The 139,577-nt window shown below is 54.8% G+C and overlaps 2 protein-coding genes across 2 annotated transcripts; one reads left to right on the forward strand and one right to left on the reverse strand.

Moving 5' to 3' along the window:
* Nucleotides 1–890: 890 nt before the first annotated feature.
* KCTD10 (potassium channel tetramerization domain containing 10) lies at nucleotides 891–21,711 on the reverse strand (the record flags this gene model as incomplete). Its single annotated transcript, XM_080717811.1, has 8 exons — nucleotides 891–1,115; nucleotides 4,967–5,162; nucleotides 6,216–6,268; nucleotides 6,551–6,640; nucleotides 7,608–7,777; nucleotides 15,412–15,625; nucleotides 16,526–16,715; nucleotides 21,572–21,711. 8 exons carry the CDS (start codon nucleotides 21,709–21,711, stop codon nucleotides 891–893), a joined length of 1,278 nt encoding a protein of 425 aa, XP_080573937.1.
* Nucleotides 21,712–25,293: 3,582 nt separating this feature from the next.
* Nucleotides 25,294–103,419, forward strand: UBE3B (ubiquitin protein ligase E3B; the record flags this gene model as incomplete). Its single annotated transcript, XM_080717531.1, has 26 exons — nucleotides 25,294–25,454; nucleotides 25,588–25,708; nucleotides 27,153–27,212; nucleotides 27,569–27,673; nucleotides 29,086–29,182; nucleotides 31,039–31,124; nucleotides 32,901–32,983; nucleotides 38,639–38,744; nucleotides 39,000–39,120; nucleotides 40,206–40,383; nucleotides 42,084–42,247; nucleotides 43,474–43,641; nucleotides 47,690–47,861; nucleotides 49,448–49,566; nucleotides 50,145–50,259; nucleotides 51,064–51,163; nucleotides 52,706–52,825; nucleotides 58,604–58,780; nucleotides 58,879–58,989; nucleotides 94,948–95,085; nucleotides 95,364–95,429; nucleotides 96,984–97,042; nucleotides 98,821–99,003; nucleotides 99,366–99,477; nucleotides 102,061–102,153; nucleotides 103,228–103,419. The coding sequence occupies 26 exons, from the start codon at nucleotides 25,294–25,296 to the stop codon at nucleotides 103,417–103,419; spliced, it is 3,207 nt and encodes a 1,068-aa protein (XP_080573657.1).
* Nucleotides 103,420–139,577: the final 36,158 nt, after the last annotated feature.

A 139,577-nucleotide genomic window follows, 5' to 3' on the forward strand; every position in this document is an offset into this window, starting at 1 on the left:
TGGTAATAGACGAAGACACAAGGGCTCTCGGGCGTCGCTGTGTTCACAGCAGTGAAGCTGCCCTGAGGCAGCAGGCTCCCGGCGCTGTGGTGTCCCTGCCCGGATGCCAGGCTGGGAGGACAGGCTGGGGCCACACCTAGCTTCTAATGGAAGGGAAGGCATGCACTTGAAGCCCAGCTTAAAGGGGAAGGCGGCTGGAAGAAAAAGACGCACCTGCGGCAAGGTTGTGACGTCCTGGAATGAGGGGTAGAGCTAGGAGGCGAGCCAGGCCCCGCTGCCGGGCAGAGCTCTGCTCCCTACCAGACACAGCGGGCCTGGCCGGCATCAGGCCAAAGATTAGCCAAGCCTGCCAAAGGCTTGCCCCTTAAAAATTCTGCAGCCAGAGCTATGCTAAGGAACAATTTAGAGGCACGAAATTCATTAGGGCCCATTTTCACTGCCACAAGCTCTTAAGATCTGAGCACAAGACCACAGCACAGAGTGGACGTCCAGCAAAGCAGTGGAGCTGTGCCGGGTCAGAAGACACGGGAATCAAAGCTAGCCGGCAGAGGCAGAGGGGTGAGGTCGGTGGTTTTTGGTGCCGGTGGCCGCCAGGCAGAGCCCTCGGGAATGGCAAAGGGAGTGCTGCCAAGAAGCCTGCACGTGGCCGACACCCACGACAGTAAACACTGCACACACAGCTCTCACTCAGACTTCCTGCAGGAACCAAGGAGGCCTGGCTCTGGGATCCTCAGACACAGCTGTTCAACGTGAGGGGTGTGTACACCTGGGTTAAGACAATCAGTTCACCTTGTGGAGAAACATCAAAACAACCATCTGGCTTGTTACAGAAGCCTCCGCAGACGTCAGGGCCAGCGGGAGGCGCCGAGGGCGGCTGGGCTGCTGGCCGTTCACTGATGCAGGTGCGCCCGGTCGTCCGGGCGCTTGATGTGGATCCGCCGCACGCGCTCGATCCGCTCCCGCTCCCGCTCCTCGTCCTCGTCCAGGTGGTGAGAGCGGCCGGCCGCCCCACCGGTGGCCTCCAGGAGCGCGTTGTCAGGTCCCCGGCCATCCTGGGCCTCGTACAGCAAGATATTAAGGGTCTCCTCATATATCCGGGCTTCAGGGAACTCCACCTGTGTCCCCACAAAACACAGGGCAGGTAAGTTTGCATGGCGCGCACGCAGCCGGCCGCTGCCACCTGGCCAAAGAGACCGAGTGCCCAGGAAGACTGCCATGGTTCCAAGGCCCTTGTCACGCTCAACAGACTTACGCCTAGTGTTACCTGTGCCAGAGAGCACAGCGACACAGGGAATCGGGTCTCCCCACTGAGAACCCCCGTGAGCCCCTGCACGTAAACATGTACATTCACATACTGGGAAAACCACAAAAGGTGGCCGCCGTGCCAAGTCTCAGGCGCCTCCTCCTCGTCCCATGCTAACCCTGGAGATCCTTCCACACCAAGGAACTGCCCACCCAGCTGCTCCCTTTGCTGGACACTGGGCTCATCTCCCAGGGCGCAGCTAGCAGGCTGCAGGCACCCACGGGGAACCCTTGGAAAGGGCCGCCGTCCCCCCGCAGGGCATGGTGCTGGGCTGAAGAGCCCGAAAGCAAGGATGGCTGCTGAGCGGGTCTGACACCTGCGGACGATGCCTGGCTAGCGGGTCTGACACCTATGGATGATGCCTGGCTTTACGGGGCCGGATTCCGAGGTTCCGGGAGGGTCAGAGGTAGCACAGCCCACCCCGTTTTCCTGACGAGAGCTACGGAGCCGGGGGCGGGGGGGGGGGCGCAGCAGCGAGTGAGGACGTGGATGTGAGCTGGCTGAGGCACTGGGGAGCGCAGAAGTGCGGTGGAGACCAAGCCAGCAGCGCACACGCACTGCAGTGTGCGCCAGGATGCAGACCAGGTCTTCAGCTCCCAGGCAAGGCACGCGGTCTCACACAGACTGCAGGGTTGGGGTTGTTTCCTGTTCCCTCTTCTTGGACCCTGTCCCCAAGCAACCTCAGAGCTTCGACCACAGACTGCGGGAATCAAAGCTCCGAGGGAATGGCCTTCCTTCTTATTTCCTTTGCTTTCTCTGTGGTCCTAGGGCTGGAGCCCTGGGTCTCGGGCATGCAAGGCAAGTGCTCTGCTGCTGAGCTAAGCCCTAGCCCGGGCCCCCACCGAAGCCCTGGGCTCCTCTCCACCTCCAGGGCCTCGGGTGCAGGCTCAGTCACAGCGCTGGGCAGCAGAGCACGGTTACCAGAGCCCAGCTTCGTGCCCAGGTGAGAAAGGGGAAACTGGGAGCGGCCTCTAAAGTTGTGCACTGACACTGGACCCCTGGCTACAGGACCTGCCTCTAGAGGAGACGTGAACACGGGCCAGCCATGGGCCAGAGTGCACACGGTGGGACAACCGCGGGGGTGCAGGCTGAGCTGCCCAGAGCCATGGGCCACGGAGGCCACGCTCGACCTCATGGGCCGACTGCAAAACAAATACATCCACGACGTTCCGGACAAGACTCAAAATGACTGAACAGACGAAGAACCAGGAGAAGGTAACTGACAGGTAAATGCCAGTGCCAGGAGGACACGGTGTCGGGGTTACCCCACTGAGACCCGAAAGCAGCTGTTTCAAAAAAAGTTCCAGCCGGGCGTGGTGGTGCACACCTGTAATTCCAGTACTTGGGAGGCTGAGACAAGAGGATCGCAGGTTCAAGGACAGCCTCAGCAAGCAGCGAGACTCAACCTAGCAAGACCCTGTTTAAAAATAAAAATAAAGTAGGGCTGGGGGTGTTGCTCAGAGGTAGAAGGCCCCTGGGCTCAATCCTCAGCACAACACACACACAGAAAGTTCCTGTAAGTACAAACAAATGCAAGCACAGGAAGTCGTGGTCAAGAGACAAAAGATGGAAAAAAATACAATAACCCCCCCCCCAAAAAAAAACCCACTGAACGCTCAACTCCCTGGAAGGGCTGAATGACAGCAGAGATGACAGAGAAGAGTCAATAAAGTGACACAGTCTGAACAACAGAAAAAGACCAATAAAGGGAGAATTCTCTGCTTAGTTATTATCCAGTTACCAGTGAATCAGAATTAAGAACCAAGTGGACAAAATGTGCATTAAACACCTGCCTGAACTTAATTTCAGCAAGCACTTTCTAAATTAACCATCAGAAATTCAGCGATGATTAAAAGAACAAGTAACACACTTGGAATGCTGTAATGAGACGCCAATTACGAAAAAAAAAAAAACCATCTGCAGTTACTTGAGAAGCCAATGCTGGGTGTCAGCCCCAAGGCGAGGCTTCTGCAGGCCTGGGGCTGGGAGGAGGGGCCTGTTCCTACAGAGGTAGCATCTGAACACCAGCTCTCTGCAAAGCCCAATCAGAGGCTTCTGCTGCAGAAAGACAGACACCCGGGCAAGAGGAGGCTGGAGGCCCGCCCCGCTCCGCTCTGCACACAGCTTCCCCAGCAAGTGCAGGCTCACTCCAGAAGTGGCCGGCCTCTAAAGCCCTTTGCTCCTAGTGAGCTCTAAAAACCAGAAGACTTAATGGACCTTTTAATACCCAACGACAGAGATAATCCAGCTACCAGTTTGGTTTAAAAAAAAAAAAACATGAAAAAATGAGGGTCTGGTTATAAGAGGATCTCCCACCCTAAAAAAACATTCACAAGAGAAAAGCAGCAAAGCTCGCTGGTGCGGCAAGGAAGGCAGGTGATTCCGGTCCCCTGCTGTCTTTAAAAGGGAAAAGAACCTAAAAGGGAAGAGAACCTCGATGTTTTTGGCTACCCTTCAAAAAAATTTAGCTGGGCGTGGTGGCACATGTTTGGAATCCCAGTATTTGAGAGGCTGAGACAAGAGGATTCCAAGTTTGAGACCAGCCTCAGCAACCTAGCAAGACCATGTTTCAACTTAAAAATAGGGGGGCCGGGCGTGGTGACGCACACTTGTAATCCCTGCGCTTGGAGGCGGAGACAGGAGGATCGCGCAGGCTCGAAGCCAGCCGCGCTGCCTTATGAAGCGGGCAGCAGAACCCACTTCAAATCAACCCTGTGTTGGAGACAGGAATGGGCTTGAGGAAGCAAGAGCTGCCGTGAGCGGGCGCTCATGGAGAGCAGGAGGAGGACAGGTGCGTGGGCAATCACTGAACTGTCTAATTCTAGAGGTGAAACTTTTGACAATTTTTAGTAATAAAAAAAGGCTCTGTTTTTTACTGTGGTGTGATTTTCTTTCACTTGTATTTTGCGTGAGACCAGTTCCAAGACCCCAGAGAGCCACGTGCTTCTACAGCTGTGGGGAAAGAAAGCTGATAGGTGACCGGCACGCAGCACCTGGTGACTAGAGGCGACTGCCCAGGCTGCACCTGCAGTTACAGGTAATCAATTTTCCCTGAGATTGGTTGAGAAGGGAATGACAGCGTACACGGTGGTGTGATTACAGAAAAAAGGGAAAAGCAAGCCCACCCTCGTAGCCCAAGGAGCTTCGCAGGCAGAGGCCAGAGAGCAGGCAGCCGTGTGCCGCGCCACCCAGCTGGGCAGAATGGCATGCTGCAAGTCCAGTCTACCGATGTGGACAGGACGACATAGGACCCAGCGTCCAGGCCAGGGAGTCGAGCGCACTCCGGAGGCAGCTCTGGGTCAGTGGGCAAGCGAAGGCCTTACAAATGGTGGGGCGGGGTAGGTCAGGACAAGAAAGCCCGGCTAAGGTCTAGACAGCTGTTTCCCTGCTGAGCGACGCCTGATGGGGCCGTGCTGACGGGAGCATCGTGTGGAGGAGGGAGAGGGACTGCACAGGCCACGCCCGTGTCAGGAGAGTCGGCGCCGGCCACAGCCACGCGGCACAAGGACCGACCTGAGCCTGCCGGGCAGCAAAGGACGCGGGTCTGGCACGGCCGTCTCTAGTGAGCGTCAGAAGGGACGCCCGCTCTCCAGGCCCGAGACACCAGCCGGTGTGACCAGAAGCAACTGCAAGGCGAGGAGAGTAGCAGCCCCCGCCCCGTACCTTGGTCTGCTTCTTCTCGGTGGCGTAGACGATGGACGTGCAACACACTTCCGCGATCTTGCGGCCCTGGCCGTAGAACGACCAGCAGCAGATCTCGTCCCCGATGACGTCCTTGATGAACAGGACCCTCCCGTTGAAGCGCAGCGAGAGCTTGTCAAACAGCTCAATGTTCTTCAGCATGTTGTCGTCCGAATTGCTGTGACAAGGACATTCGCAGCGGTGACCGCGGGCCGCTTCCTCCACCCTCTTCCACTCAGAATCGCCCCCGGGGAAGGCGCCACCGTGAGGAGGGAGAACGAGCGTCAGGGGAACCAGGCACCTGCCCAAGGCCCAAACCAGCCATGGCGGAGCTGGGCTCCAGAGACGGCTCCGGCCCTACGCCCTGCTCCTAGGCTGCGCGCTCGGGTGCTTCCCCCGCACAGCCAGAGACAGAGTGCTGAAGACAGGGTGGCACCCGGCCGGCCCCAGGAAGGTTCTCATCCTGGTCAGGTTACAGGCCGAATAGCCTCTAAGCTCCCGACGTCCCTCAAGGCCCTGCCCGAGAGCCACATGTTCCCCAAGAGCCAGAGGCATCCTCAAACCCACGCATGCTGCTGTGCAGGGGTTACCGAGTAGGGCACAGCGACCTCTGGACACAGCGCGGCAAGGGCTTGGTGGCCGGCCTCAGTTACACACGACCTGGCAGCCCCGCTCCTCGGCAGCAGTGCGCACAGTCGCCAGAAGTGGAGACAGCCCAAGCCTTCCACTGATGAGAAGACGCACAGAACATGGTCTGTCCGTACAGTGGAATACCAGTCAGCCATGAAAAGAAATGAAGTACTAATTCACGCTACAGCGCAGGGAGCCGAAGACATGCCGGGTGAAGGCACCAGCCACAGGAGGCAACGTGCTACGCATCTCCATTCACAAGTAACGTCCAGAGCAGGAAAGCCTACAGGCAAAGGCAGACCAGCAGTCGCCTGCAGCTCTGCGGGGACGGGGAGACTGAGTGAGCAGAGGGTTTCTTTCAGGTGATGGAAATGTTTTAAAATCAGAAAGTAACCAAGGCTGCACAACTTGGTGGTTAGATTTAAAACTACTGAGGTGACCCCACAGCAGGTGCACTTTATGGCGTGAGCGCCACCTGGCGGCCGCAGCTCCCGGGCCCCCCCAGGTGCAGCGGCCCCCTCCCGCGGGCAGGCGGCGGGCCTGGCTGCTGCGGTGAGGTTTACCTAGAGCGTGCACGAGTCTTTTCTGGTGGGCACCTTACCTGGTATAGGAGTACTTGTTGTTACTTCTATTGTACAGCAACTTCACTGCTGGCTGTGGGTTGTTTGAAAAGGAAGAGAGGTTACTTGTCAAACTGGTACAATGCGCTGAAGATTCCCCAAGGGCCAGGCCCTGCCACGAGGTACAGGAGACTGCCAAGCAAAGCCTGCCAGCTGGAGAGGACAGCCCACGACCCAGCGGCCGGGTGACACGAGATGAGCCCAGCGTCCCGTGCTCAGGTGATCACACGCGCCTTGACCTCAGAACTCGTGCAGAAGGGCCGCCATCATTTGACAGTAAAAGAAACATGCCGGGGGGGGGGGTGCTCCAACATACCTTATTTGAAGTCGCGATAAGTTTTTGTTCTTCCTTGGAAGAGGTAATGACAGGAACTTTGCAGAAAGGCTCGTACGTGTCTTTGTTCTGCTGGAACAAGACATGCTGTCAGCCTGGGGCCTGCCTTGCTCTGGGCGAGGGAGGGGAGCGCTTGCACGCTGAGGCGCAGGGAGCACGCTGTGGGGCTCCCCGTGGGCTGCCCCTCTCGGGCGGCCACAGCCACGGTGCGGGTGTACACCCACCGTGACGCTTTCCAGAGCCCGGCATGCCACTCAAAATGGAACCACAGTGTGGCAGATGAAACACGACTGGGCCGAGGGCTCCTGTGAGCCCACCGCAGAGACTGCAGGGATACAAGATGAGGAAAAGAATGGACGGGCCAGGAGAGAGGAAACCCAGCTGGTGGCAGGAAGGAGCGTGGGGCCTCAGAGGACTGCTCCAAAGGCCAGTGGGTGCAGTCGAGAGCGGGGCGCTGCTGGGACCCCGGGAACACTTTCCACAGCAAGGACAGGGCTGGGCTCCTATTCTGAAAGCTGCCCTGGCCTCTGCCCTGCTCAGACCCAGGAGACAGCCAGCTGTGCAGCGCCCTGCCGGACGGGATGGGAGTGGAGGACTTCCCTGGGGGGCAATGGCCTGCCCCAAGGGCGTAGAAAGATTCTGACATGTGGGGTCTCCACGGAGAAACATCAACCCACGGCCCAACCACAAAGTGAGGGCATCTGCAGAGGTTTCGCTCACGGGGCCAGAATGAGTTCCATAGGGGGCCCAGAACCCTGGTCGAGCCTAAAACCCGGGCTTCACTAGGAGGCCTGCTGTGCATACACGAGATGACCCGCCACCGCGGGCCTGAAGTCAGCCCGAGCCCTTAGGGGCCTGAGCGATGCTGGCAAGCCTCTTGGGGCCACTCTATCCAGAGGGGGAGGCCCCGGGGTAGCCTGTTAATGCTCACAGCTCACATCATCTCCAGGAGGCGGGAACTCCCCCCCCCCATCTTGCAGAGGGAAAACAAAAGCAGGTGCCTGGTACCATCCCCTGGAGGAAGAGAGGGTGTGCCTACTTGTAGGGCCGCCTGGCACTCTTCCACCAGGCCCTGGACCAAGTAGTACTTGGCTTCTGCCAGCAGCTCCTCGATCTCCCGGCGGCTCTCGGGCAAGGGGACAGCCCCGTCTCGAAGGTAGTTGAGTACTGTGCCGAAGTGCTTCCCGCAGCGGTCGATGAGGATCCAGCCTGCAGTGGGGAGGAGGGCGGGCTGGTTACGGGCGCTCTTCCCTGGGAGGGAGGGGTGGGGCCATGCCGAGCGTCCCTGACTCCCTCCACCCCTATGGGAGAGAAGTGCAGACTGGTACCCAACTGCCACCCTAGAGACAGCACTGCCACAGCCCGCAGCCCCTGGGGCCAGACGAAGCTCCAGCCCCAGACGCCTGTGGTCTTTATCTCCGTGGGCCACCAGGACCCCTGAAGCCTAAAAACGCTCGAGCATAGACAAGGACACACCGTAGCTGGGTGTGGGGGCACACCCCATAATCCCAGAACTTGGGAGGCTAAGACAGGAGGATTGCAGGTTCAGGGCTGGTGCACTGTACCTTAGTGAGACCCTGCCCCAACATTAAAAAAAAAAAAAAAAGAAATTATAAAGGGCTAGAGGTGTATGTATCTCAGAATGCTCCTGCCTCAATTCCTAGTACCATAAATAAACAAGTAAACAGGTCCAAACAACCACATCCAGTAACAGGAGGAGGAGTCCTGGGGTACAAACACCTACTGCCTTTCTGTAACGCTGTGTTCAAACTCTCAAGTGGCCACACCATTCCTAAGAGAGCACAGACTCATCCCCGGACACTCCCCAGCACCTCCTCGGGAGCGATCCACGGTCCTCGCAGCCAGCGCTTCTTGACCAGTGATGGCGACAGCAGACAGAACAGCGACCTCGCCAGTCAATGTGGAAGCTGCTCTTATTGGACAAGGAAAGGTCCCGACTGCCAACAGACCGGGCACAGGGACGTGCCTGGGCTGGGCAGGGAGCCTGGCCCTCTGCGCCCATGTCCTCCACAGTTGTCCGTGGCCGGCTACTTCTCCACTAGAGCCCCAGGGGTATCAAAATTCCTTTCACAGCCCATGGAGCAAGAGCCGGGCCTGGAGCCTAAGGTTCAAGTCTCAGCCCCGCTGGCCGCAGGTGACTGGCGTCAGGCAGGGGCTTCACGGGTCTCTGGTCCCATTATCACAGGGAGAGACTGCCAGCACTCGGCAGTTAGGAGGTGAAAGCAATCAGGGCGGCTTAGAGTCCTCTCCTTCCCCTCTCGCTCGCAGCCTGGGGGCCTCCGATTGGAGGCGCAGGCAGGCGACGGAGGCCAGGAGCGGCAGACCTTCCCTGGCAGGCTCCTCGTCACTGCAGCACGCTAGTTAATGCTTCTCTGCAGTGATTGCAGGAGCTGGGTAACACGCCTGTCTCCAGCTCCCCCTTCTGCAGCTACTCAGCCAAGGTCCTGGGCCTTTGTTAAGGCCGGTCCCTCCCTCCGGAGGCTGCCTAGCTGCGGCTTCCTGAGCAGCAGGAGGAAGCGCCCGACCTGACTGGAGCGGGCCTCGCCAGAGGGCGCCTGGAGCGCGACTGGCCCAAGGAAAGGAAGGGCCTTTGCATGCCCTGTGTCTCTGGACAGCGGCCTCCGCTTGCTCTCCCTCTGCTTCTACATCGAGAAAAACAAAACGTGGACTGACCCTCTTGCACAGCTCACAGCGGCTGGAGAGCAGGCCTGCCCCCGATGCCTGAGCCCAGATGTGCCGAGCAGTACCACAAACCCAGGCTGTTCTGTGAACCTCCTGGCCTTCGGGTGGATCACAAACTTGGAAATAAAAAGCTACCGACCCCCTGCAGGGCAGACAGAACGCGCGTGCAGCTGAAGTGGCTACCCTGGACCAGACGCTTTCTCCAGAGAGCTGGCTGGAGGGGGAGGACGGTGCCGTCCTCGCAAGTGCTCTTTTGAGGGAGGCTCATTCCCCGCATTTCCACAGAAAAGAGAGTCCCAGAGGGTCCAGCGACATTCCACGGGGACATAGGACTAGGCCACAAAGAACAAGTAAGAATTCAGCACCCTGGCCTCCAGAAGGTGCCCGTCCAGCTCAGCGCCCGGGAAGCACCGGCCCCGCTCACTTTCGCCTCTGCACAGCTTGCTGCTGGGGAGGAGCGGGCCTCAGAGAGCACTCATCCAGGCGGCCAGAACTTCCATAAGCGAGCAGGCGGAGCAGGACGCGGCTGAGGAGCGGCCAGGAAATGCCTGTGGGGAAGGAGTCATACTTTGGACAAATAAGGGCAAAGCAGCCAGGGCCCTCTCCATGAGGTTCCAATTAGCGTTTCGACTTTTAAATATTTCGGTTGCTTTCAAAGCAGCAATCCACCCCTCGGAAATGGCAAGTGGAAGGCCGTCCACAGAACACACCCTGCAGCCCAGCCCGGCTGGAGGGCGAGCTAGGCTGGGGGCCGGCTAGGCTCAGGGAGGGAGGACAAGGCTGGGGATCTGTGGTCTCAGGGAGGGAGGACACGGGCTGGGGACCCGTGGTCTGCGGAGCTGCCGAAGGTGGGCTGCGGAGGTGGGCTGCAGAAGGGCTAGGCTGGAGGGAGGGCTCAGTTGGAGGGAGGGAGGGCTCGGCTGACGGAGGGCTCGGCTGAGGGCCTGGGCAGGCACAGGTGGGCAGGCCTTGGCATCTCGCGGCGTCGCGGCCCAGCGTCTGAGGGCAGCAGCCTATGGGGAAGCGTCCTTGCCAGGGGGCATCGTGTCTCAGTTGGGCTCTATGTCCAGCATTTTCTGCTTCTAAGGGCCGGCAGAAAGCTGTGAAGTGTTCCGTACTGAGCGCACAGCAGGGTGACCTCTCGGTGGCAGGTGGCACTGTTATTAGCTAAAGGCCATTGACGACCAGCCCTCCACATCCCAGGGCCCCTGCTCAATAGCATCCCGAGGGGGCGAGGAGGCGACTCCAGAACCGCAGAAAACGGTGCACTGCTCTGGGCCAGGTGCAGGACTGCCAGGCTCCCTCCTCTCAGCCCTTCGGGCACTTCCCCTGGGCGTCTGCCCTCCCTTTCCCACTCTTCCTCCAGGAAGGCTTTGCCGACTTCTCACCATACTAAGATATTTATCATCTATGTTTTGTGGTTTCCAAACTTGCTTGATCTTAAAAGTTCCCCAAAATGTGTTGTAAACTCAGAGTCTAGGAATCTGCCTCGTGCCTGGGCCCGAATCTCTAGGGCAGGGTGTCCTCCAACCTTCATTTTGGACTGGATCATTCTTAGGGGTGGGTGGGAGGAGTGTCCTAGCACTGTGGGTGGCAGTGGCATTCCTGGCCTTTGCCCCCCTCCAGGCAGTGGCAGCAGCACCCCACCTCCAAGCTGTAACAACCCCAAAATACCTCTGGACGTGGCCAGATGTCCCTTGGGGGACTGTCCCTGTCTGTGCACTGCTGAGGTGTAACAAAGACCTACAGTGGGCTTGGATCTAGGAATAGCTCAGTGACGAGCCTCTGCCCCCAATGCCCAGGCCGGGGAGCGGGTATGGGGGAAGATGGAAAAATAAAAAAGGCACAAAAAGCAAAGGCAGGAAAAGCAAAGGCACACTGCTGAGGTGTCCAGAGGCGCTAGAACGGCTGAGATAGTCAGACTGGGAGAAGAGACCTAGAACACAGAACCACAAGTAAAGAGGACCCCGAAGTGGGCATGGAGGCACATGTGTGTGATCCCAGTCCTTGAGAGGCTGAAACAGAAGGGCTGCAGGTTCTAGGACAGCGTCGGCAACTTAGCGAGGCCCTCAAATACTCAGAGAGACCCTTTTTCGATATTAAAAATTATTAAGATGGGGTGGGGTATAGCTTAGCTCAGGGGGTGAATGCCCCTGGTTTAATCCCCAGTCCTAACAAAAAGCAAAAAGAAAGGAAACAGGATCCAGAATACGTATTTCTGCAAAGCAGTGAGGGGAAAGAAGCCAATGTGTCAAGAAGATGCAGCGGGTCAGCTGCAAGATGGAGTCCAGACGGCCAGCAGCCATGGACAGGCACTTCCACACTGCCAATTTGGAAATGCAAAGTGAAACGGGGGCGCATCACAGCCACTGGGTTGGAACAGTTCAAAGGCTGGAGAGCGCCAGTGTTGGCCAAATTCAGACCACCGCAAGGGGCACGCAGCGCAGGCACCAGATCGGCATCCTGTGAAGCGGAGGATGCCAGCGCCGACCGGCGCCTCCTCACTGGCCAAAACGAAGGCAGGACCATCTCTATGCACCACCACGTGGCAAAGGTTGGGGGAGAACGCTCGGGAACAATTTAATTCCTAACAGTGAGCAGTCTACAGACATCAACGCACACGCTCCATCAACTGCTTGTCCAGTGTGAAGCTGCAAGACTGATGCTAAGCAGAAAGAGACGCAAACAGCGCAGCCACTCGCAGAACGCCGGGGACCGCGGGTACGGGGTAGGACAGTAACAGCCGTGCTCAGGCGACAGGATACGGGGTAGGACAGCAACAGCCGTGCTCAGGCGACAGGATACGGGGTAGGACAGCAATAGCCGTGCTCAGGCGACAGGATACGGGGTAGGACAGCAACAGCCGTGCTCAGGCGACAGGATACGGGGTAGGACAGCAACAGCCGTGCTCAGGCGACAGGATACGGGGTAGGACAGAAACAGCCGTGCTCAGGCGACAGGATACGGGGTAGGACAGAAACAGCCGTGCTCAGGCGACAGGATACGGGGTAGGACAGAAACTGCCGTGCTCAAGGCGATACCCAGCAAGATGCACACCTGTGTCCCCAGGCCTGGCCAGAGTCGCCCGGAGAGCAGCTCTGAGGTGCACACTCCTCAGCCGCACCTGCCCAGCGACCCCCGGCTCTCAGGGCCGGGACGCAGACCCACAGTGACCCCAAGTCAGACACTGTGCATCTCCAGGAAGGAGAGGCACACAGACACGGTGCGGCGCGGCCTGGGCGCAGCTGCCTTAGCCTGGCCGGCGTGGCTTCCCAGGGAGTGTCTGACAATACAAGGACTCTTCCATCTAGTGTATACAGGCCCTAATTCCAAAGGCATCAGCCAGAGACCTGACACCATGAAGGGGAGTACTGTACCATGCCTCAGGGATATAACGGGCTGTGCTACAGGGCTATTAGGAGGTGCTACATAAATCCATGGGACCATGGCAATGCTGACCGGCTCAGGTACAAATGCGCACAGCGCTTTAAGGCTGGACTCTGCTGGGCAGGGGCAGAGAGAAGCCACGCCTGGCCTGCAGGGCCGCTCACAGGCGCAGGGGAGGGGCCGCCCCTCAACACTCCCCTCCAGGCAGGACCAAGGCCACCGAGACTGACCCAGAGCCTTGGGCATCAGTACAGCCCAGACCTTTCTGTTCTCAGTCTTGCTGAACTGCCAGGGCTGGCCTTGCATTTGGAATCCTCTAGCCTCAGCTTCCCATGAGCAGGGATTGCCCAGCCTCGCACTCTTTCTAGTATCCTCATGATTGCATCCCATGGCTCTGCAACACGTGAGCCTTCCAAATTGAGAAGCGAGGGAAGAGGTTAAAAGAAAAGGCCATTTGCTCAATGCCACAAATCCAATAAATGGCAAAATCAGGCAACTTTAGTCAAAATTAGCAGAACATGCCTGACTCTTGGAAACAGCCAGCTGTGACTATCCCCACGGGGCGGAGCCAGGCTCGACGCAGGTCTAACTCCCATGCCACGTCTTCCTGTACAGGAATTAGATGCACACTGTACAGAGCCCAAACACACAGATGCAGGGGCAAAAGACTCCACCCGAAGCCAGGGCCTCGCCTGGGACCACCGCTTCCTACGGCGTCCTGTAGCGAGGTCTCCTGGGGTGACACGCACGCTCCCGCGCTGTCCTCCAGCGAGGTCTCATGGCGCCGAACACACCTCCCCGTGCCGTCCTCCAGCGAGGTCTCCTGGGGTGACACGCACGCTCCTGCGCCGTCCTCCAGTGAGGTCTCTTGGCGCCGCACACACCTCCCCGTGCCGTCCTCCAGCGAGGTCTCATTGCACTGCACACACCTCCCTGTGCTGTCCTCTAGCGAGGTCTCGGCGGCGCCACCCGCCTTCCCAGCCTCCGCCCTTGGCTAGCAAGCCGCCCTGCTGGACTCCATGCTAACTGAGCACACGCGATGTTTCTGTTTGTAGTAGACCTGACTGCAGCTGCGGGCCTCTGGCCCCGAGGCCAGGGTAAAGCTGGCCGATGAAGCCTGTGCTCCTTGTACCCGACAGTGTACTTGGGGCAACACGCAGCTACGGGTCAGGCTGCAGTGTCTTCTCGAAGGCAGCAGGACGGCTTTGCCTGGCAGGGATGGTGGGAGACCAGATACCCACCGACAGTTGAGCCCCACAGGGCCCTCGAGCTTTGGCACAAACCCGGTGCCCGAGGCGGACGGTAAGAGCCAGCGAGTCCTGGCTCGGCAGCCTCCCCATCTCCAGCCCCAGAGCCTTCGAGAAGGACTGTACTCTCCATGACGCTGACTCCCCACCTGGAACGGTAGCTGATCTCCACCGCTCGCCAGGCTGCAAAGAGGATGTTTCACCTGTAACCTGGCCCCAAGCTTCTCACAGCAGGTGGTGCCTGGCAGGTCAGGGATGGCGCTGCTTCCCGGGGCAGCCCCCGGGCGGCCGCACTGGCGGCTGAGTGAGGGGCGGCGCTCCTCGGCACCTGTGATGAGGGGAGGCGCCAGGAGGCCTTCCTGAAGAGGATCGACTCGGCCACACGCTTGCGCGCCCTTCCTGAGCCTCCTGGGGAACGGGGAGGGCAGGGGAAGACAGCCATCCTGGCTCCTCAGGTAAAGCCTGCTTCCTTCTGCAGCTCAGTGCCACCGTCTTGATTTACACGATCCGGAGGCATTGCGGGTGTTTTCGGGGGCGGGGAGAGGCACAGCAGCTCTGGGGCAGCAACCACACTTCATGCGACATGGCGACCAGGAAGCCCAGGGACGCGGAGCCCGCGGCCTTCTCCAGGGTGCCACGGGAAACAGCCTAAGCAGCTGGCAGCCCACACGAGGACCAACCTCCCCTGCACATGTCCAAACCCGCCCCTCTCCAAGCACCTTCTGGGAGGCGGGGCTTCAGTTCGGGAGGCCAAGCTCTCCTGCGGGGCTGGCCTGCTCTCAGGCAATCTCGGGGCCAACACATGGGGTGGGGATTTTCATGCCTCCTCTGACCCACCTGTCACCCCAGCCAGGTCAGGCCGCAGCCTGCCGGGTGCTGTGAAGCTGGCAGTGACGGTCAGGAGTGCACGCTAAGCAACACCTTGCATTTCACCTAGAGGACCTCCCACGAGACACGACCCTGAGCATCTGTGTGCTGGAGACGCGCCACACGCCCAAGGCCCCGCGAGGTGGGCACAGCGCGCCCATCCTACCACATGAGGAAAACGAGCTGTCCAAGGCTCGGCCGTGGTTAGGGTCGCCAGCCAGGGAAGCTGGGGCTCAAACGCAGGCTGCGGGGTCTTTGTCAGCCCCGTGCCCCCCACTCTAGGAAGGCGAAGGTCCAGAGAAAACCCTCACGCCGCCCCCCCACCCCGGAGGCGGAAGTGCCACTGTGAGGTCACGGAGTGGGGAGGGGCCAAGCAGGGAGCTGAGCTGGCCTCCACTATGCACAGGGGCCGGAGGGCCCGGGTGGGAGGGGACCTTCAAGTCGCACAGCACGATGACCAGGTCTCTAGAGTCCTCATCAGGCGACTTGGTCATCACCAGGTCTCCCCTCGATGCCCCTCATAGTGTCCCTGTGACCCTCAGGGCTCCTCGCACACCTTGAGGACACCAAGCGCAACCGGAAGCCCCCCGCCCCCAGCCCCTCTGAGGTCGCTGGGCGCCACAGGCCCAGGCGGCTTACCTTCGCTGTCGGTGAGCACCTCCATGCGCCCGCTGAACATGGCTTTCAGCATGGTGTCCTGCTTGGTCAGCGTCTGCATGGTGGTGTAGTACAGGGCTCCGCCCACGTTCAGCTTCACGTACTTGGAGCTGGGGCTGGTGCCTTTGAAGGAGGTGGTGCGGGTCGCCGCCGCGGGCACCGCTGAGCTCACCACGCTTTCTCCTGACATCTCTTCCTGCCGGGGGAAGACACGGGTCACCTCGCGACGAGCCCTGCATGGCGCACCTGCACACGGCGCTGAAAACCTCACGCTTGTTTCCACTGTGGACAGCCCAGGAAAGCCACAGAAAAACCTGCATTTGGGGCCCCTCCTGAGATCAGGCCAGCGGGGTCAGGAGGGCAGCAACTGGTGGGAGCCAGGGGGCTGCTGCTCCCTCGAAGGGGCACGCAACCCCCACCAGCTGCTCCAAACTGCAGGCAGCGCGTCTAGCACACTGACCTTGCCTGCCGACCCTGGAGGAGCGAGTCTGCCATGACTCGCCTTCGCTACAGAGACTCCTGTCCAGTACCCTGAGTCCACGCTTCCACGCTGCATCCTAACATGGCCGAAGCGCGACCCTGCTCTACCCTTCCTTGTCGCGGTCGCCAGCGGAACTGCGTGCCAAGCTGAGTGGGAGCCCAACCCTTGCTCCCAAGGTTTCCCCAGGGGGAGTTCTGGAGCGCTCAGCAGGAACTCTTGGAAGCAAGTTCCTGAGAAACGAGAGACTTCCTGTACTAGGACGAGTCACCCCAGGCAGCAAGGTCCCAGAGCGCCTCCCCCGCAGAAATGGACAGACATCTGAGCAGACTTGGGAGAGAGTCGCGCCTGGCAAATGCATGCTTTGAACATCTAGGTAAAGGGCTAGTGCTGGAGGTAAGGTCCAGCTCCCGGGGCGGGGCAGCCAGGAGGAGGAGTGCGGCAGGCCCCACGGGGAGGCCGTGGCATGGCCACCGCACATGGCGAGCTTTGCCAGCAGACAAGGCCACGCCGTGACCACGACCATGCTGCCACCAGATGGGAACAGGCCGTTCCACAATCACGTCTCAACGCTCTCCCAAACAAGACGACCAGACCCTTCCCCCCTGCCAGGCTCACGCAATCTTGGCTGCTTCCTTTGCAACCAGAGGCCTGGCCTGGCTCCACTCCCCTTTCAACAGGCCTCTGACACCTGACCACAGAGCCGGCGACGTGCCGGCAGCTCCCACCACGGCGAAGCCCCTTCTCTGCCAGCCAGGCCCTCCGGCTCTCCCCCATGCCATGCACAGCTGGGCCCAGCTGCGTGTGACTGCGGGCATGCTTGGGTGGGCTTTGACCGGAGGGCACTAACACAAAACTTCTTTGAACTATTCTGAAAAAATGATAGGTTATGACTTTATCTTTTCCAGAAATACTTCCATAGTAAAGTGCATTACGTTTCTAATTCTTAGACCACGGACGTTATATTTAAGTGGAGCGAGGAATGAAGTTTTGATGGGACAAGTGTTGAAATAGTGGCACTACGCCAGCAGAGGCAACGACTGCACGGTCGTCTTGGCAACATTCCAGTGCGGCTTCCAACTCTCCGGCCAACCCTACCCCAGCTCCATCCCCCCTGGAGGGGCCGGATTGAGGGCTGGACCGTGTCCAGGGCTCTCAGAGACACAGAATGGCTCCCGCAAGGTACTGCCTTCCCAAACTTCCCGCCACCGCTTCAAACATCACAAGAAGGCACATTTTCAAAAGCTCCGGCTGCACTCACCTGGGGTCTCTGTGACTTGATGACAGAAAAAAAGCAAGCCAGAGGAAGCGGCGACCCCCCCCCCCCAGTCCGAGTCCCCAGAAGCCCTGCACTAGTAGCTGTGGCCGCCCACATCCTCCAGAAGACCTGGCTATGGGGTGACAGAGGCAGCTCAGAGGGATAAGAAGTTCCTGAAACTGTGAAGACCCAGAGAGAAGGCTTCCAGTTGTACGTGGGTTTTGCTGGGGGGAAGGAGGTTAAAGTTTGCCCCAGAATAGAGATACTTTTCTAGCATTCTTTTCAGATTCAAATTTTCACAATAATGCTTATGGGAAATGGTCTACACCTGGTAAGCACCTACTAGGAAACATTAAAAACGGGCATCAAGTGCTTGGCTTGCTTTCTCAGGGATTCCAACATCTTTGTAAAGATAATTCGCATATGGTGAAGTGTATTTTAGGTGTACAGTGGGATGCGTTTTGGTCGATTCGTACATCTAGATAGTCCCATCCTATCAAGACAGAGAACACGTCCGTGCTCCTCAGAGAGAGCACTTCCACACCCGGTAGAAGGCCCCCTGTGCTCCTTCAGCCAATTAACTTCTACTAACACTGTGTGTGCGGACACGCACTGGAGACTGCACCTGGTCAGGGGCACTCTACTCCTGAGACACACCCCCAGCCGATTTAATTTTTGTTTTGACACAGGGTCTCACTAGGTAGCTGAGATTCTTGCTGAGTTGCTGAGGCTGGCCTTGAGCCTGCGATCCTCCTGTCTCAGCCTCCCAAGTGCTGGGATAACAGGTGTGTGCCACCACCACTTAAGACTTGATCATGCCCAGCAACGTTGGAGGACAGCCGACATCAGTTCCACTTTGTGGATTCAGATGCCATGGCCCAGAGATGGCTGGTACTCCTCAGGGGCAGGAGCAGGGCTGGTGGGCAACGGGCGAAGAGACGGGCAAACCCTGGCTGGCCTGCGGGCCACCTCGCTCCGCAGACCCAGAGCAGCGGCGTGTGGCTTGTGAAAGGAGGGCTCCACCGCCTTTGTTTAGAAGACAAAACACAAAAAGTCCTGAAGAGAGATGGAGGGCTCGGCGCGGCACCTGTGTTTAGGCCCAGAGTGGCCGCCCAGAACACAGGCAGGACGTGTGCCTCTATCCTCTCTCTCAAGCCTCCCGTTGCGGTGAGGCAAGCCAGCGAAAACGCTCAAACAGGAGACACGCCAAGCATGATTGGGAATGCTCTCAGATTACCTTCTTTTTGGAGACTGGTTCCAGAGGTGAGGAAGACTGAATCGCTACAGAATAAAGGCAGAAGCTTCGGAGCCTTCCCAGGGCCAGCCCCTCCCAAATCAGTCCGCTCAGCACCGGGGCGGGCCCTGGAGAGAAGGTACGGCTGTGTTCATACCTGAGCCGAGTTTCAGTGAGCGGGGACCCGGCAGGGGCAACAGGCCGTCACGGCAAAGCCCTCCTGAGGCCTCTCCCTGCCCTCCACTGGGGTCCTGCCGCTTTACTCCTTTCAAAGGTTTGGCCTCACCATCGGTGAGATAGGGAGGCGGAGCAGGAGAGAATAAAATTGGTTACAAGACTCGGGTGGTCAACACTTGAGATCTAGGCTTTGGATTCCACTCAATCATTAGCTAGATGGGTAAACCTGGGCGGCTCTCTTTCTGGTCTTAAACAGTGGTCTTAAGAAACACCGATGCCTGGGTCCAACTTGTGGACATTAAGAATACCCAATGTGATTCTAATGTGCAGCAAGAGTGCGAACCATTGTTCCAAAAAGTTCCACACACTTACTTAGGCTGTAAGTAACCGTGTGGTCTTGGAGAAGCTCTCCAAACTCTCGCACTGTTGAGCCAGTGAACCGTGAGCCCCACACAAAAACAAAAACAAACCAAAGTAAAAGCATGCCCTCCACTTCACAGCTTCCGAGTTCCAGGCAGGGAGGAACTGTACACATGCTTGAAAGAAAAAGAAAAAAAACATCAGCCACAGGGGGAAATTTGTTGAAGGGAGACCCAGGCATGTAGCGCAGAAAAGAAAGGCCTCGGCTCCATCTCTGTAGAGCCGGCTCCTGTGTACATGTGGAGGGAACCTGAACGGAGAATCCAGCAAACACGGACTGCAATCCCAGTTCTGCTTCCTGTGTGATGAGTAGAGGAGCCATTTCACCCTGGTTTCTGTTTCCAGACTTTTAAAATGGAGTGTTAAGGTCATAATCTTCAAAATAATCCTCAGGGAATGAATGTTAAGGCACTTGGCACCTGGTCTTTAGTTTCCCTTCTACCCTTCAAGCTTTAAGACCAGTTCCCAACCCTGGCTAATACAGTCACCTGTATGTGCTTAAAAAGCATGGCAAGCCAGGCGTGGTGGTGCATGCACACCTACGATCCCAGTACTTGAGAGGCTGAGACTGGAGGATCTCAGTGTGAGGCATTTGTTTCAAAATAAAACAGGGCCGGGTGTAGCTCAGGTGGTAGAATGCCCTATATTCAATCTCCAGTACTACAAAAAAACGACAAAGCAGGGATGGCCTGCCTGGGCTGCAACCCAGACCAATTAATCTTGGAGGGGGTGGGGGCAGCAGCTCGGTAGGTAGTACTTAAAAAAGCCCTTCGGGGCTATCAGATAGACTGCCAGAACTCAGTACCACTGAGTGAAGCAAAGTGTTTGTTTAATCAGCTTGATCTAAGACTCGCCAGGGATGTGAGGACAAAACACAAGCTTGGGGGGGATTCTTATGTGGGGAAACTTCACCCATGAAGTCCCACATTTTTAATTCTGCCAGCGTTTCAACAAAATTGACACTGGTGCATTAAACCCCATTGGAAACCATAAACTGGAGCTTGTATATCCTTTATTAGCATTGAAAACAAAAATACAGATTGTCCTACAAAAAGGACACTGAGATAATATAGTACCCTTTACACATTAAGCCATCCTATAAATAAGACACTGGACAAAGATGATGTCTGGGGCAGATGAGAAAATAAGGACTAAGAAACGCTGCATTAAGATTAGGTGTGATGCCGGGCGTGGTGGCGCACGCTTGTAATCCCCGCACTTGGGAGGCGGAGACAGGAGGATCGCACAGATTCGAAGCCAGCCGTGCTGGCTTAAGAGACCCTGTTTCCAAAAATAAAAAAGTATACAATAGGTCTGGGAGTGTGGCCCGGAGGTAGAAGGGTTTCTAGGAACCCCAGTACCACCAAAAAAAAAAAAAAAAAAAAAAAAAAAAAAATTAGGTGACACTTCCCCAAACTGAGGGTGCTGCTACAATTCAGAGGTCTGGTCTCCATTCCAGACAAATCAAATTGAATGAGCCCCGTAACTGCATTACTGTCCATCTAAAATTTGCTTATAAAGCAGCCACTGTCAATTCCAAGTATTCCACAGAAAAGTCATTCTCTCCCACTTAGCCTAGACTTCTCAGAGGTCTAGGGAAGAAGACTATCATCAATTGCACTTTTTTTTTTTTTTTGGTGGTGGTGCTGGGGTTCCTGGAAACAGATGTTTGAAAACAGATCGGTGGGCCCCAGCCCTGAACTACCTGTGGTAGGTCTTGGAAACTTGGCCATTTTTAACAAGTTCCTAGGTAGCGATGGCGCTGCTGTCGCTCGTGGGGCCCCAGTTTAAGAACCACTATTTTAGGTGACCCTTATTTTGGACAAAATGGAGCAGATCAAAGTCAAATACAGGCGGATTCATTTTCCTCTGGCTGGGGATTGAAGGTCCCTGAAGACTGCACATTCTCGGAAAGTGACTCGCCCACATGGAAAAAGAGGCGCTGAGCTGATCTTTGGTCATCCCCACTTAAGCACAAAGAGCTACTCAAGAAATCAAGCCTTGAGGATACCACGTAAACAGAAACCTTCCCACAGCTGAGACAGCAAGGTGAGACAGTCTAGGCTCCAGAGGTGTGGTCACCTCCGGCTTCAAAGAAAGCGGCCAGATCGGTACCCAGTTGAGGCCGGACTCCACTGACCTCAGACTCCTGGCAGTCTAACTCCTGGGATTCCCGACCTTAAACACGGGTGCGCACAACCCGCCCGGCAGCTTTGGCGCTCGGACCACCCTGGGAGTCTCTTCCCCACTTCCCCGAAACCACCGACTCCAGCTACATCGTCCGAGGCTCCCGAAGGCTCGGTTGCCAGGAGCCTCTTCTCTTCGGCCATTCTCCTCTGCGCTCCCCCGAACCCTCATTTTCCACCCCAAACGTCTGTTTTCAGTGACACCTCTTTGTTCTCACAACCTTCTACTCCCCTCTTCGACAAGCTCTCAGGACCCCCACACGCACCTCACCCGCGCACACGACCACTTGCCAGGTCCGAGTAACTTTTCGCAGGTCCCCAACAGGCAGGAACCCCCCTCCCCAATTCCCCACCGGGAGCCCTTCCCCCACCCAGGGCCTCGCCCCTACCAGCCCCCCAACAGCCGCACAGTCGGGACCGCCACCCAGAGCACCCCGTCCCGCCGACCCTTCCCCCCGCGACCCCGCCGCCGTCCCGCTCTCGCGGCCGCGCGGAGGCCCCAGACTGGGGGCGCTGCCCTCCTTACCATGAAAAGTCGGAGGACGCCGGAGTTTCCACACCCGGACTGAGAGCGGCAGGAAACACCCAGCTTACAAGAGCCCCGGGCGGAGGCGGGGCCGGGGCGGGACTTCCGCTTTCGTCACTTCCGCCCCGCAGCGTGCGCCTCCCTAAAGCATCCGTAGTGACCCTCCGTATCAACCGCTTCCCTTCCAACCTCTCCGGCCACGGTGGCTTCTGACTCTTCACTTCTGGGTTAGATATTTATCCCGGCCCTGAAATGTTCCGCCATTTCAACTTCCAGAGAAGAGGACACGGCGCAGGGAGCTTTCATTTCCTGGCAAATAAGCCGGACGGAACTTTTGTTTCCCGGAACCGAATACTTGCTGCCGGGCGGAGTTTGGAGAGCGAACACCCCGGGGCAAGATGGCGGCCGGGAATCGGCTGCCGCCCCGGGTCTGGCAGGACTCTGGGGTATCGGGCTGAGGCGGCGGCAGCTGCGGCCCGAACCGCGAGCGCTGGGGCGTCGAGCGGACAAAGGTCTACGGCCTGCGGGTAGCGGGCGGGAACAGGGTCGCAGGTTCTCGGGCGGGACGGGGGCTTTGAGGGAGGAGGTTCTGGGGCCGAGTCCGTGCTGGGTCAGGGCGGAGGGGCAGGGTCCCCCGGCTGGCTCCGGGCTTCAGAGCAGGGTCCCTCCACTGCCCTTTCCACCTCATCATTCGCCTTATTATCAGGCCACTGTAAACTTGTTAAGCTAGGCGAGAAGGACTTGGGGTGCTCGTGAGTGTTGATGCCCCGGAAAGACGCTGGGCCCCAGGAGTCGCCTGGAGTTCGAATTCTGTTCGCTCGCAGTGTGACCTTGGGTGTGTGAGTCCACTCACTTCTCTGTCCCTCAGTTTCCTCGTCTGTAAAATGGAGTAATTCGCTTGTTTCACAGAGACTCTTTTTGTTTTTGCGGGTCTGGGGATGGAATCCAGGGGCATTCGACCTCCGAGCTACACCCCCTGCCCGATTTTTTATTCTTTATTTTGAAACAGGGTCTCAACGGAGTTGCAGAGGCTCTCACTAAATAGCTGAGGTTGTCCGCGAACCGCGATCTTCCGGTCTCAGCCTCCCGAATGCTGGGATTACAAGCATGCGCCACCACGCCCGGCTCAGAGACTGTTTTATAATGCGTGTTAGTACTTTGCCGGACACTCAGCTCTTACTAAGGAAAAGCCTGGTTATAACTTCAGTTTAGCCCCCAGGGCAGCCTTGTATTCTCAGCTTCTCTTTGCTTTGCCGTTGTGTGAATGGGGGAGCCCTGGGTCTTGTCTGTTTTATTTACCAATAAATAAATCCTTCTTGGCTCAAAATCAGGAGCCCAGTGAATGCTGGCCTGTCCTGTTCCCTCGGTGCGTTTCCTTTTTCCCACCGAAAAGTGGAATTGATATTAGCACCCACCGAGATAAATTATAGTTTTCAATAAATGATAGCTAGTATTAATGGTTTCTCCAAGTCCTGCTGTGGATTCTTGAATTTTAAAAGTGTGACTATTGAGACCTAATAGGATACAGCTGTTGAAAAGACAGAGTTGGTTAAATATCTGAACAGTGACATGTAGTCTCCCCTTAACATATGGTGGCAGTCATTAAACCTGGTGACCCAGCTATTTTCACCATACAGGAAAAACCACTTAATTACCTATAGTGCTTCTCCTTGGGATGCTACTGCCTGGACTGTCATGTGCTTTTCTAGTTCTTGAGGCTGGCCTCATCCAGAAAAGACTGATCTGGAGCAGATCTCACGGTAACATACAGAAGTAGTGTAGAATATGAATCTTGTCTGTTAAGTACTAAAATCTCAGCTCTGCCATTTACCACTGGTCGAACTTGTACTCTGGGAAGTAGTGGTCTCCTATAGGCGCCACCACGCCCGGCGCCTGTTCTCTTTCAATTGTGAGGACTGGGGCAATATAAAGTCTGACATTAACTAAAGAGACACAAGCGCTTTCTTTTTTAAACCACGGGCACTGTATTCATTGCTTATACTTGGAGAAGAAGATGCATGATGCGCACCTATAAAACTTAACCCTAAATTTGGACTTTTTTTTTCCTGCCACAGCCAGAAAAACACACTCCTCCTTGGCCGAGTGTCCTGTGAGCGGTCACTAATGGTTACCTAGCACATCCGCAACACAGGCAGTCCTCAGGTGAGCTCCCCTGAGCAGAAACCAGCGTGCTGATGCAGAAGACAGGCTTTGTTAACAGATTGTTAGGCAGGCTTTGTCGATGTGTTTCTGGAGTTACTGGTGGTAGATCCGCACACACACACCATATTGGCAGAGCCCTAGGTTATTTGACAGGTGGGAGAAAACCACAGAAGTTCCCGGGCAGGTTCATGTGGCAGAAGCTTAGCACGAACTTTTTATTCTATATTATATTTCACTGTGGGTGAGCTGGAGCACACAACTAAGCTTTGAGCAAATTAACTTGGTAAAGAGATGGTTAAATCTCGCTGACCGAATGATTCAGTGTTTTTTCAGCTGGGCTGAGTATGGATTTGAACAGAATAACTGAGTCATCAAGCATTTAAAGGCATGGTCCCCGTGTGGGAGGCTCCTGGGGTCAGTGATGGGGGGAGGGGTACTGGGAAGGAACTGGGAAGGGCTGCATCAGCCCTATTTTAGTTTTTATTTTAAAACACTGTCTCCATAAATTGTGGAGGGCCTCACTGAGTTGCTGAGGCTGGCTGGGAACTTGTGATCCTCCTGTCTCAGCCTCCTAAGTACTGGGATTACAAGTGTGCACCACCACACCTGGCTTGGGGTGTGCTTTTGACTCCTAGCCAAAGCCCCCCTTTGGAGAAAGACAATAGTAATGGTTAAATACAAATGTATACTTTAAAGTCTCCGTCTGCAGAAGCACCTGCCAGTGGACAGGGACGATTCCCCCGTAAAGTCCTCCTCCATCCATGGCAGTATGGGAGCAGGAAGGACAGCCGGATAGACAATAGAGTTCTGCTTCTGGATTGTCATGCATCCTGCGATCACGTATAGTAGCTTTTGCTTTTTAATGCCAAGATGGCCCCTTTAAAAAACGGAAGACTTTTTGCACTGTGTACAGTGTAGGCACCAGTAAACATTTGTTGAGTGATAAAAAATCATGTGTAACTTTTCCCTCAAGTCTACTTGGCAAAATAGAAGTTGGCTGCTTATTGTTGGCTTCCCAGATGTGGCAGACTGCTTCAGAAAATCCCGGTGTCTGGGAGCCTGAACTTAGCATCTGATTGGAACTGAAGCCTTATGGGTAGGACCAGTTCCCGCTATGTTCACTTGTCATACATGTGCAGAGCCTTCCCGCGCCCTGTGCCGAGCACGGTGCCCATTCTAAAAAATCTCAGTTGTTTAATGCAGGATATAGCGTCTCTGGTCCTGGTGAGCTGCGTGAAGTGGGCTGGGAGCAAGCTGGGACTTGTGCCCGGAGACCCGCGAGGCCTTGGAGGATGCTGGAGGGTCCCGCGTGTCTCCTCGCCCTTTGCACCTGAGCCCCTTTCTGTGTGTCTTCTCCATAGCACTGTCTGTAGTAGCAGCGCCTCGCCATTTGCCTTGCAGGGTTTGTGCAAGCTCGCAAACATGTTCACTGTCTCTCAGACCTCGAGAGCGTGGTTCATTGACAGAGCCCGTCAGGCGCGGGAAGAGAGGCTGGTGCAGAAGGAACGGGAGCGCGCCGCTGTAGAGATCCAGGCCCACGTCCGCAGCTTCCTCTGTCGGGTTCGACTGCAGAAAGACATCAGGTGGGTGCCGGGTACTGCCACTGCTCCCAACTGGTAGAAATGGATGAGCTGTTGTTGCAGAACCTGCCTTCTAGGTGCGATGAGCTCCTAATTAAAACTGTTTTTTTTTTTTTTTTAACCTTTCCCTCCCTAGGAGAGAAATTGACGAGTTTTTTAAAGCAGATGACACTGGGTCCAGTAAAAGAAGTGCACTTTGTATTTTTAGGATTGCCAGGAAACTGCTGTTCTTGTTCAAAATTAAGGAGGATAATGAGGTAAGTAATAACAGCAGGCACACCCAGTACTTTCCACATGCTGGGACTTTTAAAAGTATTTTATAAATACTAACTCATTTTGTCCACTCGGCAACTCTCTGAGGTAGTTGCTTTCAACCCCGCGTCTGGTCCCGTTGCTTTCTTGGGACCTGACGTGGCAGGATCATGCCCAGTGCCTCTGGGGATCCTCTCACAGCGTTAAGCACGAGTTGGGCTCAGGTGCCAGGTGTGTAAGTAAGAGGCATCATATGTGAGACTGAACACAGTAGGACATACAAGTCGTCATAGACAGTAGCCCGCGGGCTGCTGCAGTGAGTGCAAAGGAAGCAGCAGGGTCTGTTCCTGTCCCGTCCAGGGGGCACATGCCAGGAGGCTCCCACCACTGGTGCATCTTTACTCTGATTTTTAAAGACATGCCAGACATCCGGGTCTTTATAGGTAATGCCCTGATTTGTAAAAGTTGGTAGCTAACTTGAAAGTTTTTATATCATGCAAACCAAATAAAACACACCAGTGTGCATTGTAGGGTTGGAATGATAAGCCTGGAAAACGCAATTTCAGAAAAGCAGTGGTCATGTGTAATATTACTAAGGGTACCATTGAGGCCCCAAGAGGAAATGACATCAGTAAGGTCCCAGTGCTCGGGAACACCAGCCTGGGAGAGGGGGGAGCGCACGGACAGCGAGCACCCGGACTTGAATGTGGGAGGTGACCCCGTCTTAGAGGCAGAAACTGGGGCCCTGCCATTTTTAGGCATGGGTCTGAGATTTGTACAAGGTGTAACTTGTTTTCCATTTCCTTCCTTTTGTGAATCAGAACGAAAGTGATGATACAGCAGCCTTTAGCTGACGGCTGTGAGGCACAGTCAGCAGCCCTGGCGCTTGCACAATGGCGGACTGAGCGCACACATCAGCGACACCTGCTCATCTGCAGGAATCCAAGCCCACGGGTCCAGATGGACCTTGTTTTGCAAAAGAAGCTCCATTCTGGATTTTTTTTTTTAAATGTGAAATAACACTCATTTCTATAGCACTTCTGTAGACTAAGCAAGGTGGTACACGCCTGTGATCTCAGCAACTCAGGAGGCTGAGGCAGGAGGATTGCAAGTCAAGGCCAGCCTGGGCAACTCAGTGAGGCCCTGTGTCAAAAGAAAAAGTAAAAAGAGCTAGTGATGTAGCTCAGTGATATAGACATCCCTGGGCTCAATCTCCAGTAGCACAAAAAAAGCAAATAAATACAACACCCTGTGCAGCTCCTTCAGCCTGTGGGCCACTGATGGGGAGCCGGCCTTAGCCTTTCTGATCCTCAGTTCCCACACCTGCAAGAAGGAGTTAAATGTGATTACACTATGTAAACCACCTGCCAGGTGCCCGCCAAGCGTGTGCTCCCCATCTTTCTTGCTTTGCTGCCATGGGAACTTATAACCCCCTTTGTGCCTCTGCAGAGATTCGAGAAGTTATGCCGTTGCATCCTGAGCAGCATGGATGCTGAGAACGAACCGAAGGTTAGTGGGCTGAGGGTGCTCACCTGGCTCTGAGAGTCCTGTTGGATAGCAGGGCTTCAGTCCGCCCATGCGCAGATCGGTACGGGGCAGATGGACAACGCTGGCAACGCAGGAGTCATGGCATGGCCTTTGTTGACTAAGGAGCCGTGTTCTACTCTGGCCTCTGACTCAGCACAGTGATTCCCATACTGGGCGATTTTACCTTGGAGTTCAGTGTTCAAACAAGTGGCACTTGCTGCCCGTTCAGCCCCACTGCCTTCCGCCGCACTCATGAGCCCAGTGCTACACATTAGACCTTGGCAGTGTGATCCTGTCACTGCCCAGGGTGACACTTCTTTCTTCTTTTTCCCTTGTAGGTGTGGTACGTGTCCCTGGCTCTTTCCAAGGATCTCACTCTCCTGTGGATTAAGCAGATTAAGGACATTCTGTGGTATTGCTGTGAATTTCTTGAGCAGCTCAAGGTAAAACAAAAACAAGTCCTGTAAACCTGCCGTTCTCGCCTGGAGCCTTTAGTCTGTATTTTCAGAGGCCCCATCGTCCCTCCTTGGTTTTCGCTTTGTAGGAATCTGGTAAAGAAACGTTGGCTGAGCCTCTGGTGAGGCCCAGGAGGACAGGGCAGCTGCTGGTACTTCCGGGTCCTCCTAGTTCTTGTCTCTTGCCTCTGTCCTCTTCTGTGGCACCACATCCTCCCTTACTGTGCTCATGGAGCCAGCATTCTGACTTCTCATCCTTACTCTGTCTCGATCAGAGAGTAAGGGAGGCCTCCTCACGGCTCCAGTGTGCGGGAGGATCTTAAAGCCCCAGTGGGATCCTGGGCTCGACCCAGAGCCCGTCGTGCTGGTGAGAGCAGGGGGCCTAGTGCAGCGCCGGCCCTCGGGGTGCACACAGGCGAACAGGGCCACGAGCAGAGCAGACAGCCGCCATTCTGCCTTGCGTGTCGGGACGGGAGGGCTTCAGGGATGGGCCTGATAGGCTCGGGCTGCAGCTGCGTGATGGAGCATGCCCTGGGTCATCCCTGTTGGGACGCTCATGGGTAGCCTTTGGCACCAGCCTGCAAGGCAGCCAGCCACGTGCCAGGTGAGGCGCTGGGGCCCGAGCAGTGGTCTCCTCTCAGGGCCTCGGAGCCCTGGGCTTCCACAGAAATACCGCAGCGCCAGGCAGCTCGGTCGCCCTCTGCCGCCACCGCAGCCAGGCAGATCCTTTGGTCTGCTTTTGGTTTTCATATTCCGTGAGAGATTTCCACTTGAAATGCGACACTTCTATTAAAAAATGTTGGAAAAGAGCAGCGGTGGTGCATGCCTTCGATCCCAGGAAAGCACGATGCCATCCCTAGTCTGCAGGTGAGGGGCCAAGCCGGAGACGCCCAGGCTCGCTAGCTAGGAAGCGTGGAGGCCGAGGGCAGAGCCCACCTGCTGTCCTGTGCAGCGCTCAGACGGACAGACGGGCACGTACAGTGGACCAACCCGGTCTTGTCATTGAGATGCTCGGGTCACCCAGGACTGGAGAGGCTGAAGCAGGAGGATCACAGCGCCCAGGACAGCTCTCATCAACCTAGCGAGACCCTATTTCAGAATAAAACTAAATTAGGGCTGGGGGTGTAGCTCAGAGGTAGACTGCCCCAAGTTCAAGCCGCAGTGAGACGCACGCCCACTTCTCCAGTTCTGTTCCCAGAGTGTTTGCTCTGTGCTTAAATACCAGTTGCTGGATCCTCGTCCTCCAACCCCAATAGTGGTCATTCCCCAAGAGAATAAGAACAGCCACACGTTCCGACCCACTTCTCTCCCTGTCCCAGTGCTGCGAAAGCCGTAAGTGGGTGCCGGTGTCTGGGGTTGGCGGGTGTGTGTCTCGCTCTGACTCCTCGTCTCATTTCCAGCCTGAAATCTTACAAGACTCCAAGCTCATCACTCTGTACCTCACGATGCTCGTCACCTTCACAGACACGTCAACCTGGAAAATTCTCCGGGGAAAAGGTGTGTGGGTCTCGCTTCCAAATCTCGCCTACCTGGCATTTTCTTAGAGAGCATGCCACGTTTTCTCTACCCCGAGCCTCAGGGAAGTCTCCGGAACCACCACCCCGGTGCCCTGGCGCTTCCTCACACCACGCTGTAGTCTCCAGAGCATGGAGGTGCTATGCCTTGAGTGCGCCTTCCCTGTACTCGTCTAAGTGAGGCCTCTTCTGACCTCATGTTTATAGCATCCACATTAGCAAATAAATCTGTTTTGCCCGTGAGTTTTGCATTGTAAAGTGGCCTAGTTCCCTGAAAACTGTCCTTAGCCTTATGTGTCTCCTAAGTTCATTTCATCCATCCATTCAGCAAGTAGCCCAGGATGTACAGGACGCTGTGCCAGACTTGGGAGACGCGGGGATGAGCCAGAGAGCAAACAGCAGTGCCCGCGGGGACTGCGGTGCCCTGTCCTCGCAGCGCTCAGAGTCCAGTGGGAAACGTACCAGATAGGAATCACTTAAACCATCGCCCTCCATACCCACAGCTTCTGGATTGGTAGACTCAACCAACTGTGGATCAGAAATGTAAAAACCAATTGTATCTGTCCTGAGCAGTGGAGACTTCTTGTCATGGTTCCTTAAGAGTATGCTGTAACAACTATTTACACAATATTGCGATTAGGTTTTAAAGTAATCTACACCTGATTTATTTTTTAAAATTAATTAATTAATTTATTTTTCTTTTTGCGGGTCTGGGGATGGAACCCAGGGGCATTTGACCTCTGAGCTACACCCCCTACCATGTTTTTTATTCTTTATTTTGAGACAGGGTCTCACTAAGTTGCGGAGGGCCTAAATAGCTGAGTCTGTTCGCGAATCGCGATCCTCTAGTCTCAGCTTCCCGAATGCTGGGGTTATACCTGATTTAAAGCTCACAGGAGGACGTGTATATGGTACGAAAACAGGGTGCCATCATGTGTAAGGGACTTGAGCACCCACAGATTGTTGTTATGTAGGGGTAACAGAGGGAGGCTTGAGACCAGTGCCCCACAAGCACTGAGGCTAACTGCACACACCATTGTAATAAACACAGAGCGTTTGGAAAGGAGGTCTGTGGGGAGTGAGAGCTCACAGGCTGGGGGCCTAGCTTGGTGTGCGGCTCAGGTGTTCCTGAGGGAGTGATGTCTGCGCCCACAGCTGGAGGGAGGGGTGGAGCTCAGAAGAGAAGGGAGAAACCAAAAGCAGACTTCCAGGAGAGCCAAGGGTTATTGTGGCATTATCCTGGCCTCCGGGAGTGATCTAAGAGTCATAGAGTTCTCCACCAGGCATTGTGGCACATGCCTGTAAGCCCAGCTACGTGGAGCCTGAGGCAGGATCGGGAGTTCAGGGCTAGCCTGGGAAGCTTGTCGAGACCTCGTCTCAGAAGAAAATAGAAAAGGCTGGAGGTGTAGCCCTGTGGTGAAACACTTGCTTAGCATGCACGAGGCCCTGGATTCAAATCCCCATACTACAAACAAACAAATAAATAAACAGAGAAAAGATTCCTCCAGCAGTAAAGATACGTGAAGGTCTATGTTGTAGGCCTAGAAATAAAAACCAAAAATATAAATTTTGGAGTTCTAAGTCTTGCCTGGCTCTTGTGTCCTGGAAGGGAAAAGAGAGGCCCCCAGGGAGAGTACGAAGTGCCGGCCCTGGGAGGGAGTTGGAAAGGCACATTCCAGATGCATGGCACCGCTGTGCTGTGGCTTAGCCCTGAGGGACTCGGGAGGCGGGGCAGAGAGTACTGCCTTTCCTCGTGGCCTGGGACAGAACTTTCTGTCCCATATAAAGAGGTCGCGTTACGGCAAGAGACATTGTTCTCAAATTCGTTTCTCCATTTAGGTGAGAACCTTCGACCAGCCATGAACCATTTTTGTGCAAACATAATGGGACATCTCAACCAGCGTGGGTTCTATTCTGTGCTGCAGGTGCGCAACTGCATCCCAATTCGTGAGCTCCCAGCCCATAACACCTGAGTCGGGGTTTTCATACTGTCTGCGGCATGTCCGGTGCCCAACCTGCAGAAGCACTCTCTGCAGGAAGAGCTTAATGCTCAGGGTCCTCTCCTCCTTCCCCTGCTTTGGGTCCCTCTGTGCTTCAGATAAAGGCAGGACAATGACACTGGGGCCCCTTGGACACTGCATTTTTGGCCACAGAGGTAATCCAGTCCATTGAAATCTAAACTCAGGAAGGAGGCCTGAAGGCTTGTTCCTTCGTGATCAGGTCTTGAATTACATTCCTAGCTCTGTGTCCTCAGATAGCCCTGTCCACTCTGTACTTTATTGTGCTGGTTCATACCCTGGGGAATTGTCTAGACTGATTGCTATTAAAAAGTACCATGGAATTCTTGGGTTTCAGAAGTAATGTTGACTTAGTGCCTCTTGGCTGGGAGCGTAGCTCAGTGGCAGAACACTTGCCTGACATCCGCGAGGCCCTGGACTCAGCCCCTTACACTGAAAACACAACAGCATACATACATGCATGCATGCATACATGCATACATACATACATACATGCATACATACATGCATAAGTAGCCAGGTGTGGTGGCACACACTTGTAATTCCAGCATTTGGGAGGCTGAAACAGGAGGATCGCGGTCCAGGTATAGCCTCAGCTACTTAGTGAGGCCCTCTGCAATTCAGTGAGACCCTGTTTCAAAATAAGGAATAAAAAATAGGGTGGGGGGTATAGCTTGGAGGTAGAATGCCCCTGGGTTCCATCCCCAGTATTGAAAAAAATACACATGTGAGATGTGATCCTTCTTCCTGCCTGTCTCCTTGATGGCCTGTTTCTTCTCACGGTGACCTGGGGGCTGGTGTGGCAGCGAGAGGGGGCCGTGAGCAGCTCCTCTCAGGAGAGGCGGCGTCTGCCTGACCCCGTAACTCTGAACACCTCACCATGCCTTGAAATTTAAGTTAGGCGTCCTTATTAGGTGTTAAAGGTTTTTTCTTTTTCCTTTTAAGAGACGGCATGTCTCTTAAAGGGTCTATGTTGTAGACCTGTGTGCTGCTAGGCTAGTCCAAACTCCTGCGTTCAGACTGTCCTGCCTCAACCTCCCTAGTAACTGGGACTAGTTACTCAGTACTTGTCTTTCCCTTCCCTTTTTCAGAGTTTTCTGATAGTGTTTTATACCTAAAGCACTTATTTTTTCTTTTGGTACTAGGGATTGAATCCAGGGGCTTTCTATCCTGAGCTACACCCCCAACTCTTTCTTATTTTATTTATCTTTAAATCCAAGGGCATTATACTTCTGAGCTTTACCCCAGTCCTTTGCTTGTTTTTTGAAACAAGATTTCTCTATGTTGCTGAAAGTCTTGTTAAATTTCTGAGGCTGGTCTCGAACTAGCGATCCTCCTGTCTCATCCTCCCAAGTACTGGGATTACAGGCAGGTGCTACCATGATCAGCTTTATTTTTTATGTGGTTTTTTTTTTTTTTTTTTTTTTTTTTTTTGGTGGTACTGGGGTTCCTGGAAACCCTTCTACCTCTGGGCTGTACTCCCAGACCTATTTTATTTTTATTTGGAAGCAGGGTCTCTTAAGCCAGCGTGTCTGGTTCAAACATGCGCGATCCTCCTGTCCCCGCCTCCCAAGCGTGGGGATTACAAGCGTGCGCCACCACCCCTGGCTTTATGTCTTTTTTTCAAAATCATACCCTGATAGGAAGTGTTTTCACCCCTGACCATTTTAATGTTCTTTACAGGTGTTGCTGACCCGAGGCCTGGCCAGGTCCCGGCCTTGTCTGTCCAAAGGCACTTTGACAGCGGCCTTCTCTCTGGCGTTGCGGTGAGTCGGCGCCCAGCCCAGGGCCGCTTCTTCCGCGTGCTGGCTCCTCTTGGCTTTTCTTTCTCTTGTTTCTGGTGTCAGGCATGGCCTTGCCCGCTATGCTCCAAATCAGAGGAAGTGTTTGTAGTGAGCGGGACGCACCCGTGACGCTCGACCTCTCGCTTGGTCCCCAGCCTCTAGCCCGGAGCCTTTCTGCAGTGTGATCTGAGGGAAGCCCTGCAGGATGAATTGCATTCGTCCCACCATCACTGGCAAAATAAAGGAACCTCCGCGCTGGCGGAGGAGGAGGCGGGCCGGAGGTGCTGGGTGGGAGGAGCAGACGGGCCGAGGCTGCCCTCACTGCTTTCATACGCGGTTCCCTAAGAAAGATTGTACCTGCGATTCTAAGGACTGCCACATGGGAAAGCTGTCCAGAATATTAGTGAGTCCAGAATATCCTAGATCTGTGCGGGACCCCTGCCTTGGGTGGAGACTGATAGAAGCGTGGGAATAAGAGGTACCACGGCCAGACCAGCCTGCACCAGGCGGGCACGGTCAAACCAGCCTGGTCCGGCCGCCCGTCCCACTCCTCTTTGGATCCGAGTGCACTGGAGTGCTGAAAGCCACGGGCCGTCCTGTGGCTTTCAGCCACAGGACGGCCCGTGCGGCTGTTGAACCTGCTGTTGGCCCAGACGTGTCTGCCTCCTTTTTGGATGGTGGGGCTTGTGTCGGCTCCTTTGCAGTCACGTTTCACAGAGCGCTGCTCTGGAATGAGTCCGGCACGTGCTGGCTCGGTGTGTAAAAGGGCAGAGAGCAGACGTTCTGAGCTCTGAGGCACCAGCTGGCGGGACCCGCCGTGCCAGCCGACGGCCAACGTGGGGTGTTTGTGATTCAAAGGTGGTCCGTCAACTGGCCACATCTAGTCATAGACTGCACCTCTCTCCTTTAAGAATTTACGCACACTTGTAATCCCCGCACTTGGGAGGCGTAGACAGGAGGATCATGCAGGTTGGAAGCCAAATAAAAAAAAAATATAAAAAATATTTTCCAAAAAAAAAAATAAAAAAAGGTCTGGGAGTGTAGCACAGAGGTGGAAGGGTTTCCATTAAAAAAAAAAAAAAAAGAATTTGACAAGCCGGGCCTGATGGCACATGCCTGCCATCCCAGGACTTGTGGGACTGAACCTGGAGGATCACAGGTTCCAGGACAGCTTCCGCAGTGTAATGAGACTCTCAGCAACCTAGCAAGACCCTGGCTCAAAACAAAAAATACACCTGGGGTGTTGGTCAGAGGTAGAATGCCTCTGTGCTCAATCTCTATACCACACACGCACACCAAAAACAAAAACCCCAAAAGAATTTAACAGAGCCGGGCGTGGTGGCGCACTTATAATCCCCGTGCTTGGGAGGCGGAGACAGAAGGATTCCACCCTTAAGAGACCCTGTTTCCAAATAAAAATATAAAATGGGTCTGGGAATGTAGCCTGGAGATAGAAGGGTTTCCAGGAACCCCAGTGCCATAGGGGGAAAAAAAAAAAGAATTTAACGGCATTAATTATTATTCTCTCTCTATGTAATGGATTGTATCGATCACTTGGTAAGGCCAGGCCACTCTAAAGGTATGTGTGGTGCTGGGGGTTAAATTCATGCACGTTCTGCCTCCAAGCTACATTGCCAGCCATTTTTGTTTGTTTTTTAAACAGGCTCTCGCTAAGTTGTTGAGAGTCTTACTAAATTGCCTCGGCTGGCCTCAAGCTTTTGGTCCTCCTGTCTCAGCCTCCCAGGTGTCGGGATTACAGGCGTGAACCACCATGCCCGCCCAGCTAGATGTTTTCCTTCAGTGGGGCACTTCTCCCACCTTTGAGTATTTAAACATAATTGCACATGAGCTGGACGTGGAGGCATGCCTATAATCATAACCCTAGTACCTCTGAGGCTGAGACAGGAGGATCAGAGGGTTGAGGCCAGCCTCAGCAACTTAGCAAGACCCTGTTTCAAAACAGAAAACAAAACAGGGCTGAGGGTGTCACTCAGAATTCCCTAAGGTTTAGACCCCAGTACACAAAGGAAGAATTGATGGTCTCTTGCCGGTAGAACAGGTCGTGGGCCACCTAGGGAAGTGTGGGAGTGCTGGGCTGGAGTGACCGCCATGCCGGCTGGGAGGCATCCCTGCGGCCCTCCAGGCCCCTCTGTACCTCCCTGCAAGCTTCCCTGGCCTCCCGGTCGCAGTCAGTCTGAGTTACGTGGAGGGTAGTGCAGGGTGGAATCTAGATTTCTGTGCGCGCCCCAGCAGGGGATGGCCCTCGTGGACCCCTATCGCGATACAAAGGTGAAGTGGTTAGTTGGAGTTTCAGTGCATTCTCTTGTGGCTTGCTCTTCCTCCTTCTAGGGAATAATACAATCCTGCTTTAACCGTCTCTAGTTTGCAGAACATAACTGGATTCTCTTTTGGCTTGCCTACCTCAAATCAGTGAGATAGCTTGGTCAGCTTCGTCTAGATAAGGGGTAACATGTTGAGTCATCAGCATTCTTGTAGCTATAATCTAAAAGAATGACCAAATAACTTAGAAGAAGGAGGGTTTATTTTCTCACGGTTTCAGGCTCAGTCCATGTGAGGCCAGGGGTCACGGATCCCAGGCCATGGGGACAGGAAGTGGAGAAAGGGAAGCTCGTGGGCTGCGCCCCTCGCATCGTGGAGGCCTGAAGCAAGGGAGTGAGCTGGGGTCGAGGAGCCCTTTATTTAATGTCCAAGGCCGTACCCCAGGCCCGGCTCCTCCAGCCACACTCCCGGCCTGCGGTTCCACCAGTAAGTCCATTACACTGGATTTCTCCACTGCGGGGATCACAACCCTCGTGACTCAATCATACCAGCCCTCAATATTAAAAAAATAAGCTCTTTAGAGGACATTTTATATCTAACATATGGGCAGTGATGTTTTTAGCATTTTCAGCCTTGTAAAATTTTCTTATTCCCAAAATGGTATTCTTGAAAGTAAAAACTTATTATTTGAATTTTGATGGTGAAATACCAGTACCATAATGGCTCATTTGCGGCTGGACATCTTAGCTGAAAAAATCATTTCTCCCTCTAGGTTCTCATTATATATATATTTTTTTCTGTCTATTTGGTCTCTGAGTAATTTTTTAAATATAACACCTTTATTGACGTATAATTCACATGTCATGTTTTACCCATCCGAAGTCACAGTTGAGTGGTGTAAGTATATTCACTGAGTTTATAGCCATCACCACTAGTTGGAGAACATTTTCATTACCCTAAAAAGAACCCCGTGCTCTTTGGCGGAAGGCGGCCCCGGCGCGCCCTCCTGTGCGTGGTCAGCGCCCCCTCTGTGGCCGCGGCCTTTGGCGGCTTGGGCCACTGTGGAGCTGCCTCCACTTCTCGGCTCTTAGGGACTTCGCTGCTGTGAACATTTACGTCAAGTTTAGACATGTTTTTATTTCTCTTGAATACGGTTCTCAGAGGCCATTGGTGGCTGGTCATGAACAGTGACTCTTTAAAGAACTGCCAAGCTGTCTCCAGAGCGGCTCTGCCGGTTTGCGTTTCTAGAGTGGGCTCCGGCTTCTCCGCGTGCTCACCAGCACTCGCTCTGCCGTCTGTCTTTTTGATCTGAGCCTTCGCAGTGGGCGTGAAGTGGCATTGCACTTTCCGTGACCTGCAGTCCCTGACCTTAATGAAATATATTGTCTTTTCATGTGCTTTTTAGCCATTTGTATCTCGTTATATTTTTTGCCCATTTTAATTGGGTTGTTGGTCTTTTATTATTGAGTTTATAGGTTCAATATATATTCTAGACATAATTTCCGTATCCATACTTTTTCCGAAGCCAGGTGTGGTGGCGCATGCCTATAAACCCAGCACTTGGGAGGCTGAGACGGGAGGATCTCAGTTTAGAGGACAGCCTCAGCAAATAGCTAGATTCTCATCAAGCTAGCAAGGCCCTGTTTCCAAATAAGAAATAAAATGGCTGGAGGTGAATCTCAGAGGTTGGACATCCCAGGTTCTATCCTCAGTAACACAGAAGAGTTCTTCCCACTGTGGGGACTGTCTTCTCTGTCTTTCCTTCTTCCTTCCTTCCTTTCTTTCTTCTTCATCTTTTTTTTTTTTTTTGTACCTGGGATAGAACCCACGGGCTTTCTACCTCTGAGCTGCACCCCAGCCCTATCTTATTTTCTGTTTTGTTTTGTGGTGCTGGGGTGGAGCCCGGGCATGTTCTGTCTCTGAGCTGCACCCGTAGGCGTATTTTATTTCTTACTTGGAAGCAAGGTCTCGCCAGGTTGATGACAGTCTCCCTAAGTTGCTGAGGCTGGCCTCAGACTCGAGATCCTCCTGCCTCAGTCTACCAGGTGCTGGGATGACAGGCGATGTCGCCACACCCTGTGTTTACCTTTGTTTTGGACAAGGCCTGGCTGAGTTGCTGAGGCCAGCCTCAGAACTGCGGTCCTGTTGTCCCAGCCTCCCAAATACTGGGGTTACAGACACCCCACAGCACTGACTTGTGCCTGACTTGCTGGTGTCTTTTGAATCACATAATTTTTATTTTTTTATTATTAAATTTTTTTTTTTTTTTGTACTGGGGGTGAAACCCAGGGGCTTTCTACCTCCGGGCTATACTCTCAGACCTATTTTATATTTTATTTGGAAACAGGGTCTCACTAAGTTGCTGAGAGCCTCACTAAGTAGCTGAGGCTGGCTTGGAACCCGCGCGATCTCCTGTCTCAGCCTCCCCAGCGCGGGGAGGACAAGCGTGCGCCGCCGCCGCGCCGGCCGAGTTTTCTTTTTTATGAAGTGAAATGTATCTGTCTCCCTGGGTCGGTTGTGTTTTTGATGTAGATTGTCTTTTCACTTTCTTGATGCTGTCTTTTTTTTGTTTTTGGTAGTAAGGATGGAACCCAGGGGCGTTCTGCCTCTAAGGAGTCATTCTTTGACCTAAAGTCTCAAAGACTTCTGGGTTTCCTTCTAAGAATTTTATAATTTTAATGATAAAACTAATATTTAGGTTTGTGATCCATTTTCAGTTCATTTTTATATACTATGTGAGATAAGGTTCATTATTTTATTTTCATATTTATCTTTTTCTGATTATGGAAGTATTAATAAATACTTATTGTAGAAAGCCTAGATAAAGCAGCAAAATGCAAGGAAAGAAAAGTTTCTCATGATTCTGCAACTCAGAGATGTACTGTTGACATTGTTTTCAATCTGCCTTCCCAGTCCTCTTTTGTATTAACATATTTATATATTTATGTCTGTGCCTTCACTGGTTAGCATCAGACCGCACATTCTTTGAAGTAGGCCTTCTGGGTACGCCACCACGAGCGGTGAGCGTGGAAACAGCTCTCAGTAGAGACCTTGGTGGCACCGCACACCAGAGGCCCCCTTCCCTCTCCTCACAGGCCCCCTGCTCCTCTCGCCGCTAGATACTTCTTATCTTGAGCTAGTCTTCCCCTGCCAGCAAAGCGTCACGGCGGGTCTGTCAGTGCCACGCAGTAAAGTGCTTGGACCTGAGCTGCCGCTGACTTCCGCCTCCTGGTGTGCGTCCCTTTTGGGGCTGCTTTTCCCAGACATGCCGGAAGCAGAAGTTCTGGGGTCAGAGGGCGGCGGGTGTGCTCCTTAGTGCTGCCCGCGCAGTGTCTGATCAGCCCCCTGTCTGTCTAGCCCCGTGATCGCTGCGCAGTTCTCAGACAATCTGGTGCGGCCGTTCCTCGTCCACATCATGTCCGTGCCTGCTCTCGCGACGCATCTCAGCACACTGACCCCTGAGGTAAGTGGGCTTTGTGAGTTTACCCCAACTCCAGTCCAAAAGGAAAAAGTTTTCTCTGCGAATTCTCCTTCCCTGGCTTTTCTGCTAAGCCAGAAGCCAGCGTAAATGCACTCATCTTAGTATCCCGAGAATGAGGTTCTCATCTGCGCCCGTCGCCGCCCGGGAGCTCAGTGGCACGGCCACGTGACTGGGGTGGCACAGCCTCGTGGGGGACTCCCCGCCAGGCCCCACTGTAACAGTCTGCCTTTGCCGCAGCGTCTCGCGGTTTTAGAATGTCATGACATGCTTCGTAGATTCATCCTGTTCTTACGACATGAGCACCGGTGCCGGGACATATGTGAAAGTTTAGAAGGCTGCCACACGCTGTGTCTAATGGGTGAGTGTTGGCAACTGGAATTTGATTACCTCTGGCTCAGGGAGGGGGCAAATGCTTTTGACTTTTCACCTGTTAGTTTTGGGTAATATTTGGAAGTACTTATTTAAAAAAAAAAAAAAAAGCATGTATTCAGATAGACAGTTAAAACAGGTCAAGCTGGGCATGGTGATGCACGCCCTAATCCCACTACTTGAGAACCCGAGACAGGAGGGTCAGGAATTCGAGGCCAGTGCTCAGTCACTAAGTGAGGCCCTGTTTCAAAGTAAAAAGGATTGGGAGCCTAGCTCAGCGGTAACGTGCCCCTGGGTTCATTCCCCAGTACCACAGATTTAAAAAAAAACAAAAAGAGAGGTAAAATTAAAAATGATTGGAAAGTACAGCTGGCAAGCTAGGTAAGCAATGTCAGTGGACATTAGGTTTGAGCCCTTGGCTTTTAGGCAGCCGAGGACAGAGTGCAGTGTGAGTTGCCTGGGTTCTTGATGCGGAAGTTGGCCTCGAGCAGAGGCGGTCCTGCTCCATAATGTGTCATTGCAGCCAAAGAGGGCCTTGTGGATAGGAGCTTTGCAGACAGTGGAGAGCCCTAAGTGTCATGGCTGGATGAGAGGAGCTGTAGGTAGAAGGGCTCTTGGGCCCGACCTTCACAGGGAGGTCTGCAGAGGCGCTAGAGCCTCGACGCAATGACGATCTGTGGTGAACATAGGAGCAGCGATCGCCCAGGCGTCCAGCGGGTCGCTTCTGTGTTACCCTGCGTCTTTCATGTTGCTATATCTGGGTTTTAGCCATCTGGAGGCCAAGTACCTCCGAGCACGGGATGCCCTGCGTGTTTCTTCATGTAGTCCTTGCACAGGCGGTAGGGACCATCATTCCAGTCTTGCAGATAAGGGGCACGTTGAGGAGGGGGCCGCGAGCCGTGCGGCCCGTCTGTGCAGAGCAAGGACTGGGAGTGAGCCGGCCTGTCGCTCCCCGACACCACAACGTGGCCCCGCGGAACCTCTGTGCCCCGCCGCTGGGCTGACTGCGCAGCGAGCAGGCCCGGGGTCAGCGAAGGGGCCGTCGGCGCGTCACAGCGGCCTTCTCTCTTGTAGGCAACCTCCTGCACTTGGGCTCCCTCAGCCCCGGAGTGCTGGAGGAAGAGACGGCTGGGTTTGTGAGTGTGCTCACGCAGATGCTGTGCTACTGCCAGAAGTACGTGTCCCAGAAGAAGTCCAACCTGACCCACTGGCACCCGGTCCTGGGCTGGTTCTCCCAGTCCGTGGATTACGGGTACGTCCTGGAGATGGCCGCGGCCTTCCCCTCCCTCCTGTCACCTCCCCTCTTCCCTCTTTCTTCCAGGTTATTATTTGTTTCCTATTATAAACACAATATGTGTTCATTGTATAAGACAGAGGTAAGACCAGAGTCGATGCCCTCCCTCATCTAGCTGCCCAGAGATGGCCTATGAGCCCCCTGAGTTTTCCCGTGTGAGGGCCTTTGTGCGGTAATGAGGTCCTGCGACTTTGCCTTTTGTAAAAATTGATTCAAAGACATATTTTTCAGAGTTGCTATATTTTTGGAGATGCTGAAACATGACAAAAGGTTCAAAGAGATAACACCATCTCAGATCCTTTTTTTCTCTTTTTTCCCTTTTTCTTTCTTTTCTTTTCTTTTTTTTTTTTTTCTTGGTGGTACTGGGATTCTTGGAAGGCTACACTCCAGGCTACACTCCCAGACCTATTTTATATATTTTTTTAAATTTGGAAACAGGGTCTCTTAAGCCAGAGAGACTGGCTTCGAACCTGCGCGATCCCCCTGTCTCCACCTCCCAAGCATGGGGATTACAAGTGTGCGCCACTATGCCCGGCCTCAGATCCTTTTTAAGAGGTGGAATATGCATTTTGAAATTTTTTTTTTTTTTTTTTTTTTTGGTGGCACTGGGGTTCCTGGAAGCCCTTCTACCTCCGGGCTACACTCCCAGACCTATTTTTTATATTTTTTTTATTTGGAAACAGGGTCTCTTAAGCCAGCAAGGCTGGCTCCGAATCAGCACGACCCTCCTGTTTCTGCCTCCCAAGCGCAGGGATTACAAGCGTGCGCCACGACGCCCGGCGAATTTTGAAAATTTTGAAAACTCAAAAATATTAGGCTAGAGGTCAAGGTAGCATGTCATGCGTGAGCCTCGTGCCCAGGCTTGGGAGGCACAGGTGCCGTGACATCCAGCAGCTCCCTTGCCCATGTCTGCCGAGGCCTGGGGTCCCTGGCAGGTGCCCTAGAGGCAGGAAGCTGAGGGCCAGGGGAGGAGGTCCCTGGGTTGACTCCCCTCCTGTGAGCCTGAGTGGTATCCTCGAGTCCTGGCAAAGTGGAAAAAGTCACCAAAGAACAGCCAACCCCATGCTCACACCTCGACCTGGAGTATAGCACACGTATGCTGGGATTCTGGAGGGTATGCTGCAGGGGCCACGTGGCAGGACAGCCACTCAGTGGGCAGCCAGCTCTCGGCTGCACTGCTCTCCACCTCAGCTTCCTGCTCTGAAATGTTGGGTAAGCACGGTCTCAGAGGACTGGAGGAGACGGTGTGTGCAGAGGGCCTACCAGCAGGCCTTGCTGACTCCCAGCGGGGGGGCACTGTATGTGGGCAGTGCTGGGGCCAGCCCGCAGGGGAGAGAGGAGGTGCTCCGTTGAGCTGGGTGTGGGGCTGCAGCTGTGGGCGAGTGAGGAGGACGGCACCACCAGCGAGGGAGCTTTGTCCACCTCGTGACCACTTTTCCAAGGCGACGGTGATGCACGGAGCCCAGGACTGGGGGAGCCGTGCACTGGCGGCGGCACCGGAGGGCCGGGTGGTGACAGACGTTAGCGCCTTCTCGTACCCGGTCCTGACTGCTCGTTCCTCTTCTTACCTTTCTGATTCTCTTTTCTGCCATGTTGAGTGCTGAGCGCCAGCTCCGCCTGGGCAGGCAGCAGAGGGCTGACCGCGGTCTCCCTCCTAGGCTCAACGAGTCGATGCACCTGGTCACGGGGCAGCTGCGGTTCCTGTGGGCGGCGCCTCTCATCCGCCTCTTCTTCAGCGACATCCTCAGCAAGAAGCTGCCCGCGCACCAGGAGCCGGCGCCCGCGCAGCCAGCCTCCCCACAGAACGTGCTCCCGGTGAAGAGTGAGTGGCCGAGCCGGCCCCCTTCCCCCCGTGGGCTCCCCGTGTGCAGGGGCTGTGGCTTCTCCCACAGCGGTTCAGAGGCCGCCTCCCCCAAACCCACACTTAGCACATCAGTGACCGGAAACAAGGGCCGGAGACGGACAGGTAGCGCACATCCCTGAGAGCCACTCGGCTGTCTCTCGACTTCAGTTTGGCTGTGAACTTTCTAGAGCCCAAATGAAAAGGGTTTCGTGGGCCCTTTTTCACAAAGGAAAGACAGAGAAGGCCTGTTTTTAGGGGATGCTGGACTTGCCTCGGCTGTCAGTTGTGAAACAAGTCTCCACATGTAGGTACCTGTAGAGGAGCCACGGAGCACAGCGGGGGCAGCCTCTCAGCAGCACCCCCCGGCAGACGGGGTGGGGCCTCCAACAACGCCTCCGTGGCGCGAGCCACCCCGTGTCCACCTCGTTTTCAGCTTCAGAGTAGCTTTTCTGCCACCACCTTGTTACGCTGGTCTTCTCGTGGATAGTCGTGCGCTTGGGCTCAGCAAATGTTACTTCAGCCAGATATGAGTGGGAAGCTTAGGGTGCCATCAGAACCAAGCACCAGTACTCGAGGTGTCAGGCCTCACTTCCTCCAAACGGCAGAAAAGTGAAACTCAGGCCAAGCAAGGTGGTGTACACCTGTAATCCCAATACTTGGGAGGGTGAGATAGGAGGATCGCAGGTTCGATGACAGCCTCGGCAATGTAGGGATCTTAGCAACCTAGCAAGACTCTGTTTCAAAAAAATTTTTTTTAAAAAAGGCTGGAAGTGTAGCTCAGAGATAGAATGTCCATAGGTTCAATCCCCAGTACCTCAAAAAGAAAGGAAAAGGAAAAGGAAAAGAAACTCAGCCCAGCCTGTGATTTATATCTTCTTCCCCTAATATGGTCCTCTGAATCTTTGTTTCTGTGGCTTCTGAGATTAGGGGGTAGCAATAAAAGGGGTGCATGTCAGAGTCCAATGTGCCTGGCTTGTCTTGAGAAATTTGGGGATATTCTGAAATGGTCTTTGGGTTGTACCTAAAATCCAGTTGTGAATGTCTTTCTGGTCTACCCCAAAGAAATGTCTTGAGCCGTCCACGCAGCAGCCCTGCTGCCTGGCCTGCCTTTGCTGTGGACTTTTGTCAGCTGCTCGTGCCTCGACCAGGTGGGATTTGGCAGACGTCTCAGCTTCTGCTCACGGTCCCTCCTTCCTCCGGGCCAGGTCTCCTCAAGCGAGCATTTCAGAAGTCCGCATCGGTCCGGAACATCCTGCGGCCCGTCGGGGGCAAGCGCGTCGACTCCGCGGAGGTGCAGAAGGTCTGCAACATCTGCGTGCTCTACCAGACTTCGCTGACCACCCTGACCCAGATCCGCCTGCAGATTCTCACAGGTGCGGCGTCCCCAGGCTGCTGGAAGCTCCCGGCTCCCAGGTGTGCTAGACGGGGTTTCTTAGAGTGGATTTTCTTCCTGGCTCCCTTGACTCACACAGCAGCTTTCTGAAGGAGGGTGTTTTGAGCTGGAGATCGGTGTGCCGCGGTGGAATAGCTCGAGCCCGGGACTTCGTTTTGTTCCCATCACCTGACTCCATTGTAGTTATGAGGTTCAACTCGCAGAGGTCCTTTTTTTCTGAATAAAAAACTAGAAAAGATAGGGAGGCTGAAGGGGAAAAACACAGCACCCTGAATCCCACACACACAGATACACTTGTGCCAGAGTGTGTCACACACATAACTGTATTTAAAACTGAAACGCACCATTATCTTCCCCTTCCATTCACCATTCTGTAAGCATTTTCACATCTCAGCAGTTCTTCAGAAACCTCATTTCTGTTGTCTGCATGATTCCTCATCGCATGGAGGTGCCCAGGAGTCTTCTTTTTGGCGGAGCCCTGTCAGAGACAGATTTGGCGGCAGGGCTTTTATTGCAGCTCCGCGGCGGTGGGGCTGTGTCGGCGCTGAGTACAGAGCCCTGCGGGGCGCGGGCTGAGGACCCCGCACTGGGCCATCTCCCACTCAGATGTGGCTGCTTCCACTGTCTTCCACACTCTCTTATTCATTCTTTAAATACTTGTAGAGCACTTGTATGTGAAAAGCACTGGGAATACAGAGGCGAATGAGACAGCCAGGGGCCCTGGCGCCCCGGGTTTATATTCGTGGGGAAACCAGCAACGTGCAAAAGTAGGTTCAATAAAATGATGGGCACGTGAACATCAGGAACAGAGTGTGGGTTTGGAGTGAGCAGGGGTTCTCGGCTGTGGCACCATTGACGCCGGGGGCTGGGTAGTCCTGGGCTGTAGTTGTTGTCCAGGGCACTGGACGATGTTGGCCAGCCTCTGGCCAGCAGCACCTTCCTCCCCCGGGGTTTCGAGCCACTGGCTCAGTAGCAGTGATGCTGATGGAAGCAGGTGTATTCCAGATGTGTTTTAGAGGTGTGGTCTGCGGGTCTTACTGCTCGAGTGGATTTGGGGCCTGAGGATTAAGGGTTTCATGGGTGATGCCAGGTGTAGGGCCTGAGTCCCTGTGAGGAGGGTAGTGCCCTCTGCTCAGCTGGGGAAGTCGGGGTGGGGAGCTGTTGGAGTTCCAGGTCCCTGCCAGGTGTGCAGGTGGAGGTGTTCAGAGGTGTGGAGACGTCAGCAGAGGGATGGAGTATAAGGCTCAGGACAGATTCATGATAGACCAGAGGGAGGAGAGATGGGCTGAGACTCTGTCTGAGGCTTTCCAGGACCCGAGGGCTGGGGAGCAGTGTGGGTGGGAGGTCTTGAGATTGCCTCCTGTGTCTAACTTTTTAAGATATGTTCACATCCAAGCTGATTTTCTCACATGAGAATCCAAAACTAAGCTTTTTAGCCAACACAAAATACACATTTTTAAGAATAAAAATAAATGTACTACGTTCTATTAGTTTAGCTATATATACATCAGATTTGAGAGAAAAATAACATTTTTTTCTTAAAATACTGTTTTTCTCCTCTCATAATTTACAAAGCGCCTCTGTTGATACATCCTTATGCCCCTCACAGCGCTGAGGCCTCGCTGGCCCTCTGATAGCACTTGCTGGGGCCCAGCATCTCCGCTTCTGGCTAAGCTGCCCAGGATGCGGCCCTCGGTGCCTGAGGCTCCGAGCCAGTATGTTATTCTACACCCTGAGCCATTCACAAAACATGAGGACAGTGTAACCTGTGTTAAATTGTGAGGTTTCTGTGTTACTTGGTGTATATGATATTACACAGACTACCTAAAAACTAGTTATAGCCGGGCATGGTGGAGCACACTTGTAATCCCAGCATTTGGGAGGCTGAGACAAGAGGATTGGAGTTTACAGCCTCAGCTACTTGGTGAGGCCCTTTGCAACTCAGTGAGACCTTGTTTCAAAGTAAAGAATAAAAAATAGAGCAGGGGGTGTAGCTCAGAGGTCGAATGCCCCTGGGTTCCATCCGCAGACCTGCAAAAAATTAAAATAAAATAAATAAGGCTGGGGGTGTAGCTCGGAGATAGAATGCCCCCTGGGTTCCATCCCCAGTACCACCAAAAAAAAACTAGTTATAAGTTGAGCACATATATAACCACTAAGCTGGTCAAGACACTTGCTTTTTAAACGTTTCTAGCCATGTCCTCTTACCCTTGCAAATGTGAGGTCAGACCTTTCGGGATTCTAGCTCAGTGGACGTTACATTTCTTAGCCGTCTCTACAGCCCTTCAGTTCCCCTATAAGCAGCCCCAGGTAGCACTGAACGCCCCCCCCCCCCGGCTATTGTATCTTCCTCCAGTTGTGCTTCATTTAAAATTAATAACCGCATGCTTTACACGGTGAGAGGTAGTGTAAGGGCTCAAATTTGGGCGATTCTTCCTTTCTGTGGGACACACCTTACCAGGTATTCAGTGACACAGAATTTCAGATCCCGACTGCCTGCCTGCCTGCCTGCCTGTCTTCTTTCTTTTCCTTTTCTATTTGTGTGTTTAGTTAGTTAAATATTATATATGGAGGGGTAGAGATTGAACTCAGGGGTATTCCACCTCCAAGCTACACCCCCAGCCCTATTTTTGTTTTTTATTTTGAAACAGCATCTCAGTACGTTACAGAGGTCCTTGCTAAGTGTCTGAGGCTGGCTGCCGACCTTCGAACCTCCTGTCTCAGCCTCCCAAGGTTTACAGGTGTACACCGCCATGCCCGGCCCAGATCCAGATACTCGGAATCACTAGCTGCATCCTTAAATTTAAAATACACCAGCAAGTCAGCCTTCGGGAAGCAGACTTAGAATGTCCTCGGCGTCACCGTCTTCTTCCCCAGGCTTCCTTTCGCTGGATCTTTTAGAGTGTCTCTGCTACAGCCTTTCGTTGCTTTACCGTTTGTAACAGAGCGATGGGAGCTGCCTATGGCAGGTTGGTGGCGCACACCTGCAGTCCCGGCACTTGGGAGGCCGAGACGGGGAGGTCATAGGTCAAAGGCCAGACTTAGCAATGTAGATCCTATTTCAAAAGAAAAAGTAAAAAGGGCCAGAGGTACAGCTCAGAGGTAAGGCCCCTGTGTTCAGTGCTTAGTACAGAAAAGAAAGTAAGGGATGACAATGAGAAGGAAGCTTCATAGGCGTGGGTGAGCCTGCAAGACTGTGGCCCGGCCCGGCCCTCTGCGTGTTCTTCTAAATAAATGAGCTGTCAGTCAGCTACAGGCGGCCGAGCGGTCAGATCAGACCATGTTAAATGAGAAAAAATGCCACGCTGTGACGAGTCCCGCCTGCCCGCTTCTGAAGCAGAGCTTTCTGGAGTCCTCTGCTCCTGACCCCTGTCCCAGTGCTTTTCTGCTCAGTTAAACTCTGCTAAGTATTATTTGTCTCAGGATTTTCTGGCCCACAGAGTCTGAAAATACTTATTTCTAGCCCTTTCCAGAAAAAAACCAAAAAAACAAAAATAACCCTCGCTGACCCCTGATTTAGAACATCGTTACTAAGTCAGGCCGGCCTGGGTTCTCTTTCTGGCTGTGACACCTAGTGACTGTGTGGTCCTCAGCAGATTCCTCAGCCTCTTTGTGCTCTGGTTCCTTCCTTCATGAATAGAGGTGACCTTGGGCTTCACAGGCGGACGGGAGCCGGTGCACAGCAGCTGGTTAGGGTGAGCGCCACCAAAGACATGTCATCATCACCGCGGGGCTCCTGGTGAAATGCGGCAAATGTTCACTGACTTAAGTGTTGTGTTTTCCTGTGAAAAGGAGAAATAACAGACTAGTCATAGATTCCCAAACTGGTTCGGTTTACTGCGCTCTTTCAAGAACGTTACTCAGCACCCCTGGAAACCATCTTCCTTAAGCGAATAACCAGAAGACTGTAGCGGGTAAACTGCATCGTCCCCGCCCGCCCGCCCGCCCTGGTGCCCGGGGGCTGTACCCCCGGGCTCTGCACCTGATGGAGCCCCACCTGAAGCCTGGGTTTCTCTGTCCTTTTGCAGGTCTCACTTACCTTGATGACCTGCTGCCCAAACTGTGGGCGTTTATCTGTGAGCTGGGGCCCCACGGGGGGCTCAAGCTCTTCTTGGAATGCCTCAACAATCACACTGAAGAGCCCCAGCAGCTCTTGGCCATGCTGATGCTGTTCTGTGACTGCTCCCGGCACCTCATCACGTAGGTGAACTGCGGGGCGAGGCCCTCCCAGACCCCGAGACGCAGCTGCAGTGTCAGCAGGCAGGGACTGCTGCTGCAGCCGTGGCGCGCGTGGGCCGGTGTGCGGGGAGCTGGGTGTGCAGATGCCTGTCTCGGCCCCAGCTGCTCCGAGAGGCCGAGGCAGGAGGGCCGGTGCTGCCAGGAGTTTGACAGCAGCCTGGGCCACGCAGGAAAACCCTGTCTCAACAGGGACAATCAGACCAGAAAACTCTGCCAAGCAGGCAGCGCACGTAGGCGTTCCTCCATTGGCATTTCTCTTCCTGTCACTGCAGAGTCAGGACCACAGTGTGTGGGCTTTGGGGGCTTCTGGCGATGGGATCAAGTCAGGGCTTCGTCATTCACACACCACGCTAGGCAGAGTCCTGGGGAGAGCTGAGCCAGGGCACGGAGCCGCTCAGCCATACACTGGAGCTCCCGGGGTCGGGGGTCCCGCCTCTGCCAGACTCACTGTCCTCTCTAGAAATGGGAATAACAGCAGCAGCCGCTTCTCAGGCACTGGTGAGGGTGAGAAGAGAGGATGCCGGCACAGCCGGCACAGGAAGAGCTGGGACGTGCTGGCCGGTGCTCCTCATTACCTAGCCTTGGGAGTCGCCTAACCTCTCTGAGCCTCAGGCATGTTATTATGGAGATGCTACGGCCAATCTGGGAAAGAGTAAATAAGAAAGAAACTCCCCATCCTCAGTCCAGCGCCAGGCAGAGCAGGAAGTTAACAAATGGTAGACCCAGTCAGCCCCCTTGCTTTTTAAACGCAAGCGTCTACGCATGTATTTGGTGTTCTCTTAATTTCACTGTTTGCCAAAAGGCTGGTGAAGAATACTAAGGTAGAAAGGACCTTAGGCTGGAAGACCTCGCAGGAGGGGACGGCCATGCACGTGCCGAGGGGCTGAGCGAGGAGGGCAGGGCTCTAGAGCAGCTGGCGTGAGCGCAGGGCCTGTTGGGCTGGGAAGACGCTCCTCAGGGCCGAGAGGGAGTCGTAGAACAGAGTGCTCGTGGTGGGTTTAGATTTTTAGCTACAGCTCTGTCTCCATATTCATCCATTCATGTATTCTTTTAAACATTTATTCATTCACTCGCCAATACCAGGGGCCCCAGAGCCCGTCCTCGATGAGGACCAAGGCCCCACAGCCTTCCTCAGGGAGCACAGACACCGAGTCAGGAGCCCGCACACTGAGGCAGGAAACAAGCGTGCAGGTCCTTCTGGCTGGGGACCTAGGCGAGCGGAGCCCAGTGTTTTTTAATTGCTTTGGTTATTTCTTTACCATCGGCAATTTCAAGTAAGGAGAAAGTAGAAAACCCAGCAGCCCCTCACAGGCCGCCATGAACTCACAGTGGTCAGCGCGTGGCCATCTTGTTCCCCAAGCCCCTGCAGCTGGCCTCCTCGTCACAGGGAAGCCGCGCCCTCGCATCTCAACATTGGCTCTGATAGGAATTAGTCATTAGAGAGAGAGCTCATTTCTTAAACACATTGATTTTGTCTGTAGGGACTAAGATCTCATTTCTTTCCTTTTCTTGGTGGGAAATTCTGAATAGTGTTCTGCCTGCTTTAGGATTCTTGATGACATTGAAGTGTATGAAGAACAAATATCATTCAAACTGGAAGAGCTGGTCACCATCTCCTCGTTCCTGAACTCCTTCGTGTTCAAGATGATCTGGGATGGAATCGTCGGTACGGTAAAGGTGTCCGGCATTGTCGGACTGAGGCTGTCCTCAGGGAGGCCACAGAGTCGGCCTGCTCTTCGCTCCTGTGCGGGCCGAGGTTAATAGCCTGTACACCTGCTCACGGCCAGCTGCGCCTCTCCCCTCAATGGCATGCAAGGGGAGTGGCATGGTTGTGAGTCTCAGTTGCCCCGGCGGCTCAGGATCTGCACGCACGCCGGGGATGCCTGGTGACGATTAACATCACCCTGAATCTCCTTTGGGTTTCCCACCTTCACATCTGTGAGGATAGACGTGCCAGTTCACGTTTCTAGAGTTCTGTCTCCTGGAATGTTCCCTGGTGTTCAGCACAAAGCCCTCGGAGTGAAAAGGGCCTTTGGACCGGATGCTAGCGGGGGCCACCGTGAGTGTCTGAGACACACAGGCCCTGCGGGCGCTTGGGACATTCCCGGGGACCTTTCGAGGCTTCCAGTTCCACAGAAGACCTAAGCGAGGGTGCCCAAGGCTTGTGCCCGGGAGGCGAGCACTGTCCTTGCCCTTCCGGCTCGGCCCTCCCACCAGCGTGACCTCTGCCTGCTTGCCCCACAGAGAACGCCAAGGGCGAGGCGCTGGAGCTCTTCCAGTCTGTCCATGGGTGGCTCATGGTGCTGTACGAGCGGGACTGCCGGCGGCGCTTTGCGCCCGAGGACCACTGGCTGCGAAAGTGAGCGGGGTGCGGAGGGCGAGGCGGCGTGGCACGGCGCCTGGGCGGCTGGGTGGAGGGAGGCCCCTTCCCTCTCCTCTTCCCTCTGTTGTCTGTGGAGAGACTCTGTTCCTGTGAGGGCTGGCGGGATGGTCAGCGCCAGTCGCTCTGTTACGCCCTGATGAGTTAATTCACAGCAGCACAGCCAGGCCCATCGGCAGCTTCTTTCTTATTCACGCTGGGAAGAGTGGAACTTCCCGCTGACTTGCACGGCCAGGGCATGAGGGCTAGATCACGGTGTTTACCGGCAGAATGACCTGAAAACTGCTTTTATTTTTTGGGGGGATGGATACTGGGAATTGAACCCAAGGGCATTCTACCTCCAGCTACACCCCTAGACCTATTTTTTTATTTTGAAACAATCTTGCTAGGTTGTTGAGAGTCTCACTACTTTCTGAGGCAGTATTCGAACCTGCAATCCTCCTGTCTCAGCCTCCGTGCTCCCAAATACTGGGATTACAAGCATGTGCCACCATACCCAGCTTGCTCTCGGGGTTTGGGGGGTATGAAGGGGTGGAATCCGAGAGTGCACCAGTGTTTCTACCCGTGGCGTGTCAGCTCTGCTAGAGAGCGAGGCCTCACAAGCTGTCATAAAGGCCCCCGTGGTGCCGCCCCGCCCCATTGCTGCTGCGTGGGTACGGCGCAGTAGCTCACGGGTAAGGGAGGGCTGTGGCTGTGACCCAGGGGCTTCACCACAGAGGCAATGCATACGGACCATGTGCTAGAGAGAGGTTTAATAACCCCAAACCTGTCTTTCCAATTAAGGGATCTCAAACCTAGTGTGCTCTTCCAAGAACTCGACAAGGATCGGAAGCGGGCGCAGTTGATCCTGCAGTACATCCCCCATGTCATTCCGCACAGAAACGTGAGTCTCGCCCAGAGCGGGGTCGCTGCTGGTGCTCTGGCCCGGTGATGCCCGGCTCCCCACCTTTAGAGCCATTGGCAGGGACCGAGATCACTCCTCCTGCAGACTCTACAGCGGCTCTTCTTACCAGAGCAGCCTGCCCTGAGTGCTGGTACAGAGATGAAGAATGGTGGGTGGGTGGGTGTGCGCCTCAGGGAGGGCTGGCCCCACGAGGCGAGGGGGAGGGAGAGAACTGCAAGCAAAGTGCCCAGAGCCCCTGTTGAGGAGGACGGCAACACATGGTCTGGACGGCTGAGGGAGGGTCAGGAAAGGGAAATGGGGCTGGGAGTTGCCAGCTTAGAGCAAGAAGCGCATATGCACTACAGCCAGGAGCTTGGGTTTCAGCCAGACCACAGCGGGGTCTTCGGCTCTGAGCTGTACTTTAGAGAGATGCTGCCGTGATGCAGAGGGCTAGCTAGAGGCGGGGCATTGAGGCCGTCGGGCTTGCACAAAGGAGAGGCCACCAGAGGAGAAAGATGGCCACATCAGGAGAGAGGGGCCAGCACCTAAGGCCTCTAAGAAAACGAGAGCTGTCCGCAAATCCAGGATTAATTCCACAGTTAACCGCCTTGGGGGTGAAGCAGCTCTAGCCCCCCTTAGAGGCCAGTGGCTATTGCCTTTTCTAGTAGCAGCCTGTTTACGTGTAGAGTTGATACATGACTAGAGCGGCCACCAGGGCCTCCATTAGTGCACCTGTCGGTGTGATTCACATTGTGGCTGTTACCTTTGTACTGACTAAAGCTCCTGACTGTTTGGGAGATCCCCACTCCTTGGAGCAGCAGCTGTGATTGGAGTGTGTGCACATCAGCTAACTCCCTGAGCATGGGCACAGTCGTGATTCCAGGCTCAGATGGTGCAGAGGATTATGTTCACGGCTGGCCATGCCACGGTGCACACCAGCTAGTCCTGCTCATGGGAGGCTGAGGCAGAGGGGTTCAAGACCAGCCTGGGCAACAGTCAGACTCTGCCTCTTAAAAGAAAAAAAAAAAAGGGAGCTGGGCATGGTGGTACACGCTTTAATTTCAGCATTTGGGAGGCTGAGACAGGAGAATCATGGTTCGAGGACAGCCTCAGCTACTTTTTAATGCGGCCCCTTAGAATACCCCTGGGTTCCATACCCAGTACCGCAAAAAAACAAAAAAAAAAAAAAACAAAAAAAAAAAACAAAAAAAAAACAAAAAAAAAAAACTAGGGCTGGGGGTGTAGCTTGGAGGTAGAATACCCCTGGGTTACACACACACACACACACACACACACACACACACACTCACTCAATCAATCAATAAAGGGGCCCATCTCAGGCTTACGAGTGCAGTGGGGAAGGGGTGCTGGAGCTTGAACGCAGAGCCGCTGTGCCACTGACCTGCACCCCAGTCCTTTGAAAAGTATGGTTGTGCTAATTTGCCTAGGCTGGCCTCAAACTTTCAATCGCCCTGCGCAGGCACCAAGCTTCCCGTCCTGGTTGCTGTTCATGTGACCTAAGTGTTTCTTGGGTCGTTTCAGAGAGTTCTCCTGTTCAGAAACATGGTTACCAAGGAGAAGGAGCGGCTGGGGCTCGTGGAGACCAGCTCTGCCTCCCCGCACGTCACGCACATCACCATCCGCCGGTCCCGCATGTTGGAGGTGAGTGAGCAGCCGCAGGAGCGCATTGCCGGCCTATGTGCTCCGTCAGGTGGGTCTTACAGGCAGGAGCTCCTGCCTCCCAGCCCGCCTCGGGACTCTCAATCAGGCTCTGGGGACTGGCTGTCGACCGCCCCAACAGCTGCTCGATGAACCATGTCCTCTGCTGGGGACCCATGGCCTCTTTTGCCTCGAGAGGGGATGGGCTAGAGTGCTGGAGTCCTTGTGCCTCCCTGCAGGCCGCTGGGAATGAGGACGGGAGCTCGGCTGCAGCGGCCCCTGCCTTCTGCACCTGCCCAGGCCCCTCTGCCCACGAGCACTGTCCCTACGGGCACTCTTCACTCTGTGAAGGCGGCGCAGGTGGATGGGGATGTTTCGCGGTACCTTTCTGCCAAGCTGCCCGCCTGAGCCGGACCCAGTGGTGTGAGGTTAGAGACCAGGGCCGCATCCTCAGGTGCTCCCCAGGGTCAGGAGTTGGTCATCGCTACCGAGGGTTCTGGGGTGAGCGCAAGGCCCGTGGATCCCAGCCACGGGAAGCCTGCTCCTCTGTGGGAGGTTGCACTTAGCTCACCCGACAACAGGCCGCTGGATGGCGTCATGGTGTGTGACCTCCCTGGGCGCCTCCGGGGTTGTGAGTGCTCAGCCCACCAGCACGGCGCTGCTGACCGCCTGCACGCCGCCATTCCCAGGAGCGCTCAGCTCGATTCATCTCCTGCATTTCTCTCTAGACCTCTGATTGCACTCTGGCCTGAGATCTCATTTGTGTGTTACCAGAGTAAGACAGTCAGGGTGCCACCACAGCTCAGGGCGCACAGCCGCCCCCTTGGTGCCCAGCAGCAGCCTCCCTCCTGTGTCTCTGTCCCTCTGCACTGAGTGCACGCCACGTTTGTGGACCGCCACAGCAGACCAACACCAGGAGCTTAGAGAAGGCAGCATGTGTTACACTGCCCATGGTTTTGACATTTGTAGGGACAGAGAACAGGTGGCCACAGGGCCCCTGCAGGTCGTGTGCATGAGCACAGCTGGAACCAGCTGGGTGCGCCTCCTTGCAGGAGTATTTTGTTTGCTGAGCAAATAGAAATGTTCCCCACTGCTGCAGTTCCCTCCCGCTTCCTTTGAAGTGTAACCTCTAGGCCAGTGCGCCCCTACTCAAAGAAAACAGCCCATGAGTGAGTGAGGGGCAGGTGACAGCTGGCCTCGGCTCGGCCTGGGAGCAGTGGAGAGGCTCCCAGGCTTCTGGCTAGCCTCCGGGTGTGCAGGAGTCAGAATCCCCGGCTATGCGTGACGTCCTCTGAGCTAATGCGCTTGTAAGGACCTGGAGGGTGTGTAATTCCCGCTGGGCTCTGCGTGTGGGCCACCGGTTTGCAGCCTCTGCTTTGACCGAGAAAGAAGCGGCTCACGGTGCTGTGCTGTTCCCTCTCCAGCACTTTCCTCTCAGATGCTCCCCGTCTTCAGAGGTCCTTGGGCGCCCGGCCATCACACCCCACACTGGGGCCGGCACCCGCCCGTGGAGGAGTTGGGTGACGTGGAGTGGTGCCTCCTGTGGGCAGCGGGAGCCCTGGCTTCCTCCGTGAGCCTTACTGCTTATGGCACCAGTCATGTAGGGCGTGTGTGTGTGTGTGTGTGTGTTGTACTGGGGATTGAACCCAGGGGCATTCTATCTCCGAGTTGTACCTTAGCCCTGTTTTAGTTTTTGTTTTTAAACACAGTTTCACTAGGTTGCTGCAGGTCTTATTGTTGAGCACATTCTCACAAAACTGAACTAGGGAGGGGAGGGGCATTTATCATTGCCCCCCAGTTCTTAGGGTGTGGTGTGGCTTGGCCATTAGAATGAGTGGACACAGGACATCAGGCTGGCTGGGCTCTTAGCTGCCTTGACCTCCGTGGCTGGTGTACGGTCTGTGCTTCTCTGAGGCCTCTAGGTGCTGGTGTGCAGGGCTGTGCTTCTCTGAGGCCTCTAGGTGCTGGTCTGCGGTCTGTGCTTCTCTGAGTCCTCTAGGTGCTGGTCTGCGGGCCGTGCTTCTCTGAGGCCTCTAGGTGCTGGTCTGCGGGCCGTGCTTCTCTGAGGCCTCTAGGTGCTGGTCTGCGGCCTGTGCTTCTCTGAGTCCTCTAGGTGCTGGTCTGCGGGCCGTGCTTCTCTGAGGCCTCTAGGTGCTGGTCTGCGGGCCGTGTTTCTCTGAGGCCTCTAGGTGCTGGTCTGCGGGCCGTGCTTCTCTGAGGCCTCTAGGTGCTGGTCTGCGGCCTGTGCTTCTCTGAGTCCTCTAGGTGCTGGTCTGCGGGCCGTGCTTCTCTGAGGCCTCTAGGTGCTGGTCTGCGGGCCGTGCTTCTCTGAGGCCTCTAGGTGCTGGTCTGCGGTCTGTGCTTCTCTGAGGCCTCTAGGTGCTGGTGTGCAGGGCCGTGCTTCTCTGAGGCCTCTAGGTGCTGGTCTGCGGTCTGTGCTTCTCTGAGTCCTCTAGGTGCTGGTGTGCAGGGCCGTGCTTCTCTGAGGCCTCTAGGTGCTGGTCTGCGGGCCGTGCTTCTCTGAGGCCTCTAGGTGCTGGTCTGCGGTCTGTGCTTCTCTGAGTCCTCTAGGTGCTGGTGTGCAGGGCCGTGCTTCTCTGAGGCCTCTAGGTGCTGGTCTGCGGTCTGTGCTTCTCTGAGTCCTCTAGGTGCTGGTGTGCAGGGCCGTGCTTCTCTGAGGCCTCTAGGTGCTGGTCTGCGGTCTGTGCTTCTCTGAGGCCTCTAGGTGCTGGTGTGCAGGGCCGTGCTTCTCTGAGGCCTCTAGGTGCTGGTCTGCGGTCTGTGCTTCTCTGAGGCCTCTAGGTGCTGGTGTGCAGGGCCGTGCTTCTCTGAGGCCTCTAGGTGCTGGTCTGCGGTCTGTGCTTCTCTGAGTCCTCTAGGTGCTGGTGTGCAGGGCCGTGCTTCTCTGAGGCCTCTAGGTGCTGGTCTGCGGTCTGTGCTTCTCTGAGTCCTCTAGGTGCTGGTGTGCGGGCCGTGCTTCTCTGAGGCCCCTAGGTGCTGGTGTGCGGTCTGTGCTTCTCTGAGGCCTCTAGGTGCTGGTCTGCGGTCTGTGCTTCTCTGAGGCCTCTAGGTGCTGGTGTGCAGGGCCGTGCTTCTCTGAGGCCTCTAGGTGCTGGTGTGCGGGCCGTGCTTCTCTGAGGCCCCTAGGTGCTGGTGTGCGGTCTGTGCTTCTCTGAGGCCTCTAGGTGCTGGTGTGCGGTCTGTGCTTCTCTGAGGCCTCTAGGTGCTGGTCTGCGGTCTGTGCTTCTCTGAGGCCCCTAGGTGCTGGTGTGCGGTCTGTGCTTCTCTGAGGCCTCTAGGTGCTGGTCTTGGTGCTGCGGGAGGCTCCCCTAGAGGCAGCTCGGGCTGGAGCGCTAATATCCCCAAACTGGAAGGAACCTCAGACACAGTCCCATCCAGCCCTTTCCACCTGTCGAAGGCAGACTAGGAGAGAGACTCGTTGTGTACTCTCGCTGGTGCACTGTCATGCCTCACGGGAGATTCGGAGCGCCATTCCTGCATGTGCACAGAACTTGGGGAAGAGCTTTAGATTCTTAGTGGTCGCTCAGGTACAGTGATGGTCACGCCCGGGAGCCCGGCCTTCCTTCCCCACCCAGTGTTCTCCACACCAGCACCCTGAGCTGCAGGAGGAGGAGGAGGAAGAGCGCCGGGCTCACACCTGCCTTCCTGCACAACTGTAACCCTCTCACAGTTACACCAGCTCCCAGGGCAGGGACTACCTCGGAGGAGGCAGGCGGCAGGTTCCTCTCCAGGACTCTTTAAAGAAGAGGCTGGAGGGCGGCGTGCAGCAAGACTGCGCTCGGAACCCAGCAAGTGTGCCCTGAGCGCGGCCGCAAGCTCGATAGCTCCCGCGTGCCCTCCCATCAGCCCTCGTGGCCTGCGGCATCTGCCGACAGGAGTACGGGTAGGAAGTGGGAACAGAATGGAGAGATCTGCGGGACCCAGGGATGTGGAACCCTCCGCCAGTCCCCAGGCCCACCAAGAGAATGCCCCTCAGTTAGGCACTGTGGCTCAGCGCTGCCACGGCTGCCTGGTGGCGTCTGCTTTCTCCCTTTCTTCATTCAATTTAATGTGCACAAAAGTGCTTTTCGGGTGTGAATGTACAAAACACGTCCTGTTTCTACAGTGACCCCAGGGACTTCAGAGGTCGTGTCTCTTCAGCTCACCAGCTCTGCAGCCTGCTTGCTGCCTGTGTGGGACTCGGCCTTTGGGTCGCTAAGCGAGCAGGACAGGAGAGCAGCAAGGGTGTCCCTGAAGGCCTCGCCGAGCTGCAGTGCTTGTTGACTTGTGACAGGGTGCCCAGATTGGCAGGCAGCACGCTGTGAAAGTGCGTTTGTGTCAGGACAAGCCTGCTGCGGTGTGCCAGTGAGGAGGGATGCAGGTTGGCCTCCGGAGGGTGTCAAGGTGATTTGTGACAGTGTCTAAAGCAGCAGTCTCAGGCCGGGCGTGAAGGCGCACGCTTGGATCCCAGCATTTAGGAGGCGAGACCCGAGGACCGCGGTTCACCAACAGCCTCAGCTACTTGGCCCTTTGCAACTCAGTGAGACCCTGTCTCAAAAAATAAAAAGACTGAAAAACAGGGCTGGGGTGTAGCTCGGAGGTGCAGTGCCCCCAGGTTCTATTCCAAGTGCCAAATAAATAAATAAATAAAGCGGCAGTTTCACCTGGTCACGGCCCTCTCATGTTAGCTGGGCCTGTCCTGTTCACTGGTTTTAATAAGCACTATTCTGCAATAAAACCTGCGTGCCCCAGAGCCAATAACAGCAGTGACACAGTCACAGCTGGGAAGAGTCGGCAGGTGAGGGTCAAGAGACACACTAGGCGATATGGTCCAGGAGAGGGGCCACCGGTCTGCAATTCTGGATATTAGGTAGTGCTAAATGGCTTTGTTGGTGTGTGTGTGTGTGTGTGTGTGTGTGTGTGTGTGTGTTTTGTGTTTCTGGGGATCAGGCCCAGATTTGAGGGGCTGACTGCAAGCCAGAAGCCCTCCTCCTCTTCTGCCAGGCATCTGCTCTGCTGCTCTAGGTCTTTCTGGACAGAAAGCCGGCCAGCTCTGCTTCCTGTCTCAGTTCCTGTGACTCCACCCCAGCTGCCCTGGGATGTAACCTTGGTCCCTCAGTACAACACTCAAGGCCCTGCGTGGCCCAGAGAAAGCAGGGGCTGAGGGGTGGGGCACTTGGCATTTTTCATCTTACTGTGTTTTGTAAGTTTGACTTTTTTCCTATGAGCTAAAAGGTTCTCTTAGCATTAAACAGGAGAAAAGCCAGGCGTGGTGGCGCACGCTTGTAATCCCCGCACTTGGGAGGCTGAGACAGGAGGATTGCAAAGGTTCGAAGCCAGCCTCAGCTACTTAGTGAGGCTCTCAGCAACTTAGTGAGACCCTGTTTCCAAATAAAATATAAAAATAGGTCTGGGAGTATAGCCTAGAGGTAGAAAGCCTTTGGGTTCCACCCCCAGTACCACAAACAAAACAACAAAACAAAACAAAACAAAAAAAACAGGAGAGAGGGATCTACCTTGTCCAGTTTTTGTCCTTTCTCTGATGGCCGAGAGCGCGTTGTGACGCACATCTCTGCTCCCTCCCTGCCCTCTCGAGGGCGGTCTCCCCTTGCCAGAGTATGAGGCCACTGCGTCATCAGAGTGAGTCTCCATTCTACGGCGAGCGGGCCGCTCTTCTCGTGTGTCCACAGTCCTGACCTGCACACTTAGTAACGACGTGGGGAGCTTACCCGCCTGAGTGGTGCGAGGCTGTGGTCCCAGCGGCTGTGACTGTCTTGGCAGGACGGCTACGAGCAGCTCCGGCAGCTCTCCCAGCACGCCATGAAGGGCGTAATCCGCGTGAAGTTTGTCAACGACCTCGGCGTGGACGAGGCTGGGATCGATCAGGACGGCGTTTTCAAGGAGTTCTTGGAAGAAATCATCAAGAGGGTGTTTGACCCTGCACTCAACCTGTTCAAGGTGGCTGTGGGGCCGAGTGTGGGGCGGGCAGCTGCGGAGCTTGGGGGACTGAGGACGAGACCTTGACCACCCGCCCCTCCCTGTGCTTTGCATGGCAGACGACCAGCGGGGATGAGAGGCTGTACCCCTCGCCCACGTCCTACATTCACGAGAACTACCTGCAGCTCTTCGAGTTCGTGGGGAAGATGCTGGGGAAGGCTGTGTACGAGGTAGGCACGCTAAGAAGTGTGGCGCAGGTGTGTACAGTGCAGTGTGACGGGCTTCACACCCTCGTGTGGTAGGCCCGGCTGTGTGAGCAGCCTCCTGTCCAGATACAGCCAGGAAAGGGCAGAAGCCAAGGCTGCCCACACGATGCCTGCGCTCTCCCTCTCGCCCACCCACAGTCCTGTTGGGTCTGTGAGAGCCACTGTCCACGGCCTCCCCCTGGCCTGGTTACTCTCCCAGGCCTCTCCCTGGTGTGAGGACGGAGCCACATTGCCACCCGCTGGCCAGTGCTCCCCTGCAGGACACAGCTGCGTGGCTTGGATAATGTGCTGTCCCTTTGTGGTGCTTGGAGTGGAACCCGGGCCCCACATGGAAGTGTGCTCTACCCCTGAGCGACACACAGCCCAGTTTTGAAGTCTTTTGTATCTGAGCAGGTGCTTCAGCGTGAGTCAGGGGCTCCGGGAATTGGCCTGTGGATTAGAACAAGGGTGGGTACTGCCTGGCCAGTGATGCCACCGTGTGCGCTTGGGTTGCTTTACCTCGCCAGGACAGTAGGGTAGGAAGAGCTGCGTGACTGGGCTGCCATTGCTGGGAAGTGAATTCCTACAGGGAGCCTTCCTTTGATGCTCACATTTGGTCCCTGGCCGTCAGCACTGCCGTCCTCCCCGTCGGCAAGAGGAGTGCTGAGTCCCCGTGCCCGAGGCTCGTTCTGTGGGTGCTGGGGAGGCCACACAGCTCCTGACCCTGTCCTTGGTGGGACTCCCTCTAGGCCACAGCGCAAGCCCCTCGCGGCCAGGCTTCATGGCCCTCGTGGGCTCCAGAGCCACATGAGCACCTCATCTCCCATGCCCAGAGGGCCTGGAGGCCAGGAGGGAGGCCAGAAGACCTTGTGGAGGCCTGGAGGCCTTGTGGAGGCCAGGAGGCCTTGTGGAGGCCAGCTGCCTTGGCTCGAGCACCCTGTGGCCGTCCCCTCTGGGATCCTCTGTCTGTGGCCTTGGCCCAAACACCACTGTGCTCCTCCTGCCCGGCGCTGGCTGGGCAGCCTGAGCGTTCATTCTCTGTCTCTGATCACTCATCTGCAAAGTGGAAGTAGTTTATTGTTAATTCCCATTTATAAAAACAAGAGCATGTGTGGTGGACATGCCTGTCATCCCAGTTCTTAGGAGGCTGAGACAGGAGGATCGCAGGTTCAAGGACAGCCTCGGCAATGTAGCGAGACTCTCAGCTACCCAGTGAGAGCCTGTTTCAAAACAAAATAACAAAAAGGGCCAGGGTAGGTCAGGTGGAGCGCCCCTGGGCTGCATCCCTAGTAACTCCGCGCGCGCGCACACGACCTACATGAGCGCATGCCAGCTTGTCCTTTAAGTGGCCCCTGGCTTTCCTAAACATCCTCCACAGAGGGGAGGGGAGGCCTCACCTCTACCCTCCCTCCTGAGCCTCTGACCTCTGACAGTCAGCATGATGAGAGCAGGGGGGCGCAGCCTGTGTGAGCTGGTGTGCGTTCACCCCGGGCCTGTGTGAGCTGGTGTGCGTTCACCCCGGGCCTGTGTGAGCGTTGGTGTGCGTTCACCCCGGGCCTGTGTGAGCTGGTGTGCGTTCACCCCGGGCCTGTGTGAGCTGGTGTGCGTTCACCCCGGGCCTGTGTGAGCTGGTGTGCGTTCACCCCGGGCCTGTGTGAGCTGGTGTGCGTTCACCCCGGGCCTGTGTGAGCTGGTGTGCGTTCACCCCGGGCCTGTGTGAGCTGGTGTGCGTTCACCCCGGGCCTGTGTGAGCTGGTGTGCGTTCACCCCGGGCCTGTGTGAGCTGGTGTGCGTTCACCCCGGGCCTGTGTGAGCTGGTGTGCGTTCACCCCGGGCCTGTGTGAGCTGGTGTGCGTTCACCCCGGGCCTGTGTGAGCTGGTGTGCGTTCACCCCGGGCCTGTGTGAGCTGGTGTGCGTTCACCCCGGGCCTGTGTGAGCGTTGGTGTGCGTTCACCCCGGGCCTGTGTGAGCTGGTGTGCGTTCACCCCGGGCCTGTGTGAGCTGGTGTGCGTTCACCCCGGGCCTGTGTGAGCTGGTGTGCGTTCACCCCAGTCCTGTGTGAGCTGGTGTGCGTTCACCCCGGGCCTGTGTGAGCTGGTGTGCGTTCACCCCAGTCCTGTGTGAGCTGGTGTGTGTTCACCCCGGGCCTGTGTGAGCAGTGGTGTGTGTTCATACCGGGACTGTGTGAGCGTTGGTGTGTGTTCACCCTGGGCCTGTGTGAGCTGGTGTGTGTTCACCCTGGGCCTGTGTGAGCTGGTGGTGTGCTTTCACCCTGGGCCTGTGTGAGCAGTGGTGTGTGTTCATACCGGGACTGTGTGAGCAGTGGTGTGTTCACCCTGGGTCTGTGTGAGCTGGTGTGTGTTCACACCGGGACTGTGTGAGCGGTGGTTTGTGTTCACCTCGGGGGTGTGTGAGTGGTGGTGTGTGTTCACTTGGGCCTGTGTGAGTGGTGGTGTGTGTTCACCTCGGGCCTGTGTGAGTGGCGGTGTATGTTCACCTGGGGCTGTGTGAGGTGTGTGTTCACCCCTGGTCTGTCTGAGCGGTGGTGTGTGTTCACTCTGGGCCTGTGTGAGCTGGTGTGTATTCACCCTGGGCCTATGTGAGTGGTGGTGTGTGTTCACCTTAGGGCCTGCATGAGTGGTGGTGTGTGTTCACCTTAGGGCCTGCGTGAGTGGTGGTGTGTGTTCACCTTGGGCATGTGTGAGCATTGTTGTGTGTGCACCTCGGGCCTGTGTGAGCGGTAGTTTCTGTTCACCCTGGGCCTGTGTGAGCGGTGGTGTGTGTTCACCCCCGGCCTGTGTGAGCTAGTTTGTGTTCACCCCAGGCCTGTGTGAGCAGTGGTGTGTGTTCAACTCAGGCCTGTGCGAGTGGTGGTGTGTTCACACTGGGCCTGTGTGAGCTGGTGTGTGTTCACCCTGGCCCTATGTGAGTGGTGGTGTGTGTTCACCTCTGGCCTCTGTAAGCGGTGGTGCACGTTCACCTCGGGCCTGTGTGAGTGGTAGTGTGTGTTCACCTAGGGCCTGTGTGAACGGTGGTGTGTTCACCCTGTGCCTGTGTGAGCTGGTGTGCGTTCACCCTGGGCCTGTGTGAGGTGTGTGTGCACCGTGGGCCTGTGTGAGCGGTGGTTTGTATTCACCATGGACCTGCGTGAGCGGTGGTGTGTGTTCACCTTGGGCCTGTGTAAGCGGTAGTGTGTGTTCACCTCGGGGCTGTGTGAGTGGTGGTGTGTGTCACACTGGGCCTGTGTGAGCAGTGGTGTGTGTTCACCTCGGGCCTGTGTGAGTGGTGGTGTGTGTTCACCCTGGCCTGTGTGAGGTGTGTGTTCACCTTGGGCCTGTGTGAGCGGTGGTGTGTGTTCACCCTAGCCTGTGTGAGCGGTGGTGTGTGTTCACCTCTGGTCTGTGTGAGTAGTGGTTGTGTTCACCCTGGGCCTGTGTGAGTGGTGGTGTGTTCACCCAAGGCCTGTGTGAGCTGCTGTGTATTCACTTCGGGCCTGTGTGAGGGGTGGTGTGCGTTCCCCATGGGCCTGTGTGAGCGGTGGTGTGTGTTCACCTCGGACCTGTGTGAGCGGTGGTGTGTTCACCCTAGGCCTGTGTGAGGTGTGTGTTCACCCTTGGCCTGTGTGAGCGGTGGTGTGTGTTCACCTTGGTCCTGTGTGAGCGGTGGTATGTGTTCACCTCTGACCTGTGAGCGGTGGTGTGTGTTCACCCTGGGCCTGTGTGAGCGGTGGTGTGTGTTCATTCTGGGCCTGTGTGAGGTGTGTGTTAACCCCGGGTCTGTGTGAGCGGTGGTGTGTTTTAACCCTGGGCCTGTGTGAGCTGGTTTGTGTTCACCCTGGGCCTGTGTGAGCTGGTGTGTGATCACCTCGGGCCAATGTGAGCGGTGGTGTGTGTTCATTCTGGGCATATGTGAGCGGTGGTGTGTATTCACTCCAGGCCTGTGTGAGTGGTGGTGTGTGTTCACCTTGGGCCTGTGTGAGCTGGTGTGTGTTCAAGTCAGGCCTGTGTGAGCAGTGGTGTGTTCACCCAGGGCCTGTGTGAGCTGGTGTGTGTTCTCCCTGGTCCAGTGTGAGTGGTGGTGTGTGTTCACCTCGGGCCTGTGTGAGCGGTGGTGTGTGTTCACCCTGGGCCTGCGTGAGTGGTGGTGTGTGTTCACCTTGGGCATGTGTGAGCGTTGTGTGTGCACCTCGGGGCTGTGTGAGCGGGTGTGTGTGTTTACCCTGGGCCTGTGTGAGCGGTGGTTTGTGTTCACCCCAGGCCTGTGTGAGCTGGTTTGTGTTCACCCCGGGCCTGTGTGAGCGGTGGAGTGTGTTCAACTCAGGCCTGTGTGAGTGGTGGTGTGTTCACACTGGGCCTGTGTGAGCTGGTGTGTGTTCACGCTGGCCCTATGTGAGTGGTAGTGTGTGTTCACCTCTGGCCTCTGTAAGCGGTGGTGTGTGAGTGGTGGTGTGTGTTCACCCTGGACCTGTGTGAGCGGTGGTGTGTGTTCACCTTGGTCCTGTGTGAGCGGTGGTGTGTGTTCACCTCTGACCTGTGAGCGGTGGTGTGTGTTCACCCTGGGCCTGTGTGAGCGGTGGTGTGTGTTCATTCTGGGCCTGTGTGAGGTGTGTGTTAACCCCGGGTCTGTGTGAGCGGTGGTGTGTTTTAACCCTGGGCCTGTGTGAGCTGGTTTGTGTTCACCCTGGGCCTGTGTGAGCTGGTGTGTGATCACCTCGGGCCAATGTGAGCGGTGGTGTGTGTTCATTCTGGGCATATGTGAGCGGTGGTGTGTATTCACTCCAGGCCTGTGTGAGCGGTGGTGTGTATTCACCTCGGGCCTGTGTGAGCGGTGGTGTGTGTTCACCTCAGGTCTGTGTGAGCGGTGGTATGTTCACCCAGGGCCTGTGTGAGCTGGTGTGTGTTCTCCCTGGTCAAGTGTGAGAGGTGGTGTGTGTTCACCCTGGGCCTGAGTGAGTGGTGGTGTGTGTTCACATTGGGCCAGTGTGAGCGGTGGTGTGTGTTCACCTCGGGTCTGTGTGAGCTGGTGTGTGTTCACCCTGGGCCTGTGTGACGTATGTGTTCACCCCGATTCTGTGTGAGCGGTGGTGTGTGTTCACCCTGAGCCTGTGTGAGCAGGTGTGTGTTCACCCTGGGCCTGTGTGAGCAGTGGTGTGTGTTCACCTTGGGCCTGTGTGAGCGGTGGTGTGTGTTCAACCTGGGCATGTGTGAGCGTTGGTGTGTGTTCACCTTGGTCCTGTGTGAGCGGTGGTGTGTGTTCACCCTGGGCCTGTGTGAGTGGTGGTGTGTGTTCACCCTGGGCCTGTGTGAGGTGTGTGTTCACTCCCGATTCTGTGTGAGCGGTGGTGTGTTCACCCTGGGCCTGTGTGAGCTGGTGTGTGTTCACCCTGGGCCTGTGTGAGTGGTGGTGTGTGTTCACCTTGGGCCAGTGTGAGCGGTGGTGTGTGTTCAACTCGGGCCTGTGTGAGCTGGTGTGTGTTCACCCTGGGCCTGTGTAAGCGGTGGTGTGTGTTCACCTCGGGCTTGTGTGAGCTGTTGTGTGTTCACCCTGGGCCTGTATGACGTATGTGTTCACCCCGATTCTGTGTGAGCGGTGGTGTGTGTTCACCCTGAGCCTGTGTGAGCTGGTGTGTGTTCACCCTGGGCCTGTATGAGCGGTGGTGTGTGTTCACCCTGGGCATGTGTGAGCGGTGGTGTGTGTTCAACCTGGGCATGTGTGAGCGTTGGTGTGTGTTCACCTTGGTCCTGTGTGAGCGGTGGTGTGTGTTCACCCTGGGCCTGTGTGAGCGGTGGTGTGTGTTCACCCTGGGCCTGTGTGAGCGTTGGTGTGTGTTCACCCTGGGCCTGTGTGAGGTGTGTGTTCACCCCGGGTCTGTGTGAGCGGTGGTGTGTTTTAACCCTGGGCCTGTGTGAGCTGGTTTGTGTTCACCCTGGGCCTGTGTGAGCTGGTATGTGATCACCTCGGGCCAATGTGAGCGGTGGTGTGTGTTCACCCTGGGCCTATGCGAGCGGTGGTGTGTGTTCACTCCAGGCCTGTGTGAGTGGTGGTGTGTGTTCACCTTGGGCATGTGTAAGCGTTGGTGTGTGTTCACCTCGGGCCTGTGTGAGCGGTAGTGTGTGTTCACCCTGGGCTTGTGTGAGTGGTGGTGTGTGTTCACCCTGGGCCTGTGTGAGGTGTGTGTTCACCCCGGGTCTGTGTGAGCGGTGGTGTGTTTTAATCCTGGGCTTGTGTGAGCTGGTTTGTGTTCACCCTGGGCCTGTGTGAGCTGGTATGTGATCACCTCGGGCCAATGTGAGCTGTGGTGTGTGTTCACCCTGGGCCTATGCGAGCGGTGGTGTGTATTCACTCCAGGCCTGTGTGAGTGGTGGTGTGTGTTCACCTTGGGCATGTGTGAGCGTTGGTGTGTGTTTACCTCGGGCCTGTGTGAGCGGTAGTGTGTATTCAACCTGGGCCTGTGTGAGCGGTGGTGTGTGTTCACCTTGGGCCTGTGTGAGCGGTGGTGTGTGTTCACCTTGGGCATGTGTGAGCTTTGGTGTGTGTTCACCTTGGTCCTGTGTGAGCAGTGGTGTGTGTTCACCTCTGACCTGTGAACAGTGGTGTGTGTTCACCCTGGGCCTGTGTGAGCGTTGGTGTTTGTTCACCCTGGGCCTGTGTGAGGTGTGTGTTCACCCCGGGCCTGTGTGAGCTGGTATGTGATCACCTCGGGCCAATGTGAGCGGTGGTGTGTGTTCACCCTGGGCCTATGCGAGCGGTGGTGTGTATTCACTCCAGGCCTGTGTGAGCGGTGGTGTGTGTTCACCTTGGGCATGTGTGAGCGTTGGTGTGTGTTCACCCTGGGCTTGTGTGAGCGGTGGTGTGTGTTCACCCCGGGACTGTGTGAGTGGTGGTGTGTTTTCACCCCGGGCCTGTGTGAGTGTTGTGTGTGCACGAAAGGCCTGTGTGAGCTGCTTTGTGTTCACCCTGGGCCTGTGTGAGCTGGTATGTGATCACCTCGGGCCAATGTGAGCGGCGGTGTGTGTTCACCCTGGGCCTATGCGAGCGGTGGTGTATATTCACTCCAGGCCTGTGTGAGTGGTGGTGTGTGTTCACCTTGGGCATGTGTGAGCGTTGGTGTGTGTTCACCTCGGGCCTGTGTGAGCGGTAGTGTGTGTTCACCCTGGGCCTGTGTGAGCGGTGGTGTGTGTTCACCCCGGGACTGTGTGAGCGGTGGTGTGTTTTCACCCCGGGCCTGTGTGAGTGTTGTGTGTGCACGAAAGGCCTGTGTGAGCTGGTGTGTGTTCACCTCGGGCCTGTGTGAGCGGTTGTGTGTATTCACCCTGGCCAGTGTGAGCGGTGGTGTGTGTTCAACTCGGGCCTGTGTGAGTGGTGGTGTGTGTTCACCCTGGGCCAGGGTGAGTGGTTGTGTGTGTTTACCAAAGGCCAGTGTGAGCTGGTGTGTGTTCACATTGGGCCTATGTGAGTGGTGGTGTGTGTTCACCCTGGGCGTGTGTGAACGATGGTGTGTGTTCACCCCGGTCCTGTGTGTGCGGTGGTGTGTGTTCACCCCGGTCCTGTGTGTGAGGTGGTGTGTGTTCACCTCAGGCCTGTGTGAGTGGTGATTTGTGTTAACCCTGGGCCTGTATTAGCTTGTGTTTGTTCACCCTGGGCCTGTGTGAGCGGTGGTGTGTGTTCACCCTGGGCCTGTGTGAGGTGTGTGTTCACCCCGGGTCTGTGTGAGCGGTAGTGTGTGTTCACCCTGGCCTGTGTGAGCGGTGGTGTGTGTTCACCTCGGGCCTGTGTGAGTGGTGGTGTGTGTTCACCCTGGGCCAGGGTGAGTGGTTGTGTGTGTTCACCAAAGGCCTGTGTGAGCTGGTGTGTGTTCACATTGGGCCTGTGTGAGTGTTAGTGTGAGTTCCCCCTGGGCCTGTGTGAGTGGTGGTGTGTGTTCACCCCGGGACTGTGAGCGGTGGTGTGTTTTCACCCCGGGACTGTGTGAGCTGGTGTGTTTTCACCCCGGGCCTGTGAGAGGGTGTGTTCACGCAAGGCCTGTGTGAGCTGGTGTGTGTTCACGCCAGGCCTGTGTGAGCGGTGGTGTGTGTTCAACTCGGGCCTGTGTGAGCGGTTGTGTGTTCACCGTGGGCCTGTGTGAGCTGGTGTGTGTTCACCCTGGGACTGTGTGAGTGGTGGTGTGTGTTCACCTCGGGCCTGAGTGAGTGGTGGTTGTGTTCAGCCTGAGTGTGTGTGAGCGGTGGTGTGTGTTTACCTCGGGCCTGTGTGAGCAGTAGTGTGTGTTCACCTCGTGCCTGTGTGAGCAGTGGTGTGTGTTCACCTCAGGCCTGTGTGAGTGGTGGTGTGTGTTCATCCTGGGCCTGTGTGAGCGGTGGTGTGTGTTCACCCTGGGCCTGTGTGAGCTGGTGTGTGTTCACCCTGGGACTGTGTGAGTGGTGGTGTGTGTTCACCTCGTGCCTGAGTGAGTGGTGGTTGTGTTCACCCTGAGTGTGTGTGAGCGGTGGTGTGTGTTTACCTCGGGCCTGTGTGAGCAGTAGTGTGTGTTCACCTCGTGCCTGTGTGAGCAGTGGTGTGTGTTCACCTCAGGCCTGTGTGAGTGGTGGTGTGTGTTCATCCTGGGCCTGTGTGAGCGGTGGTGTGTGTTCACCCTGGGCCTGTGTGAGCTGGTGTGTGTTCACCCTGGGCCTGTGTGAGCGGTGGAGTGTGTTCACCTGGACCTGCGTGAGCGGTGGTGTGTGTTCACCTTGGGCCTGTGTAAGCGGTAGTGTGTGTTCACCTCGGGCGTGTGTGAGTGGTGGTGTGTGTTCACTTGGGCCTGTGAGCGGTGGTGTGTGTGTGTTCACCTCGGGCCTATGTGAGTGGTGGTGTATGTTCACCCTGGGCCTGTGTGAGCGGTGGAGTGTGTTCACCCTGGACCTGCGTGAGCAGTGGTGTGTGTTCACCTTGGGCCTGTGTAAGCGTGGTTTGTGTTCACCTCGGGCGTATGTGAGTGGTGTTGTGTGTTCACTTGGGCCTGTGAGCAGTGGTGTGTGTTCACCTTGGGCCTATGTGAGTGGTGGTGTATGTTCACCCTGGGCCTGTGTGAGGTGTGTGTTCACCCCTGATCTGTGTGATCGGTGGTGTGTGTTCACCCTGGGCCTGTGTGACCTGGTGTGTGTTCACCCTTGGCCTGTGTGAGCGGTGGTGTGTGTTGACCTTAGGGCCTGTGTGAATGGTGGTGTGTGTTCATCCTGGGCCTGTGTGAGCTGGTGTGTGTTCACCCTGGGCCTGTGTGAGCGGTGGAGTGTGTTCACCCTGGGCCTGTGTGAGCTGGTGTGTGTTCACCCCGGGTCTTTGTGAGCGGTGGTGTGTGTTCACCTCGGGCCTCTATGAACGGTGGTGTGTGTTCACCCTGGGCCTTTGTGAGCGGTGTTGTTTGTTCATCCTGGGCCTGTGTGAGGTGTTTGTTCACCCTGGGCCTGTGTGAGTGTTTGTGTTCACCCGGGACCTGTGTGAGCGGTGGTGTGTGTTCACCTTGGTCCTGTGTAAGTGGTGGTTTGTGTTCACCTCGGGCGTGTGTGAGTGGTGGTGTGTGTTCACCCTGGGCCTTTGTGAGCGGTGGTGTGTGTTCACCTCGGGCATGTGTGAGTGGTGGTGTGTGTTCACCCTGGGCCTGTGTGTGGTGTGTGTTCACCCCCGATTCTGTGTGAGCGGTGGTATGTGTTCACCCTGGGCCTGTGTGAGCTGGTGTGTGTTCACCCTGGGCCTGTGTGAGGTGTGTGTTCACTCGGGCCTGTGTTAGTGGTGGTGTGTGTTCACCTTGGTCCTGTGTGAGCGGTGGTGTGTGTTCACCTCGGGCCAGTGTGAGTGTTGGTGTGTGTTCACCCTGGGCCTGTGTGAGGTGTGTGTTCACCCCAGGTCTGTGTGAGGTGTGTGTTCACTCTGGGCCTGTGTGAGCGGTGGTTTGTGTTCACATCGGGCCTGTGTGAGCGGTGGTGTGTGTTCCCCCTGGGCCTGTGTGAGCTGGTGTGTGTTCATCCTGGGCCTGTGTGAGCGGTGGTGTGTGTTCACCCCGGGCCTGTGTGAGCGGTGGTGTGTGTTCACCTCGGGCCAGTGTGAGTGTTGGTGTGTGTTCACCCTGGGCCTGTGTGAGGTGTGTGTTCACCCCAGGTCTGTGTGATCGGTGGTGTGTGTTCACTCAGGGCCTGTGTGAGCGGTGGTTTGTGTTCACATCGGGCCTGTGTGAGCGGTGGTGTGTGTTCCCCCTGAGCCTGTGTGAGCTGGTGTGTGTTCATCCTGGGCCTGTGTGAGTGGAGGTGTGTGTTCACCCAAGCCTGTGTAAGCGTGTGTGTTTTCACCTCGGGCCTGTGTGAGTGGTGGTGTGTGTTCACCCTGGGCCTGTGTGAGCAGTGGTTGTGTTCAACCCGGACCTGTGTGAGTGGTGGTGTGTGTGCACCCTGGGCCTGTGTGAGCGGTGGTGTGTGTTCACCCTGGGCCTGTGTGAGTGGTGGTGTGTGTTCACCCTGGGCCTGTGTGAGCGGTGGTGTGTGTTCACCCCGGGCCTGTGTGAGCGGTGGTGCGCGTTCACCTCGGGCCTTTATGAGCGGTAGTGTGTGTTCACCTCGGGCCTGTGTGAGCGGTGGTGTGTTCAACCTGTGCCTGTGTGAGCTGGTGTGCGTTCACCCTGGGCCTGTGTGAGGTGTGTGTGCACCGTGGGCCTGTGTGAGCGGTGGTGTGTATTCACCCTGGACCTGCGTGAGCGGTGGTGTGTGTTCACCCCGGGACTGTGTGAGCCGTGGTGTGTTTTGACCCCGGGCCTGTGTGAGTTTTGTGTGTGCATGCAAGGCCTGTGTGAGCTGGTGTGTGATTACCCCGGGCCTGTGTGAGCGGTGGTGTGTGTTCACGCTGGGCCTATGTGAGGTTTGTGTTCACCCTGGGCCTTTGTGAGCGGTGGTGTGTGTTCACCCTGGGCCTGTGTGAGGTGTGTGTTCACCCTGGGCCTGTGTGAGCGTTGGAGTGTGTTCACCCTGTACCTGCGTGAGCAGTGGTGTGTGTTCACCTTGGTCCTGTATAAGCGGTGGTTTGTGTTCACCTCGGGCGTGTGTGAGTGGTGGTGTGTGTTCACCCTGGGCCTGTGTGAGGTGTGTGTTCACCCCCGATTCTGTGTGAGCGGTGGTGTGTTCACAATGGGCCTGTGTGAGCTGGTGTGTGTTCACCCTGGGCCTGTGTGAGCGGTGGTGTGTGTTCACCTTGGGCGTGTGTGAGCGGTGGTGTGTTCACCTCGGGCCTGTGTGAGCGGTGGAGTGTGTTCACCCTGAACCTGTTTAAGTGGTGGTGTTTGTTCACCTTGGTCCTGTGTGAGCGGTGGTGTGTGTTCACCTCGGACCTCTGAGTGGTGGTGTGTGTTCACTCTGGGCCTGTGTGAGTGGTGGTGTGTGTTCACCCTGGGCCTGTGTGAGGTGTGTGTTCACAACGGTTCTGTGTGAATGGTGGTGTGTGTTCACCACGGGCCTGTGTGAGCGGTGTTGTGTGTTCACCTCGGGCCTGTGTGAGCAGTGGTGTGTATTCACCCTGGGCCTGTGTGAGGTGTGTGTTCACTCCCGATTCTGTTGAGCGGTGGTGTGTGTTCACCTCGGCCTGTGTGAGCTGGTGTGTGCTCACCCTGGGCCTGTGTGAGCGGTGGTGTGTGTTCACCCTAGGCCTATGTGAGGTGTGTGTTCACCCCCGATTCTGTGTGAGCGGTGGTGTGTATCACCCTGGGCCTGTGTGAATTGTGTGTTCACCCAAGGCCTGTGTGAGCTGGTGTGTGTTCACCTCAGGCCTGTGTGAGCGGTGGTGTGTGTTCACCTCGGGCCTGTGAGCGGTGGTGTGTGTTCACCCTGGGTCTGTGTGAGTTGTGTGTTCACCCTTGGCCTGTGTGAGTGGTAGTGTGTGTTCACCCTGGACCTGCGTGAGCGGTGGTGTGTGTTCACCCCGGGACTGTGTGAGCCGTGGTGTGTTTTGACCCCGGGCCTGTGTGAGTTTTGTGTGTGCATGCAAGGCCTGTGTGAGCTGGTGTGTGATTACCCCGGGCCTGTGTGAGCGGTGGTGTGTGTTCACGCTGGGCCTATGTGAGGTTTGTGTTCACCCTGGGCCTTTGTGAGCGGTGGTGTGTGTTCACCCTGGGCCTGTGTGAGGTGTGTGTTCACCCTGGGCCTGTGTGAGCGTTGGAGTGTGTTCACCATGTACCTGCGTGAGCAGTGGTGTGTGTTCACCTTGGTCCTGTATAAGCGGTGGTTTGTGTTCACCTCGGGCGTGTGTGAGTGGTGGTGTGTGTTCACCCTGGGCCTGTGTGAGGTGTGTGTTCACCCCCGATTCTGTGTGAGCGGTGGTGTGTTCACAATGGGCCTGTGTGAGCTGGTGTGTGTTCACCCTGGGCCTGTGTGAGCGGTGGTGTGTGTTCACCTTGGGCGTGTGTGAGCAGTGGTGTGTTCACCTCGGGCCTGTGTGAGCGGTGGAGTGTGTTCACCCTGAACCTGTTTAAGTGGTGGTGTTTGTTCACCTTGGTCCTGTGTGAGCGGTGGTGTGTGTTCACCTCGGACCTCTGAGTGGTGGTGTGTGTTCACTCTGGGCCTGTGTGAGTGGTGGTGTGTGTTCACCCTGGGCCTGTGTGAGGTGTGTGTTCACAACGGTTCTGTGTGAATGGTGGTGTGTGTTCACCACGGGCCTGTGTGAGCGGTGTTGTGTGTTCACCTCGGGCCTGTGTGAGCAGTGGTGTGTATTCACCCTGGGCCTGTGTGAGGTGTGTGTTCACTCCCGATTCTGTTGAGCGGTGGTGTGTGTTCACCTCGGCCTGTGTGAGCTGGTGTGTGCTCACCCTGGGCCTGTGTGAGCGGTGGTGTGTGTTCACCCTAGGCCTATGTGAGGTGTGTGTTCACCCCCGATTCTGTGTGAGCGGTGGTGTGTATCACCCTGGGCCTGTGTGAATTGTGTGTTCACCCAAGGCCTGTGTGAGCTGGTGTGTGTTCACCTCAGGCCTGTGTGAGCGGTGGTGTGTGTTCACCTCGGGCCTGTGAGCGGTGGTGTGTGTTCACCCTGGGTCTGTGTGAGTTGTGTGTTCACCCTTGGCCTGTGTGAGTGGTAGTGTGTGTTCACCCTGGACCTGCATGAGCAGTGGTGTGTGTTCTTCTTGGGCATGTGTGATTGGACCTGTGTGTTCACTTCGGACCCCTGTGAGCGGTGGTGTGTGTTCACCCTGGGCCTGTGTGAGCGGTGGTGTGTGTTCACCGTTGGCCTGTGTGAGCTGTGTGTTCACCCCGGGTCTGTGTGAGCGGTGGTTTGTGTTCACACTGGGCGTGTGTGAGCTGGTGTTTGTTCATCCTGGGCCAGTGTGAGAGGTGGTGTGTATGCACCTCGGGCCTGTGTGAGCGGTGGTGTGTTTTCACCCTGGGCCTGTGTGAGCGGTGGTGTTTGTTCACCTCGGGCCTGTGTGAGTGTTGGTGTGTGTTCACCCTGGGCCTGTGTGAGTGGTGGTGTGTGTTCACCCAAGCCTGTGTAAGCTGGTGTGTGTTCACCTCGGGCCTGTGTGAGTGGTGGTGTGCGTTCCCCCTGGGCCTGTGTGAGCGGTGGTGTGTGTTCTAAATGGGTGTGTGAGCGGTGGTGTGTGTTCACCCCGGGACTGTGTGAGCGGTGGTGTGTTTTCACCCCTTGCCTGTGTGAGCTGGTGTGTTTTCACCCCGGGCCTGTGTGAGTGTTGTGTATGCAAGCAAGGCCTCTGTGAGCTGGTGTGTGTTCACCCCGGGCCTGTACGAGCGGTGGTGTGTGTTCACCCTAGTCCTATGTGAGGTTTGTGTTCACCCTGGGCCTTTGTGAGCGGTGGTGTGTGTTCACCCTGGGCCTGTGTGATGTGTGTGTTCACCCTGGGCCTGTGTGAGCGTTGGAGTGTGTTCACCCTGTACCTGCGTGAGCGGTGGTGTGTGTTCACCTTGGTCCTGTGTAAGCTGTGGTTTGTGTTCACCTCGGGCGTGTGTGAGTGGTGGTGTGTGTTCACTCTGGGCCTGTGTGAGGTGTGTGTACACTCTGGGCCTGTGTGAGGTGTGTGTTCACCCCCGATTCTGTGTGAGCTGGTGTGTGTTCACCCTTGGCCTGTGTGAGCGGTGGTGTGTGTTCACCTTGGGTGTGTGTGAGCGGTGGTGTGTGTTCACCTCGGGCCTGTGTGAGCGGTGGTGTGTTTTCACCCTTGGCCTGTGTGAGCTGGTGTGTGTTCACCCTGGGCCTGTGTGAGCGGTGGAGTGTGTTCACCCTGAACCTGTGTGAGCAGTGGTGTGTGTTCAACTTGGTCCTGTGTGAGCGGTGGTGTGTGTTCACCTCAGACCTGTGAGTGGTGGTGTATGTTCACCCTGGGCCTGTGTGAGGTGTGTGTTCACCCTGGGCCTGTGTGAGCGTTGTAGTGTGTTCACCCTGTACCTGCGTGAGCGGTGGTGTTTGTTCACCTTGGTCCTGTGTAAGCGGTGGTTTGTGTTCACCTCGGTCCTGTGTGAGTGGTGGTGTGTTTTCACCCTGGGCCAGTGTGAGGTGAGTGTTCACCCTCTATTCTGTGTGAGCGGTGGTGTGTTCACTCTGGGCCTGTGTGAGCTGGTGTGTGTTCACCCGGGCCTATGTGAACGGTGGTGTGCGTTCACCTTGGGCGTGTGTGAGCAGTGGTGTTTGTTCACCTTGGTCCTCTGTAAGCGGTGGTTTGTATTCACCTCGGTCCTGTGTGAGTGTTGGTGTGTGTTCACTCTGGGCCTGTGTGAGGTGTGTGTTCACCCCCGATTCTGTGTGAGCGGTGGTGTGTTCACCCTGGGCCTGTGTGAGCTGGTGTTTGTTCACCCGGGCCTATGTGAACGGTGGTGTGCGTTCACCTTGGGCGTGTGTGAGCAGTGGTGTGTGTTCACCTTGGTCCTGTGTAAGCGGTGGTTTGTATTCACCTCGGTCCTGTGTGAGTGTTGGTGTGTGTTCACCCTGGGCCTGTGTGAGGTGTGTGTTCACCCCCGATTCTGTGTGAGTGGTGGTGTGTTCACCCTGGGCCTGTGTGAGCTAGTGTGTGTTCACCCTGGGCCTGTGTGAGCGGTGGTGTGTGTTCACCTTGGGCGTGTGTGAGCGGTGGTGTGTGTTTACCTCGGGCCTGTGTGAGCGGTTGTGTGTGTTCACCCTTTGCCTGTGTGAGGTGTGTGTTCACCCTGGACCTGTGTGAGCGGTGGTGTGTGTTCACCCTTGGTCTGTGTGAGCGGTGGTATGTGTTCACCTCGGACCTGTGAGTGGTTGTGTGTGTTCACCCTGGGCTTGTGTGAGCGGTGGTGTGTGTTCATTCTGGGCCTATGTGAGGTGTGTGTTCACCACGGTTCTGTGTGAATGGTGGTGTGTGTTTACCACGGGCCTGTGTGAGCGGTGGTGTGTGTTCACCTCGGGCCTGTGCGAGTGGTGGTGTGTGTTCACCCTGGGCCTGTGTGAGGTGTGTGTTCACCCCCGATTCTGTGTGAGCGATGGTGTGTGTTCACCGCGGGCCTGTATGAGCTGGTGTGTGCTCAAACTGGGCCTGTGTGAGCAGTGGTGTGTGTTCACCTCGGGCCTCTGTGAGTGGTGGGGTGTGTTCACCTCGGCCCTGTGTGAGCGGTGGTGTGTGTTCACCTCGGGCTTGTGTGAGCGGTGGTGTATTTTCACCCTGGGCCTGTGTGAGTTGTGTGTTCACCCTTGGCCTGTGTGAGTGGTGCTGTGTGTTCACCCTGGACCTGCATGAGCAGGGGTGTGTGTTCTCCTTGAACATGTGTGAGTGGACCTGTGTGTTCACCTCGGACCTGTGTGAGCGGTGGTGTGTGTTCACCTCGGGCCTGTGTCAGCGGTGGTGTGTGTTCACCCCGGGCCTGTGTGAGGTGTGTGTTCATTCTTGGCCTGTGTGAGCGGAGGAGTGTGTTCACCTTGGACCTGTGTGAGCGGTGGTGTGTGTTCACCTTGGTCCTGTGTGAGCGGTGGTGTGTGTTCACCCTGGACCTGTGAGTGGTGGTGTGTGTTCCCCCTGGGCCTGAGTGAGCGGTGGTGTATGTTCACCCTGGGCCTGTGTGAGGTGTGTGTTCACCACGGGCCTGTGTAAGCGGTGGTGTGTGTTCACCTCGGGGTGTGTGAGAAGTGGTGTTTTTTCACCCTGGGCCTGTGTGAGGTGTGTGTTCACCACGGGCCTGTGTAAGCGGTGGTGTGTGTTCACCTCGGGCCTGTGTGAGCTGGTGTGTGCTCACCCTGGGCCTGTGTGAGCTGTGGTGTGTGTTCACCTCAGGCCTCTGTGAGTTGTGGTGTGTGTTCACCTCGGGCCTGTGTGAGCGGTGGTGTGTGTTCACCCTTGGCCTGTGTGAGGTGTGTGTTCACCCCCGATTCTGTGTGAGCGGTGGTGTATTCACCCTGGGCCTGTGTGAGCTGGTGTGTGTTCACCCTGGGCCTGTGTGAGCGGTGGTGTGTGTTCACCTTGGGCGTGTGTGAGCGGTGATGTGTGTTTACCTCGGGCCTGTGTGAGCGGTGGTCTGTGTTCACCCTTTGCCTGTGTGAGGTGTGTGTTCACCCTGGACCTATGTGAGCGGTGGTGTGTGTTCACCCTTGGCCTGTGTGAGCGGTGGTGTGTGTTCATTCTGGGCCTATGTGAGGTGTGTGTTCACCACGGTTCTGTGTGAATGGTGGTGTGTGTTTACCACGGGCCTGTGTGAGCGGTGGTGTGTTCACCCTGGGCCTGTGTGAGCTGGTGTGTGTTCACCTTGGGCCTGTGTGAGCGGTGGTGTGTGTTCACCTTGGGCGTGTGTGAGCGGTGGTGTGTGTTCACCTCGGGCCTGTGTGAGCGGTGGTGTGTGTTCACCCTTTGCCTGTGTGAGGTGTGTGTTCATCTTTGGCCAGTGTGAGCGGTGGAGTGTGTTCACCCTGGACCTGTGTGAACGGTGGTGTGTGTTCACTTTGGTCCTGTGTGAGTGGTGGTGTGTGTTTACCTCGAACCTGTTAGTGGTGGTGTGCGTTCACCCTGGGCCTGAGTGAGCGGTGGTGTGTGTTCACCCTGGGCCTGTGTGAGGTGTGTGTTCACCACGGGTCTGTGTGAATGGTGGTGTGTGTTCACGGGCCTGTGTGAGCGGTGGTGTGTGTTCACCTCGTGCCTGTGTGAGCGGTGGTTTGTGTTCACCTCGGGCCTGTGTGAGCGGTGGTGTGTGTTCCCCCCGGGCCTGTGTGAGCTGGTGTGTGTTCACCCTGGCCTGTGTGAGTGGTGGTGTGTGTTCACCTAAGCCTGTGTGAGCTGGTGTGTGTTCACCTCGGGCCTGTGTGAGTGTTGGTGTGTGTTCACCCTTGGCCTGTGTGAGCGGTGGTTGTGTTCAACCCGGGCCTGTGTGAGAGGTGGTGTGTGTGCACCTTGGGCCTGTGTGAGCGGTGGTGTGTGTTCACCCCGGGCCTGTGTGAGCTGGTTTGTGTTCACCCTAGCCTGTGTGAGCGGTGGTGTGTGTTCAACTCAGGCCTGTGTGAGCGGTGGTGTGTGTTCACCTCGGGACTTTTTGAGCAGGTGTGTGTTCACCCTGGCCCTATGTGAGTGGTGGTGTGTGTTCACCTCTGGCCTCTGTAAGCGGTTGTGTGTGATCACCCCGGGCCTGTGTGAGCGATGGTGCGCGTTCACCTCGGGCCTGTGTAAGCGGTAGTGTGTGTTCACCTCGGGCCTGTGTGAGTGGTGGTGTGTTCACCCTTGGCCTGTGTGAGCTGGTGTGCGTTCACCCTGGGCCTGTGTGAGGTGTGTATGCACCTCGGGCCTGTGTGAGCGGCGGTGTGTGTTCACCCTGGACCTGCGTGAGCGGTGGTGTGTGTTCACCTTGGGCCTGTGTAAGCGGTATTGTGTGTTCACTTCGGGGCTGTGTGAGTGGTGGTGTGTGTCACACTGGGCCTGTGTGAGCAGTGGTGTGTGTTCACCTCGGGCCTGTGTGAGTGGTGGTGTGTGTTCACCCTGGCCTGTGTGAGGTGTGTGTTCACCTCGGGCCTGTGTGAGTGGTAGTGTGTGTTCACCTCGGGCCTGTGTGAGCGGTGGTGTGTGTTCACCTCTGGTCTGTGTGAGTGGTGGTGTGTGTTCACCCAGGGCCTGTGTGAGTGGTGGTGTGTGTTCACCCAAGGCCTGTGTGAGCTGGTGTGTGTTCACCTCGGGCCTGTGTGAGCGGTGGTGTGCGTTCCCCCTGGGCCTGTGTGAGCGGTGGTGTGTGTTCACCCTGGGCCTGTGTGAGTGGTGGTGTGTGTTCACCCAAGCCTGTGTGAGCTGGTGTGTGCTCACCCTGGGCCTGTGTGAGCTGTGGTGTGTGTTCACCTCAGGCCTCTGTGAGTGGTGGTGTGTGTTCACCTCGGGCCTGTGTGAGCGGTGGTGTGTGTTCACCTTAGGCCTGTGTGAGTGGTGGTGTGTGTTCACCCTGGACCTGCATGAGCAGTGGTGTGTGTTCACCTTGGGCATGTGTGAGTGGATCTGTGTGTTCACCTGGGACCTGAGTGAGCGGTGGTGTGTGTTCACCCTGAGCCTGTGTGAGCAGTGGTGTGTGTTCACGGTAGGCTTGTGTGAGGTGTGTGTTCACCCCGGGTCTGTGTGAGCGGTGGTTTGTGTTCACACTGGGCCTTTGTGAGCTGGTGTGTGTTCATCCTGGGTCAGTGTGAGCGGTGGTGTGTGTTCACCTCGGGCCTGTGTGAGTGTTGGTGTGTGTTCACCCTGGGCCTGTTGAGCGGTGGTGTGTGTTCACCTCGGGCCTGTGTGAGTGTTGGTGTGTGTTCACCCTGGGCCTGTGTGAGCTGGTATGTGTTCATCCTGGGCCTGTGTGAGCGGTGGTGTGTGTTCACCTTGGGCGTGTGTGAGCGGTGGTGTGTGTTCACCTCGGGCCTGTGTGAGTGGTGGTGTGTGTTCACCCTGGGCCTGTGTGAGGTGTGTGTTCACTCTGGGCCTGTGTGAGCGGTGGTGTGTGTTCACCTCGGGCCTGTGTGAGTGGTGGTGTGGTTTCACCCTGGGCCTGTGTGAGCGGTGTTGTGTTTTAACCCTGGGCCTGTGTGAGCTGGTGTGTGGTCACCCCGGGCCTGTGTGAGCTGGAGTGTGTTCACCCTGGGCGTGTGTGAGCTGGTTTGTGTTCACCTTCGGCCTGTGTGAGCTGGTGTGTGTTCACCCTGGGCCTGTGTGAGAGGGTGTGTTCATGCAAGGCCTGTGTGAGCTGGTGTGTGTTCACACTGGGCCTGTGTGAGCGGTGGTGTCGGTCCATCTCGGGCCTCTTTGAGCGGTGGTGTGTGTTCACCCTGGGCCTGTGTGAGAGGTGGTGAGTGTTCACCATGGCCTGTGTGAGCGGTGGTGTGTTTACCTCGGGCCTGTGTGAGCTGGTGTGTGTTCACCCTGGGCCTGTGTGAGCTGGTGTGTGATCACCTCGGGCCTGTGTGAGCGGTGGTGTGTGTTCACCCTGGGCCTGTGTGAGTGGTGTGTGTTCATCCAGGCCTGTGTGAGCGGTGGTGTGTGTTTACCTTGGGCCTGTGTGAGTGGTGGTGTGTGTTCACCCTAGGTCGGTGTGAGCGGTGTTGTGTGTTCACCCTGGGCCTGTGTTAGCCTTGGTGTGTGTTCACCTCGGGCCTGTGTGAGCTGGTGTGTGTTCACCCCGGTCCTGTGTGAGCTGGTATGTGTTCACCCTGGGCGTGTGTGAGCTGGTGTGTGTTCACCTTTGGTTTGTGTGAGCTGGTGTGTGTTCACCCTGGGCCTGTGTGAGCGGTGGTGTGTGTTCACCTCGGGCCTGTGTCAGTGGTGGTGTGTGTTCACACTAGGCCTGTGTGAGGTTTGTGTTCACCCCTGGTCTGTGTGAGCGGTGGTGTGTGTTCACTCTGGGCCTGTGTGAGCTGGTGTGTGGTCACCCCAGTCCTGTGTGAGCTGGTGTGTGTTCACCCTGGGTGTGTGTGAGCTGGTGTGTGTTCACCTTCGGCCTGTGTCAGCTGGTGTGTTTTCATCCCGGGCTTGTGTGAGTAGGGTGTGTTCACGCAAGGCCTGTGTGAGCTGGTGTGTGTTCACCCGGGCCTGTGTGAGGTGTGTGTTCACCCTTGGCCTGTGTGAGCGGTGGTGTGTGTTTACCCTGGGCCTGTGTGAGTGGTGGTTTGTGTTCACCCTGGGCCTGTGTGAGCTGGTGTGTGATCACCTCGGGCCAATGTGAGCGTTGGTGTGTGTTCACCGTTGGCCTGTGTGTGCGGTGGTATGTGTTCACCGTTGGCCTGTGTGAGCGGTGGTGTGTGTTCACTCCAGGTCTGTGTGAGTGGTGGTGTGTGTTCACCCTGGCTTGTGTGAGTGGTCGTGTATGTTCACCCTGCGCCTGTGTGAGCTTGTGTGTGTTTACCTCGGGCCTGTGTGAGCGGTGGTGTGTGTTCACCCTGGGCCTATGTAAGCGGTGGTGTGTGTTCACCTCGGGCCTGTGTGAGTGGTGTTGTGGTTTCACCCTGGGTCTGTGTGAGCGGTGTTGTGTTTTAACCCTGGGCTTGTATGAGCTGGTGTGTGGTCACCCCGGGCCTGTGTGAGCTGGAGTGTGTTCACCCTGGACGTGTGTGAGCTGGTGTGTGTTCACCTTCGGCCTGTGTGAGCTGGTGTGTTTTCACCTTGTGCCTGTGTGAGAGGGTGTGTTCACGCCAGGCCTGTGTGAGCTGGTGTGTGTTCACGCCGGGCCTGTGTGAGCGGTGGTGTCGGTCCATCTCGGGCCTCTTTGAGCGGTGGTGTGTGTTCACCCTGCGCCTGTGTGAGCGGTGGTGTGTTTACCCCAGGCCTGTGGGAGCTGGTGTGTGTTCACCTTGGGCCTGTGTGAGCTGGTGTATGTTGACCCTGGGCCTGTGTGAGTGGTGGTTTGTGTTCACCCTGGGCCTGTGTGAGCTGGTGTGTGATCACCTCGGGCCTGCTTGAGCGGTGGTGTGTGTTCACCCTGGGCCTGTGTGAACGGTGGGGTGTGTTCACTCCAGGCCTGTGTTAGCCTTGGTGTGTGTTCACCTCGGGCTGTGTGTTCAGTGGTGTGTGTTCACCCTGGGCCTGTGTGAGTGGTGGTTGTGTTCAACCCGGGCCTGTGTGAGCGGTGGTGTGTGTTCACCCTGGGCCTGTGTGAGTGGTGGTGTATGTTCACCCTGCGCCTTTGTGAGCTGCTGTGTGTTCACCTTGGTCCTGTGTGAGCGGTAGTTTGTGTTCACCCTGGGCTTGTGTGAGTGGTGGTGTGTGTTCACCCTGGGCCTGTGTGAGTGGTGGTGTGTGTTCACCCAAGCCTGTGTGAGCTGGTGTGTGTTCTCCTTGGGCCTGTGTGAGCGGTGGTGTGTTTCACCCTGGGCCTGTGTGAGTGGTTGTTGTGTCTACCCGGGCCTGTGTGAGCGGTGGTGTGTGTGCACCTCGGGCCTGTGTGAGCGGTGGTGTGTGTTCACCCTAGGCCTATGTGAGTGGTGGTGTGTGTTCACCTCTGGCCTGTGTGAGCAGTGGTGTGTGTTCACCCCGGGCCTGTGTGAGTGGTAGTGTATGTTCACCCTGGGCTTGTGTGAGCGGTGGTGTGTGTTCACCCTGGGCCTGTGTGAGTGGTGGTGTGTGTTCACCCAAGCCTGTGTGAGCTGGTGTGTGTTCTCCTTGGGCCTGTGTGAGCGGTGGTGTGTGTTCACCCTGGGCCTGTGTGAGTGGTTGTTGTGTTCTACCCGGGCCTGTGTGAGTGGTGGTGTGTGTGCACCTCGGGCCTGTGTGAGCAGGGTGTGTGTTCACCCTGGGCCTATGTGAGTGGTGGTGTGTGTTCACCTCTGGCCTGTGTGAGCGGTGGTGTGTTCACCCCGGGCCTGTGTGAGCGGTGGTGTGTGTTCACCCCGGGCCTGTGTGAGCGGTAGTGTGTATTCACCGTGGGCCTGTGTGAGCGGTGGTGTGTGTTCACCCTGGACCTGCGTGAGCGGTGGTGTGTTTTCACCCTGGGCCTATGTGAGTGGTGGTGTGTGTTCACCTCTGGCCTGTGTGAGCGGTGTTGTGTGTTCACCCCGGGCCTGTGAGCTGTGTTGTGTGTTCACCCTGAGCCTGTGTGAGTGGTGGTGTGTGTTCACCCAAGCCTGTGTGAGCTGGTATGTGTTCTTCTTGGGCCTGTGTGAGCGGTGGTGTGTGTTCACCCTGGGCCTATGTGAGTGGTGGTGTGTGTTCACCTCTGGCCTGTGTGAGCGGTGGTGTGTGTTCACCCCGGGCCTGTGTGAGCGGTGGTGTGTGTTCACCCCGGGCCTGTGTGAGCGGTAGTTTGTGTTCACCGTGGGCCTGTGTGAGCGGTGGTGTGTGTTCACCCTGGACCTGCGTAGCGGTTCTGTGTGTTCACCCTAGCCTGTGTGAGCGGTGGTGTGTGTTCACCTCTGGTCTGTGTGAGTGGTGGTGTGTGTTCACCCTGGCCTGTGTGAGCTGGTGTGTTAACCCTGGGCCTGTGTGAGCGGTAGTGTGTGTTCACCCTGGGCCTGTGTGAGCGGTGGTGTGTGTTCACCTCGGGCCTCTGTGAGCGGTAGTGTGTGTTCACCCTGGGCCTGTGTGAGCGGTGGTGTGTGTTCACCTCGGGCCTCTGTGAGCGGTAGTGTGTGTTCTCCCTGGGCCTGTGTGAGCGGTGGTGAGTGTTCACCTCGGGCCTCTGTGAGCGGTAGTGTGTGTTCACCCTGGGCCTGTGTGAGCGGTGGTGTGTGTTCACCACGGGACTGTGTGAGCGGTGGTGTGTTTTCACCCTGGCCCTGTGTGAGCTGGTGTGTTTTGACCCCGGGCCTGTGTGAGTGTTGTGTGTGCACACAAGGCCTCTGTGAGCTGGTGTGTGATTACCCCGGGCCTGTGTGAGCGGTGTGTGTGTTCACCCTGGGCCTTTGTGAGCGGTGGTGTGTGTTCACCCTGGGCCTGTGTGAGGTGTGTGTTCACCCTGGACCTGTGTGAGCGTTGGAGTGTGTTTACCCTGGACCTGCGTGAGCGGTGGTGTGTGTTCACCTCGGGCCTCTGTGAGCGGTAGTGTGTGTTCACTCTAGCCTGTGTGAGCGGTGGTGTTTGCTCACCTCTGGTCTGTGTGAGTGGTGGTGTGTGTTCACCCTGGCCTGTGTGAGCTGGTGTGTTCACCCTGGGCCTGTGTGAGCGGTGGTGTGTGTTCACCCAAGGCCTGTGTGAGCTGGTGTGTGTTCACATCAGGCCTGTGTGAGCGGTGTTGTGCGTTCCCCCTGGGCCTGTGTGAGCGGTGGTGTGTGTTCTCCTCGGGCCTCTGTGAGCGGTAGTGTGTGTTCACCCTGGGCCTGTGTGAGCGGTGGTGTGTGTTCACCTCGGGCCTCTGTGAGCGGTAGTGTGTGTTCACCCTAGGCCTGTGTGAGCGGTGGTGTGTGTTCACCTCGGGCCTCTGTGAGCGGTAGTGTGTGTTCACCCTGGGCCTGTGTGAGCGGTGGTGTTGTTCACCCCGGGACTGTGTGAGCGGTGGTGTGTTTTCACCCTGGCCCTGTGTGAGCTGGTGTGTTTTGACCCCGGGCCTGTGTGAGTGTTGTGTGTGCACACAAGGCCTCTGTGAGCTGGTGTGTGATTACCCCGAGCCTGTGTGAGCGGTGTGTGTGTTCACCCTGGGCCTGTGTGAGCGGTGGTGTGTGTTCACCCTGGGCCTGTGTGAGGTGTGTGTTCACCCTGGGCCTGTGTGAGCGTTGGAGTGTGTTCACCCTGGACCTGCGTGAGCGGTGGTGTGTGTTCACCTCGGGCCTCTGTGAGCGGTAGTGTGTGTTCACCCTGGGCCTGTGTGAGCGTTGGAGTGTGTTCACCCTGGACCTGCGTGAGCAGTGGTGTGTGTTCACCTCGGGCCTGTGTGAGCGGTAGTGTGTTCACCCTGGGCCTGTGTGAGCGGTGGTGTGTGTTAACCCCAGGACTGTGTGAGCGGTGGTGTGTTTTCACCCCGGGCCTTTGTGAGTTTTGTGTGTGCACGCAAGGCCTGTGTGTGCTGGTGTGTGTTCACCCCGGGCCTGTGTGAACGGTGGTGTGTGTTCACCCTGGGCCTTTGTGAGCGGTGGTGTGTGTTCACCCTGGGGCTGTGTGAGGTGTGTGTTCACCCTGGGTTTGTGTGAGCGTTGGAGTGTGTTCACCCTGTACCTGCGTGAGCGGTGGTGTTTGTTCACGTTGGTCCTGTGTAAGTGGTGGTTTGTGTTCACCTCGGGCGTGTGAGAGTGGTGGTGTGTGTTCACCTGAGCCTTTGTGAGCGGTGGTATGTGTTCACCTCGGTCCTGTGTGAGTGGTGGTGTGTGTTGACCGTGGGCCTGTGTGAGGTGTGTGTTCACCCCCAATTCTGTGTGAGCGGTGGTGTGTTCACCCTGGGCCTGTGTGAGCTGGTGTGTGTTCACCCTAGGCCTGTGTGAGCGGTGGTGTGTGTTCACCTTGGGCGTGTGTGAGCGGTGGTGTGTGTACCCCAGGCCTGTGTGAGCTGGTGTGTGTTAACCCTGGGTCTGTGTGAGCTGATGTGTGAGATCACCTCGGGCCTGTGTGAGCTGATGTGTGAGATCACCTCGGGCCTGTGTGATCTGTGGTGTGTGTTCACCCTGGGCCTTTGTGAGTGGTGTGTGTGTTCATCCAGGCCTGTGTGAGCGGTGGTGTGTGTTTACCTTGGGCCTGTGTGAGTGGTGGTGTGTGTTCACCCTAGGTCTGTGTGAGCGGTGTTGTGTGTTCACCCTGGGCCTGTGTTAGCCGTGGTGTGTGTTCACCTCGGGCCTGTGTCAGTGGTGGTGTGTGTTCACCCCGGTCCTGTGTGAGCTGGTATGTGTTCACCATGGGTGTGCGTGAGCTGGTGTGTGTTCATCTTTGGCCTGTGTGAGCTGGTGTGTGTTCACCCTGGGCCTTTGTGAGCGGTGGTGTGTGTTCACCTCGGGCCTGTGTCAGTGGTGGTGTGTGTTCACACTAGGCCTGTGTGAGGTGTGTGTTCACCCCTGGTCTGTGTGAGCGGTGGTGTGTGTTCACTCTGGGCCTGTGTGAGCTGGTGTGTGTTCACCCTGAGTGTGTGTGAGCTGGTGTGTGTTCACCTTCGGCCTGTGTCAGCTGGTGTGTTTTCATCCCGAGCCTGTGTGAGTAGGGTGTGTTCACGCAAGGCCTGTGTGAGCTGGTGTGTGTTCACCCGGGACTGTGTGAGGTGTGTGTTCACCCTTGGCCTGTGTGAGCGGTGGTGTGTGTTTATCCTGGGCCTGTGTGAGCTGGTTTGTGTTCACCCTGGGCCTGTGTGAGCTGGTGTGTGATCACCTCGGGCCAATGTGAGCGTTGGTGTGTGTTCACCCTTGGCCTGTGTGAGCGGTGGTGTGTGTTCACTCCAGGCCTGTGTGAGCGGTGGTGTGTGTTCACTCCTGGCCTGTGTGAGCGGTGGTGTATGTTCACCCTGGCTTGTGTGAGTGGTCGTGTATGTTCACCCTGCGCCTGTGTGAGCTGGTGTGTGTTCACTTCGGGCCTGTGTGAGCTGGTGTGTGTTCACCTCGGGCCTGTGTGAACGGTGGTGTGTGTTCACACTGGGCCTGTGTAAGCTGTGGTGTGTGTTCACCCTGGGCCTGTGTGAGGTGTGTATTCACCACGGGTCTGTGTGAACGGTGGTGTGTTTTAACCCTGAGCCTGTGTGAGCTGGTTTGTGTTCACCCTGGGCCTGTGTGAGCTGGTATGTGATCACCTTGGGCCAATGTGAGCGGTGGTGTGTGTTCACCCTGGGCCTATGTGAGCGGTGGTGTGTATTCACTCCAGGCCTGTGTGAGCCGTGGTGTGTATTCACTCCAGGCCTGTGTGAGCGGTGGTGTGTGTTCACCTCGGGTCTGTGTGAGCGGTGGTGTGTTTTAACCCTGGACCTGTGTGAGCTGGTGTGTGATCACCTCGGGCCAATGTGAGCAGTGGTGTGTGTTCACCCTGGGCCTGTGTGAGCGGTGGTGTGTATTCACTCCAGGCCTGTGTGAGCGGTGGTGTGTGTTCACCTTGGGTCTGTGTGAGCGGTGGTGTGTGTTCACCGTGGCATTTGTGAGGTGTGTGTTCACCTCTGGTCTGTGTGAGCGGTGGTGTGTGTTCAACTCTGGTCTGTGTGTGGTGGTGTGTGTTCACCCTGGGCCTGTGTGAGCGGTGGTGTGTGTTCACCCTGGGCCTGTGTGATTGGTGGTGTATGTTCATTCTTGCCAGTGTGAGCTGGTTTGTGTTCACCTCGGGCTTGTGTGAGAGGTGGGGTGTGTCACCCTGGGCCTGTGTGAGCGGTGGTGTGTGTTCACCCTGGGCCTGTGTGAGGTGTGTGTTCACCATGGGTCTGTGTGAGCGGTGGTGTGTTTTAACCCTGGGCCTGTGTGAGCTGGTGTGTGTTCACCCTGGGCCTTTGTGAGCGGTGGTGTGTGCTCACCTCGGGCCTGTGTGAGTGGTGGTGTGTGTTCACCCTGGGCCTGTGTGAGCGGTGTTGTGTTTTAACCCTGGGCCTGTGTGAGCAGTGGTGTGTGTTCACCCTGGCATGTGTGAGGTGTGTGTTCACCTCGGGCCTGTGTGAGCGGCAGTGTGTGTTCACCCTAGCCTGTGTGAGCGGTGGTGTGTGTTCACCCTGGCATGTGTGAGGTGTGTGTTCACCTCGGGCCTGTGTGAACGGTGGTGTGTGTTCCCCCTAGCCTGTGTGAGCGGTGATGTGTGTTCACCTCTGGTCTGTGTGAGTGGTGGTGTGTGTTCACCCTGGGCCTGTGTGAGCGGTGGTGTGTGTTCACTCCAGACCTGTGTGAGCGGTGGTGTGTGTTCACTCCCGGCCTATGTGAGCGGTGGTGTGTGTTCACATTGGGCCTGTGTGAGCGGTGGTGTATGTTCACCCTTGCCAGTGTGAGCTGTTTTGTGTTCACCTTGGGCCTGTGTGAGAGGTGGTGTGTGTTCACCCTGGGCTTGTGTGAGCAGTGGTGTGTGTTCACCCTGGGCCTGTGTGAGGTGTGTGTTCACCCTGGGCCTGTGTGAGCGGTGGTGTGTGTTCACCTCGGGCCTGTGTGAGTGGTGGTGTGTGTTCACCCTGGACCTGTGTGAGTGGTGTTGGGTTTTAACCCTGGGCCTGTGTGAGCTGGTGTGTGGTCACACCGGGCCTGTGTGAGCTGGTGTGTGTTCACCCTGGGCCTGTGTGAGAGGTGGTGAGTGTTCACCCTGGGCCTGTGTGAGTGGTGGTGTGTTTACCCTGGGCCTGTGGGAGCTGGTGTGTGTTCACCCTGGGCATGTTTGAGCTGGTGTATGTTGACCCTGGGCCTGTGTGAGCTGGTGTGTGATCACCTCGGGCCTGTGTGAGCGGTGGTGTGTGTTCACTCCAGGCCTGTGTGAGTGATGTTGTGTGTTCACCTCGGGCCCGTGAGAGTGGTGTTGTTTGTTCACCCCAGGCCTGTGTGAGTGGTGGTGTATGTTCACCCTGGGCCTGTGTTAGCTGGTGTGTGTTCACCCTGGGCCTGTGTGAGCGGTGGTGTGTTTTCACTTCGGGCCTGTGTGAGTGGTGATGTGGTTTCACCCTGGGCCTGTGTGAGCGGTGTTGTGTTTTAACCCTGAGCTTGTATGAGCTGGTGTGTGGTCACTCCGGGCCTGTGTGAGCTGGAGTGTGTTCACCCTGGGCGTGTGTGAGCTGGTGTGTGTTCACCTTCGGCCTGTGTGAGCTGGTGTGTGTTCACCCCGGGCCTGTGTGAGAGGGTGTGTTCACGCAAGGCCTGTGTGAGCTGGTGTGTGTTCACGACGGGCCTGTGTGAGCGGTGGTGTCGGTCCATCTCGGGCCTCTTTGAGCGGTGGTGTGTGTTCACCCTGGGCCTGTGTGAGAGGTGGTGAGTGTTCACCATGGCCTATGTGAGCGGTGGTGTGTTTACCCCAGGCCTGTTTGAGCTGGTGTGTGTTAACCCTGGGCCTGTGTGAGCTGATGTGTGAGATCACCTCGGGCCTGTGTGAGCTGATGTGTGAGATCACCTCGGGCCTGTGTGAGCTGTGGTGTGTGTTCACCCTGGGCCTTTGTGAGTGGTGTGTGTGTTCATCCAGGCCTGTGTGAGCGGTGGTGTGTGTTTACCTTGGGCCTGTGTGAGTGGTGGTGTGTGTTCACCCTAGGTCTGTGTGAGCGGTGTTGTGTGTTCACCCTGGGCCTGTGTTAGCTGTGGTGTGTGTTCACCTTGGGCCTGTGTGAGCTGGTGTGTGTTCACCTCGGTCCTGTGTGAGTAGGGTGTGTTCACGCAAGGCCTGTGTGAGTTGGTGTGTGTTCACCCGGGCCTGTGTGAGGTGTGTGTTCACCCTTGGCCTGTGTGAGCGGTGGTGTGTGTTTACCATGGGCCTGTGTGAGCTGGTTTATGTTCACCCTGGGCCTGTGTGAGCTGGTGTGTGATCACCTCGGGCCAATGTGAGCGTTGGTGTGTGTTCACCCTTGGCCTGTGTGAGCGGTGGTGTGTGTTCACTCCAGGCCTGGTTGAGCGGTGGTGTGTGTTCACTCCTGGCCTGTGTGAGCGGTGGTGTGTGTTCACCGTGGCTTGTGTGAGTGGTCGTGTATGTTCACCCTGCGCCTGTGTGAGCTGGTGTGTGTTCACTTCGGACCTGTGTGAGCGGTGGTGTGTGTTCACCCTGGGCCTGTTAGCTGGTGTGTGTTCACCCTGGGCCTGTGTGAGCGGTGGTGTGTGTTCACCTCGGGCCTGTGTGAGTGGTGGTGTGGTTTCACCCTGGGCCTGTGTGAGCGGTGTTGTGTTTTAACCCTGGGCTTGTATGAGCTGGTGTGTGGTCACCCCGGGCCTGTGTGAGCTGGAGTGTGTTCACCCTGGGCGTGTGTGAGCTGGTGTGTGTTCACCTTTGGCCTGTGTGAGCTGGTGTGTTTTCACCCTGTGCCTGTGTGAGAGGGTGTGTTCACGCCAGGCCTGTGTGAGCTGGAGTGTGTTCACCCTGGGCGTGTGTGAGCTGGAGTGTGTTCACCTTCGGTCTGTGTGAGCTGGTGTGTTTTCACCATGTGCCTGTGTGAGAGGGTGTGTTCACGCCAGGCCTGTGTGAGCTGGTGTGTGTTCACGCCGGGCCTGTGTGAGCGGTGGTGTCGGTCCTTCTCGGGCCTCTTTGAGCGGTGGTGTGTGTTCACCCTGGGCCTGTGTGAGCGGTGGTGTGTTCACCCCGGGCCTGTGGGAGCTGGTGTGTGTTCACCCTGGGCCTGTGTGAGCTGGTGTATGTTGACCCTGGGCCTGTGTGAGCGGTGGTTTGTGTTCCCCCTGGGCCTGTGTGAGCTGGTGTGTGATCACCCCGGGCCTGTGTGAGCGGTGGTGTGTGTTCACCTCGGACCTGTGTGAGTGGTGGTGTGTGTTCACCCTGGGCCTGTGTGAGTGGTGTTGGGTTTTAACCCTGGGCCTGTGTGAGCTGGTGTGTGGTCACACCGGGCCTGTGTGAGCTGATGTGTGTGTTCACCCTGGGCCTGTGTGAGAGGTGGTGAGTGTTCACCCTGGGCCTGTGTGAGTGGTGGTGTGTTTACCCTGGGCCTGTGGGAGCTGGTGTGTGTTCACCCTGGGCATGTTTGAGCTGGTGTATGGTGACCCTGGGCCTGTGTGAGCTGGTGTGTGATCACCTCGGGCCTGTGTGAGTGGTGGTGTGTGTTCACTCCAGGCCTGTGTGAGTGATGTTGTGTGTTCACCTCGGGCCCGTGAAAGCGGTGTTGTTTGTTCACCCCAGGCCTGTGTGAGTGGTGGTGTGTGTTCACCCTGGGCCTGTGTGAGCGGTGGTGTGTTTTCACCTCGGGCCTGTGTGAGTGGTGGTGTGGTTTCACCCTGGGCCTGTGTGAGCGGTGTTGTGTTTTAACCCTGGGCTTGTATGAGCTGGTGTGTGGTCACCCCGGGCATGTGTGAGCTGGAGTGTGTTCACCCTGGGCGTGTGTGAGCTGGTGTGTGTTCACCTTTGGTCTGTGTGAGCTGGTGTGTTTTCACCCTGGGCCTGTGTGAGAGGGTGTGTTCATGCAAGGCCTGTGTGAGCTGGTGTGTGTTCACGCCGGGCCTGTGTGAGCGGTGGTGTCGGTCCATCTCGGGCCTCTTTGAGCGGTGGTGTGTGTTCACCCTGGGCCTGTGTGAGAGGTGGTGAGTGTTCACCATGGCCTGTGTGAGCAGTGGTGTGTTTACCCCAGGCCTGTGTGAGCTGGTGTGTGTTAACCCTGGGCCTGTGTGAGCTGATGTGTGAGATCACCTCGGGCCTGTGTGAGCTGATGTGTGAGATCACCTCGGGCCTGTGTGAGCTGTGGTGTGTGTTCACCCTGGGCCTTTGTGAGTGGTGTGTGTGTTCATCCAGGCCTGTGTGAGCGGTGGTGTGTGTTTACCTTGGGCCTGTGTGAGTGGTGGTGTGTGTTCACCCTAGGTCTGTGTGAGCGGTGTTGTGTGTTCACCCTGGGCCTGTGTTAGCCGTGGTGTGTGTTCATTTCGGGCCTGTGTGAGCTGGTGTGTGTTCACCCCGGTCCTGTGTGAGCTGGTTTGTGTTCACCCTGGGTGTGTGTGAGCGGTGGTGTGTGTTCACTCTGGGCCTGTGTGAGCTGGTGTGTGGTCACCCCAGTCCTGTGTGAGCTGGTGTGTGTTCACCCTGGGTGTGTGTGAGCTGGTGTATGTTCACCTTCGGCCTGTGTCAGCTGGTGTTTTTTCATCATGGGCCTGTGTGAGTAGGGTGTGTTCACGCAAGGCCTGTGTTAGTTGGTGTGTGTTCACCCGGGCCTGTGTGAGGTGTGTGTTCACCCTTGGCCTGTGTGAGCGGTGGTGTGTATTTACCCAGGGCCTGTGTGAGCTGGTTTGTGTTCACCCTGGGCCTGTGTGAGCTATGTGTGATCACCTCGGGCCAATGTGAGCGTTGGTGTGTGTTCACCCTTGGCCTGTGTGAGCGGTGGTGTGTGTTCACTCCAGGCCTGGTTGAGCGGTGGTGTGTGTTCACTCCTGGCCTGTGTGAGCGGTGGTGTGTGTTCACCATGGCTTGTGTGAGTGGTCGTGTATGTTCACCCTGCGCCTGTGTGAGCTGGTGTGTGTTCACTTCGGGCCTGTGTGAGCGGTGGTGTGTGTTCACCCTGGGCCTGTGTTAGCTGGTGTGTGTTCACCCTGGGCCTGTGTGAGCGGTGGTGTGTGTTCACCTCGGGCCTGTGTGAGTGGTGGTGTGGTTTCACCCTGGGCCTGTGTGAGCTGTGTTGTGTTTTAACCCTGGGCTTGTATGAGCTGGTGTGTGGTCACCCCGGGCCTGTGTGAGCTGGAGTGTGTTCACCCTGGGCGTGTGTGAGCTGGTGTGTGTTCACCTTCGGCCTGTGTGAGCTGGTGTGTTTTCACCCTGGGCCTGTGTGAGAGGGTGTGTTCACGCAAGGCCTGTGTGAGCTGGTGTGTGTTCACGCCGGGCCTGTGTGAGCGGTGGTGTCGGTCCATCTCGGGTCTCTTTGAGCGGTGGTGTGTGTTCACCCTGGGCCTGTGTGAGCGGTGGTGTGTTCACCCCGGGCCTGTGGGAGCTGGTGTGTGTTCACCCTGGGCCTGTGTGAGCTGGTGTATGTTGACCCTGGGCCTGCGTGAGTGGTGGTTTGTGTTCCCCCTGGGCCTGTGTGAGCTGGTGTGTGATCACCTCGGGCCTGTGTGAGCGGTGGTGTGTGTTCACCTCGGACCTGTGTGAGTGGTGGTGTGTGTTCACCCTGGGCCTGCGTGAGTGGTGTTGGGTTTTAACCCTGGGCCTGTGTGAGCTGTTGTATGGTCACACCGGGCCTGTGTGAGCTGGTGTGTGATCACCTCGGGCCTGTGTGAGCGGTGGTGTGTGTTCACCTCGGACCTGTGTGAGTGGTGGTGTGTGTTCACCCTGGGCCTGTGTGAGTGGTGTTGGGTTTTAACCCTGGGCCTGTGTGAGCTGTTGTATGGTCACACCGGGCCTGTGTGAGCTGGTGTGTGTTCACCCTGGGCCTGTGTGAGAGGGTGTGTTCACGCAAGGCCTGTTTGAGCTGGTGTGTGTTCATGCCGGGCCTGTGTGAGCGGTGGTGTCGGTCCATCTTGGGCCTTTTTGATAGATGGTGTGTGTTTACCCAGGGCCTGTGTGAGTGGTGGTGTGTTTACCCTGGGCCTGTGGGAGCTGGTGTGTGTTCACCCTTGGCATGTTTGAGCTGGTGTATGTTGACCCTGGGCCTGTGTGAGCTGGTGTGTGATCACCTCGGGCCTGTGTGAGCGGTGGTGTGTGTTCACTCCAGGCCTGTGTGAGTGATGTTGTGTGTTCACCTCGGGCCCGTGAGAGCGGTGGTGTGTTTTCACCCTGGGCCTGTGTGAGTGGGGGTGTGTTCACCCCTGGATTGTGTGAGCTGGTGTGCGTTCACCTCGGGTCTGTGTGAGTGCCTGTGTTTTTTCACCCAGGGGCTGTGTGAGCAGGGGTGTGTTTACCCCGGGCCTGTGTGAGCTGGTGTCCGTTCACCCTGGGCCTGTGTGTGCGGTGGTGTGTTTACCCCAGGCCTGTGTGAGCTGGTGTGTGTTAACCCTGGGCCTGTGTGAGCTGATGTGTGAGATCACCTCGGGCCTGTGTGAGCTGTGGTGTGTGTTCACCCTGGGCCTTTGTGAGTGGTGTGTGTGTTCATCCAGGCCTGTGTGAGCGGTGGTGTGTGTTTACCTTGGGCCTGTGTGAGTGGTGGTGTGTGTTCACCCTAGGTCTGTGTGAGCGGTGTTGTGTGTTCACCCTGGGCCTGTGTTAGCCGTGGTGTGTGTTCACCTTGGGCCTGTGTGAGCTGGTGTGTGTTCACCCCGGTCCTGTGTGAGCTGGTATGTGTTCACCCTGGGTGTGTGTGAGCTGGTGTGTGTTCACCTTTGGCCTGTGTGAGCTGGTGTGTGTTCACCCTGGGCCTTTGTGAGCGGTGGTGTGTGTTCACCTCGGGCCTATGTCAGTGGTGGTGTGTGTTCACACTAGGCCTGTGTGAGGTGTGTTCACCCCTGGTCTGTGTGAGCGGTGGTGTGTGTTCACTCTGGGCCTGTGTGAGCTGGTGTGTGGTCACCCCAGTCCTGTGTGAGCTGGTGTGTGTTCACCTGGGTGTGTGTGAGCTGGTGTGTGTTCACCTTCGGCCTGTGTCAGCTGGTGTGTTTTCATCCCGGGCCTGTGTGAGTAGGGTGTGTTCACGCAAGGCCTGTGTGAGCTGGTGTGTGTTCACCCTTGGCCTGTGTGAGCGGTGGTGTGTGTTTACCCTGGGCCTGTGTGAGTGGTGGTTTGTGTTCACCCTGGGCCTGTGTGAGCTGGTGTGTGATCACCTCGGGCCAATGTGAGTGGTGGTGTGTGTTCACCCTGGCTTGTGTGAGTGGTCGTGTATGTTCACCCTGCGCCTGTGTGAGCTGGTGTGTGTTCACTTCGGGCCTGTGTGAGCAGTGGTGTGTGTTCACCCTGGGCCTGTGTTAGCTGGTATGTGTTCACCCTGGGCCTGTGTGAGCGGTGGTGTGTGTTCACCTCGGGCCTGTGTGAGTGGTGGTGTGGTTTCACCCTGGGCCTGTGTGAGCGGTGTTGTGTTTTAACCCTGGGCTTGTATGAGCTGGTGTGTGGTCACCCCGGGCCTGTGTGAGCTGGAGTGTGTTCACCCTGGGCGTGTGTGAGCTGGTGTGTGTTCACCTTCGGCCTGTGTGAGCTGGTGTGTTTTCACCCTGTGCCTGTGTGAGAGAGTGTGTTCACGCCAGGCCTGTGTGAGCTGGTGTGTGTTCACCCTGGGCCTTTGTGAGCGGTGGTGTGTGTTCACCTCGGGCCTGTGTCAGTGGTGGTGTGTGTTCACACTAGGCCTGTGTGAGGTGTGTTCACCCCTGGTCTGTGTGAGCGGTGGTGTGTGTTCACTCTGGGCCTGTGTGAGCTGGTGTGTGGTCACCCCAGTCCTGTGTGAGCTGGTGTGTGTTCACTTGGGTGTGTGTGAGCTGGTGTGTGTTCACCTTCGGCCTGTGTCAGCTGGTGTGTTTTCATCCCGGGCCTGTGTGAGTAGGGTGTGTTCACGCAAGGCCTGTGTGAGCTGGTGTGTGTTCACCCTTGGCCTGTGTGAGCGGTGGTGTGTGTTTACCCTGGGCCTGTGTGAGCTGGTTTGTGTTCACCCTGGGCCTGTGTGAGCTGGTGTGTGATCACCTCGGGCCAATGTGAGCGGTGGTGTGTGTTCACCCTGGCTTGTGTGAGTGGTCGTGTATGTTCACCCTGCGCCTGTGTGAGCTGGTGTGTGTTCACTTCGGGCCTGTGTGAGCGGTGGTGTGTGTTCACCCTGGGCCTGTGTTAGCTGGTGTGTGTTCACCCTGGGCCTGTGTGAGCGGTGGTGTGTGTTCACCTCGGGCCTGTGTGAGTGGTGGTGTGGTTTCACCCTGGGCCTGTGTGAGCGGTGTTGTGTTTTAACCCTGGGCTTGTATGAGCTGGTGTGTGGTCACCCCGGGCCTGTGTGAGCTGGAGTGTGTTCACCCTGGGCGTGTGTGAGCTGGTGTGTGTTCACCTTCGGCCTGTGTGAGCTGGTGTGTTTTCACCCTGGGCCTGTGTGAGAGGGTGTGTTCACGCCAGGCCTGTGTGAGCTGGTGTGTGTTCACGCCGGGCCTGTGTGAGCGGTGGTGTCGGTCCATCTCGGGCCTCTTTGAGCGGTGGTGTGTGTTCACCCTGCGCCTGTGTGAGCGGTGGTGTGTTCACCCTGGGCCTGTGGGAGCTGGTGTGTGTTCACCCTGGGCCTGTGTGAGCTGGTGTATGTTGACCCTGGGCCTGTGTGAGTGGTGGTTTGTGTTCCCCCTGGGCCTGTGTGAGCTGGTGTGTGATCACCTCGGGCCTGTGTGAGCGGTGGTGTGTGTTCACCTCGGACCTGTGTGAGTGGTGGTGTGTGTTCACCCTGGGCCTGTTTGAGTGGTGTTATGTTTTAACCCTGGGCCTGTGTGAGCTGGTGTGTGTTCACTCTGGGCGTGTGTGAGCTGGTGTGTGTTCACCTTCGGCCTGTGTGAGCTGGTGTGTGTTCACCCTGGGCCTGTGTGAGAGGGTGTGTTCACGCAAGGCCTGTTTGAGCTGGTGTGTGTTCATGCCGGGCCTGTGTGAGCGGTGGTGTCGGTCCATCTTGGGCCTCTTTGAGCGGTGGTGTGTGTTCACCCTGGGCTTGTGTGAGAGGTGGTGAGTATTCACCCTGGGCCTGTGTGAGCGATGGTGTGTTTACCCTGGGCCTGTGGGAGCTGGTGTGTGTTCACCCTGGGCATGTGTGAGCTGGTGTATGTTGACCCTGGGCCTGTGTGAGCTGGTGTGTGATCACCTCGGGCCTGTGTGAGCGGTGGTGTGTGTTCACTCCAGGCCTGTGTGAGTGACGTTGTGTGTTCACCTCGAGCCCGTGCGAGCGGTGTTGTTTGTTTACCCCAGGCCTGTGTGAGTGGTGGTGTATGTTCACCCTGGGCCTGTGTGAGCTGGTGTGTGTTCACCTCAGGCCTGTGTGAGCGGTGATGTGTGTTCACCCTGGGCCTGTGTGAGGTGTTTGTTCACCCTGGGTCTTTGTGAACGGTGGTGTGTGTTAACCCTGGGCCTGTGTGAGCTGGTTTGTGTTCACCCTGGGCCTGTGTGAGCTGGTGTGTGATCACCTCGGGCCAATGTGAGCAGTGGTGTATGTTCACCCTGGGCCTGTGTGAGTGGTGGTGTGTGTTCACCTCGGGCCTGTATGAGCTTTTGTTTGTGTTCACCCTGGGCTTGGGTGAGCGGTGGTGTGCATTCACCCCGGGCCTGTGAATCGGTGGTGTGTTTTCACCCCAGGCCTGTGTGAGTGGTGGTGTGTTTTCATCCCGGGCCTGTGTGAGTGGGGGTGTGTTCACCCCGGGCCTGTGTGAGCTGGTGTGCGTTCACCTCGAGTCTGTGTGAGCGCTTGTGTTTTTTCACCCCGGGCCTGTGTGAGCAGGGGTATGTTCACCCCGGGCCTGTGTGAGCTGGTGTGCGTTCACCCTGGGCCTGTGTGAGCGGTGGTGTGTTTTCACCCCGGGCCTGTGTGAGTTGGGGTGTGTTCACCCTGGGCCTGTGTGAGCGTTGGTGTGAGCCAGAGTCCTGGACAGGGGTTCCCAGCTCTTGTCTCTCCTCTCAGGGGATCGTGGTAGACGTGCCTTTTGCCTCCTTCTTCCTGAGCCAGCTGCTCGGTCACCACCACAGCCTCTTCTACAGCTCGGTGGACGAACTTCCTTCTCTGGACTCGGAGTTCTATAAAAACCTCACCTCCATTAAGGTGGGTGGCTCAGCTGGTGCTCAGCAGGTCTCACAACGCAGGGCTCGGCCTGTCGTCTCATCCTGGAGCAGTTCCTCACCCAGTCGCTGCTGCTGCTCCAGGTCCTCTCTGGGCCCGTCCTCGGGCTGGCTGCGGCTCCTCCCTGGCGGCTGAGTGGCCTTTCTTCAGGCTCTGAGCAGCCACTGTTTTTAGCGCTGCCACAGCGGCCTCGGCCAGGCGCCCTCAGGCTTCAAGGGTGCGGCGCTCCCGGCCAACACTCTCCCTTCTCTGTGCCTTAGCGCTACGACGGGGACATCGCTGACCTGGGCCTGACGCTGTCCTACGATGAGGACGTCATGGGGCAGGTGAGCCGGCATGTGGGCCCTTCCTCAAGCTCCCCGCCTCCTGGGTCTCTCAGACCCGTGAGCTGAGGCTCTGCCCCGCGTCCGTCCCTCACCCCTCCTCCCTCCCCTGCCTGCCAGGAGAGGCTCCTGTCAACGTGGCCTTTACAAGTGCGCCTGCGCCTTAGGGTCGTTCCCCAGAGAAGGGATCCCGTTTGTAATGTCGCTCCTCGTGCCGAGCATCGGCTGTTACAAATGAGCATTGTGACTTGAAGAGGGAGAGGCAGCCTGCGGAGAAGCGCCTCCAACAGTCCCCGTCGGGAGCACAGTGGGAGAAGTCATGGGTGGTGCAGGCAGTGTGTCTGCTCAGCCCCCTTCAGTGGTGTCCCGGAGGCGCCCAAGCTCCCCGAGGTGGCTCTGGAGGAGACGCGCCGTGTGCCCGTTGGTGCCGAGCTGACTTCTCAGACGCAGCCCCCCACCCAGCCATGGTTTTCTTATCTTACACAAGTCCTGGTGCCAAATGTGAGTCTTTGCAGGGACCAGCGGGAGCCCCGTGTGCTGTGCCACCCTCCCAAGGCCCCGAGCAGCCTGGAGAAGGAGGCAGCACACTGCATCCACTGCGCAGTCCAGCCCGGCCCGCCACAGCGCGCTTCCCTGCCGAGAGCAGGGCGCGTCTGCAGCCACTCAGTCAGGTGTTCGCTGGAGCCCCCTGTGGGACCCCTGGCTGCGCGAAACACGTGGCCAAAGGGCCAGCTGTAGTGTGAACATAGGGCTGAAAATGGAAACCACCTGCAAGTCTAGTGCCTGGAGGTGGCGGGTTGCCTGTGTCCTTCCAGACTTTCCCTGTAGGCATTTATATATATGTGGGGGTGGGGCATAAATGATACCACACCATGTGGTACCGTGTGTTATGCTATCGTATACTCTTTTTTTTCTTTCCAATAAACACACTCTTTCATATTCTTTAACAACCCAAGTATGGCTGTACCAGTTAACGTCTGCGGTGGTCTTAAATGCCAACCTGTGTCCCTCCGTGACATCCTGGAGCTTAATGCACATGTTGAGCGAGGGCTGGATGAGAAGACACCTGTCACACTGACCATGCAGTGTCTGCTTGTTGATGGTTTAACCCCAAGGTTTGCTGCAGAAATTCTCTGGAATAATCGGCCCAATACCAGTGAGGGTGGAAAAGAAGTTTATTACACCTTAGGCCAAATTTAGGATAGCCCTGGGGAAACTCCAGCCCCGAGCTCCACGTGAGCCCTCACTGTATAGAACAAGGGCAGAGGCAGGCAGGCCTAAGATTTTGAGGCATGGCGGTTAATGATTGCAGGAAATCCCTGAGCAGCTGCAGCCCGCATGGCTAATGTCTACTTGACTTAAGACCTTTATTCAGGTGGTTGTTCGGGCACATGGCCTTCCTTCCTACTAACTTTTCTACCACAGGTTTTGTGAAAACTTACCATTCCCAAACACGTACCACATTATTATAGTTATTGGTGCCAGGCCCTTTCATCTCCAGGATGCTTTACTTCCATGTTAAAATTCTCTTGTAATTTCTCCCCATCTCCTCCCCAGCTTGTTTGCCATGAACTGGTTCCTGGAGGGAAGACCATTCCCGTTACAAATGAAAACAAGTGAGTATTGCAATTGGATGTTTCAGGTCACCGTTCAGACTTCATTCTGGCTCTCCGGGTTCACGGCAAGAAGTTATTAAGATAGATTGGAGTAGAAAGAGGCCATAAATATGATGGAATTTACTGGGTACAGTGCATAGGCCAGAATTGCACTAAATTCGGTTTGCAAGATAAGAATTGACGACAACTTTTCACAGTAGCGTCTCTCAGGTCAAAGGCCCCCAGGCCACGGTGTTCTTGGGAATGCGATGGCAGTCTGCTACAGGCAGGTGGATTCGGAGCCACCACGGCCCACTGTCCTGAGCTTGGAGGCACAGGCGGGGACACCCTGGAGGGTCAGCTCCTTTGGAGTGACAGTTGTAGGAATGCTACTCTGGAGTAGACCCGGCAGTGGATTCACGTGCAGCCGGCACGTGCTTAGACATGGGGAGCTGGAAGGCCTGGAGGCCCAGCAGCTGTTGTCACAGATAATAGGCTTTCTGGGAATCTGTTATAAATGTCAACTCTTTTAGAAAACTCCTCAGGGCACTGTCACTACCTGGCACTATTCTCGCCTTATTAAAGGAGTTCTTTTAGTTGTCTTTTTGGAACCAAGGATTGAACCCAGACCACCACACCTGCAAAGCAGGCACTTTGCCGCTGAGCTCCATCCCGGCCCCTATTCTTGCCTTATTAAAACAAGGCCTGGCATGAGGAGTGGACTGTGGCCCCGTCTGCCTGCCAGTCTTTGGCCACCAGGCTCAGCTGGGCATTCGCAGTGCTCATCTGAGGGAGCAGTGAGGCGCAGTCCCACCTGTGAGTCAGCTGGGCCAGATGCAGGTAGCCGTCCAGCGTCCTGAGCATCCTGTTCTCGCAGGTCGGCGGTTCAGTCTGTGCTCATGGAGCGTTTATCTCAACACAGACTCCTGTGTTCCCAGCCTGTTGCTAAGTAAGGGCCAGGGCATCCGTCCTGCGGACCGACCCCGTAGGCCTGGCAGTGCCCATTCCCTTCCTCGGAGGAGGTATTTGATCTCACACTCTCTGGGTGTTGAAGTTTCCTATTCATATTTTCTTTCTCTGTCTCTATCTGTAAAACAAAACAGTATTAATAACCTGCTTTAAAAGATGCATGGAAGTAGTAGCATTAATAGAAAAATCATACTTAGCCGTGTGTGGTGTTGCACATTAGTACTTGGGAGTCTGAGACAGGAGGATCGCACCTTCAGGACAGCCTCATCAATGTAGCTAGCATGACTCTCAGAAACTAGCAAAACCCTGTTTCAAAACAAACTTTGAAAAAGAGGGCTGGGCGTATAACTCCGTGTAGAATGCTTGGGTTCAATCCCCGGTACCAAAATTTTAAAAATACCCGGGCGTGGTGGCGCACGCTTGTCATCCCCGCGCTTGGGAGGCGGAGACAGGAGGATCGCGCAGGTTCGAAGCCAGCCGCGCTGGCTTAAGAGAGCCTGTTTCCAAAAATAAAATAGGCCTGGGAGTGTAGCCCAAAGGTAGAAGGGCTTCCAGGAGGCCCTGTACCACCAAAAAAATAAAAATAAAAATAAAAAAATAAAAACATAGTGACAGACAGTGTACCATTGAGGAGAGTGTCGCCGTGGTGACCGCCACTGCTGTGACAGACAGTGTACCATTGAGGAGAGTGTCGCCGTGGTGACCGCCACTGCTGTGGTGAGATGCTCTGAACTGTTTGTATTTTGTAAAATGGTGCGGAAATGACTGGACTCATCTCTCAGCCCATTGGTAGCCTCCTTTTGGTTTCCACTCTTTTCTCTTTCTAACAGAATTAGTTACATCCACCTGATGGCACATTTTCGAATGCACACTCAAATAAAAAATCAGACAGCTGCCCTCATTAGCGGATTTCGTTCCATCATCAAACCCGAGTGGATCCGAATGTTCTCCGCCCCTGAGCTGCAGCGTCTCATCTCCGGTGACAATGCCGAGATCGACCTGGATGATTTAAAGTAGGGGCGGTGAGGAGGGGGGGACTGGTCAGGCCTCAGAAGGCGGGCAGCGCCCTTGCTGGGCCCGTGTGCAAGCTGTTCCAAGAGCCGCTTGCCAAACCTCCTCCACCTCCCTGAGCGCTGGCTGCGCGGCTTGGAATAAAAGCTCACCCCGTTGTCCACCCGGGGACCAATAAGTAGAAGCAGGTCTCGACCGGGCCGCTACGGCTCTGGCAAATAGTGTCACGGGCTCTCGGGTTGGCTCCCAGACTCTGCCGAGTGAGCATGCGCCCTCAGCCTTAAGAGGTCATCTCAGGAGCCCTGCCTGAGCGCTGCTAAGTGCCCGTCTCTATGCTGCTGAGCCCTGTCTGGGTTGTTTGCAGGAAGCACACGGTATACTACGGCGGCTTTCACGGGAGCCACAGGGTCATCATCTGGCTCTGGGATATTCTGGCCTCCGACTTCACACCTGAAGAGAGAGCCATGTTTCTAAAGGTATTTTATTTATTACCTGTATGTGTGTTCCTGGGTGAGTAGATATTCTCAGAAACCTACAGTCCTAATTTACCCTGGAAAAACTGGAATTTTCAAGAGGACCCTGCATTAACAACACCTTGTCTCCTAGGCAGGCCTGCCTCAGAGTCGAACAGGAGCCAGAGAGGGGTGGGGGCGGGAGGCCACGCCCACTGCCCTCCCCCTACCCCCCCCCCCCGCCACCTCCCTCCCTGGGTGGGCAGGCTTTCTTTCCCTTTATGAAAGAAGTAAACGATGTTTATTACCTAATTTAAGAAAACACAGACAAAATTTAAACAGTCCTTCAATCCTAAGTGTTCCAGCAATGTAGATGCATAATAAACTGTCCCCATCCCTACCCCCAGGGCTGCCTCGTGCACCCTTGTCCTCGGTGGTGTCACAGGCGCGCACCAGGCACATGCCCGCAGTGGCGGGTTGCAGCCGGTGCGCTCGGCAGGCCGCGTGGCCGGCCTTAGCCAGGTCCCCGTGGCCCCGAGTTGCGCATCTTCAGACTGTTCCCTTAGTGCCCTGGTCCTGGTAACTCACAGCAGCAAAGTGTAAGTACATTAAGGACTCTGAATGGCGCCCAGGCTTCTCTCTGTGTGTTACGGATGTGTATACAGTTAGGAAAACGGAATCGTCACTTTACCACCTGCTGTCTGTTTGACAGTATGTCAGGAACCCCTTGCCATGTTCTGGTGGGGATTTAGGGCCTTGAAGTGTTTCCACCAGGCACCAGCTTCTTAGGCGGCGTGGCGGCATTACCGCCGATGGAAAGGCAGCCGGCCATCGTCTTCCTTGTTGGCTCTGAGGAGCGTTCGCTCGTGCTGAGGGGCCTTCCCTCGTCCAGTGACACCGGCTCCGCTGCCCACCGGCCTCCAGGGACTCGGGCAGGAGGCGGGCCTCCCTGCAGAAGTTGGTTCTGGTCTGGGCTTTGCTTCCAGCAGCCCCTCCTGCGGGCAGAGCAGCCTGCCACTCCACTCTGTGCAGCCCCGCCCTCTGCCCTCCTAGAAGGAGGACAGCCAGCGGGCAGGTGCGCGGTCACCGGCCCGCACTGCGGCGCGTCTGTGCCTTTGAACGGCATCCCAGGCCAGTTCCTGGTTGTGTCCCTGCCCTTTCTGTGGCTGACAGCTCCATAGGGGGTTGAGGAAGTGTAACGTGTGTGGAGTGGATGTGACTGCTGTGCGTGTGTGTGTGTGTGAGGGGGGTACCTGGGGCATTCTATCTTTAAGCTAGACTCCCAGCTCTTTTTATTGTTTTTAATTTGAAACAGGGTCTTGCCAAGTTGCTTAGGGTCTGACCAAATGGATGAGGCTGGCCTCGAACCTGTAATCCTCCTGTCTCAGCCTCCTAAGTGCTGTGATTACTGGTGTGTGCCGCCACGCCCAGCTGTGACTATGTTTCTGTCCCTCCTGCCTTTGACCAGCCCCGCTTTACAGTGGGCAGCAGTTCTAAGCCAGCTTGTGTGCTTGTGCAAATGCTCTGTGTCTGTTTCCTTGTCCTCAAAACAGGACTAACTACAGACAGGATGCACGGCACCCAGCGGGTAGTCTCACAGGACTGGGGCCATGAGGGGGCGCAGACATGCCTCTGCACACAAGCTGCCGCTGCCGCTGCCGCTGCCGCTGCTATAAAAAAAGCGCAGGATAGGAATGTGCTCAGTACATTTTTTTAAATACTTTGTTTTGAAGCATGACATACATAAACCGTCTTTGCATGATCTCAGGGATGTGGCAAACATTTACAACAGTGTAATAATAACATGTATTTAAGACCCAAACTCTAAATTGGTTGCTGAGTTTTGGAGCCAGACTTAGTGTCATACGTACCAGGTCCCTGTATCCTCTGGAAAAGAGAGAGAACTTTTTTGGTTTCTCTTGAGTTAAAGGAAAAGAGAGTTTCTTAGGACTTTCCTGTGCAAGTATCCATCTTGAACCTCCAAGTTGGTCTGATGCCAGGGCTGGCACGTTTGAGGAGTTAACACAGGTGCTGTCGCTGGAGAGTGCCAGGATTGCCAGGGTGTGGGATGTGTGGCTGCTGAGCCCAGGTGCCACATCCAGTGCCTGGTACCTCTGTCTGCTCCTCAGCCTCACTGGCTCCGGAGACCTGGTTTCTCCCAGTGCCCCAGAGCAGATGCGTCTCTTGGAGAGGGTCCCCCAAGAGTCCGGCTCACAGAGCCCACTCTGCAATCGCACCAGAGACTCCGCCGGTGGCAGAGAGCAGGACGCCAGGCAGAGTGCGAGCGAGGGGGCCGTGGCTGTTCACATCAGGCTCCTGCAGGCACGGCCCCCTCCCTGGGCCGCGGCGCCCCAGCTCCTGGGGAGGCCACACCGGCGCCCTGGCCGGGAGTTTGCCTGTTCCTAAGCGCAGTCGCGTGTCCTCCCACAAAGCACAGCCGTGACTGGCAGGCGAGGATTCCGGCTGCTTCTCACCCAGAGAGCAGCACCGAGGGAGATGTGAGAGGCTCTGCACCTTGCGTCGCCCCTGCTGCTGGCTCAGCTGTGGCCGGGGGGAGGCAAGCGTGCACGGCTCCTCCACGCAGGGCGCCACACCCTTCTCTTGCAGTTTGTGACCAGCTGCTCCCGGCCCCCACTCCTGGGATTCGCCTACCTCAAGCCTCCCTTCTCCATTCGCTGCGTGGAGGTGTCGGATGATCAGGTACCGCGCCTCGGCAGTCTCCTGCACTTCCCAGGTGATGCCCTCTGCTGTGCCTCCCTGCTCCGTGCCCCGGTGAGGTGGCGCAGAGGCTGTGCTGGTCTCCTGGTGCGGGAGCACCTGCAGAGGGCGTCCATGGGCCGGGCTGCTCTGGGCAGCTGGCTCTGGGCCCATTCTCTTTCCGCGGGGGAGGGGGGAGGATGCTGGTTTTAGTGGCTGCAGGTCTGGCCGGGGCTCCAGGTCTCAGATGCAGTGTGGAAGAGGGTGAGGTCAAACATGAGTTGACGTGGGCTCTCCTGCCAGCTCCTCCACTGTGGCCATGCCCGCCGAGCAGGAGAGTGCCGTAGGTTCACATGCAGGCCTGGGCCTTGGGTGTAGCTGCCCTGCTCATGCCACGGCCTGAGCCCCTGAGCCCTCCTCACGTGGACACGAGCCAGCCCTCAGCTGAGGGGTTGCGTTCTGAGGGAAAGTGGCTCCGTTCTGCTCTGCCGTGGGCTCAGCACTGGCAAGCCCAAGGGTGTCCAAGAATGCCAGGCGGCATGTAGAAATGTTTTGCCACCTAAAGTAGTGTTTTGTTTTTTTCTGGTACTGGGGATGGAACCCAGGGGCATTCTACCTCTGAGCTACACTCCCAGCCCTATTTTGTATTCTGTATTTTGAAACCGGGTCTCACTGAGTTGCAGAGGGCCTCACAAAGTAGCTGAGGTGGTTCTCGAGTTGCAATCCTCCTGTCTCAGCCTACTGAATGCTGGGATCATAAGCATAAGCCATCACGCCCAGCTCAAGTTTTATAGTATACTGCTCATTAAATTACTTAACTGGCAATGTGCTATTAACCAGATGCTTCCTTCCAAGTGTGACTTAGTGAATGGACCCCTGTATGGCCCACAGAGCAGGGCCTGCCTCTGTCCTCAGCCTCCTGCGCCAGTTTGTAGGGTTTGGACTTGACACCAAGCAGTGAGCACCCTCCTTGAGGACAGCGCCACCCTCTGCCCCGTGCCCAGGGACTGCCCAGGTCCCTGCCTGCTTTGGCCCTGCCAAGCGCCGCCAACCCATGGCTGTGGTGTGTGTTTACAGGACACAGGGGACACCCTGGGCAGTGTCCTCCGCGGCTTCTTCACCATCCGCAAGCGGGAGCCGGGCGGCCGCCTGCCCACCTCCTCCACCTGCTTCAACCTGCTTAAGCTGCCCAACTACAGCAAGAAAAGCGTCCTCCGAGAGAAGCTGCGCTACGCCATCAGCATGAACACGGGCTTCGAGCTTTCCTAGCTCCCGCCTGCCCGCCCTCGGGCGCTGCTGGGCTAACGGCCGTCAGCTCCTGGAGGCGGCATGCCCCCGCGAGTGCCCGACATGCCAGGCGATATCAGCCCCTCTCTATAGCCATGAGACTTCCCTGTAGCCTCAGGAACTGGCGATGCCATGGCCTGCTGCGCGGTGTCCTCCAGGTGGTACCTGTGAGGAGGGCGCACTGAAATAAACCTCCAGGTTCTGCCGTGTTGGTCTCTTTGTCCTGCTTTCCAGGGACCCGAGGGCCAGGCCTGGCCATTGCAGAGGGACTCCTTTGGGATAACTTGGCCCTTTGCGAGTCTGTCTTCTCTTAACCCTCAAGTGAGCTGTGTATGAACAAACCCAGGAACCGCAAGAGTCTCAGTCGTGCTCTTGGCGGGTGTGAGACACGAAGCTACTGCTTGGAAGAGCCTCTCCGTCCGTTCTGGAAACCACTCAGGTAAGGCCCTGCCAAGCCTCTATGCACCTGACAAAGTCCTGCCTCTGCCCGGCTCCAGTGCTCTCTCCCCAGGCAGGCCTTGAGAGCAGGGCGCTCAGGGCCCTGCTGCCCACGGAGCCAAGCGCCGCACTGCCTGGGAGCCCAACCCAGGGGAAGAGCCTGGCCCTGGCGAGCGTCTGTCTTCAGTGCACGCAGCCGCTGCCCAGAGCCGCTTGGTCCAGGGGGCCGCTGCCTTTCACTCTCCTTTGCCCTGCTTGTCTGACGGGGAAACAACCTACGGTACCTGCCCCACCTGGGCAGGAGCTTCACATCCTGGGAACCCCGGTCTCACTGCCTGCCCTTCCTCTGCGGGACCTGGAGCCTTCGCAGTGGGCTTGGAGGCCGAGGCCCACGCGCACCGCGCACCACCTCTGCTCCGCATCCTGCTTTTTGTTTTCTTCCTTTTAATTTCCATTTCAGTTCACACTTCATTCCCTCTTCCAGCCCTTACGTGCTCCTTTGCCCTCTTTTTCCCCCTTTATTTTGAGAACTTTCTCCAGAGCCAGGGCGTCAAGGCAGAGGCCCTGTGACTGGGCCGTGGTGACAGCCACCCACCTCTCATGCCCCATCCTGCTCCTTGTGCCCACCCCCCAACTGAGGCCAGAGTAGAAGCCAGAGGGCCTGCTCCCTGCCACTCTGAACTCACTTAGGGCTCCTACCTCCACAAGGCAATGAGACGCCGTCCAGCAGGAGCTGTTCCCACAGCCTCCATCAGGGCTGCGGCTGGGTCCTGTTGAGGCCCAGAAGAGCCCCTGGGCTTTTGGAGAACAGAGTGTGTGCTTCACGTGAATAGAAGATGGCAAGGAACTTAGACAGGAAGTATGGCTTAAGATTTGTCAGTCACCTCTGCTTCTATGGACTTAACTCCTTAAACACGACTCCTTTAAAAATGTCTGCCGACTACACGTGTGCACTGTTTCTACGTAGATGCTGGGCCCATTGACTGTGGACATGAACAGAGAAGACTGAGCCCACCTTGATTCCTATTTCCTGAGAACTTCCTATTATGTGAGGACTTGGAGAGTGGTTTGTAAGCACCGTCAACTTTGTCTACTTGATGAGGAGGAGTAATTTGTGGTTCCACTTCAATTCTTTTCAGCAGCTGTGATATTGCACTATCTAAAACATTGAGTCTACTTATAGCTGGTGTTTATTGACACCTGGATGGCTCTTGATGGCTCTAAAAGTTGTGGGGTTTTTGTAGATAACTTAAGATGTATCAAAGGCTTTATTAAATTTGTACTTGAGCACACGGTGGCTTTGTTTCGCTCTTCGAGGTCCAGTACTGGTTTGATGAGAAGACACAAGGCCCATCGCAGGACTGGCCCCTTCCCAGAGGCACTGCCTCCCTGGATTGGGTGTGTATCTTTGTAGTTGACTCTAACTTACAAAAGAATAGATATTTGTTGGGGGAAAAAAATCCAAATAATTCAGACACGTTTAAGGTAAAATTTAGAACTACACGTGGGTCTGTTGGGCATCCACCAGCCAAGGGTCCAGCTTGCCGCGCCCCACACGCCCACAGCACCCTCGCTGTTGGGCCAGCCCAGCTTGCCCTCAGTGCAGGGAAGCCATTTCACGCCTGGCTTGTCTGCCCGAACACTGGGCAGACAACTTGGCTTTTCCCCTCACTGTGGCAGCTTTGATGTGCCAATGATTCTCACTGCTTTCCCCACCTCAGTGCTGGGGATTACAGAACAACCTGCGCCTGGTGAGGTGTAGCCAGGGAGATCTCAGGACAGACAGCCCTTCTCCAGCAACCAACATGCCTCATTCTCACATGGAGCCAGCCTACCATGAATGTACACGCCACGGCAAAGTCCCAGCACATCGGCAGACTCCAGTGTTACACGGGCCCACTGGAAACTAAAGTCTTGCTCGGCGACAAATTGGCTTTTCCCTACGAATTATCACTGCAAAGGGAAAGTGTGTCTTTATAACTGGGAAAAATAAGTGGGTGTTTCTGTTTTGATACACTGGCAGGACTTGTAAGTGCCTACAGATATTTAGGTGGTGCACAGTTGAGAAACACCGGTCACTACTGCTGACAGGGAAGAGCCACCCGCCTCTTGGTCCTGTTTTTTTGAGCAGGGTTCAAAAGTGGGAGTTTGGGCGGGATGGGTGGGTTAGCTCCAAGTCTGGTTAATGTGCAAATTGAGGGTTCTCTTAGGTCTCAGGCTTATTTCCTGGAAACTCCTAACATTGACCACAGCAGCTGAAGAGCTGTGAAGAATGGTTCATTCGCCAGGCATGGTGGTGCATGCTTGTAATCCCAGTATTCGGGATGCTGAGACCGGAGGATAGTGGTTCAAGGACAGCCTCAGCTACCTAGGCCCTGTTTAAAAATAAAGAATAAAAAATAGGGCTGGGGGTGTAGCTCAGAGGTAGAATGCCCCTGGCTTCCATCCCCAGTACCACACACAAAAAAAGGTTCATTCAGTGCACTGAACTCTGGAATCAAAGAGACAGGTGTCCAGCACTCTGTACACCAACTCTGGTCCAAAGTCCCATGAGCTCAGCTTTGCACCCATTTCCTTATCCTGAAACAAGAATCCTAGTGCCACCATCTGGGGTGCTGAGAACTTAGTTACTTCAGGTGCACCCTGCTTGGTTCCTGGCCCTGCATGAACATGTAGGTCCTAGTCCTCTTCCTGTATCTCCTTGCCCTCGGCTTTAAGAAATCTGGGAGCCAGGTGTGGTGGTACATGCCTTTAATCCCAGTACTTAGGAGGTGAGATAGAAGGGTCAGGGGTACTGAGCAACTCAGTGAGACCCTCCAGAGCTTAGTGAGACCTATTTCGGAATGAAAAATAGGACTGGAGGTGTAGCTTGAGGTAGAATGCCTCTGTCTGTGTTCAATCCACAGTACCTCCCTCAAAGCCTCTGAAGTCGAGGGACAGAGAGCACATGGAATTCAAAGGACAGGCTCGGTCTGGGTAGGGAAAGAGGGCCATCCAGGATATGTCCATCCTGTTCACCTGGGAGAGGCTTTCTACCCTAACGGTGCAAAGGGAGATGCAGGGGTAGAGGAAAAGGCAAGAGGAAAGGTGTGAAGATGCTGAATGGAAGGAACCAGAGCTTCTTTGTCTCCAAAGACAGTGTACAGCACCTTCCTCAGAATGCTGAGGGCCAAGGCCACTATCCAGTGCTCTCCACAGTGTCTGCCCCAAGCTAGGCTTGGTACACAGCCCTCTGCACCGATGATTGCATTTAAAGCCACCTGGGGATTGTGGAGACTGAGATTATAACTGGCCTCATTCTGCAGATGAAGATACAAAGGTTCAGAGAGGCGAATGAGATCTTCACCTGCATGACTACAATTCTAGAGAGCCTACAGCTGAGATTCAGCCGGGGTCTGCTTACTTCACTGCCCCAGGGAAGGGTCTGTGCTGAATGGTGGAGAGCCAGGAAGGGTATTTCCCAAGCTCTCTTATGTCTCCAAGTAAGTATAAATAGGCAGGCAGAGCTGGGCTCCGGAGAGCGGCACCTAAGGGGAAACAGGAGAGTCTGATGTTGGCGGCAGAGATAAGCTGGGGAGAAACACAGTGAGGCTCTTCTGTTGGACAGTTCTGCCTGCCAGGCACCCCTGTCAGATCTGGCTCATTGTCCTGTTCCCGCAGGGCTGGCCCTCCATGACCAAGTCCCATCCACATAGGTCACTGCCCAGAGAAGACAAAGTATCGTCATTTGTGGGGCACTGAGTCTGCTGGGTCACTTTGTCGTAGTCACAGATGGTGCCAGATGGGCTAGAAAGCTGACAGGTTCCCAGCCTGGGAAGCCAGACTACCAGGGAGGTCAGGGTCACATTTATTCATTCATAAAATAGACACTGGGGCCTCCGGTCTCCAGACCGGGCCAGCTGCAGGGCTATGGACAGGGTGACACCATCCCTGCCCCACAGCTGGTTCTGTGTTGAGGAGGCCTAGCATCACATGCCCAGGTCACTGACCCCATGTCTAGTGCCACCCTATTGTGATATCCACTTTGCAGCCCAAAAAACAGGTTCAGAGTTGGTTTTCCTTGGGCCAGGATCCCAGACTTACTGAATGGCAAAGATCCAAAACCTGATCTGCACACTGCAGAGTCCTCACGTGGTTTTTGTACACAGAGGGAGGAGCAGAGCCTTCTAGGTAGAGTTACCAGCTGGAGTAAAGCCACAGGGGTTGCTCTGACCCTTGTCTGGAGCCTGCTACACCTGTAGCATATCCCTGACTATTCCCCTGTGATATTGCTAGAAACTAACATTATATCCATTTTGTGAGTAGTGCAAAGAGTACCCCCAAGATTGTAATGGACTCATGGAAGATCCCAGAAGTCTGGTCTTCCAAATCCTGCAAAAGCAGGAGAGGCAGCAGGCTATGGGACAGGGTAAAAAGTTACCCAGTTACCCAGCTAAAAAGCAGAGTTGGATATGGATGTGTACCTGAGCTAAGGTCTGTCTCCCTCCCCACCCTGCAGAAGCTCCCAGGGGGAGGAGGATGGAAGCTGGAGGTTCCTTTGACTCCTGCCATTTCCCTATATCTTTGTAAGTCCCAGGGGCTACAGCCTCTCCTCTCCAGCTGAGGTAGAGCCCCAGGTGGGACAGGACCAAGTGTCTATTGTAAGCTCAGCTCCTCTGCTACATGCAGAAACATATTCCATGGAGGAAAGGGTACCATGGGTGTCTCCTTTATAAATGCCTTGCTCCCCCCCCCCAATAGTTTTGGAATGAGAGACAGGAAACAAATTCCCACAACTCAACAACAAGGGAAATCACTGGTCGCCAAAAAAAGCAAGCAAGAGATTCTGATTCCTGATCTTCAGTATGATGAAAGGCCTCACAGAAAGTGTACTGAAAATGAAAAAAGAACTTGAGACTTTAAGAAAGAACCAGAAGGAGGCCTTAAATGAAGGAGTCAATAAAGACAACAATAGAAAATTACTCTGGCAGGCTAGATGACATGGAAAACAGGTTATCACTCTTAGAAGACAGTTCATTCAAAACTAAAAGTGCAGCCGGGCGTGGTGGCACACGCTTGTAATCCCTGCATTTGGGAGGCGGAGACAGGAGGATCATGCTGGTTCGGAGCCAGCCTCGCTGGCTTAAGAGACCCTGTTTCCAAATTTAAAAAATATATAAAGTAGGTCTGGGAGTGTAGCCCGGGCGTATAAGGGCTTCCAGGAATCCCAGTACCACCAAAAACAAAACAAAACAAAACAACAACAACAAAAAACCCAAAACCAAAAGTGCAGTCAACAGTATATAGAAGACATTACAACAACAGGACCTAAACATCCAACAATTATGGGACAATGTGGAGCATCCTAAAGGCATTGAAGAAGGAATAGAGGCACAGACCAAGGTTATCTGTAATATTCAAATAATTTCAGACAGTTTTCAAAATTTGGAAAAAGACTTGGACATATATGTACAGGTACATATAGAAAAATGTTAAGAAAAGATCAAAGAAGAACTTCCCCATGTCATGTAATAATGAAAATAACTAACAGAGAAAGAATCTTAAAAGCAGTGAGAACAAAAGAATGGGTGGCATCCAGGCGCCAAACTATAAATTATGCCAGACTCACAACCCAGATCACGAGTGCCAGGAGGAACTGGTATGAAGTACTCCAGACCACGGAAGAAAACAACTTCCAAAAAAGACTGCTAAATCCAGCAAGGATATCATTCAAAATTGATGAAGAAATAAAATTGTTTCAAGATAAACAGAAACTTAAAAGATTCATAACTACCAAGCCAGCGCTAGAGAAAATACTTAAAGAAACAAATCATAAAGAAGAAAAAAGGCAAATTCCAGAACCAGAGAAGGAAAATTCCATCAGGTGGGCAACTAAGCAAAGGAGAAATAACACTACATCAAACAGAATATGGAACACAAAATGACAGGAGACAAAAATCATATTTCAATAATAACACTGAACATCAAAGGACTTAACTCCCCAATTAAAAGACATGGACTGACAATGTGGATTAAAAAACATAATCCAACTATATGTTGCTTGCAAGAAACTCACAGCCAAAGATATCCATAGGCTAAAGGTGAAAGGAAGGAAAAATATAACATGCAAATGGAGATTAAAAACAAGCAGGGGTAGCAATGTTGGTATCAAATAAAACAGATTTTAAGCTAAAACACAGGCCATGATTGAAGACTCCCAAGGGAGTCATCAGAAGAGACAAAGCAGGGCACTTCTTATTAATAAAAGGGACAATGCAGCAAGAAGATATAATGATAGTAAACATGTATGCCCCAAATGTGGATGCGCCCACATTTGTAAAACAAACTTTTTGGGACATCAGGTCTCAAATAGACCCAAATACAATAATATTGGGAGACTTCAACACATCATCCCCACCGCTAGACCAATCTTCAAGGTAAAGACTCTTCAGACCCAAAGAAAACTATAAACCAAATGGACCTAATAGACATATACAGAATATTTCAATGAGCAACAGCTAAATATACATTCTTCTCAGCTGCCCATGGAATCTTCTCCCAAACAGACCACATCCTGGGCCACAAAGCAAGCACCAGCAAATTCAAAGGATGTAATATAATTCTCTGCATCTTTTCAGATTACAACAGAATGAAAGTAGAAATCAACAACAAGAAAACCAAAAGAAGCCAGGCGTGGTGGCGCACGCTTGTAATCCCCGTGCTTGGGAGGCGGAGACAGGAGGATTGCGCAGGTTCGAAGCCAGCCGCGTGAGCTGCTGGCTTAGGAGACCCTGTTTCCAAATAAAAAAGTATAAAAAATAGGTCTGGGAGTGTAGTCCCGAGGTAGAAGGGCTTCCAGGTACCCCAGTACCACCACCAAAAAAAAAAGAAAAAAGAAAACCAAAAGAAATCACATAAATACGTGGAGATTGAATGATACTCTTGATAGAGGTATGAATCAGAACAGAAATAAGGTGAGAAATAAAGAAATTTAGAATTAAAGGAAAAGAGGACTGTGTCTCAATATCTTAATCCTGATGGTGTGTATGTGTGTATGTGCCAAGACATCCTGCTGCCTCGGCATCTATGTGTTGAGGACCCCACTCCACATAGTAAAAATCGGCAAAAAGCCCCGAGAAAGAGGTATCGTCTCTGGCAAAAAATATCCCCCACTTTAGATATCCTTCATAACTATTATTCTCTTGGTATTCTTTTAACTCTCTACACGAATTGCTCTGATGATGTGAGATCAGAAATTGAGTCCGTGGAAATAAACGTCCTTGGCTTTGCTCAATAGTAATGAAAAAACTGGCCAGAACTCAGATGCTGTAATAAGCATTCCAGCTCAGACCCTCACTTTATCACTAACTCAGGATTAAGCCATTAACTAGCTCAGTTCAAGGTAACCCTGTTTACCCTTGAGACCCTGCCTAGAAACTTTGGGTGTGACTTCAAAGCAATTTGACTGAAGGACAGCTTAATTGCCAAAATACAATAGAGCCAAGGAGAAAGATTGTTGACCTTTACGCCCAGTAGGAGTGTCCCCAGACAGTGAGAATGCCGCATGGCTAGAAATGAAAATGACAAAATAAAGGACAGATATTCTAAATATATATGTATGAAGGAAAGGAAATACCGTAAGAGTAAGAAAGCACTTTTTCATGAAGAAGAGCTTATCATAAGAACGTCCCGACTGGGAAAGAAAGGAATTAGAAAGTTAGAAGCAGGTTGCAGAGGGTTTGTGATAAGGAAATGGATTATTAGAGACCAATAGGCCTTTAATAGGCTTTTTGTCTAAAAAAGAGTGTTCAGCAGTTAAGGAAATACATCTGACAACTAAATCCAAGAACTTCACAGTGTTATTTGTGGTGTCTTATTTGCCAAGCTGTGTTGTGAGTTTTTGTAAGCTTTCAGACTTCAGAAGGCAAAGCGGATGAGATCTGAGAGACTCCCATCGCATCTCCCTGGACGCCACATCTCCCCATGCTTGTCATATGGATATAGATGGAAACTTCAAAAAAGAAAGCAAAAGAAGATTCCATGAGAAGGCGTATTCTCCAAGCCCTGGGCCTTGGGCGTGCCTGTATTGCCTTTGGAATTTACCTTTGGACCTGCCCTGCTGCTCCTAAATGCTGGACTAGTCATTTACTTTGTTTATATGTAATTTACTATTGTTTTGCTGTGATTGCCCCCCTTCCCTTTCTTTTTTCTCCTATTATTAATCTCACTGGTGAAGGGTATAAATTTCTCTGGGTTCCTGTAATAAATTGTCATTGGCTCAAGAAGCCTTTGTCCACCTCAGATTTCTTTCCCAAGCGTCGTACCCAAAAACTTAGGGAATTCATAGAGGGAAAGGAATCGCTGCAGAGAGTTTTCTGCAGAACTCCACCTGCCTTTTGCCCCATCTTTCTGAGGCTCCCGGTCGCGAGTGGACTTGCCCCCACAGGACTGAGCTCGTCGGTAACATGTATGTATATATCATGAATATAAATAATGAAAGTGAAATTACTCTATATTGAATTAGATTTAACATACCAATGTTTTAAGCATATTTTAGAGCTTTTCATTATTTGGGAATAGGGGTGGTTTCTCAGATGTATGATAAACTTTAGGCTTTCTTTATAATCCTATATTAGATTTTTTAGAGTGGATGCACTGGTACTTTTATAAAATGGTATAATTCAATCATATCAGAAACAAAGGTCCTAGGTCCATGTATAACATTGTGGATATTTCACATCGTTTGTATTTACTCCCATTCGATTTTAGATGATTCTAGAAATTTTTTAAAAGTTACAGGAATGACCATCAGCCTCCTCGTAACACTGAGCACTGATCTGTAAATGCTCTGAGTGAAGGAAGCCAGTCCTCAGGTGCTCATGACTCAGTCCCTGGTTGATTTAATGAGGTGAACTGTGCTTTCTGATTTTAGTCATCCTGGAGTCTTTTACTTTTTTTGTGTGTGGTATTGCGGGTGGAATCCAGAGGCTTTTTACCTCTGGGCTATACTCCCAGACCTAGTTTTAGATTTTATTTGGAAACAGGGTCTCCCTAAGTTGCTGAGAGCCTTACTAAGTAGCTAAGGCTGACTTCAAACCTGTGCCATCCTCCTGTCTCAACCTCCCAAGCGCAGGGATTACAAGCGTGCGCCACCATGCCTGGCTGAGTCTTTTTAATCCCCTTCTGTGTATTGGGATCTCCAGAGCTTTGTTTTCAAATTTTAAATTAGTGTTTTGTAAATTTACTATTTCTTCACTTGAAATTATATCACATAGTAAAGAACATTTCATGCATTTTAACTTAACTATGGAACATATTTAAAAATTTTCAGCTCAGCTGGGCATGAGGATTTCAGCTTGGGAGGCTGAGGCAGGAGGATTGCGGAGGTTCGAAGCCAGCCTCAGCTGTCTTAAGAGACCCTGTTTCCAAATAAAATATAAAATAGGTCTGGGAGTGCGGCCTGGAGGTAGAAGGCCCCTGGGTTCCATCCCCAGCCCCTGGGTTCCATCCCCAGTACCACCAAAAAAAAAAAAAAAAAAAAAATTCAGTTTCTGTATGTTTGGACATGCAAGAATAAGAGGAAATGAACAAATTTGGTATTTCAAATGAAAAGGGGAATCTCTTTTTATTCCTAATATTGTAGATTGGTCAATATTTCATCCTGAACTTTTCATGGTCATTGAAAATATTTGAGGAACAGATCATTTTTGCTCATTTATACTCACGCTTGGGTGTGGGGTTGTGTGTGAAACAAAACATGCTCTCAGGAGCATCACACTAGGACACGTGGCTCACACCTGTCTAGACAGCAGGGCAGTGGCCCCAGAGCGTGGCATGTGCTCACTGAGAATCCCATGATGTCATGTCGCCATGGTGATGGGATGCTGCACGTCCTGCCTTCCATTCAACTGCCACTCAGTGAGCTGAGAGGTTCACAGTTGAGAGCAGTCGTGCCTTTCTCAGATTGGTCTCTAGAGTCCTTCGAGATGGGGAACTGTTGCTGTTGGAGAGGTAGGTCCGCGCTGGTCTTCTGAAAGAAAGATCTCACTTACTCCACATACTTTCCTCCTGTGCTTTTATTCACATGTTCCAGTTTCCCTGTTGATTGTTAAATGTGTCTTACAGTTTTATTTTTAACACTCAATTTGTATTTTTGTTTTTCCCCTCATGCTGATGGCCTAAAATATTTTTCTGAATTTAGCCAAAATGTACAGTTTTTATATACACTCTTGGAAAGAAGATCTAGGAACGCACACTCACACTCCATTCATGAGACCAGGAGAATCTCAGTTCTATCAACAGACATTCCAAGAAAGGGGAAATAAAGGTTCAACTCTTCTGAACATAGGTGTCAAGTACAGAACTACGGCTCCATCAGTCTAATAAAGGAAATATAGAGGGAAATCACAGGGGTTTCAGGGTGAAATGTCCATGTGTCTGGTGAGTCCAGGGTCCCTGGTGTCTGGGGTTTCAGGGGTAACAGTGACGGGACCGTGCCGTGAGGTAAGAGGAGTGCACGTTGGTGACGGAGGGATTGAGGGTCTGGGGGTCCTCAGGGAGGGTCCCGGGGTGGGGTCACGGCTTTGGCTGTGTTTGGATCCCTCTGAGGCAGATCAGATTCTGCCCCTGGCCCTGCAGGACCTGGGGAAGGGTGAGGAGGCCGCGGTCCAGCGGCCCAGCAGTGGCTCAGACGAGCAGCCGCAGACATGGGGCAGGCCCGCCTCCTCCACTGAACCACCACAGCGCCAGCCCCGTGGGTCTCGTCTCCCCCTCAGTTCACATGGATGCTCATTCAGGGGTGACCAGCAGAAGGAAAGTGAGTTCTCAGCACAGACACCCAGCGGCAGTTGGCTCGGAATGTCCAGGGCTCCGAGCCGGCTGGGGAGCCGAGAGGGCCCTGATCCCTTGGGGTGGTCGGCTGCTCTCCAGGAAGGCTCACTGAGGGCAGGGGCAGTGAGGAGAGGCTGGCGGGGGGATGGGCACAGCGTGATTCCCCTTGACCTTCAGAGAGGCTTCATCTGCAGGAAACTAGGAATTTAGGTCAGAAATTGAAATCGCACAAAAGGAGCCTGGGTCTGCCTTGGCTCCTCCCTGGGCTCAGTCAACTCTTCCAGGACTGGAGTTTTCCTGAAAACCTGGGGCAAGAAGGTTTGAGGGAGAGGGAAAGAGCTCTTGGTTTATGGTTCTAGGACACCATTTAGAGGACTTGGGAGAGCAGGGGTCTCTGTCCCAAGGAACCAGCTGCCCCAGACCTATCACACATCTGTGAAAATTACTTAAATCACCATATTTCAATTTCCTGAACTAAAAAATATGGGTCCCAACCCATGTTCTGCCCATCTCTTGGGGCTGGTGTGGTGTCACAGGAAATACCAGATATTAGTGAACTGCTCAGCATCAGACCCAGGTTGGGCATGAAATCCATCCTACACTGTCCTGGAGCCACCCCTGCGTTTAACGCTGTGGGCAGTTATGAAACACCAGCCTTCTTAAGGCTTTGAGTTTAACCACTGTTAGCTTCCTAACATAATGAAGGTGAGGGGAACAGCTCTACAGCTCCAAACAGGAACATGAAGCACAGAGGGTTTGTTAAACTCACCCGGACGCACAGCTTCCACATGGGTTTTTAGAACTCAGGCCCCCGGCCCAGCCCTCTGCGCTGGCCTCTGCTCTGCTTTCTACCTGATCTCTGATCTCCACTGGTAAGGCATTTGCCCAACACAGTACTGTGTTGGGTTCTAAGCACATTCCACGCGGCTAACTCTTCCTAAAGCCCCACTGTGACTCGGGGGCGGGCGGCTGCTGCTCTGGTGGTGAAAGTTGGTTCAAGTGTTTGAATGGAAAGAACAGCCCAAATCCCCTTTCCTGACTATCCCGTCTTCTAACACACGTGGCGGCGGCGTTGACGGGGACACTGACTCTGCAGGAAGACACCAGAATCCCCCTGATATCTGTCACCTTGGGCCTCGCAGTCTGGTACCGACTTTTCTACTCTCAGCTTCTCTGAGATCAGCTCTGTGAGGTTCCGCCTGTGGGTGGACTGGGCAGTGTTCGCCCCTCTGTGCCCGGCCTGCTCCACTCCACACAGTGTCCTCTGGGGCCATCCATGTTTCCACCGATGGGAGGTTCTCACCACTAGAGAGAAAGATTGAAGGTGGTGTTTGTAGAGTCACTGCACATGTGTACCCGGTGTGAACACCACAGTATGCCAACTATGTCCTACTACTAGGTGCCAATCAAAAACAACTCTGAACTGTGCTTACACTATTAAGAATACACCCAGGATCTTCTCCAGAGAGATGTCAATAGCTTTTTCTATCAACATACATTTCCCAGGATCTTCCCTCAGCGATACAGAAAGATATCCTCAGCGGGCAAGACGGTCTACTGCCTGCCCTGAACACTGGGCCAGAAGTGTCCAGCTCTGGCCGCCACAAAAGCTGCAGCCTGCAGACTTGTGCAGTGAAGGTGTGGAAGGTGAGTCGTCAAGCTCTGTTACCAGGAATCCTTCTCCTCTACTCAGGTCTCTGTGTTTACTAGAAAACTCTATCCAGGTGTGATGGTGCACACTTGTAATCCCAGCACTTGGGAGGCTGAGAAAGGAGGATCACTCAGGTTCAAAGCCAGCCTCAGCTACTTAGTGAGACGCTCAGCAACTTAGTGAGACCCTGTTTCCAAACAAAATATAAAGTAGGTCTGGGAGTGTAGCCCAGAGGTAGAAGTCCCCTGGGTTCCATCCCCAGTACCACAAAGAAAAAAACCTCTAAACATGTTACGCATGCTCTTACTTGATGCGCACAGTTTGAACCTCATTAAATAATCAGTCGTGCTACGACTGGAGAGTTTTAACCTCTAAATGATCATTGGTACTACAGCTGGAGGAGTAAAGATCTCTTTACACCCTAGAGTCTGTACAATAAGAAACCTCTTCCATGAGTGATTCCACATTTGGCAGGTCATTGAACATTATCTGATTACAGTCTGTTTCTGCAAAAGCATTCCCAGACCCCCGAAATGACAGTAACTAGGACAATTTTAGATCAACATGGAATTTAAACCAATATTGCAGAAAGTTATCAAATATACTCCCCATACCCTAGGCCAGTTTCTTTTTTTAAAATAACAACGTATGTGACTGTAGCGTGTTTGCTACCAAGGCTGACCCAATATTGACAATTTAATATCAACTACAGACCAGAGTTTGCGTTCACGTCAGTCACTGTCGCACAGTTCTGTGTGTCTGACAGAGGGACAATGTCATTTCTCACCATTGCCCAACATTCTCACCGTCCCAAACATTCCCTCTGCTTCCTCTTTGAATCTCTCCCTTTATCCTGGAATCTTAAAACACTGACATTTTTGCTACTGCTATCTATTTTTTATCCCACAACTTCATGTAGTTAGAACCATGCAGTCTGCAGGTGTGTGACTTACTTCGCTGAGCCATAGACATCTCAGATTTCTTTTATGTTCACCTGTAGCTTCAGAGCCGGATGTTTTTCATCACTGAATAAGATTCCACCGGATGAACGCACTAGTTTGTTGGTACATTCACCTGCGGTTGGAGATCGCAGTCGCTTCCATTTTTTGCAACTATGAACGAGGCAGCCATAGGCATTCCTGCTCAGGCTTTTATGTGAATATGGTTTGAGTTTTACTGGATAAATACCTAGGATCAGGATCAACATGGTTTCCTTTCTCAGAATTTAACAGAAATCAACTGAGAAACTGTCACCTCCCTCTGCTTTATTTTTTGACATTAATCATGATTTGATTTTTGAATAGATACTGCTTGGTTTTGATTGTCTTTCTCCTTGGGCAGTTCTTAGAAGTTTCTGCCTCTGACAGAACTGATTTAATTCCTCTGAGGTATCAAATATGTGGGTCGAGAGTTGTTCAAAGTATTCCTTTATTATCATTTTGGATCCGTGGAATCAGTAACAATATTTCCTCTTTCATATACTGTATTAGCCCCTGTGTTTTTTCTCCAGGGGTTGGCCTTGCTGGACGTTTATCAGTTTTGTTGATCGTTTCAGAGAACTAGCATTTGGGTTTCTTGGTCCCTTTGTGGACTCCCCACACTGCTCTGTTTATTTTCTTTAGATGCTTTACATGACACTAGACTATTTCCTCTTGTTTCCTAGGGTGGACACTTAAGATTACTGAATATAGTTCTTTTTCTTATCATATTGGATGGAAGGCTACAAATTTACCTTTGATTACTGCTTTCACAGCATCCCACAGATCTCACAGAAGTATATTTTCATTTCATTGTATCTGAATTTTGAAAAACTATCTCTAGAGGCTTCATCTTATATCCATGTGATTGGTAAGGTGTCTTCCTTAATCTTTAAATAGCTATGGGTTTTCCAGTTCTTGTTCTGGTGTTGAATTCTAGTTTCATTCCATATTGGTCTAAGAGCATATTTTATATAATTACTAGACTTTTAACTCTCTGAGCTATGTTCTGTGACCAACAGTATGGTCTCTCTTGATGAGTGTCTCAGGTGAACTTGGCAAACAGTGTATTTTGAAACTGTTGAATGGAGTCCTGTACTAAAGCCAATTAGGACTGGTTGCTACATAGGACTCTGATTATTTTTCCAGGGCTGTCATGACCGAGTGGCATACTGGTTGGCTTGAAACAATGCAAGTTTTCTCAGACTTCTGGAAGAAGAAAATTCAAAATTCCCTATGAAAGGTGTAGGAAGACTCCCTCCCTGCCTTTCCAGTGTCTGCTGGTTTCTGGCCCCCCGGGTGTTCCTGGCTTGCAGCTGTAGCTCTGTGCTCCGTGCCGCCCTCATCACAGGGCTTTGTCCTCAGGGATCTCCCTCCTCTCGATAACAGTAGGCAGGTGGGATAAGAGATCCACACTGCTCCAATATTATATCTCCCTGAGTATTTCTAACACCCTCTACCTAAAAGAAGGCGACATTTGATGGAATGGGATAAAGATTTTAATGTATTTTGGGAACCATAATTTGATGATTAACAGAGCTGTTCAGTTAAATATATCCCTACTCACAACTCCATCATAATAGTGAAATACTGTTCCTCATTGCAGTTCCAGCCATCCCTCTTTCCTGTTTCACTCCTTTCTTTCATCCACTAAGGATCATGTCTTAGTCTCAACTGAGCTGATCACCTCCATCCAGGCTGGCCCCATGTCCACACCAAGAAACCTCCCCAGGTAAGTCTTCAGCAACACCAGGGTACTGACAGCTACACTCTTTCCTCCTAGAATCCATGAGGGTCCTGATGGAGGTGATTCCCTGTGACGGGGCAGAGGGTGAGGCCCAGTCTCTTCCAGAGGTATTTCTTCCAGAGGTAAGTTTACTTTCCTGTGGTGGAGGTACACGTTTTCTTTCTTGCTTTCTACAGTGGACATCATCATCTGACCATGGTCATTACAGAAGGCTTACACAATTTCTTTGTGGAGGAATGTCCACTGTGAGCCGCCTCTGATGCTCACGATGGCGATTGGGTTCGGAACACCACTTACCACCCAAGTGGAAGTGAGAGGTTTCTCAGCAGCTCTTTTTCATGCTTGAAAACAATTTTGTGTGTGCCAACCAGGGTGGACCAGAGACACATTCAGTGCACAGCTCGTGTCTTTCACGAGCCCCCGTCACTTTATCCTGCTGTCTGACGTCACTGTAGGGAACAATAGACCACACAGACAGGACTCGGCATGACCGGGTGCTCACAGTGCCTTCCTTTCTGTACCTGCAGGTGGACTCCATGATGGATGAAAGCTGTAGGTATCCTCACTCAATCCACTGGATGGGAAAACCAGAGTGTTGAAAAGGCCGGGTTCTCTCACTTGTGTTGGTGTAGACGTCATCCTGATTCCAGATTTCTGTTGGAAATGAGGACTGGGATGTGGTGAAGACACGGATCATTTGAAACAGAATGATGACCATCTCCTGCAGTCCCTGAAGCAGCCATGTTGCTGCAGGGGTGTGGGTTTCTGTGCATGAGGGTCAGGAGGTATCTGTGAGTGAGTCCGTGAGTAGTGCTGGGGAATGTGTGTGTAAGGGTGTGCACACCTCCTCAGAGAATATGCTCTCGCACGCACTGCATGAGCGTCTCTTCTATAAGTGAAATCGTACACTATTGCACACTTTATGTATCACAGTGTCCTCCACCCTCACCACAGTGGAATCTGAAGGTCGGTTTCCTACCCCCACTCCTTGGATACAGACAGTGCAGAGCCCAGTGATCCAGGACGGGGAGACTGGCGAGTTTGTCACTGGGCTTCAGTGTGCCCGGTTTTACACTGAGGGTTTCCCGCTGATTAGGTGGTCTAGAGCAGAACGCCAACGACGTGCCCCTCACCTCTCCCGCCCCTCTGCTTCACATAAATCGCTCCCCCCACCACGTCCACATCAAGCAGTGCTCCGCATAAGTCAGGAGCGGTGCCGGCATATACTGACCAGCACCTGTGTCCTCCAGCTCTCCTCGACCTCTTGATGGAGTGGTTTCCTCAGGACTGGACTAAACAAGAAGACCCATTAAATGCCCTGGTAAGCTCACTGGTTTTTAAAATAAAAGTCTAGTCTTTCTGTTTCTATCCCTTCTGTGCCCTTATGATGGCATCTGAACATGGCTTCTCTACATGATCTATGTACTTGCCTTGATGGTGGGAATTTGAAGGGAGAGTCTGTTACTGACACCTCACTGAAGACATCATTAAAAAAATGGCAGCATCATCTCCAAACTCTGTGGGATCGAGCTCTGTTCACAGCAGCGCTTCCTCCTCCTGGTGAAAGAGTTTGGGCATTGGCAACCGAACTAGACTTAGACGCACATCACCCGTGGCGAGCGTGTGTCCTGTGCTAGGTGTGGGTCTGCTCTGTCCTGGCCTTCGGCTCCCTCAGCTGCACCGCCGCAGCCCATCAGGACTTTACCAGGCAAACAGAAGACAAGCACACAGGACACAGAATGGTCCCGTCTCACTGCGACTCCTGATTTGTAATTGCAGGAAGAAGCGGAAGAAACTGAAGACAAATCCATCTCTGAAAGCCCCCTGATGATTGATCTAGGTGAGGGGGGGCGGGGCAGCCTCGCTGGCATTAGTGTGCAGAGTCCTCACTCCCGCCTCCTGCGGTGGCTCAGGATCAGGGCTGTGGTGTGGAAGCTGATTCTCCAGATATGGAAATGTAGCCACACTCTGTGGTCCCCGAGAGCAACTGTGTTCCTTGGGTGATGTGGGTTTGGTATGTGTGCATTCATGAGGTGTGATTCTGCTTGTGCCTGAATCTGAGCTCCGCATGTTTCTCTAGAGAGTATATTTCTCTAATTTCCAGCCCCAATATTCTCTACCAAAAACGCCATCCCACTGGAACATAATTATGGATATTGCAAATTAACCAAATCATAAACTTTATATGTGTGCAGTTTATTGCATGCCAAATACCTCTCAATTACCATGGGAAAACAGCCCATCAAAGCCCAGGGCAGGCCGGGCGTGGTGGCGCACACTTGTAATCCCCGCTCTTGGGAGGCAGAGACAGGAGGATCGCGCAGGTTCGAAGCCAGCCACGCCCGCTGGTTTAGGAGACCCTGTTTCCAAATAAAAATGTAAAAATAGGTCTGGGAGTGTAGCCTGGAGGTAGAAGGGCTTCCGGGAACCCCAGTACCACCAAAAAAAAAAAAAAAAAAAGCCCAGGGCAGTGTTCCTGGGGCTCTAGTGTAACAAGTCTGTGTTTAAATCTTAGTCTTTGTTAATGAACCAGGAACAACTTCATTTAACCCTGAACCTCCCTCCCAGGGGCCTCCGTGTTGCTCCCAGCGTTTGGTGAGACTTGACACTTCACCCCGGACACTGCTCTAGTTCACGAGCCTTTTCCAAGAAAGGTCTCAGAATCCGTTTCCCACCAGCCATCCCGAGCATGGGAGTGCCGGGCAGGGCGGTGCCTCTGCAGACAGCCCCAGGTCCACCAACCTGCCCAACTCAGCTCTGGTTGGAATCTGAGTCAGGAAAATGGACATCAGAGTTATTTATGAAATGCAAGTTCCCAGGCCTGAGCTCCCACGATCTGGGGCAGAGGCCAGTTTCCACAGCTCACCTCATTCTGGAAGGAGCGGACTCAGTCCTCATGTAGACAGTGCTGGCTGCGGGTTGTCTGGGTCAGAAATGCTCTCTCTGACCTCCCACTCATACTTAGAGGGATACTGGCCCCGCCTGGGCACTGTGAGGGCGGGAACTTGCCCTCCCCACTCCTCCTCTCCCAAGTACAGTCCTGCGAAGACTGTCTTCCTGCTGTTCAATATTCAGTAAACACCCTGTAGACCTGGGATCTTGCGCATGTGTTGGAAGGTCACCTCCTCACCTCCTCAACACAGCCACACTGAGGACCACGTCTCTGCTCCGCCATCTCTTGGGGAACAGATGCATCCAAGTCACGGCACCACTGTGACCACTGGGGTAGAAGACGTGGATGAGACCTCCTCTCCAGTAACCATGTTGCTCCTGTCTGTGTTTCCACAGATGATATTGTCGTCATCATCTGTGATTCCAGCAGCGAGGATGAAGGCTCCGCAGGTAGAGGACACCAGGAGGGAGGACCAATGGGAAGGCCTCTGGGGGGGTGGGGGGATGGCAGCCTGCTTGGGGGAGGCAGAGCATGAAGTAGAAACAGGGAGAGGTTGGTCTCTTCCTATTTTCATGACATCAAATTAGGAGCTGGGAAGTGCACTGGCTCTGAGCCTCCTGTTGAAACCCGCCTTTTTTGAGGTCTGGTTAAATGCAGTCTTCCCCATAAGACCTGCTCTGTCCCGCTTCAGCCTCTCCCAACATCCAAGCTCTTGGCTGTGATTGGCTGTCATGTCCTGTAAACTGTTCACAAGAGGTTTCCACCTGGACTTTGGGTTTCGATGCAAAATGAAAACAGTCAAATGGGACTCACTCCCTCATGGGTACTGCGTGAACCTGGGGACAGAGTCCCTCCCTTGCGAGCCAGGTGTGGGTGGGAACCCACCCCCTGCCCGCACTCTCAGGTGTCAGAGCAGCGCTCCCTCCTCTCCCCAGGGCCACTCCTGGCTTATAGAACACTCCAGTTTAGGGCCACATGAAGGCTATCCCAACGGGGCTTCCTGCACCTTCTTTTGTCATTTTGGAGAAGAGTGTAGAGCAGTGTATCTCTGGCCACATTTCTGATCTCCACTCTTCATCTTAATCCCAAATCCTGGGATAAAAGGAAAAGCTTGTGTTGTCGTCTTCCATTGGAGAGAGGCCCAGGTCCAGCTGTCCCTGGAGCCCCACCATGGCTGGACAGGGAGGCCAGAGGCCGTGTGGGAAGGGTCTGATGCCGCCTGCACAGTCCCACTGGCCTGGGTCCTAGAGCCTCACAGGCTTGGGATGGAGCCTCTGGGCAGCAGCACCAGAAGTCACTGCTCCTCCGTGCTCCAGCCACAGAGCTGTCCTCCTCCGGCGTCCAACCCTTTCCCAGCCTGTTCCCCATGTTCAGGCCAGCCAGGTTCCTCCTCCCCCATCCTCCTGAGTTGGTGCCGAGCTGGCAAGTCCCAATTGTTCACTGGCAAACTGGAAAGATTTGGATCTGTCACTTTTCTTCTACACTTGTGTCCGACCTCTGTGATCAGTGTGGAATTGTTGGGAGGATCAAATCCTCCATGTCCTAGGATCACCAGACCCAGAAATCTCTCTTGACACATGGGTTGCTTGTACTTTTGTTTGTTTGTTTTGCTAGAAGAGGCAACAGAAAGTCAGGCCCCAAGACAGGCGCTCCCGGGTTTCGATGGCCTGCCCAACCAAATAACTGATTAGCTTGGGGTAGGGTGCTGCACACTATTCATCTTTCCATCAGGTGTCTGGAGAAACCTCGCAAGGTAACGGCTAACAAGGAGGAAGGAATTCGAAAGAAAAAGGAGAAAGGAGACAGGTCCTAAGTGAGGAAGACAGGGAAGAGAAGCCAATATCATGCCCAGAAAGTCGTGGCGATAGTGTTGCTTCTTAGAGGACCAGGATGACAGAGGATCTCTGTCCTGCTCAGCTCCGTGGTGGAGTTTGGGTGGGAAAGAGCCCTGGAGACCCTGGAGCCATTGCTCACGGCAGAGATGAAGGGGCAGAGGCCCTGAGACAGGCTCAGGGACGAGGAGCAACTGTGCTCTGCGTCGGTCTGTGAACAGACCAACAGCAGCAGGCCACACCCATCCTGACTGTCCCTTGTCCTTGTTTTTTCCAAGGCCACGTCAAAATGACCGTCACCGCCCTCGTGCATGCGGAAGCTTGTTCCTCAGATGCTGAGGAATAAGACAAGGGGCCCAGCAGTCTGCACGTAATTTATTTCCTGTTTATGTCTCTGTTTTTTCCATTTCCTACCTGTAAACTCCTCTTTGCAGCCCTTTCCCAATTTGATGACTTTTCTAGAAGGTCCTGGACTCCTCCAGAAGGCCCTTGGATCTTCAGCATCTGTGAAGTCTCACTGTGGTCCCTCTCTCCCTCTTCCTTAGCCTTGCCCTGGTTCCCGACCCCTCTCTGCACCTGGAGTCATGCTGGGCAGCCCTGCACGGCCCGGCAGGGAGCTGGGTGGGGTCAGAGCAGCTGGGTTCCTTCATGCTACACAGGCCCCAGAGAAGTCCTGCTCCCTCCACTCAGCACCCAACACAGGGGTCTCCTTCCCTGGGTGACTCTCAACCTGCGTGAATTCACCTTTTTATTTGTCATGGTTACATGGTTACCCAACTAAAAAATATTTTTTTTCTCAACAGGAATGTCCCCTCTCCCTCCATCCCATCCATCCTCCCTACTTTCCTCCCTCCCTCCCTTCCTACTGCTTCCCTCCCTCTCTCCCTCTGTCCCTTCTCTTTACAGCGCTGTGAATGGAACCCTGGTCCCCGTGAAGCTAAGCTAGAAGAGAGTCTGCCAGGAGCCCCACCCCGTCAACACAACAGAGTAGACTCAAGGAATCAAGTCCTGGATGAAAAACTTAAAGAAAGGAAGTCAAATTAGACCCGGAGCAGGAAGAGGAACCCTGGCCACGAGAGAGCCCGCGGGAGGGCCAGTGGGGGCCGTCATGTTCTCCAGGGCGTCCTTAACACACTTCCCTTTGACATTTCAGGAGAGCCCTGCAGAGCCCTGCAGTGGCCTCTGTGGCTCATGAGTATGACCGGCAAGGGGAGGCGAGCGGATGGATGAAGTCAGCGCAGGCAAGTGAAGGCCGCCCTGGTGGCATAACTCAGGGCAGAGGCCCATCCCGGCAAGCCCCTGGGTGCTGGGCCCAGTCCTCCCTGGCTGTCTTGAGATGCTGTGGGTGCCTGTGGGGTCACCACATGCTCACCTACTGGGTGTGGCTCACACTGTTGTCTGTGCAAAGTGTGCCCCAGCCCTGCAGGACCCAGTCCTGCCCTCCGCATCCTCTCCAGGAGGATGGCGGGCACCCAGCTCATGAGTGGGTGTGGACGACCTTGTGTGTGGGGTTTGACTCTCCCTTTTCAGTTCTCCTGGGTAAGGAAACCTGTCCTGCATGCAAAAGTAGGGATCGAGGAAGTCCAAGGAGAGGAAGAGCAGGGAGAGGAGCCCTGAGCACGGAGAGGGAGGGAGGAGAACACAGGAAGTGTGCACGTTCTCCACGCCTCCTGGACTCACTTTTTTGTCTTTGTTTTAGGAGACCCAGCAAACCCTGGGAGAGCCCTGCAGTGGCCCCTGTTGCAAGTGGACATGGCCTGCCAAGGGCAGGTGAGTGTGTGGTTTCAGGCAGTGCAGGCCTGTGAAGGAAGCCCCTGAGGTGAGGACAGGCCTAGGGCCTGTGGGCCGCCCTGCACTCACTTACTGGCATGGCCCACACTCTTGTCCATGCAGTTTCTTTGGAGTGTGTCAACGTCCCACTTCTGCAGGACCGTGTCTTGTCCCCCTATACTTTCTAGGAGAATGGGGAGCACCCAGCTGACCAATGGGTGTGGGTGACATTGTGGGTCTTCTTTGACCTATTTCTGTCCTCCTGGTGAGGGTTGAAGAGAGCAGGCCAGGGCAGGCTCCCCTCACGCCAGCAGGCGGCTCTCTGGGCAGCTGGGCATTGCTGTGGGCTGTTGGGAGGCCCTGGTCCGAGTAGAGAGCACTGCGCGTGCACCCCCAACTGGGAGCAAGTAAGTAGCTCCGACTCTGGGCCCCTCGGCCGTGGTGGAAACCTCGTGGGGTGCAGCTGTCAGCCCTGCGTCTGAAGCTGAGGTTCTATGGAATTTGAACATATGTATGTTTTGGACATATTTGAGCAAAGCACAAAACTTTAAAGACGTACAATGTCATGAAAACTCAGCCTATTTAAGGGGACAGGATCACAATTTATTCACGATTCTCCTGTCTTCCAATTTTGTAAATAAAAATGAGTATAAGTGATCTAATTCCATCTTTTAAAGCAAGATCTTCTGTAACTTTATTCTCCCAGGATCCTAACGCCTTCCAATTAACAGCTTCATTATCACAGCACATGATTTTCTCTTTCTCTTTCTTTGGTGCTGGAGATTGGACTCAAGGACACCTGTGTGCACAAGCCCCCAGGAAGCCGTCCACATGTGGAGTCTCAGGATGGATCCCTTTAGGGTAGGGCTTCAGGGCAGGGCGTGGCTCCACCCTGCGTCATCAGACCTCTGGCTCCCCTGGGCCCCACATGTGTACCCCCCCCCCGGCCTTCCCACCCAGGTCCTGGAGACGCCTTTCCTCGCCTCCGGTTCACAGTCCTGGCAGCGGCCCCCAAAGCTGCCCAGGTCAATGTCCAGGGAAGGTCACTCCTGGAGGACTTTTCTAGACTCTGCCCACAGAGCACAGCCTCAGCGAGGGCAGCACACGGGCCTTGGGAGGGCAGGGCCCAAGTCGCCTTCAGGCCTGAGGAGTCCGTGGTCCTGCACCCCTCCCAGCGATGCTCTCCTGTCTCTGTGTCTCCTCGGTGAGCTGAGCCCCGTCTGTGTTGCAGGCTCCTCTGCTGACATCGGGAAGGACAGGGAGCTGATGGCCGGAGCTCGGAGGAGCTGGAGCTGCCGGGTGTGGAAGCTGGAGCCAGACGCCAGGACAGAGGAGGAGCCGCCCCGCCGCTCATCCTCCCCACAGCGAATCCTGTAGCTAGTGCTGGACTGTCTAGAGTTAGGAGCCTTTGTACATAGGCTTGTTCTATATTGTGTTTAACTAATGTTTACTGTTACTGTCTTGATAACGTTCTCTGTATAATAAATTATTGTACGTGCGCATACCCTAAGCAGAGGTAGGACGTAATTTAGTATAAGCAGTTGCCCCAGCGACCCCGCCACGATCGCTCTCCTGGACCCCCAGTTAGTCTCCGCTGACACGGCAGCTCTGGCTGAGCACGGCCCCTGTCCCATGTCAGTGTCTCTAGGCACCCGGGGACCAAGTCCTGCGTGCTCTTCTGGAGCATCGAGGGGACAGTGTTGCCTGGGCTTCCACTGCCGCTTGGGCGTTGGGTCTTCATTCTCCAGCGTCAGCGTGGCTCCATCGCACCCTGGCTCCCAGCTCCTCCTGCAGCACCTCCATGTCGCTCTCCTCCCCCGGCACAGAGGGCTCTGTCGCACTCCGGCTCCCAGCTCCTCCTGGAGCACCTCCATGTCACTCTCCTCCCCCTGCACAGAGGGCTCCGTGGCACCCCTGGCTCCCAGCTCCTCCTGGAGCACCTCCATGTCGCTCTCCTCCCCCAGCACAGGGCTCCTCTCCAGCAGGAGGCGGCGCCACTGCCAGTGTCTTGCCCTTCACTGGGCCTCGAAGCCCGGCGGGTTCCACACTCTGTGGTGCGGGGCTCAGTGGGCTCCGCTCGCTGTTCATCTTCCAGGTCAGGGCTCGCCCCCCTCCCCTCCCAGGAAGCCATTGCAAAGCACTGTTTATACTTGGGCACGAGCTGTCCTTCTCGGATCTGCTCCGGGTCTGCGCGATGGTTTTTCTCCCCCGGCCCTCGGTCACTTCTCTCAGCTCCTCTGGGATCACACTTGAGTTCGGCGTTTCCCTCGTCTTGTACCATCTTGAGTTTCCTTTGAGAGCGTCCCCGCTCTCACCTTCTGTTTCTTGTGAGCTCAGCCCCGCACTGGGCGTCGCCTTTGCATTTCGTTGCTGGTCCGATTTCCCATGTTGGTTACGGCCTCCTGACCCATCGGGCGTCTGATTGGTCACAGCCATCCACGCTGCCCTCGTGTCTGATTGGTCACAGCCGTCCACGCTGCCCTCGCCCTTCCCAGTGACCTCTGCTCGGCGGAGGAAGCGCATGTCCAGCGGGGAAGCCTCCTGGAGACCGAGGCCAGCGGGGCTGCGCAGTGGCTTCGCTCTGCCCCGGTTCCTTTTCTCTCCTGCAGAACTCTGTGTGGAACTGGCATCGGTATTTTCTGTTGCTCTGTTTTATGTGATGTTTGATTTGTGAATTATCACGGGCGTCAGGACTCAGCAAAGCTTCCCGACCTGACAGAGCTCGCCTGTGGTGTCCCGCACAGGGCTCACGTCATGCCACCTTGCTTACTCTGGCCCTGGCTCCAACCCGTCCTTCCTTAATGAGCCTCCTCTCGTCGCCTCCCTGTGCCTGTCCTGCTCCAGTGCCGTCTGTCTGTCTTGGAGGGGACAAGCGCTACAGAACTCCTTCAACTTGTAAGGCAATCTCATTAATGTTCATTTGTCAATTTTAATTAAACATGGATTAAAATATCCCAACATTAAAGCTAGACTTGGGTGGTATTTGTTTTTGAGTGTTAAATAATTTGATTGAAAAACTGTTCCACAAGAATTACCATCCGTAGGTATAAATTTAATTTTGACATATGTGGTCAGAAATTCTTCCAGTGTTTAATAGCCAATGAAATACCTGCAACAGCACTAGCCATTGGAGAAGCATCAGAGAGATCCTTCTTAAAATGATCAGAGAGGACGAGACTAGAGATTTTTCAAAAGACAAAAAGAGGGCTGGAGATGTAGCTCAGCTGGATAGCACTTGCCTGGTACATACAAACACCTGGGCTGTGTTCTAAGCATCCTAAAGAATAACAACCACTGTAAACAATAAACAATAAAGAATAACAATGCGAACGGAATGTGCGTCCGGGCGTGGTGATGCACATCAGGCCATGCGACTCTCAGTTACCTTGGGCTGGGATGTAGCTCAGAGATAGGGGTGGAATGCTCCTGGGTTGGTTCAGTCCCCAGTAACCCCCCACACACACACACACACATACACACACACACGGATAGATAGGCTTATAAATTTGATAACTTACATGGAATGGTCAATTTGCTAGTAACCCCAAACTGACAAAACTCTATCCATATTTCAACAAGGGATGTTGAATGTGTTAACCCCCTGCCTGGTCACTGCCCATCATGTAAGGGTCAAAACAGTGTAGTGTACTTCCCAATGACGTACAAATGTTTTATGTGTCTAAAAAATGTAAATTGTCTAAAATGTGAATTTTCACCTATATAATAAAAAAACCTCTCAAATGTGTAAAGTCTTCCTGATTTTTTAAGAAAAGCTGATTCTGATATTTGGCCTTTTTTCCTCACTGGTTCTATTTCATTATTTTTGGTAGTACTGGGGACCCAATTCACACCCTCATTCAAGCTAGACACGTGCTCTACCACTGAGATACACACGCAGCCATCCGCGCCTCTTCCTGGGTTTGGGTTCTCCTTTTCTTCCCTCCCTTCACACCCCATTCCTCACCCCACCCTTGCTGAGAAGGCCCCGCTGGCCTCAGGGACCAGCAGCCTGTAAGGGACGTGGTACCTCCTCTGTGCAAGGCCCCTGGAGCGTGGGTTCCGTCAGGCTGACTCAGGAGTCCACCGCGGGACTGTATTCAGGAATGACAGCCACATAAACAAGAGATCCTGGAACTATTATGAGGACCAAGAAGAAGGGAAAAACTTGAACTATCAGGAAACAAAAACGAGTGTATATCTGAGGCTCCAGGTAAGGAAGAAATCGAGAGAGGGTGGGTGAGATCCCGTATGCGTCAGGAGAGGCCGAGACGGACATCTAACTGTGTTGGTGCAGGGCAATTCCAAGCTGGGCACGGCGCCCAGCCCGCGATGGGGGAGGCCGCCTCACCAGCGCTCCCTGCCTCTGTCTCCAGCATGCTCAGACCAGATCTTGTCTGGTGGTAACAGAGTTTCCCCCAGAATGGTGGTTTAGGGGGAGAGGACAAGTCTCCCAAGCTGGGGTGGAGGCTCTGGGCAGCAGGACCAGAAAGCCGCAGCGCCTCTCTGCTGCAGCCACGCAGCTCTGTCCTCTTCCTGCACCTAGAGAGGCCCTGGCCTGCAGCCTTTGTTCTGGCCTGCGGGAGCCTTCCTCCCAGGCTTAGTGGCAAGCCCCCTTTACCTACATAGTCGTAAATCCACTTGCTGGCACTTGCATGCTGGAGAGAGTTGGAACAGCCACTTTTCTTCTAAATTGCGCCCATCCTCTCTTAGTTTTGAATTCCTGTGAAGACCGAATCCACCCCCCCCCATGTCCCTAACAAGAGCCCCCACTGGCCCTCAGGGCTCAGCTGCAGCCCAGCAGCCTACAAGAGACCGGTCACCTCCGTGCGGTGTGGTGCCCTTCCCGCACTGGACTCAGGCAAGCTGGGCAGTTACTCAGGACCACACTCTGTTGACATGTGGGTGGCTTGTTGTTCTCAGGCCCAAGACAGGCGCTTCTGGATTTGAATGGAATGGTTACCTGATTGTCTGATTGACTAGGGAGGGTGATTGTATCTTGTTGATCTTTCCAGTAACCTTATAATATTAGAGGAACCTCTGACTGTACAGATTGACAGGGAAAAAAGGAATTGGAATGAAAAAGGAGAGAGATAGGAGCCAGGTCCGGTGATAGAGCGAGACAGGCAGGAAAAGTCAGTATCCTGTCTAGAAAGCCGTGGAGACAGTGCTGTCTCTTGGAGGACCAGGAAGACACAGGCGTCCCGTCCCAGCCCAGTGGTGGAGACGCTGGCGCTGGTGCTCCCACAGAGGCCCCGAGACCGGAGAACCACCGTGAGGAAGAACTGGCTTCTGGGTTGGTCTGTGAGATCCCAGGAGCAGCAGCGCCGAGTCCCACCTCGCCTGTCACTCTGTCCTTGCTTCCCCAAGGCTCCACCCTCGCCGTGACCGTCACGGCCACGTGCACGCAGAAGCTGGCCCTTCTTTCTTCCCTTTGTCAGTACTGGAAATGGAAACTAGGGGCCATGTGCATAGCAGGAAGAGGGCGACCGCCGAGCTGCACCCTCAGCCCCCACCAGAAGTCTGACGCCAGGAATCTTGTCCTGCAGACAAAACCGGGGATGAACAGGAAGAAGAACCGCGAGCGTGGACAGCGTGGGAGGAGAAGCCCGTGCTCTGTCCTCCACGGCTTCAACTCACTCTCCGGTAACACTTTAGGAGAACAGGTGGAACCCGGGAGGAGGGAGAGCCCTGCCGTGACCACTGAAGCCCACCAGCGTGGCCTTGCAAGGGGAGGCGAAAAGTGAAGGAAGGCCGCCCCAGGTCATAGCTCAGGGACCAGAGACGGAGTCCATAGAACCCCCAAGGTGCTGGGCCAAGTCCTCCCTGCCCAGCTGTCCTAAGAAGAGGCCTAAGTAGGTGCCTGTGGGTCCACGGTGCGCTCACGTACACACTCCACATTGAATAGAAAACCCTAGAGTTTTGTCCACTTTAAACAGGAATAACATCTCATGTAAACATCTTACATTTTGCAGATTATTAAAAATTAGCTGATAATGGTCTCTCAGGCGGAAAATGGACATTTAGAACAATTTTAAATTAACATGGAGTTTGAGCATATGGTACAGAATTTGATGCACTTAGACTCATGAAGTATGTAGTTGACATTGTTTACAATTTTAAATTAACATGGAATTTTAACATATACTGCAAAAAGTCTTCAAGTCAGCTGTCTCTGCCCCAAGCCAGTTTCCTTTTTTTTTTTTTTAAATAACAACTTAAGGCATGCTTGCTATCAAAGCTGCCCCAATACCTTTAGGTTTTTATTAAATAAAGTTCAGAGGTTGAATTCTGGTTCCGTGTTGCGAGGTTCAGTGTCTGACAGATGCCGAATGCTATTTGTGACCATTACCCAATATTTTCACTGTCCTCAAAGTTGCCTCTGCTTTCGGGGTTCAGGGGAAGTGTCTCCCCCTTCCCTTGAACCTCAAAACAACACTGTCATTTTTACTGTCTCTAGTCTAGATTTTCTGTCCGAGAATTTGATGTGCTTAGGATTGTACGATGTGCAGTTGACCAAGTTCTCATAGCCATTTCCATTGCAGGTTTTTCTTACGTCTCATCTGTAGCTTCAGCACTTAGTGTTTTTCATCTCTGACTAATATTCCACTGGGTGGATACACTGCCTTTTATAGGTACATGCATCTGTGGATATAAGTCTGGTTGCTTCCAGTTTAAACAACGTAAATGAGGCTGCCGTGGACATTCTTGCACAGGGTTTTGTGTGGACATCGTTTGAGTTTTACTAGGTAAAGAGTTTTGAGTTTTACTAGGTAAATACCTAGAATCGGGATCAACTGTTCCTATCGAAGAATCATGGTTTCTTTTCCAAGAATAGAAATCAGTGGCAAAACCTTCGCTTCCTGCTTCACACCAGTGTTTTCCTGTTGTGAATCACCGGCTCCATTTTAAATAGATGCTAGCTGGTCGTGATTGTCTTTCTCTAAGTTTTGACATTTTCTGCCTTTGACAAAACTGATTTAATTCCTCCAAGCAGCCAAATAAGTGGTCAGAGAGTTGTTCAAAGTAGTCCTATATTATCCCTTTGTGTCTGTGGAATCAATAAATATACTTTCATTTGTTAAGAGGTTGGACTGGCTGGATGGAGGTTTATCAATTTTGGTGACTATTTCAAAGAACTAGACATAGGGTGATGTTGATTTTCTCTGTTCATTTCCCGAGTTTTCTTGCACTGATTTCTGTACACCTTGCCCGTCTTCTTTTCTTTACGTGGTTTGCATGACACCATTGCTTTTTTTCTCTTTTCTTAAGGTGAAAGCTCAGATTATTGAATATAGTTCTTATTAATAGAGCTAATATAAAAGCAAGCATGATCATAGTTCTTTTTAAATTATGTTTTAGATAGCTTTTACTAATATTCCATTGCAATGCTATAATTTTTTCCTCAGAGTACTGCTTTTGCAGCAAATTTTCCACAAATTTCACAAGATATATCTTCATTTCATTTGGTTCAAAATATGAACCAATATCTCTGGAGGCTTGGTTTTTGTTTTGAAGAACATCTTCCTTAATTTCCGAATAGCTGGGGGGTTTCCAGTTCTCTGGTGTTCAACTGTAGCGTCCCTGACATGAGTCCCTGTCCGTCTGGGAACGCATCGTGTACGACCTCTGTGTGTTTAACTCTCTGATGGCATGTTTTGTGGCCAACATCCTGGTCTCTCTCGAAGTTGGATGATCTCCCCGTGCAAACGTCAACTAGGACTGGTTGATCGATCGTGCTTTGACTACTTTCCGAGGGTTGCCATGGCCAATGTCAGATAAGATGGAATGAAATAATAAAAGTTGATTGTCTCAGATTTCTGGAAGTCGGAGATTTCCAGTTAAGATGTAAGCGGACCACGCGTGGGGAGGGATCGTTCCCTGCCTGCCGCTGGCTCCGGCTGCTCCTCTGGGTCCCTGGCTGTCCAGGTGGCAGCTGCGGCCCCGTGCTCTCTGCCTCGGTCTCATCACGGTAGATGTGTACTGTCCTCGTGGACCTCCCTGCTCTGTGGGAGGAGGGGCCACGGTGCCCCTACACGGCGTCTCCCTAAAAGATGACTTTTAGCATACTGCATTTCCAAATAAGGTGACATTTCGGGGTGCTGGGATTAGGACTGTAATGGGAATTTAGGGGACGTAATATGACCCATAACAAGCTATTCATCTCAAATCTATGCTTACTTCTCTCCTTCCAGATGAATCTGTCAAGAGTCATAGAGGGATGCCAAAATCTTCCGCTCTGATAGTGTGTGAAGTCCTTTCTCACGCTGTCCCATTCACCTCTCTTTCCTATTCACGATTTCCCTGCTCGCACCCACTGAGGATCACAGCCCGACCCCAGCAAGGTCGGTACGTGTCAGTCCACCGCCTCCATCCACCCTGGCCCACAGCCACACCAAGAAAGCTCCCGAGTAACTCTTCAGCACCACGATGTACTGGCCACCCACTGGTCCTCCATTCTTAGGAGAGGGATGCCCACCGCGAGGCTACGACCCACCGGTGCCTGGTTCAAGATGGCGCCTGTGTGCGAAGCACCAGTTACCAACTGTGTGGCTGGGGCAGGTTCTCAGTAGTGCTTTTTCGTGGTTGAGAAAAAATTTCCCATGTGCCAACCCAAGTGGATGTAGACACATGGCGCTCACAGGTCACGTCTTCCACAGGTGCCTCTGGGCTTTATGTTGCACCATTTCCTCCATCACTGTTTCCCGTCCAACTTTCTAATGTCAGCACGGGGAGCAGTCGGCCCGCGCAGGGAGGATCTAGTGAGCTCTGACCTCACGGTGTCCTCCCCTCTCCCCGCAGGTGGACTCCACAGAGGATGATCACTGTGCGTGCCCTCAGCTCACCCCCACTATGGAAAACCCACGTTCTCAACAATGCTGGTGTCTCTTGCCCAGTTTTGCATAGAATGTCATCCTGGTTCCAGATTCTCGCTGTAAATGAGGACTGGGCTGTGGCAAGAGACGCTGAGAATCCGGCAAAGAATTGCGACCACCTGCTCCCGTCGCTGAAGTAGCCGTGTTGCTGCGGTGTTGTGGATTCATGCGCGTGAGAGTTAGGAGGTATATGTGGGTAGATTCATGTGTAGGGCCGGGGAATGTGTGTGAGAGGGTGTGCACATTTCCTCAGAGAATCTTTTTTCCACAGAACAAGTGTTAATTTTATAAATTACACAGTAATGCACATTTCACATACATCGATTTCCTCAACTCTCACTCTAGCCAAATCTGGAAGGTTTGCCCCTTATTCACACCCTGTGGATGGAGACAGCACAGACCTGAAGGATCTGGGTCAAGGGGACCAGGGCCCTGGTCACTGAAGCCCAGCGAGCACTCTGTGCACCTGGAGGAGGCCTCCCCAGGCCCGGCCAGTGGCACATCTGGCTGCAGAGCAGGGCCCAGGGTTCCAGGGCAGAGTGAGTGAGCTCTGCCTGGTGATGGGGCAGAGCCGCGGGCTTCTGGTCCTTGCTGCTGCCTTGCACGGCCTGGAGAACACTGCTGGGACCGTGTGCCTCACGTGTCTCCCACCGTCGCTCCCAAATGCTCTGTTCTCCTGGTCAGAGCTAAAGGGCTCTGGTCCTGGCTGGTCACCGTGAGGACCAGGACAGTGTCCTCCCTGCTCCTCCTCTTTCCCGACTCCTGCCCTGGTACTGATGGACTCGCTGCCCATCCGTGTTTAATAAATCCCGCCTAGGCCTGAGGTCTTGCTCCGGCTGTGGACAGGCACCTCCTCCCCTTGTCAACACTGAGACCAAGCCCCCAGCAAATGATCCTGTGGGAGACACCGACTGTGACCTCAACTGGTATGGAGGAAATGGGCGCCTGTGTGCTCACGTCTGTGTCTCCACGGAGGGGACTGTCAACACCAGATGTGACTCCAGCAGTGAGGATTAGGGCTCCGTAGCTCTCAAGGTGGCCCAGAGGGAGCCGCAGTGGGAAGGTTCCCAGCGGGCCGGTGGGCAGCCTGCTCGTGGGAGGGAGAGGAGGAGTATGGAAGAGAAAGAGACGGGAGATCCTCGCTCTTTTCACTTAGTGGTAAGTCAGTAAGTGCGCACGTTCTCCAGGGCTTCCTGAACTCTCTGACCACTCAGGAGACCCAGCATAGCCTGGGAGAGCCCCGCAGTGGCCACTGTCCCATGTGAGCATAACCCGGCATGGTCAGGGCAGGCCTGTGAAGGCCGCCCCGAGGACCTAGCTCAAGGAATACAGACCCAATCTATGGAAGCCCCTGGGCGCTGGGCCAAGTCCTCCCTGGCTGCCTCAATGAAAGAAGCTGTGGGCACCTGTGGGGCCTCCACCTGCTCACTTATTGAGCGTGACTTACACTGTGTTCTTTTGAGCAAAGTGATCTTGAAGTGGGTCAGTGTCCCAGCCCTGCAGGACCCAGTCCTGACCAGCCAGTCCTCTCCAGGAGACTGGGAGCACCCGGCTGGTCGATGGATGCAGGGCGACACTGTGGGTTGGGCTTGACTCGCCCTTTTCAGGTCTCCTGGGTGAGGGCTGAGGAGGACAGGCCCCTCCTCAGGCCAGCAGGTTGGCTCATCTGGCCAGCTGTGCATCTCTGTGAGCAAATAAGTGTACCAGTATTGGGAATGGCTTAGGAAGATTTGAGAAAACTCTGATTATTAATAGAAATATTTCAGAAATAATTGTGTCAAAATGGCAGACCTGGAGAGACAAAGGCTTGGCCTTGGTCAGGAAGCAAACAGCTACTGAAACTTAGGTTGACTTGGCTAAAAGTAATTAGCAAGTCAACAGGAGAGGGGAGGAGCTAGGGCTTTTTCTGTCTAAAGACAGATCTACATGATTAGATAAGCTAGCTAGGACGGGAGGAGGGGTCGACCTTCTTGAAAGGAGACACCTTGCCACACCTTGCTGGGGGAGGTACCTTACAGGGTAAGGGGAGGTACCTTGCAGGGACTTTCACTATGTCAGAATTACATAAGATGGAGGTCATGGGTATAAAAAGTCGGTCCACGTGCTGTGTCTTGGGTGGGAATTCATTTGAACCCCCATGGGGCTGTAACTATCATCTGTATTTCTATCTTTTTAATAAACTTCTTTAAATCTTCAGCCAGAGTCCGGGCTAAAGTGTATTTACCCTTAGCTCAGGACAAGAACCCGTGGTTTTTCTGGTTTTTGGTTGTTTCGGATTTTGTTGTAGTTTGAGGAAAATTGTGTCCGGGACCCTAACAGGGGTCCCTGGGGACAGTTTCCCCACACCCATAACATTCCCACACCGTAACATATCCCATCGCAACGTATTTCACCGTAACAATAAGAATCTTTGTGGTTCTAATGGGGGGCACTGCACAGTGCCCCCATGGCTGGGAGACAACAGCTCCGATTTTGGGGCCCCGCGGCCTTGATGGAACCCTTGTGGGGGTGCATCTACGCGTGACTTATTAAGCTGAGGTTCTAAGGCGTTTGGGGACATATATTTTTTCCTGCAAATTTGAGAAAAGCACAGGACCTGGAATCCACAGAAGTTTAGGAAAGCTCAGGGCATTTGAGAGGGCAGAATTTCAAGTTACTCGGGATTCTCTATTTTGCAATTTTGTAAATTAACAAAAGAACAAACAGTTTAAGAACAAGGGGAGTCACCGTGTCCAACCAGACTTAGGATTTTTTCTTTTTTTCTTCAGTGCTAGGGATTGGGCTCAAGGACAGCTGTGTGCACAAGCTCCACCCTGAGATGTCAGACCTTCTGCTCCTCTGGGCCCCAGATGTGTGCCCCCTGGCCTTGCTTTCCCACCCCATGATGCCAGAGACCCCTTTCTTAGCCTCAGGTTCCCAGCCCAAGGTGGCCGCCCTCAGGCTGCCAGGGGACTTTGCTCCTGAAAGTCATTCCTAGACTCTGTCCACAGAGCACAGCCTCAGCCGCTGCCCTGAGCCGAGCCGGGGAAGGCAGGGCGCGAAGTCGCCTTCAGGCCTGAGGGGCCTCTGGTCCTGCACGCCCTTCCCAGCCAGCGCCTCCTGTCTCCCAGGGACCCGCACCAGGGTCTGTATTACAGATTCCTGATTCCCAGGAGGACAGCGAGCTGAGGTCCGGGGGCTCAGAGGAGCTGGAGCTTCCTGAGCCTAAAGACAGGCGCTATCTCCTCCTCTCGATGGGAAACCGCATGGTTTGCGATTGTGCAGATTTAGGGCCGCTTGGGTAAACACGTTTGTCTAGAGCAAGCTGAAATCAGGGCTTGAGGTCGAGGGCAGGCGCGGCGGCGTGCCTTAGTTTAACCTCCTGAGTTCACGTGGAGGGATAGCCTGGGATCACGTTCAGAATAGCCCTGCATTTCCTGCTGGCTGCTCATGTCCTAACCCAACGGGAAGCACGCGTCGGAAAGCGGCCTCGACCCGTGTGGACCTCAGCGAGCCTCTGCGGGCAGCACCAGTGTCCTCTGCTGCCTCCTCTCCCAGCGCGCTGAACAAGGTTCTCCCTGCAGCTGCCCCCAGACTTCGCAGCAGACCCCCGAGATCTGCCAAAGCCCCCTCTGCCCCTCCACCTGGGAGGGCGCCTCCTGCCGCCCACGTGGCATCACTGTCTCAGAACACGTGGGGTCACTGCCCCCACCGGGCCCTGGTGAGCCAGGCATCGTCGCCGTCCATGAGGCCACCGCGGAGCTGCCGTGTACCCCCACCTGGGCGGCAGGAGCCGGAACTCCTAGGCCTCGTATTTGTGCACCGCACCGCGCACCGCGAGCAAAACAACCACTGAAAAACCAGAAAGAGAAACAAATGCCGCCGCAAAGCCAAGTCCAGGCCCAGGGAGCGTCCTCTGCAGTGCCCCAGTGCTTCAGGGGCACCAAGGCCGGCCTCCTGCACTCCCCAGCCCTCAGCGTGGAGAGGACAATGCCAGGTTCCTCCTTATATGGGGGGGCTCCTGGGCCACCCAGCCAAAAACTAGACAGAAAAAGAAAGCTCAGCGCACACACTCCCCAAGGGGGTCATCAGCACCCCACTCCAGCCATTAGCGATCCAGACCCAGAGATTCTTGGAAGCTGGATTCCTGAGTGGGATGCCCATGGGGTCGAGGGGGACAGGACCCTGCCGGGTGTCTGCTGCTGGGACAGTGGGGAGGAGGGACAGTGCCGCTGTGCCAGTGGAGTGGACACTAGGGGACAGTGGGAAGCAGGGCCTGGGCGCTGCTCAGGGAGGGCCTGGGCTGAGGTCTCGGGCACTGGGTATTTTGGAATCTAAGGGGGGCTCTGGCCCTGGCCTGGCAGGTCCAAGCCGGAGGGGAGTGTGTGCAGCTAAGCTCCAGTGCAGAAGGGTCTGAGAGGGAAGTGTGTACTCAGAGCAGATGTGGCCTCGGGCCGCTGCCCAGCCAGCTGCTCCGCCCAGTGGTCAGCCGGTGTGGGGACAGGCCAGTTTCTTCACCAAACCCAGAGGGCCACCGCGCCCCATTAGCAGTCCACCCAGGGCTGCTCAGTTGAACCCGAGCTAAGTCCTAATCGTGTGTTCACATGAGGAATCGATTGGAAAGGTCTGGGTTCTGAGCCATTCAGGAGCCAAGCAAACATAGGTACCCTGGGTGGTCTCCCGACTCAGGGGGTGCACCTGGGAGCCTCTAGGTAAGGAGCCTGGTGAGCAGGGAGCCTCAGGGCAAGAATATGTGGGCTGTGGAGTGAGGGCAGCCCTCCGTCCAGGAGACCAGAAGCAAGGTCTAGAGGGCTCAGGACCAGGGATCTCTGACCCAGGGAACCAACCACGTTCCCGCCTCAGGGTGCGGCTCTGGGTACATGCATCCCCACTGAGAATTAGGGTCAGGGCCCACCCTCCCTCCACCCCGCAGGGCTGATCTGGAGATCACAGGCATGGCAGCGGCACTTTCCTGCACGAGGAAGCAGCTCCCCACGTGAAGGCTGGGAAGTCCCCTCCACCCTCCGTGACGTGCGGCTCCTCCAATCTCCTCACTATAGGCGCCCCCGGGACTGGCTGTACCCCTCCACGCACTCAATTCTGAACAGCAAGCACCCTGCCGGCAGCAGCCATTTGTGCTGAGGTTTTATCTGGACCCGCTTACGTTAAGC

Source organism: Muscardinus avellanarius (genome assembly GCF_963383645.1).
Source record: "Muscardinus avellanarius genome assembly, chromosome: 21".
Classification (NCBI taxonomy): Eukaryota; Metazoa; Chordata; class Mammalia; order Rodentia; family Gliridae; genus Muscardinus; species Muscardinus avellanarius.